At 47.0% G+C, this 126,403-nt stretch overlaps 3 protein-coding genes across 9 annotated transcripts; 2 read left to right on the top strand and 1 right to left on the bottom strand.

Annotated features, from left to right (window-relative positions):
* The first annotated feature begins 7,220 nt into the window (after nucleotides 1–7,220).
* On the top strand, nucleotides 7,221–57,337 carry TRIM67 (tripartite motif containing 67). 2 transcript variants are annotated; one of them, XM_078077701.1, is made up of 10 exons: nucleotides 7,221–9,030; nucleotides 40,150–40,245; nucleotides 41,420–41,542; nucleotides 42,515–42,625; nucleotides 43,749–43,908; nucleotides 46,147–46,292; nucleotides 48,570–48,708; nucleotides 50,085–50,388; nucleotides 52,255–52,417; nucleotides 53,543–57,337. In XM_078077701.1, exons 1-10 carry the CDS (start codon nucleotides 7,993–7,995, stop codon nucleotides 53,606–53,608), a joined length of 2,346 nt encoding a protein of 781 aa, XP_077933827.1. In that variant the 5' UTR covers nucleotides 7,221–7,992; the 3' UTR covers nucleotides 53,609–57,337. The 2 variants fall into 2 exon arrangements, with proteins under 2 accessions (XP_077933827.1, XP_077933828.1); XM_078077702.1 differs by having other exon boundaries at nucleotides 43,749–43,902.
* A 5,272-nt stretch (nucleotides 57,338–62,609) lies between these two features.
* FSAF1 (40S small subunit processome assembly factor 1) lies at nucleotides 62,610–76,990 on the bottom strand. 3 transcript variants are annotated; one of them, XM_036069085.2, is made up of 7 exons: nucleotides 76,769–76,990; nucleotides 74,107–74,453; nucleotides 65,904–65,960; nucleotides 65,088–65,183; nucleotides 64,857–64,943; nucleotides 64,019–64,068; nucleotides 62,610–62,907 (listed from the first exon to the last, which is right to left on the bottom strand). In XM_036069085.2, the coding sequence occupies exons 1-7, from the start codon at nucleotides 76,854–76,856 to the stop codon at nucleotides 62,769–62,771; spliced, it is 864 nt and encodes a 287-aa protein (XP_035924978.2). In that variant the 5' UTR covers nucleotides 76,857–76,990; the 3' UTR covers nucleotides 62,610–62,768. The 3 variants fall into 3 exon arrangements, with proteins under 3 accessions (XP_035924978.2, XP_077933829.1, XP_077933830.1); XM_078077703.1 differs by lacking the exon at nucleotides 65,088–65,183; XM_078077704.1 differs by lacking the exon at nucleotides 62,610–62,907 and having other exon boundaries at nucleotides 64,019–64,711.
* A 7-nt stretch (nucleotides 76,991–76,997) lies between these two features.
* Nucleotides 76,998–110,654, top strand: GNPAT (glyceronephosphate O-acyltransferase). 4 transcript variants are annotated; one of them, XM_036069079.2, is made up of 17 exons: nucleotides 77,092–77,225; nucleotides 78,712–79,094; nucleotides 85,508–85,690; nucleotides 92,284–92,460; nucleotides 94,621–94,750; nucleotides 97,334–97,461; nucleotides 97,783–97,858; nucleotides 98,325–98,476; nucleotides 98,588–98,718; nucleotides 100,405–100,628; nucleotides 103,969–104,211; nucleotides 105,589–105,668; nucleotides 106,526–106,666; nucleotides 107,764–107,863; nucleotides 107,946–108,039; nucleotides 108,981–109,042; nucleotides 110,345–110,654. In XM_036069079.2, the coding sequence occupies exons 2-17, from the start codon at nucleotides 79,059–79,061 to the stop codon at nucleotides 110,386–110,388; spliced, it is 2,001 nt and encodes a 666-aa protein (XP_035924972.1). In that variant the 5' UTR covers nucleotides 77,092–77,225; nucleotides 78,712–79,058; the 3' UTR covers nucleotides 110,389–110,654. The 4 variants fall into 4 exon arrangements, with proteins under 4 accessions (XP_035924976.1, XP_035924972.1, XP_035924975.1 ...); XM_036069083.2 differs by lacking the exon at nucleotides 78,712–79,094 and having other exon boundaries at nucleotides 76,998–77,225; XM_036069082.2 differs by lacking the exons at nucleotides 77,092–77,225; nucleotides 78,712–79,094 and adding an exon at nucleotides 77,238–77,352.
* Nucleotides 110,655–126,403: the final 15,749 nt, after the last annotated feature.

Here is a 126,403-nt window from a genome sequence, read left to right on the forward strand (position 1 = left end):
GCTGGGATGCCTTGCCTTGTCCGTCTGGACACAACATGTAGCTGTTTCAGCTCTCCTGCCTTTTCATCCATCTGGGCCCTCCATGAAGCTTGTGGCTTCTCAGGCTACTCCTAAAAATTAAAGCTCTGATTCTCTCTGCTTTCAGATCCTCTGATCTGCATGAAGGGTCTGTTCTCCCTATCACTTCACACGGTGCCAGTATGGGACAAGCGGTCTGCAGCATCCTCCTATTGACATGCCAACACTCAACTCTCCAGCTCTCCCTCTAATTCTGTGTTGTCTTCTCTGAAGGACACTTTTGTTTGTTTGGTTATTGTTTCTCCCTAAAGCAAGAGAAACTGATTCTAACTGATCTTATAGTCTTCTAAAAACTATTGTTTATGACAAATTATGCACAGAGTTATTTCAAGCTCAAAACTTTCTTATACTCAAAGTTTGAGAATTACTCTTTTTCTCTTAAAATACTAGCTTTGCCATGAGTTCAAAACCTTATTTGGAAGTCACAAGCCAAGACTTCAATCTCTTTTTTCTCTCTGGTCCTACCATGACCACCATCCCTTTGAGATGGGTATGGAATTTCAATGAAAGGACTTTGAGATAAAGAGAAATAATTGAAAATAAATTATTAAAAAATATTGAGACTATTTGACTAATGTATCAAAATATCATCCAGTTACACATACATAAAAGATGTGCAAGTATGAGTTGGTCACAATTTCTTTATTTAGCATTGTTTCACTAAAAGCTTTCAAATCAATGCTCTTAAACTTTAATCAATGCACAGTGTCAGCACTTAAAAGTCTCTCTTTGCTTCCTGTTTTTTAAAAAAAAAACCTTGTTCTCTATTTTTAGCAAGTCCATTACTTCTGTGTTTTCTTTGCTCTGTGATATCTGCCTTAGATATTAAGCTCCTCTAGAGCAGAGATTGTATTTTTCCTAAATGCTACATCCATTATCTGAGAGATTGGTTCTGATAGCTCTTCCATCTTCCTTTGTCACTCACACAAGACATGTGGCTCACTTTCCCAACTATCCTCAAATACAGTCCTATATTTGAGCCAAAGTAGCCTACTTTCAGTTCACTTATTACAATATCTGTTGAGAATATAACATATAACATATGTTGGGGGGACAGGAAAGTATAAGAGTAATAATACCTAACATTTGTTGAACACTACATACTGCCCACTCTTCTTAATGTTTTACATGTGTTACTTCACTAAGTTGTCCCAATTCTTTGAGGGATATACTGTTACTATCTCCACCTACAGCCAAGGAATCCAAGTCGCCAAGATTAAGCATCTTGCCAAAAATTTCCCAGCTACAACCAGGATTCCAACCCATGTAGTCCAGCTCCAAAGCCCTTACTTCCAATATCTGTACTGCCTCAAAACTCAGAAGGTTTGTCAAATTTCTCTTAAAACCTGAGGGATCCTTAGGTGGAAATAAGTCAAAATATGATTGAAATTAAGAAGCTACAGTCTGCCTAAGTGTATAGTGACTTCCCTGTCATAAAGGAATGCTTCTGGCTGCGGATTGGATGGTGACATGGTTTGAGTCATCTCTAGCACTTTGCCACACAGAAGATGCCCTGCCCGATGGCCTATATGTTGTCTTCCCTTCGTGGTATATCCTTTCTGGGGAGACGGGTGAATAAAGCTATGAGGTTGAAAGCACTTCTGCACAATGGTCCACAACTTCTTCTCTGATTTTTCTTATTCCTACCAATTGACCAACTTGTTTACAAACTTTGAGGGTTGGCTCTTTGTTTTATTATGGGAGACAGACTTATAGACACTACCAAGTACATTCTAACAGCCCACTGATTTCCTGTCTAAAAGAATATTGAGGGGAGAAAATAAGGACATCATGCAGCCATGACTTCTGCTGTGGTCAGGCAGAGGAAGCATGGAGCCCAACAAAGGGAAGTCAATGGCCCATTCGTGTTGGTGGTTAGGGTGAGAGCAAAGGGAGAGGTGAAGCTTAAGAGGTCAAGCTATGGGTAGAAAACAGCATCTAAGAATTAAAAGAGCAAAAACAAAGAGTAGTCAAGGCTATTATTCAATAAAAACAGGTTGAAAGCAGAAAAATGTCAACATCCAGATGGAGTTGATTGAAGTATCCGACTAAATAAGGGCATTACCTTAATCACTTGAATAAGCAGATGGGTCAACCCAATCTTGTCTTTTTTAACTCTTTTCTGAGTGCCTATCTTTTCTGAAAGGAAAGAAGGACATCATAATATCACGAAGGCAGAGGGTATTTCATGTAAACTAAAGGTAGGAGTGTAGCTGGGTCTCAGAAACATGCAAGGTTGTGGGACCCTCAGAAGACCCTCTTTCTTTACTGTCTCTGCATTTCAGCCTGACTCTTCACTCTCTGCTTCTTTTGCTTTTTCTAAGATCACAACAGCTCATTAACTTTGATTTTAAAGGCCCATCCCATCTGGATTCTTTCTCTGGATTCCAATTCTACATTCTAGGAAGAGAAGATTCTAACTGACCCAGCCTGGTCAGGTGACTGCCCTTGGACTAAACAATTGTGCCTAGATTTGGGATCAAGTTGAATTAGCATGACTGATGAGAATCTGCCATGTAAGCCAGAGCCCATCTTTCATTTTCATCATCTCCCAGGCCAGTCTATGTTGCTGTAAGGATCAGATTAGATACTATATATGAAAGGATGCTATGAAAATGTAAAATACTATTACAATTTTCATGACTGAAATTTGTAACCATGGGGAAATATTTGAAATTGCTTTTATGGTAATAATACTAGTTTCCATGCAGTATGAAGATACTCTGGATATATAAAGAGCCCTGTAAATTGGAGTCAATTTGTTTCATCTGATATTTTATTCCAAACCCTTTTGCTTGCAAAGGATGCAGCGAGAGAAAGATGGCCTTTCCGAGACCATCCTTATCTGTAGAGAAGAGTCTCGACATTGGAGGAGGTGTGGGGCAATCATTATTTGGTACTCAAAAGGTTAGAAGACTGTTAAGCACCAGTCTGAAAGGGAAAGTGGCTGGATTTTAAGATTCCTCTATAGGATCTGTCTTCTGGAGAAGAAGCCAGTTTTATGGCCTGGAGAGGATGCTTTGTGTTGCTAGCGGTAATTGTTCCTCATTAACTTTGCCACAAAGCAGCTTTGGTGCTCTGTGCATAGCAGTGGATGTGGCCGCTTTTTTCTAGTTAAATTCAAACTACTTTAGACCATATGGTTCCTGGGCTATAGATTTTTATTAAATTTCCTGAATCGTCCTACACTGTAAAAAAATAAACAAACAAAAACTTAAAAGAAAAATATCAGGGCGCCTGGGTGGCTCAGTTGGTTGGGCGACTGCCTTCGGCTCAGGTCATGATCCTGGAGTCCCTGGATCGAGTCCCACATCGGGCTCCCTGCTCGGCAGGGAGTCTGCTTCTCCCTCTGACCCTCCCCCCTCTCATGTGCTCTCTCTCTCATTCTCTCTCTCTCAAATAAATAAATAAAATCTTTAAAAAATAAAAAAAAGGAAAAAAATAAAAAAAGAAAAATATCATGGTTTCATCTAAAAATTTCAAGGATTCTTATGCTTAAAATACAGCATCTATTTTTAGTTGATAAAGCCTTAAATACCTTTCTATTTCATACTGGAAATTCAAAGGACAAAACAGATTGATTATGTTACTTGTAACTTGCTGTGTTAGTTTGAGTAAGTTACTCAACTTATTTGTACTTTTTTGGGAGGAGAGGCAACTTATTCTGCCTCTGGAGTGTTTCTGGGACACTTAAGCATAAAAACCATCCTGGAGGGGTGAGTCAGTTAAGCATCTGACTCTTGATTTTGGCTCAGGTCATGATCTCAGGGTCCTGAGATCGAGCCTCCCACGTCCAGCTCTGCGCTCAGTCTGCTTGTCCCTCTCCCTCTGCTCCTACCCCCACTCATGCTCTCTTTCTCTAAAATACATAAAATCTTAAAAAGAAAAAATCCTGGAGCACAAAGAAACTCATGGCAGAATGTTTTTCTCTGCCTTGATGACAGTGCATTGTAGAGTTTTAATTACTAATGTGCTGTTCCAATGTGTCCAAATGCTTCTCTTTTAGAAGAAACAGGGCTATGGGAAATGGAGTACTTAGGATGACACTAGAGAGATTTATGTTCATAACCAGGAATTAAATATGGGGCCATCTTTCTGAGATCCATAAGTAGTTTAGAATAGAGACGGAGATGACCAAAGGAAAGAGAAGCACATAGAAATAATTAAACACTAAGATGATCAGAAGTAAAGGATATTAAGAAAATTGCTGCATTGCTAAAAAACAAAATTCAACTGAGTAAATTTTAAAAATCTTATTGGTTTTATTCAGTGATTCATGAATTGGGCAGCATCCCATCTAGCAGATAGAAAGGAGCTCTTTGAAGCTATACAAAATGAAAGACTTTTATTTGCACAAGGAAGTCATACTAGATTAAAAAAAAATGGGTTGGTTATTACAAGGTGACTTTCTCTAGGGGATGACAAGGCTCTTTAGGCAGATTACCTAGTGAGTGCTAATCAGGCGATTTCTGATTGACTGGTTCCAGACTTCATTTCTAGGAGAGCCAAAATTGTAATTAAGTTAAGTCTCAGTTCGGTGAGTCACTTAGCATAAGTGACTCCATTTTGGGCCTGTTGTCTTTAACAGCACATGCACACATAGACACACACACACACACACACACACACACAAGAACAAAAAGAAAATAACCTATTTGAACCTGAGATTTAAAAGGAGAAAATTTCCATGTGGATCTGTTGATACCGTCTGCAGGAAAGAAAGGAAGATTTCCACTAGAGCTATAATTTTCTACACCTATGGCATGTGGCAAAGTTGGGATGGAAAGAGAGCTTTTTATAGGCAATGTTGACAATCGTTAGTAGTTATGGTTCTATACAGTGAAATGTTGGAACTGGCTGTGGAACCTCAGATCATACAAAGCCGCTGTAGAATACCCATCTCCCAAGTGAGCAATGCCTTAGCAACAGTGCAGTACAAGGCTAAGCTGATAGATTGTGGAATTGAGGTGGTGGGGATGGAGGGCATGAGAGAAATGCATAGGTGTACAATTCTGATGTATTAGATGAGCTTCCTCCCCAAGGAAACAAAATCATGCTCAGCCTGAGTGACAGAGTTATTGGAATTGTAGGTCCTCTGTACAGGGAAAGATTTATATACCCCTCCAGCAGCCCTCCCCATGCCCCTAAGCAGTTTACCTTAGTCTGAAAATGACAAAGAGTGGGTCTCAGGTTTATGACTACTTAGTGGGGGAGGAGGCTGTTTACAATAGAACCAGAGGTTCTTACTTTCCTTGCAGTCACCAGGAGGCTGGGCTGGGCTGGGCTGGGCTGGACTGAGAGATCACAATGTTAAAATGACAAGAAATGCATCTTCGAGTGCATTCAATCATAGACCTACCTATACTCATGCCAGGCATCCAGGACCTGATACTGTAGCAACTTTCTTGAAGGCTTATCAAAGCGTTGCAGGCAGGATCCAGCTCATTAAGACTTTATCTATAGAAGGCGGATTAGGACAGGCTTGTCACCATCTTCCACCTGGGGATACTTGATACCTGGTTAAATAATTGTTCTAAGCCCCCTATAGCTGAAGGGAAGTCACGTCAGGTCTCTTAACCTCCGCGGGGCTCTATCTGGCACGAGGTTGACCTGCCTGCTCTTCAACCTTAAGACAAACTGGAGCCAGGCTGCTCAATACAAAACCGAACTGAAGAGTCATTGGATGTTAAAGCCGGAAGTAGGCTATGCAATTTGTATTTAGGATTACTTCATTTAGTTCGCATACATAATTTGACTCATTTGACAGATGCAAGATCAGAGACTAGGAAAGCAAAAGCAAGCTGCTCAGGGTGAGGAGACTGCTCAGTAAAGGAGCTGGCAATCCCAAAGTTCGGGGCCGGGCCTTACAGACTACTGTCAGGAGAGCATCGCCACCCCTCTCCCCCAGAGGTCTACCTGCGAGGGATCCTTGTCCCTTAGACACCAAGCCGTAGTCAGGGCTGCAGCCTTTTCCTGCTGTAACCCGCCAGCCAGAGCAGCCCCCTCACCCGGTGACTAGCAAATGCTGAGACTCCACGCATTGCTCTGTGGCGCCTATCTTGTCTTTGTTTGGAGTACTGGAAAATCTGAGAACGGGGGAGGGAGGCGTGACTTCAATATTCATATCATTTCTAAACAAACGATTTCCTAATTTGTGGCTGTTTCATGCCTGGTGACACTTCTGTAGGCAGAGCCTGCCGCGCGGCGAGCCCTTCCTTCTGCCTATCCCCACCCACCGAGCCCTCGGCCTCCCCCCACCATCCTTCCTTCGGCAGCTGAGAGAGAACAGCGGAGCAGGCGAAACAGCCAGGGCCGCGGGTGGGAGGCTGTTCCCGTAGCCCGTGGCTGGCGTGGAGATTTCCCCATTCATAAAACGAACACCTCTGCTCCCTGACTTCCCGCCGGCCCCAAACCGCCCCATCCGCAGCAGGGTAGGACTGGGTCCCGGGTGCCCTGTTCCAAGGGCCAACGGGCCTAAACTGGCGCGTTTTCGCGTTTCGCCAGGGAGTCCCATTTTAGAAATCCTACCTTGTGTCCTCACTCAGACTGTATGGACGACTGGCATCGACCGCGGATGAGAACTCTTGGTTGAAACCAAGAGAGAAAATGGCTTGTGGTTCAATCCGTAAATAAAACCTCACCCTTTGGCTTCAGGTTGTCCGACATTTTGTGACTTGCATTTTTTGCTCTGTCATAGATTCGGGAAGCGACTGTCAAACCATGCTACCTATCCATTTGTAAACAACTGGCTTTTTAGGTCCCCTTCTTTTATGGTGGTGGGTGGGGGCGCGGGAGTGGGCACGGGGGAAGATGGCAGGGGCGGGGCAGGGCGTTGTACTAATTCAAGATGCAATCTCCATCCAAATAATAGATTATTATTAACCACGATCCTCTCTACGAAACCCTTAAAATTGCCCCTTGACTCCCCTAGCAGCAAAAGGCGAGCCCTTATTCGCTGAGCTGACGCCTCCTCGGCTCCCCCCGCCCCCCACTACTCTCCGCTCTGGAAATTACAACTCCTCAGCACGCCGCGCGGGGAGGCGGCGGCGGCGGCGGCGGGAGGGAGGCGGGGAGGGGATTCCCGAGCCAGCCGGGCACTCGCCCTCCGCCCGCCGGCTGCAGCGTCGCGCGACCAAGGTCAGAGGCGCCGCAGGCGCGGCAGCAGCGAACCAAGGCAGCGGGTCAGTCCTTGCCGCGGGGAAAAAGCCCCAGGGCGCATTTGGTTCGCACCAGCAGCCACCGGGGAGGGCGGCGAGCGGAGGTCTCGGAGCCAGCCGGGCCCCGCCAAGACAGTCGCTGGAGCTGCGACCCTGCACGCCAGGTGGCGGCCGCTCAGTCCGCGCGCGAGGCGCGGCGGCTCCACCTCAAGCTCTGGGCGCTGTCCGTCGCCTCGTGGTGCTGAACCCAGCCCCACGGCCAAGGGGCCTGCTCACCCGCCTTCTCACCTACTGATCGCTCTGATTGGGGCGGGGCCGGAGCAAAAGGGAGCCCCTGAGCAGCTGCCCACTGGAGACGAGGGGTTGAAACCGAACAGCCAGGGAACGGCAGCCCGGCCGCTGGTCCTGATGTGCAGAGGAGACGCGCGCTGCAGCCAGCGGCGGCGCTAGTGCTGATTCATCACCTAGAGCGCCTCACAGGCCATCGAGAGGGCAGCCGACTGGCTCCGGACCCTGGCCGCAGGTTGAAGCCGCTGGCGCAGGAGCCTCGCGGGCAGGAGGTGAGGACCCTCCCCCTTCTCTTGCCCCCAGCGGTCCTAGGGCGGTGGCCCCAGGACAGAGAGAGGGGCGTGCCCCCGGGCTGTGAAGTGGCCATGCCTGTGTAATGCCCTCGCTTGCAGCCTCTCCGGTGCTAACCACGCTTGGTCCCCTCCGCCTGTCTCCGGAGCTGTGAGCAGCTCGGCCTGCCCGCGCCGCGATGGAGGAGGAGCTGAAGTGCCCCGTGTGCGGCTCCCTGTTTCGGGAGCCCATCATCTTGCCCTGTTCCCACAACGTCTGCCTTCCTTGCGCTCGCACCATCGCCGTGCAGACACCGGACGGTGAGCAGCACCTGCCCCAGCCGCTTCTGCACTCCCGGGGCTCGGGGCTACCCGCCGGCGCCGGCGCGGCGCCCCCTCTGGACCACGACGCTGCGGCGGGGCCGGCCTGCAGCGGCGCGAGCGGGAGCGCAGCCGGCGGCCTGGGCGGCGGTGCGGGAGGTGGCGGGGACCACGCGGACAAGCTGAGCTTGTACAGTGAGACAGACAGCGGTTATGGTTCCTACACCCCCAGCCTCAAGTCCCCCAACGGGGTTCGCGTGCTGCCCATGGTGCCTGCACCGCCTGGCTCTTCGGCCGCCGCGGCCCGGGGTGCCGCCTGCTCCTCGCTGTCCTCGTCCTCCTCAAGCTCCATCACGTGCCCGCAGTGCCACCGCAGCGCGTCCCTGGACCACCGAGGCCTGCGCGGCTTCCAGCGCAACCGGCTGCTCGAGGCCATCGTGCAACGGTACCAGCAGGGCCGCGGGGCCGTGCACGGGGCGTCCGCAGCCGCTGCAGTGGCCATCTGCCAGTTGTGCGACCGCACCCCGCCGGAGCCGGCCGCCACGCTGTGCGAGCAGTGCGACGTGCTCTACTGCGCTGCCTGCCAGCTCAAATGCCATCCATCCCGAGGACCCTTCGCTAAGCATCGCTTGGTGCAGCCGCCGCCGCCGCCCGCGCCCGCCGAGGCCGCCTCAGCATCCCCAGGCGCGGCCCAGGGCGCCCCCAGCGGAGGCGGCGGCTGCAAGAGCCCGGGGGGCGCCGGAGCGGCGGGGGGCAGCTCGGCCCGCAAGTTCCCTACGTGCCCCGAACACGAAATGGAGAACTACAGCATGTACTGCGTGAGCTGCCGAACCCCGGTGTGCTACCTGTGCCTGGAGGAGGGCCGTCACGGCAAGCACGAGGTGAAGCCGCTGGGAGCCATGTGGAAGCAGCACAAGGTGAGCGCAGGCTGGGCAGGGCGCGGGGGCACAGGTGCAAAGAAGAGGGTGTGAGAAGGGTGCCTGGCCTTTTCCCTGGAGAGTTGGCAGAAGGCAGGAATTACTTCATTCATTCATTCATTCGTTCATTCCCTCCTCAGTCATTTGACAAATGCTGAAATGAATCCAGTGCTCTGAACGGGGTGTTGGGAATGGGAAGGGCATGCAAAGATGACTTACTCGGCCCTTCCCCCCTGAGATCGTATGATTCTATACAAAGGGCACCCAGAATGCAGAAGCAGGGCTTTTTCATTCCCAAAGTTGACTTACAAATTATCCTGAGGGCCCTTCCGGATTTATGGCATCGAGGGCCCCCTTCCTCCGTGGAAAAAGATTTTTTAAGTGCAAGTGTTCCCACCCACTTGTGGGAAAATGTCCGATGCCTCCTCGCGCTTGGTTCATCTTCCCTGAAGGCAGGAAGGATACTATCCCAGCCCTCAGTGAAAGGACACACTATTTCCTACAGAGCAGAATTCCCCTCAGCTTTCAGAGCAGAAATTTGCCTACTCTCTCAAAGCGTCTCCAGCCCTTTCTACCCCCAGAATGCCTCTCAGCCTAGAGGGAAGATATAATTCCTCGTGGGCCTTATTTGAGAATTTGGGTGTGTGCCCTTTTAAGAAGGGAGCATCATTTTCCCCCAGAGACTTTCTCTTGCTGGGACTCTGCCACTCATGGCAGCGGGAATGTGGGGACCCTGCCAATCAAGTCATACTTTCCTCTGCAGGCTGCTGTAAGCCTTCTTCCCCAGTGACTTGCCTGGGGCTGCCACCTCCCAAGTGAAAATGGAACAGCCTCTAAGTGCCAACTCGTGGCTATCAGTGTGTCCTCAGTACCTGACCCTGGGAGGGAGAATCCTCAAAATCAGGTCAAATCCTTGTTCAGGTCCCCAGGCGAGAGTGGGGTCAGTTCTTCTAATGAACATTCACCTTAATTTTCTATCCAAAGGCCAAGCCACACAACTGGACTATTTGGCACCTGAGGTCAGTGATTCTGGCCTGACAGAGTTAGAGTCCCTTGTTTGATGACCCCAACTACATCGGCAAATTTGGACACTTATCATTCAATAACCTCTTTCCAGTAAACTCTCACTCCCCAAAGAGGTAGAAGGTCTCCAAATGGCCCAACATGAACTATGTATTCTGCTTGAGGAGGAAAGACATAAGCAATTTGCCATGGTTACCTTGTATCATCCAACTGGAAATGGACAAAAAAGGTAACATAGATGAGAAGAGAAGGGACTAATCTTTCCTATTATAGATTTGTTGTATTCAGTTACTATATAATTTCATCTGCTACAATGTGTGTGCTATTATTGTAATTTAACATTTTCAAATCAGAAAATCAGAAAAGAAATGGGAAAAACATTAGACATCCACCTTGGAGTGGGAAATTTGCAGAAGAGACATCATTTCACAAATAAAGAAAGTGATCAGTTGCCAAGACAGGAAGTGTAGGTTCACATTCAGATTTCACAAGCTGTTACCTTTCACAGCCTAGAGGCCAGAACTAGTTCTAGGTGTTTCCACATAAATCTTTAGACTCAGTGGAGAGTGGAAACCAACATGAATTGAGATGAACATGCAATCTTAAAAGATACTAAGACTCTGGCCAGGAAAAGTGAGTTGGATAATGAGCTATGGTTTCAAGAACGAAGATTATGCAGGAAAAAAATCATTGGTCATCCTTCCCTTGGTACCCACGGCACTTTTCGAACATTTCTATCCTCAACCAACAATGCAAAGTTATGAGGAAATATTGTAAGCACGTGTGATATTTGCTCAACCAAGTGGGAAAGTTATCTGTGGGAAACAGGACTATGCAGAATCTGGTGTCTCAATTTTATACGCATTGCCACAGCTTCAGGGAACTAAGACATCCTCCCAAATCCAGAAGGAATGATGTAAGATACTTTTCAAGAATGAATAGAAGTTCTTCTGTTATCTTTTAGCAGGTGCTATTTTTCTACAGAAAGGACGATTGTTGAGTGTTTATGAGCGGCTCAAGGAGGGACTAGGGAGCACATGTGGAGTGTTTGGTCTGGTTTTGTGGGCAGGTGTCTAGAACTCCACTGTGAAGGTGGTTACTTTTGAAAGAGAAACTGGAACACTCGATTTCACACTCCCACGGGGACAGTTTAAATTCTTCAGTAAAACTTAAAGCCTCTGTTGTTATTATCCAAAACTCCCAGCAGCCTTGACAAAGCCTTGTGGTACTACCAGAACTAGATTTGGGACAGAAACATTTCCCTAACGCTCCTGTGACTGCAGGAATCTTCATTAAAGCCCTGCTCTAATTCCTCCCAAGCGTGACTGGGGCTTGCCATCTAATTAGTGATTCTTCAGCAAAGAGACTTCTAAGTGACACTGAAATCTATTTTAAAACAAGGTTGATTATCACCTTTTGGAAAATGGTGTAAAAACTTTAGGTTTGGGCTAAACACATTTTTATGTATTTAATTTCTTATTGAAGTATAATTGGCATACGATATTCTATTAGGTTTGCATGTACATCATAGGGATTCAACATTTATGTACATTGCAAACTGACCACCATGATACATCTAATTACCATCTGTCCCCATACAAAGTTAATACAATACTATTGACTGTGTTCCCCAAGTGCTATACATTATATCCCCTGACTTAGTTATTTTATAACTGACAGTTTGTATCTCTTGGTCCCCTTCACTCATTTCTCACACCCCCCAAACCCCTTCCCCTCTGGCAACCATCCCTCTGTTCTTTGCATCTATGAGTCTGGGTTGTCTTTTGTTTATTTGTTCGTTTTGTTTTTTAGATTCCACTTATAAGTGAAATCATGTGGTATTTGTCTTTCTCTGACTTATTTCACTTAGCATAATACCCTCAAGGTCCATCCATGTTGTCACAAGCGGCAAGATTTCAGTCTTTTTATGGCTGAGTAGTATTCCATTGCTGTGTGTGTGTGTGTGTGTGTGTGTGTGTCTGTGTGTGTGTGTGTCTGTGTGTGTGTGTGTACCACATCTTCTTTATCTGTTCGTCTATTGATGGGCCCTTAGGTTGTTTCCATATGTTGGTTATTGTAACACATTTTTAGATAATTCTTCTGGAAAAGGATTAATCATTTCAAAGAAACTCTGATGTGAGAAAACAATATGTTGTGAAAGATAGGACACAGAAGGGGAGCTCTCCAGGAGAGCTTTTGTCTTTTTGCCTTTTGATCATGGAATTCTAATTTTCCTGAAGCCAGGCGGAAAGGATCATTGTGAGCTGTATCTCTCCCCGAGAGTGACACATCACAGAACGTCAACCAGTTCGTCTGTAACTCCTGCTGGGTGCAAATGGTCAACCCTGAATTAAAATGGGTAGAAATTGATTCCTGAACTGAGGTATAAAATGCTGGATAAACCCTTCTTTAGAAGTCTTTGGAGAACCCTGGAAAATAAGAGAGTATTAAAACAAAATCTCCTTGATACCCCAGGATTACTGTTCCTAATGAGTCAGCACTTCGCAAGAGCAAAGGAGGTGATGAGGCCTAGAAATCTCAGGGAAAACAGGACATCAGGTTACTCTCATGTCTTGAGGGTCTGCCAAAGGGCACTTGGCTTGTCAGCACCATGTTCCTACCTTGTTTTATAAAATGGATAAAGCCTTTAAAGTGGCTCAGATGGTTAAGCGTCTGCCTTCGGCTCAGGTCATGATCCCAGGGTCCTGGGATGGAGCCCCGCATCGGGCTCCCTGCTTGGCGGGGAGCCTGCTTCTCCCTCTCCCTCTACTGTTCCCCCTGCTTGTGCTCTCTCGTTCTCTCTGTCAAATAAATAAATAAAATCTTTAAAAAGAAATAAATAAAAGAAATAATATATAAATAAGAAAGGCAGAACATGTAATCATAGGTGAACTATGATCATAAGTACACTTATTTGAATATCGGTAGTACTTTATAGACCAAGTAATAAATACTTGTTAAGAATTAGAATTACAAATGTAGAAATGTAAAAATTAAATATCTCCAAATTCTAATTTGGAGAGGAAAAAAAATTCTAATGTTTTAGGGTTTTCTTGTAGAGTTCTATCATACATTTATTTTGTGTCTTTTTTCTTTAATAATATAATATAAATATCTTTTCTGTCAGTTATTGTACATCATTTGTGATGACTGCATGCCATTCCTTCATAAGGATTTAATATTTTATTTGATCAACTTCTCGGTGCTGGACTTTAGGTTGTTTTCAGTCTCTGCTGTTATAAACATCTTTCTAGTTAAATCTATGCCTATACTCTTTTTTTTTTCTTCTTAATTATTTCCTTAGGTTAAATTTCTAAATATGGAGATACTATGTGAGAAGATATCTGGCCTTAAGATACTTGCTTAATGTTGCCAAATTGCCTTCCATAAAGTTTATACCTATTTTCTCCCAATAGAAAAATTATGTAAGTAATAAAAAAAATTCATGTAGACAGGGACCATGGGGAGTGAAAATAAGATGGATTATCTTGTTTCTAGTAATTACTGTTTCCTATTTTCATCACATTATTGTTATATCTATTTTTTAAAAGAGGATTACAAGTATCTAGATTTTTATATTTTTAACTACTAGTTGGCAATCTGCCTTCTCTCAAAAATTGGTTTGAGCTGAGCAGCTATTGCCCAAGTACCCCTTTTGATTTGAAGGCCTATGAAAAGACCAAGCCTTCAGGGCTTACCCGAGGCACTTTAGGGTGGGGTTGGATGGGGGGGGAAGAGAGTTTGGTAGAGAGAAGTGCTTGGTAAAACCCTTTGGGGAGGTCTGAGTTCTACTATTCTATGGCTGATTGCTGCACACTAGCTGACGATTCTAAGTCCAGTGCTACTGAATGTTGAAATGGATCAGGGTCCTCAGAGCACATGGCATGGAAATATGCTCAATCTGAATGAAAGCCTGGATTTTTGAGAAGTTGACTCTTTTACCAATTCTGAAGTTCTCAGAAATGAAGTATTAGACTGGCTTCTGTTCCATCTGCCCCGGGTTGTCTAAGAACCAACGGCTAATCTGCTTCAACTTCTGGAAACATGAGCTTACTCTGATAACCTACGTCTACCACAGCTTCTCAAACCACCCTCTGTGTTAACATCACCATGTTTTCAAAGCCACCTGGGCTATAGCCCTGCCCCATGCTTGGATTTAATTCCAAGCAGGTCAGTATTCTGGAACAATTATTAGAAAGAACATTTATGTTAACAACCTTTGAAAGATATGCTTTCCTCAGCACTCCACACATTTGGAAAACAGAAAGTGGGTTTCAGAACAGAAGGCAAAAATCCATAAACTTGAACTGCTTTTACCTTCTTCTTGAAGACTGTTTATAGAGATAGAAGGGTTTAGAATTTGGGAAGACCTTGAAGAATGAGAAAAACCATTACTAGCGGTACATATAGTTCATACTGTACTCGGTGGTGTCGTTCCATGGTTGAGGTATGGTATTTTTAGCCTTCAGTGGGAGGTCCTTTATGTGGATGGATATTCATGGTGATGAGACTTTAGCTGTGGATGTCAACAATGGGGAGAGTTCTACAGGGGAGCTTATCTCTTCATCTTTGAGACAGACTAGGGAAAGGGTTGACCAACTGTCGCCCACCGTCTTTTTTTGTAAATAAAGTTTTACTGGAACAGAGCCATGCTCATTTGTTTACATATTGCTTATGGCTGCATTTCGCTACAGTGGCTGTTGGAAGAGGTGAGTAGCTTCACCAGAGCTCTGTGGACTGCAAAGCCGAAAATATTTACTACCTGGTCCTCTGTAGGGAAACAGTGTGCTACCTCTAGACTAGGACCTGTGACCACAGTGTGGTCAGCTGAGCAATAGCAACTGCCGTACCCAGGAGCTTGCTGGAAATATAGACTCTTGAGACCTGCCTCGGTCGTAATTATGGACTCGGGATTTGCATGTTAGTGAGATCCCGTATTGACTTGTATGTACTTCAAAATTTGAGAAGCCCTGATAGGGATGCTTTTTGGGGTCCAGGACACTGGGCCCGTCCTTCTAACTGTACAAGTCATCTGAGAAATGTGGTGCCCCCTCAAGCCTGAAGCTGATACTCAATATGTGGACTCAGGGAGTCTGAGCAGATTGAACCAGAGAGTCTTACTTAATTACTCCGGCACTAAACAGAATATTTAGGTTCAGCAAATTCTGTGTGCTGGGAGACAATGCAGTGTTCGAGGATCATGTGGCCCAGAGGAGTGGGAATCTCTGAGGGGTGGAGGTGTGTGCAGAGCTGTCTGGGCCCTTCTGGGCTCCAGCATGGGTGTCTCAGGAGAAGGAAATCCTGGACAAATGCTCTTTGCTGCTTTCCTGGATTGAAGAGAAACAGATTTACTGTTTAAAAATCTCTGGATTTCCTTTTGGTTTGCTACTTAGTTGTTCTATAAAGAAACAAAGAGAGTGCTTTATCCACTCTTTAGCCAGTTTTGAAAGGCCTGCCTAGGGAGTGGTGGAGGTTGGAAGTATCAAAACCATGGAACCTAAAGGGGCAAGGGAGAATCCAGGTGACATTCGAGGGGAGTGGGGGGGTGTGGGGGAGGGTGTGAATTCATTCCTCCCTGCTTGGAATTTCCTCTTGCAAAGCAAAAACTGTGCAGGATTTAAAATTTTTAATTCCTGGAATAGGCTGTTTCCAGCAGACATCATAAATTCCAGCCTCCTCATTTTGCAGATGAGGAACTTGGGGTGCAGGGGCTTCCTGTAGTTGCACAGCGAGGTGTGAAATGATTCTGTAAAAAGATGATCCTTTAAATTTCTTCATTGTACGTTTTGATTAACTATAAAAATGGAATAGAATGCTGTGTATGTATCTGAACAAAAACAGATGTGTGGAGCATCATCTAAAGGGTAGTACGAATGGAAGAAATATTCTAAAAGGTAGGGACAGAGATTGGGACACAACCCCTCTTTCATTCGACTGTAATGGAGCAGCAGAAAATGGAAGTCAACGGATGAGGAAGAGACAAAACATCCTGTTTAGAATAAATAGCATAAAAGAGTTTGAGGGCTGGAAGGAATGTAACAGATCACGTAGCACCGCCTCTTCATTTTCCAGGGGGCTCTAGAGGGGATAAGTGGTTTGGAGGAGAGAGAGAGTACGGAATGGTCCAGAAGGGACAGGTGAGGTGGGGCTGGTGAACTCAGGAGTGTGGAAGAGGTCTAAATGACAGACACAGCAGACAGGAACATTGGCACCTGCCAGAAGGCTGGGCCTTGGTCACATGTCATTTGAAAAATCTGTTCAGAGAGTACGTAGTTTTTAAAAATGAGGTCAAGGTTGTGTTAGGAAATAGGCAAATATTTGTACAAATATTGTCCAATCTCTCAATCCTTGTTAATAATTTGATTCTGGGTGGCAGTAATAAAACCAGGAAACCAATAAAATATGAATAATCAAATGATAGGCCTCTTAAAGGGAAAAGGGTGGCTTATTATCACTCAATAAATTATGTGTTGTCATATGGTTGGCTTTGCCTATCAGCTGAGCGGTATACCCACATAACTAAAAGTATTCTCTAATACTTAACTATAGATAACTAAAAAGTTGATGGTGTCTTTTGAACGTTAAGTCCTTTTTCTGAGCTTATGCTCCTAATGAGTATTTATTCTTCAATTCAACTAATTACTTGTTCAATCAACAAGGAAATCTTGAATGTCTATATCATACCAGGTACCACTCTAAACACTGAGGCCATGGAAGGATGTGTTCCCTTCCCACAAAGAGCAACATAGTCCTAAGAGAAAGGAGATCAACAAGGCACAAATAAATAAATTGGATAATTTCTGATACTGGATGATTTCTTAGTGGATATTGGATAATTTCTGATATTCATTAAGATGGAAGTGAAGTAATGTGATAAAAAGGACTTGGTGGACTCTTTTGGGGGAAGGTTGAAAAAGCGAGACTTAAAAACTGGCCTGTTCAGCTCTGAAGCCCTGTTCAGCTCTGTTCAGCTCTGAAGACAGCATGTTTCATACAGAAGACAAGAACCAAGAACCAGACGTGGAAGTTGCCCAATGTATTTGTAGGACAGAAATGGGCCCCTATGTTTGGAGTGTAAAAAAAAAAAAAAAAGATGAATAAGTAGCAAGAGCAGAGAGATAGGCAGGGTGCAGAGGACTCGGAGCATGGCAGGCCACAGGGAACAGGTTGGATTTTATGGTAAATGCAGTGGGAGACAGCTGGAGGCCTTTAAGCTAGGAAGTGATGTTTATTTATTTTTTTTAAACCATTCTAACTGTCATTTACAAACCGCATAGTAAGGGGACAAGAGTGGAGGCAGGAAGACCAAGTGGAGGCTATTGGAGTAGTTTGGGCTATAAAGATGGGGACTTGAATTAGGAGAGAGACAGCAGTAATGGAAAGAAGTTTACATGTTCATATCCTGCTTGGGATTCTCTGAGCTTCTTAGATTTGTGGGTGGATATCTTTTATTATTTTTGGAAAATTCTCTTATATTATCTCTTTAGATAATTCCTGTGCTCTGTTCTCTCTCTTTCTTGTCTTTCTGGAATTCCAATTACATATATGTTAGATAGTTTGATATTGTCCTACAGTTCTTAGATGCTCTGGTTCTTTTTTCTTTAATCGTTCTTCTTGTCTCTTCATGTTACAGTTTCAATAATTTCTATTGACCACTCTTCAAGCTCACTGATTCTTTCCTAGGATGTGTCATGTCAACTGATTAGCCCCTTTCCAGATTTTTCTCTGCATTTTCTTAGTTGTCCTGCCCCTTCTCTAGCAGTAGGAAGCTTCAAATAGTTTGGACCAATGACTATTTTCTGCATCTCACCCAGAAAGATAGGGTTTTTCTCTTTTCCCTTTCTCCAGCCACATGGGGTCTTCACCTTGCTCAGAGCGATGGGTTAGAAGGATAGGAGTTGCTGCTTCTCTCTAGTGGCCTAGGATTTTGTTGTGGAAGGGAGAAGGGTCCTCACAGGGCTTCCCTGCAGTGACTGTCACGTTCCTCTTGCAAGCCAACTTCTCGGGTGCAGATGTTGCCCTTTTTTAATCTAACGGTCTCTTTAGATTGTGTAACTAATCAGGTTTCACTTTTCTCTTCAGCTGCTAAAATGTTTAGAGCCAAATATTTGGTGCATACATAATAGATTTAATTATGTTACAGATTCCAAGACTTATTTCTGGCTTCATTTTGTGTCCCCACCCTTCTCTTTCTCTCTTCCAAGGTATGTGCTATTGAATTCTACTGCCTTAAATACCTTTTGAAATAGATTAATAAAGAAGCAAACAGTGGCCTGCTTTAATAAAACCAAAGAGAACAAGAAACCTCTGGAAAATCTCATTAAGCTAGAACCCTACTTCTGAGCAGTGCTCAGTCACTGTTAAAGAAATGCTGCTTGAAAACATTCAGATCAAGGAATAGGGGCCTTCCCAGTCACTGGGACATGTGACAGCTCCCTTTCAGAGACTCCCAAATGATTGTGCCTGCTCTAGACAACAGGATCATCCACCTTATTTCACATCTTTCATGGGAACATCACCCCATACCATCAGCTTGTTCGGAGGGTGTGATTATTGCCCCTCAAATTGGTTTCCTTTACAAGTATTTGCAGCTTCTCACTGATGAATTTTGTCTTCCTCACAGGGGGCAAATCAGGGCACATTAAAGGCAAGAAAATCCTCCTGGGGATGATAGTGTCAGGAACTGTGGGAGGTTTGGAATTTTAGCCTATGTACAGCTAACAAAATTCACTTACCACAATTTCATGGATGCAGGTGGAAGACATGAGACTCCCAGGTCAGAAATGAAGAACAATTTATCACTCATAGCAATAGCAGTAGTCAGAGTATCCGCATGTTTGTGCCAGTTTCCTGAGCCCCCATTCACAGTGGGCGGTAATAAGAGGGCCAGACGCTGCTTGCACACATAGTAGGTTGTATCACAAGAGAAGAACCCTGAACTTGGGGACCCCAAATCTTTTATAAAGGGTGGTTAGTGTGGGGTACATAACTCCAGAGGGAGACAGCATCTCTAGCTTCCAAGATTGTTGTCTAGACAAACATTCTTGGAAAGAGTATCCAGAAAAAAGAGCGATCCGTCCCTCATTGGTCAGACTTACAGAAATGAGAGACCCATGGAAAAGTAGCTTCCAATAGTATTAAATCAAAATTGAAATTGTTCCTCGAGTGATTTCTACTTCATGTACATCAGAGGAAGTTACACGGGCCCCTCGGGTTCCCAAAGCTGCTTCTTTCAGTTGGGGTACACAGGCTTCAGAGCCATCTGGGTGAAACAGGCAGGATTCATGCTCTCATCTGCTGTGTTTGGGTTTTGCTGGGTGTCATGATGATGATGGTGGTGGTGGTGGTGATGGTGATAATGGTGTGATCTCTGTGTTGGGGCCCAAATAAAGTATAAGTTAAAGCTGCACTGTTAAGGTACCTTCATTCCTGAGTCTATTTGCATTTCCTCTAGCACACGAAGGACAAACATCATCTCATGGCTCTCTGTATTATCCCATCAAAACATTCCATTGGATAGGCATTCGTTGGACACCTACTGTAATTCACAGGCTGTGCTGGGGGCTGTGGATACATATAAAATAGGCCATATGAGAGCTCACAGCTGACTGGAGGAGAGGGATCATTTTATAACCAACCTAATGTACATAGAACTAATATTAAAAAGTGGAATGAGTGCCATATTTGAAATGTGAATGAACCAGTAAGGGAACAGAGAGGAGAAGGCAGTTAATTCTGCCTAGAGTTTCAGAAGGGGCAGGGGAAAAGAGTAGTGAGGGGAGATTGAAGAGAAGATGATGTTTGAGCTGAGGTCTTGAATGATGAGGAGGAGTTTTATCAGTCAAGAAAGAAAGAAGGAACTTAAATGTACAGCAATGTGTGAGGTGTTAGGAGAGATGTTTAAAATCTAGTTCCTACTTTCAAGCAGCTTATTATCCGATAGTAGAGTGCCAGGGATTAACATATATTCACTTGAAGGGGAGGGACATTGAGGAATATGAAGCCATTTCTGATTCTTGTTTTTTTAAAAAGGGATCTTCAATTACTCAGTTTTTAGCATGTGAGACTTACTGAAAACATTGTAGATCTGGAGTGATAAAAAAATGATGTGACAAATGGATTCCAGAAGCCACATTTAAGGGGACATCTAGCCTGAAAGGTTAAGAAAGATCAGATGTTAGCTTTATTTCAATTTCAATGGAGAACAGGAAGTCTGGCTATATTCCTTTGGAAGATTCTTGTAAATTTTTATCATTTACCCAGGTTGTTATATTTACCCTGTTTGCCAGTAAAACCTGGTAGCAAAAACCTCTGAACATTGCAGCCTGCTTTGCTCAGTTAAGAGGATAAGGGTGGGAAGAGAGGAGACAAAAGAAAAGTGAGAAAGCTAGATGAGAAAAGAGATTCACAGGAGGAAGGAGGCAATGAAAGGGAACAGACCAAAAGGTTGATTAAGAGGATGATTTGGGTTTGGTCCTTAGCTCCAGGCATTAGATAGATGGGAGGGTTCATCTCTCCACTAATGCACAAGAAATAAAGAACAACGCGAGAGCATAAGTAGCTGGTGCTGAAAGCGTATGGAACCAACCCTAAGTAGGGAGTCATACCAACAGAGACATGAGGGAGGATTGTGAGAAAAGAGGGGAGTTGAGGTACGTTTCAGACAACAGGAAGAATTTGGAGAGGTGAAAAGGAAGGAGGTGTCCCAACAAAAAGGCAAATGTTCTTTTCTGTAATGTGACCTTGGAAGGAAAACTCTAAGACCAATTCTCGTCAAACATGATTGTCACAAAGACAATTCTATTATGGTTACCAGTGACTGCAGTTGGCCTGATCCTAACGAAGCAGTTTGGGTTACTAAGTGATAGAGAACCTCACCTGCCTTTGGTCAGCAAATGGTTTTTATACATTGGCAAAGTCAGGATTCTTGTCCCAGGGTTTTGTGCACCTGACATCCTATGCCAGACTTGTCTGGTACCATCCACGCATGACTGGAATTACTGTCTGGTGTCTGGCTTGTCTTCATGTAAACATGGTCTTGACTGTGCCCAATTTCACTTTTCTGCCAACTGAGTCTTCCCAGTCTTTATAGACACTCATTCTAATACTCTAGACAGCTTTAAAAATAAAATCCCATCTTGATTAGACTTTTCTTATTTATACCTATCAATGGTGTCTTGCAGCTAACAGACTTACCAGGTGTCTTTCTTTATTTAACCAACTTTATACATCACATGCATAAATAACACTACACTTTGAAAGTCTTGGCAGCAAGAACTGTGTCTTATTTATCTTTGTATTCACAGTACCCAGCAGAGCAGCCGGCACCTGATAGGCTATGAGAAACATTTATTTCATAAAGGAATGGTGATAACACCAAAATGTATTCTAATGACAATGCCATAAATGACTATTCCAGTGCAGTCCCTATTAATTCATAGTGAATCATGGAACAGACTGATTCATGAAGGGGGTGGGGGGGACATTCCCGCCAATGGCATGGAAAATGAGGGGAGGAGGGATTTTGCATTTTTCTGCGCCCCTGATTGAAAAGAGCCAACCACGCTCATTAGCATGCCCCCCCCCTTATTATATGTGGAAGTGGTATCGGAAACAGTGAGCTGATCTCGTGGCACGACAGAAGCTAGCTGGAAACGTCGGTGTGACTTTCCCCAGATGTTAGCGTTGCTATGTCTTTTTTTTCACTAAGTTTTTAAATTTTAATTCCAATATAGTTAACATACAGTGTTATGTTAGTTTCAGGTGTATAGTATAGTGATTCAAGAATTCTATACATCATGTAAGCACTGCTACATCTTGTCCAGAGACTAGATTAGCAGAAGTCTGCTAAAGTGATGTTACTGAAATCTTTAGTGCTGTGGAGGCAGTAGAATGCAGGGAATAAGAAAATTCATTTTAGAGACAACAGTCCTAAAACTCTGTCTTGCCATGGAATGACCTTGTACTAAATGGGATAATGCACTTGAAGAACTTAAGGCAGTGCACACCTCATAGCAGGTGTTCAGTAGGAGAAAGCCATGGTTGCCATCATTGTCTTGGTTATTACTGTGAGGGTCAAGGCCGAGTGTGGTGTGGCAGGGCACCAGGGCAGAGGTCGTGCGCAGGAGTCCTCCTGCGGTAGGGCTGAGAAGCAGCGCCGTCCTTGGATGGGACCACTTCCCACTGTCGCATTAAATGGATGCCTAGAGAGATCCATCCCAGGACCGCCTGCACCAACCGTCTGGTCCCTCACTGGCTGAAGTAATGGGGAGGATGTGAATTGAAATCAAAAGGTCTAGGATGGGTTTGGAGCTCTGTCTGGGTCAGTTTCTGATGCTTCTGCGCCTCAGTTTCCTCCCACTGGAAAGGCTGGTGTGGGACGAAGTGAGAGGAAGTAAGTGAAGGTACCTACTGGACTTTCAAGGCACTCGTTCATTATAGTCCCCGACTTCTCTCCTGACGGTACCAGGACCTTGACCGGCTTCCTTTTAACCTGACACCCCTATTTATGGTGTGAGACCGACTGTGTGTGATATGATTGCAGGTTGTGGATAGCTCTGCAAGCGTCTGTGGCAGGATAGAAGAGTACACAGAATGTATGTGCTTGCTAGAGCTGCGGAGACAGATGACCACAAATGCGTGGCTTAAAACAGCCACAATGTACCCTTCTCACTCTTCTGGAGGTCAGAAGTCAGAGATCAAGGTGCCAGCAGGGCCACACTCCTTCTGAAGCTTCTAGAGAAGGATGGGTCCCCGGCCTCTCCCCTAGCTTGGGGTGGTTCCTCGGTTTACGGCTGAGAACTCCCATTTTCACATGGCATTCTCCCCATGTGTGTGTGTCACTGTGTCCAAACTTCCCCTTTTTATAAGGACATCAGTCACATCGGATAAGGGCCCACCCTCCTCCATGATGATTTCATTTTAACTTAACCGATTACATCTGCAGTAACCCTAACCCCAAAGAAGTCACATTCTGAGATACTGGAGAGTAGGACTTCCATGTCAGAATTTCTGTGGGACACAGTTCAACCCCCGGCACACAATAACATTCGTAGTCAATCTGGGTGGAGGAATGAAACATAAAAAGAGCTGGCAATTGAAAGGCAAAAGTCCCAAATCCAGGCAGATTAAACCAACCGTTTCCTGAAGCCCTGTGAAAATATTCAGCCACGTTGAATGGCTTTGCTCCTGACGTGGCAGAGACCAGGCTCACTAATGGGTATAGGGGTTTAGATTCCAGTTGTGGGTCAGGGGCAATGAGGTCCTGGGGCAGGGGGTAGGGGGTGCGGTGGGGGTGGCTAGGGGTATTAGGTGACAGCCCTGGACATCTGCAGGGCCCTGAAGACTCTGGGCAAAGAGTAGGAGAAGGATGCAGGAGAGGCAGGTTTCATCCTTACAATTTTTCATCCTTATAACTTTCCCATGAGTCCTCACAATAATCACCAAAAGTATCTATATTGAAAATATTAACCATCCAGCTTTACCATACGAAATGTTACTGCTTAGTTAACTATATTGGAATTAAAATAAAAGTGGCAAAAAATATATATATAGTATTGCTGCATTAGGACATTGTTCTCACATTTAAATGTCCTGAATTAGAAGGTATTTGTGGGAAAGAGCACAGAGCTGTTAGTTTTCAGTTGTAAAATTGCTTAGCAGTTCAGGGTGGAGATTTCAAATGTGATCTTAGTGACATTTTTTTTTTAACAGAAATAGCCTTATTGTTTTTTCTGATTGTAAAAGAAATAATACTTATTGTTTAACAATTTCAGACAAGGGGCGCCTGGGTGGCTCAGTCGTTAAGCGTCTGCCTTCAGCTCAGGTCATGATCCCACGGTCCTGGGATCGAGTCCCACATCGGGCTCCCTGCTCTGCAGGAAGCCTGCTTCTCCCTCCCCCACTCCCCCTGCTTGTATTCCCTCTCTTGCTGTCTCTCTCTCTGTCAAATAAATAAATAAAATCTTTAAAAAAAAAAATTTCAGACAATACAAAGATGCAAAGAAAAATGTGAAAAATCACCTGTACTCTTATAACTTACAATGTGTATGACACACACACATATATAATTACCTTAATAGTGGCTACATAGATAGATACAGGATAGATGATAGATAGATAGATGATAGATAGATAGATAGATAGATGATGATAGATTGATCGATCTCAAATACTTTCCTGCCTAAGCTGTACTGGGACTCCTGTCATATCCATCGCGTTGAAGTCAGCAGCATGGAAGGTGAAGGATGGAGGAAGAAGGCAATGGTAGAAGGAAGGGTGGGTGCCCCAGGGGAAGGAAGAAAAAAAGGCACATGTTCTGGTATGTTTTTCAATTTTAATTGTCTTAAGTAAGAAGTAGGCACTCTAATCCCCAACATATAGACTCTATAGAAGAGTAAGGACTCGCCCAAGAGCACATGGTTAGTAAAGGAAAGCCAAAGTCAGCCTGACTCCAGGCATCACTTTGCTAAATTTTATTATTTCTTCAAAGTACTTTGTACTTCTTGCCCCATCCCCACAAGGCTAGGCTGTGTAACTCACGTGGGCCAATGACATGAGAGCTGAAGTCATGTGCGCCACCTCCCAGGAGAAGCTCTAAGAGTCAGTATGTGTTTCAGCTGTGGCTGTTTTCCTAATCTCAAATGTGGGATGCTCCTTTAGGCAGATCCTGAAATGAAGAGGACATGAAATTGAGTTACAGGTGACCTCTATGTGAGCAAGAAGTAAATCTTTGCTGTTGGAAGCTTCTGAGTTGTGTGTGTGTGTTGGGGGGAGGGGAGGGTGTTTGTGACGATGGCTTAACTTGCTTACACAGTCTGATAAAACCACATTCTTTCCACTTCATATCTTGCCTCTCTCTTCTGAGCTTTGCCCTGTTTCTTGGTCAAAATAATTCTCTCTTTTCCTTTGATTGCATAACACTGAGGAAACACTTTTAAATCTAGTTGTGTCATCTGCCAGACCCATATTTAGGTTATGTAGTATTTTATTTCCAACAAATTCTTGGAAATAAAATACTTTTCAGACTTGATTCTTTTTTTTTTTAATTTGGGCTTTTCCCCCATGATCCCCTGAACTAGGGAGAGATAGATATTCCCTGTCACACATACAACTCCTGGAACAGGGCATACTGTCCAGAGGTGACTAAAAATTTTCTTTTTCTAAAAAAAAAGATTTATTTATTTATTTGAGAGAGAGAGCACAGGGTGGGAGGGGCAGAGGGAGAGGGAGGAAGAGAATCTCCAGCCGACTCCCTGCTGAGCGTGGAGCCCTACATGGGGCTCGATCCCAGGACCCTGAGATCACGACCTGAGCCAAAGCCAAGAGTCAGCTGCCCAACCAACTATGCCACCCAGGCACCCCCAAAATTGTCTTTTTTTATTACTTTGGTTTGCTTTGAACTTCTTTGCTGTGCCCTAAACCTTTTTCTGGATAGTTTCATTTTGTTTAAAATCCATGTATTCTACTATGGTAGAATTATAAATCTAGCACTTCCTGAGCAAGTTTAAAAGTGATAGTTTGAGATCATTAGTATACCTCCACAGCATATTCTCCGCATAGTATCTCTATGTGGTTAATGACAAATGAGATCCACATCATCCTTTTTTTAGAGTAAGTGACCCCAAAGAGTAAGAAAGGAAATTGCACAATCATTCTAATGTTATATTGCCTGTCAGATCCAAAGCTAAGATAGAGCTCTAGTCCTTGCCTCCAATCCTTGGTTCACTTTTAAACTTCCCTGTCGTTTATCTAACAACAACAACAAAAAATTCATCTATTCAACAAATACTTATTGCCTATACCCTGGTAGTTCATCCAGAGATGAAGCAGATAGAGTCTCCATCCTCTAAGACCACACAGGTTAGCAGAAGAAACAGTAAATGCATGATGACAGGATAATATGATAAGGTGTGGGGTGGCATGGGGGCCCAGAAAAGGTGCATCTCCATAGACTCTGGGAGGGCTGGGGCTGGGGGGCAAGACAACATGAAGGAAAGACACTTGAATGATGACTGTGTGTGCTGGCAAAGCAAAGAGGAGGGCGCAGCAGGGGCAGAGGCACAGAGATGTGACAGTTTTGCTAAGGTGGGTTGTGTCTGGAAGGTGGGACCCGCGACTGCCTTTGCCCGTTCAGTGCAACGGGAACTGACAAGCCCGAGTCCCAGCAGGGCATGAATTTTCCAATTATTCTGAGTCTGGTTCCTGCACATGTGCACTCCTGAGGGTCATTTGGCACTCACTGACCCCCTTATCAGAATAGGAAGGAACCGTGTGCCCACGGGTATATCTGATGATTGGAAGCCACTTCCCAGTGATATTCGCCACCAGGCTTGCCTCTTCTTATTTTTGACCTCAGCATTACATCCTAGCCCGGAAGTGTGGTTGGGGGCTCTGACATTATCAGTATTGGCAGCTTCCGGAGCCCAGTTGACGGGCCCGACTGCTCCCCCTGCGTGCCCGTGGGCAGGAGTTCACAGAGAACTCCTAAGCTGTCAGCATTTGGAGAGTCCGAGCCTGAAGCTGAGTCGTGGTGAGGAAGGAAAAGAGGCCTCCCACCTCACCATCTCCGTAAGGATCACCTTCATCGAAGTGCAGCAAGAATCATGAATTATAACCTGGCTATCTTTGTGGTTGGCCTCCTAACCACTAAATCAGGTAAAGTTCTTTGTTGCAAACAAAAGAAATCAAGTCCAGTTAGCTCGAAGAGAATTTGTTGGAAATAAAATACTTTTTTTTCTGAGTACTCGCAGAATCAGTGGGAGTTTTGAGCAAGTGTAACAACAGTGAGCACATAGCCCGTGTGCGGTGCCCTCTTCTGGGCTCCTCACATGGATTAACTCGCTTAATAACACTGTAAGGTAGCTACCGCCATTATCCCCCCTTTCGTGGTTGAGGAAAATGGGGAAAGGGAGAGATGAAATGATTCACCCAAGCTCACAGAGTATGTGGGTCAGGATTCTAACCCAGCATTCGGGCTCCAAAGGCTTTTCCAAATGCTAAGAAGCGGGATCTACAGGAGGTCAGAGAGCAATGGAACAAATGCTCATTCTTCTAGGTCTCTTTGTCTCTTTGCTCAGTTTTGAGTTCCAAGGAGCTGGCATACTGCTGGCCTAGATCAGGGCATGTGTTTGCCCCTCGTGGGGGTGAAAACCATGGGATCAGGGCCTATTCCATTCCCACCAGACTGTACCCCATGGGAAAGAGGCAATTTCTCAAAGCAAAATGAGCATGCTATTATGAGGAACTGGATGGCCAACAGCAGAAAAACTGGGGTCCCTGCGATTTCTGGAGAAGCCTCTCTGGGGTCTTGTTAGTAGAGTGCCAGCCCCTGAACCCAGGGCTTTCCATGAACCTGAGACAGCCCCACGGGGTGTGTATCATTACCCTATTTCCCAGGTAAGGACACAAGGGCTCAGAGAGGGTCAGAAACCCAGTCACAGAAAATTAGGGTTTGCACTCAGACCCTGACTCCCAAGTCCACTTCTAGGGGTCCACTCAGCGGGGCTTCTGAGCACATGGCCAACAGGTAGGGGAGGGTCCGCTTATTCTGCACTCAAGGCCTCCATTAGTGTGAAGCTGAACTGTGACCTGGGGAGCAGAGCACCTCAGTGACAGTCTCCCATCTACCAAAGCCTGAGTGGCTGGCTTGGTGGAAAATTTCCCTCTGTAGGAGTTCCTGAGTCCAGCCAGCTGACATGTAGCTACACTGCATCCATTCCAGGTTCACATTGCCTTTATCTGAAACCTCTCTGCAAGAAAGGAGCTTCCCCTTCCCCTGAACCTCCCTCCATCCCACCCACCTCCTTTGGAAGGGTCTAAGGGGGAAAAAAAGAAAAAAGGAAGGAAGTTGGAAGGGTGTCTGGCTCTATTTTTCTCATCTGAAGTGGGAAAGAATCTAAAATCGCCCAAAGGAGTGGGTCTCAGGTGCTCCCACCAGGGTAGGACCCCTGGGAAGAGGCCACAAAACTGGGATGAGCCAGACAGGGCAGGCCGGGAGGTGAGGCCATGTCAGGAATAAGGCATCATAGCTCTAGAAATAGAACTTCAGTCTACAGCGCTGCCCCTGAGCCCCACCCAAGGGAACAAAGACTCATCCTTGCTCTTCTGCTGCCCCGGAGCCCATGCACTAGATTTGGTCGATTCACTATTCACGAGTGAGCAATTCATAGACACTAGTGAGTGTCTGTTCTGTGCGGGACAGTACTGGAGACACAAAGAGGAATTCACTGCTCATCCTGGCAGTCCTGGGCCAGTGAGTGACTGGCAGGTAGATGAGTAACTGGATCTCAAGACAGACAGTGACAAGGACTAGCCCTGGGGGAAAGTGAGAGGCTGAGGGAGAACAGTGGAGAAGGGGCCCCACAAATGCATGGACTCTTGGAAGACTTCGTGGAAGAGGAGAACTTGGAGTGGGACTTGGGCAAGCTGAGCAGGACTGAAGATGGACATCCTCAGTGGAAGTGACAGCTGGGACAACAGCTCAGGGTCATGGATCTGCCAGAAGGTAGGTGCTTGGGTTGCAAGTTAGCCCAGGGAGGGAGAAGGTGCTGATCCTTCCGACCCATCCTCATCTGTAGGAGGCCAACAGATGGTTGTTGAGTGAAGACCAATGAATGGATGAAAGTGTTGACAGCCAGGCTGAGGAGTTCTGACTTTGTTTTGCTTGAGCCACAGGAGAGAAAACCTTGAACCTGGGGTTTGGAAGGAGAGACATTCTGGCAGAGATGGGATTTTTTAATAGAAGGAGGAATGCATTTCCAGGCAGAGCAGAACAGATGAGGATCAACTCCAGGTTTATGGCTAAAGCAGGACATCTGTGAAAGTCCTACTTAGACCCTTTTGCATTTTGCTGGGGCTGCCCTAACAGAGTCCCACAGACTACATGACTTGGGAGACTGAAAATTTATTCTCTTGCAGTTCTGGGGGTCAGAAGTTTGAAACCAAGGTGACACAAGGCCACTTCCTTCAAAGGCTCTAGGGAGGGATTGGTTCCAGGCCTCTCTCCCAGCTTCTGGTAGCTCCTTGGCCTGTGGCTGCATAAGCCCGTCTTTACGTGGTGACCTCCCTCCATGTGTGTCTATCTCTGTGTCAAACTTCCCCTGTATCTAAGGACACCAGTCTTATTGGATTAGGGCCCACCTAAGGGCCTCATTTGAACTTGAATACCTCTTTAAAGACCCCATCTCCAGATAAGGTCACATTCTGAGGTACTAGGGTTAGGACTCCAACATATCTTTTTGGGAGGACACAATTCAACCCATAAAGCCCCCTTGAGGCTGATCAAAGGTGAGGGCTTGAGCTGAGAAGTATCTTGACTGCAGGAAAATGGCAGCCTCTCCCCACTTGGCACCCCAGTGGCTGGGATGATGGATGCTCTGGCCATCTGGTGTGCTTCTATCCCCTGCCAGAGGCCTGTCTTACCAACATATTCCCGTAGCATCCTTGTCTGCCTGATCACCAAGGTCAACAGTGTGCTAATCTTACCAGGCACACAAATCTTGAACAGAAGAGAAATCTAAGAATGAGAAGCTCAGAAGCTGCCCAGGGAAATGATGAGGCTGGAAGGTCACCACTGTGTCACCCATTGGTGTCCCAGTTGCTGGGTCCTCATCCCTTACACGGCAGGAGGGAACATTTCAGAAGGTACATGGGAAAGGTCCCAGTGGGCTTGGACTCCCCAAGGGGGGAGTTGGATTTTACCCTGGGAGGGTGAGGAGGCCACCTGCTTGGGTGGGATGTGGGTACGTCTTCATGCTCACGCCTCTCCAGGCGCCAGCCTTACCCTATGATCTCTTCCATCTAACTGATCCTGAGTTTTATCCCATTTTAACAGACTAGTAATCTAGTAAGTAAAGTGTGTCTCTGAGTTCTGGATGCTGCTCTAAGAAATTAATCAAACCCGAGGAGGGGGTCATGGGAACCTCTGATCTATAGCCCATCTGCCAGAAGCACAGGTGACATGTGGGCTTGAGATTGGCATCTGAAGTGGGTGGTGGACAGTCTTGTAGGACTGAGCCCTTAACCTATGGGATCCGATGCTGTCTCCAGGTATTGAGTTGAATTGGTACACACCCAGCTGGTGTTGCTCGGTGCGGGGGAAAGAACCCACACATTGAAAATGGTGTCAGAATCATAAATAGAAACATCTTTTTGAGAACTATGTTCTATGACTGTGTCCACACAATCCCTCCCACCCCTCAACTGCATTAGGACCAAGGTTGAATGAGGTGTGGGGATGACATGCCGACCCTATCCTCTACCTACCGGGTGCACTCTCGACTCTCCTGCTTTCCCCACTAAGCCCGCCCCTGGGCAACGCTGGAGTGGGAAGTAAGTGCTGGTCAGCATCTCCTCCACCTGTGGGAGGGCCACTAGGCTGTGCAGGTGCATCGCCCAGGAATGTCACTTTGACATCTGGAAAGTTGCTATGGCCACTGCATATCTGAAATTTTCATGGAGTGGAGAATGGAGCTCAGGTCTGACAAATTCCTGAGACATTGGGAGATAGGCAGCTCCACCTGAACAGACAGAATGCCGGACACGGGGATCTGTTCAAGACTAAAGATGCAGCCAGCGATGAGGGGCTGTCCCAGCCCACCAGCCCTGCCTCCAAGGAGTATTGGTGGAAGATCAGGTTTCTCCTTCCTCCATGTTGGTTGAGTATCTGAAAGCAGCATGAGCTAAGTGCCTGGGCTTTGGGTCCAGAAAAACCTGGCTTTGAGCCCTGGCTCTGCCACTTTCCAGCTGTGTGATCTGGAGCAAACTACTTCACCTCTCTGAGCCTCAATCCTCTCTGCTATAAAACGAGGATAATAATAATAGCACCTCCTTGAGAGGTTGTGAGCAATCAGCTAAATTAGGCATGGAAAGGTTTGGCACTTAGGGAATGTCATCCTTTGTTACTGTTGCTGTTGATGGGACGTTCCCAGCATCAGGGAGCTGTGCCACTGCAAGAGAGGACAACTTGCGGCCGGGTTCAGGCAGCCAGAGTGTGCTCTGAGGCACACGAACTACAGCCCTCTCAGTAGGACCCCCGCTTCTGGCCTCAGAGGGCGGGTCTTTCGTGGATGTGTCTTGTCCTCATACCTGCCCCGTGCCTTCCATAAGGAACAGGGGATCCAAGTGGAAACAGGCCTTCAGTCAGGCACCATTTCTGGTCACTACTGTGTACAACACTGAATACACCCAACGTGACCTCACCCAAGCGCGGGCCTCTGAGGTGCCAGACACTGAACATTCCAGTGATCACACGCGAGATGAGATTGGAAAGGATAAGTTCAGTTGCCAGGTGCGGCAGGCTGAATTACGGCCCCCAAGGACGCCCCCGTCCCAATCCCCGGACCTGTGAATATGTGACCTTATATGGTAAAAAGGACTTTGCAGGTGTAAGGAGTTTGAGATAAGGAGGTGGTTCTGGATTACTCATCTGGGTCTGATGTCATCATGAGGATCCATGTAAGAGGAGGGAGGAGGCCAGAGTTAGTAGTAGGAGACCCGAGGACACAGCAGGAGGCTGGCCAATGGAGCAAGGGCCAGGAGCCCGGGGGTCTATGTGCCTCTAGACGGTGATAGAGTCAGGGAAACAGATTCTCCCTTAGATTCTCCAGAAGGAACCAGCCCTGCTGACACCTTGATTTTAGCTCTGTAAGACTCCAGAACTGTAAGCGAATACACCCGGTATTGACTCAGGCCACTAAGTTTATGGTAACTTGTCTAGCAGCAGCAAGAAACTAATACACCCTAAGAATTCACAACGAGGGCAACTGAATAAGTCTGAGAAATCAAGGAAAGGTAGATCCCCTCACAGTATTCGCTTATTTTACGTCAGCCCTGGGTGGGGGCAGTAAGGGCAGGCAGGGTCTTCATAGATACAGTTCTTCGATGTGGACAGGGTCACAGCAACAGCCTTCATCTAGCGGTTCTGGATTTGGCGGATCACAGAACAGAGCACTGGATTAGCATCTAGAGCCCCATTCAAATACCATGTCTCCTCCTTACTGGCTCAGTGGCCAGAAACATACGAGTCACTGGGGACAGAGCTGATCCTCTATGCTGTCTAGCCTCAGGGGACTCCCCCCTCAAATCTGGGCCACATCCACTGGAAAGAAGCTGCCTGGGTAACCCCTGGTTGCTTAGTTCCTCCACCAAAGATATTTTCTGCTACTTGGGGGGGTCCCCTTAGCCTGTGGCCCACAGTAGACACAGAAGAGGCTTGCCATCCAGCATTGCTCCTCTCACAGCAAAGACTGGTCTGATCTTTCCCTAAGTGGACTTCTACCTGAGAGTCCTGTCCCCTTAGCATCAGTCCTCCACACCCTCCAGACCCTGTGGAACAAAGTCTCTATAACCTGGCCCCTTGGGGGTGAGCACTGGGTCCTGGGAGCCGACTGGGAAGGAGGGATCTTACGAGGTCAAGGAATCTGGGAGGTCTGGCTGCCACTACCTCATTGGGGAGAGGGGGTGTCCCCATTCCCATCTTAGCACCCTGTGTGGGCCAATCCCCTCCCCTCTCCCAGGACCTCTTTGCACCTGCCTGTCCCTATGAGTTGTCCCCCGGGAGATGGGTGCTAGGTTTTCCAGTCTCTGGCTCTGTCACTACATCTGTTTCAATAGTAAGGCCCACCACTCGGTTTCCAAGGCTTAATTTAGGCTGACCACTAGGACAGTTTTGTTTATTTGGTTACTGAGCTCTTCAAGCCTGTGGCTAGCAGTTTGGAGAAGACTGGAAAACAGAGCTGCTCTCTGCCATCTGGAGAGGGGGTGCTGCTCTGGGACAGGGCTTCTCCAGCTGTTGGCAGGTCGCTCAGAAAAGGGAGTGAGCAGGACTAGGTGGAAGAATGCTTGGTCTTCAAGCAGAAGCCAGGCATGGAAGGACATCAGTATGTCCCACCTAGTATGGCGACATTTGGGTGGATCAGTGGTGGCAGTTAACTAGAAAGAGTTAATACCCACAAGTCATGAAAAGCATCTCGATCAGCAGGGTAGGGTCAGACTGCCAGCGCCCAGTACCATATGGGGCTCTGTGCCCTAGAAACGGTGGGTTCGGAGGGACCACATGGCCATTTTAATTATGCCCAGCATGTGGGAGAATTGAGTCTTGCATAGCTCAAGGGAGCTAGTCAGACAAAATCTAGAGCAAAATCAACTCACTGACACAGCTATTTATGCAGCACATTCTAAGTGTAAGGCACGGTGTTCTCCACACAACATGCATAGGACAAGCTTGCCAGGCATCGGGGGCCTGGGATTGGCCAACAGAGCAGGAAAGCCAATGCACTCCTGGGCCACATGTCTCAAAGACAGTGAGCTGTGTCCTAGAAGCCAGCCCGGTCTGAGATCAAAGGGCACACTTCCTTTGGGGAGGGTAGCAAAAGCTTCGGGAAGAGGTGGCATTTGGGAAGGGTCTGTACAGATGGATGGGATGTTAGCAGGCAAGAGCATGCAAAACTTGAGCAAGAGGGCTTATGAGGCGGAGGGCACTGCAGGAGCCAAGGTGGGGAGGACAGAAGCCCAGGGGTGGCCGATCCAGTCTGACTGAAGGGTAGAAACCACATGGGCAGCCCTGGGAGGTGACACTAGAGAGGGCGACAATGTCCAGAGCCTTGGACAGGACCTTGATTCAGTGGGGAGTGGAGAACGTTGGTGAGAAGGGAAATGCCATGGTCAGGGCTGCGTTTGAGAGACAATGGTCAAGAGGTTACTTGGATATGCGGGATTCAGTTTTCTGGCATGACCTTTAAGTGGTGATCTTCAGCATGTAATCGGACACTGCCCCTATCACTGCATGTGGGCAGCATTAAACTCAAAGCCCCACCTTACACCCCAGTAGACGGGCACTACTGGGGGCCTTGCCTTCTCTCATTTAGCAGTGGGGTCTATAGTGCTAAAAGGAAGGATTCCCTAGCTCGTGGGGAAAATGTTCTTCAAACTTAAGTGATGATGTTAGATGCACACAAATGGACATTGTAATAAGATGGGTCTCAGGGCACCTGGGTGGCTTAGTTAAGCATCTGACTCTTGATTTCTGCTCAGGTCATGATCTCAGCACTCAGCTCCGGAGTTAGCTTGAGATTCCCTCTCTCCCTCTCCCTCTGCCCCTTCCCCTGCTTGCACTCTCTAAATAGATGATAGATAGATGATAGATAGATAGATTAGCTAGATAGATGATAGATAGATAGATTATAGATTAGATAGATAGATGATAGATAGATGATAGATAGATAGATAGATGATAGATAGATAGATAGATAGATAGATAGATAGATAGATAGATAGATAGATAAAATCTTTAAAAAAATAATAATACATGGCTCTTATTCCTCCACCCCCTTCCAGCCTATGGACAATAGCTTCCTTGAGAGAGGCACCGAGTTTCTCGAGCTTTTACATTCAAACAAGAATGGCTTCTAGTAAGCTGTATGACCTTGGGCAACTTCACAAAAGAAACACTTAATGAGTGTCCACTGTGTGTAAGGCATGCCACCCACACAGGCTGTGCCTTCTACCATCAAAGGGAACGCACTCATCTGTGTGTGCACTCTTTACAGTCACCTTTTACTAGAAGCTCAGTTTCTGTGTGTGTGAAATGAGAGGCTGGACTGAGCCATGTCTAGATCCTTGGTTCTAACCTCCTGCCCTCCTGCCCTCCTGCCGGGTAACCAGATGTGAGAGAACAAAGACCAGGTTGGAAAGGAAGCAGCTTAGGAGCCCGTGCACAGAGACCATGACAAACATAGGAGAATTATCTCTGAGGCCATTTGAACCCAAACTGTAATAGATCCCAATTAGGCAATTTATTTTTTTCAAGATTTTATGTATTTATTCAAGAGAGAGACAGAACGAGCGGGGGTGGGGCTGGGCAAAGGGAGAGGGAGAAGCAGACTCCCCCCTGAGCAGGGAGCCCGACGAGGGGCTCGATCCCAGGACCCTGAGACCAAGACCCAAGCTGAAATCAAGAGTTGGACACCTAACCGACTGAGCCACCCAGGCGCCCCCAGTTAGGTAATTTAGATAAATGCATGCCTTAGGCTATTCAAGCTGCTGTAACAAAATACCACAGAGTAAGTGGCTTCAACAACAGATCCATTCTTACTGTTCTGGAGGCTGCAAGTCCAAGATCCAGGTGCTGGCTGAGTCAGTTCCTATTGAGCCTCTCTTCCTGCCTTATCTCTGGCTGGCTACTCCTAGACTGTGTCCTCACATGGTCTTTCCTTGGTACGTGTGCAAGAAGAGAGAGAGAGAAAGATATTTCTCCTGCCTCTTCCTCTAAGGACACGAATGCCATCATGGGAGCTCCACCCACATGACCAAATTACCTCCCAAAGGCCCCACGACCAAATACCGTCACATTGGGGGTTAGGGCCTTCACATATGGATTTTCGGGGAACACAAACATTCAGTCCGCAACAATTCATATATGGCAGACCTGGGTTTCACAATTAAAGAGGATTTCGGGAATGCTTGAGTTACATTACTAAGCATAATCATAAGACATCTTTGGAGGTAGGGGTTATTACCATCCTTCCCATCTTATAGGAGAGGACACTGTAGAACAAAGAGATGAAGATGCCCAACTAACCAGTGATGGAGCCTGGATTTGAACCATACTAGCCCAGAGTCCTCATGCCTCATGCATTATAATGCACTGCTCCACCATCCAGAATGGAAGATGAGGGCCCTGTGTACCTAGAAGTGGCTCCTTGGAGCTGCTGGTGAAGACGTAATGCTGGGCCAGGCAGACTATTGGTTTGACCCAGCTTGGAAATACTTACAGGAACGTAATTCTAACCTTCAAGGAATAGGAAGACATAAAATGCAACTTTCTGATGCAGATTAAAATCCATTCAGTCATGGGGCGCCTGGGTGGCTCTGTCAGATGGGTGTCTGACTCTTGATTGCAGCTTGGGTCTTGGTCTCATGGTTGTGAGTTTGAGCCCCATGCTGGGCTCCACACTGGGCGTGGAGCCTACTTAAAAAAAATCCGTTCAGCCATGAATCACTGTATTGTACACCTGAAACTAATATAACACTGGATGTTGACCATCCTGGAATTAAAATACTTTAAAAATCCACTCAATCATGAAAAACATTCATCTTCTGCCTGGCTATTTCCTTTCTTTTTAAGAGTTTGGTATAGTCGCCAAACAAAGAGACAACACAACCCATTCTCATTTCTCAGACCGCAGGCTCTTCTCTGAGACCAGAAAGGGACAATTTTCAGTGTCCACAGCTAGTACTCCAAACAGTCCCCAGGGAAAAGAGGAAACACATGTCTATAAATAAATATATAAGTAAACAAACAAACAAATAAATAAATAAATAAAACAGAAGCAAAATACAATATGCTGTAAACCCCTAACACAAAGCCAACAAATAAACCATTTGCCTCTTAAAAAATGATTTCCACATTCACCCCAAAAACCTTTGCTCCTTTTCCACTAGAACACCCAGGTCCAACTTCCACAATGCTATCCCCTGGGCAGGTAGAGGTGACTTGTGCCCATTTCATACATGAAACAATCAAGGTCAAGAAAAGTATAAGCGTGTGCTTGCAGGACATCCCCTAGTGCCCCCCACCCCCCACCCAGCACTCACACTGCCATCAGGGGTTCTTCCATGGAGATAACGGGAGACCAGGGTGCAGGAACCCTCAGGCAAATGAACACACTGCTGGGCCCTGGGATGGTTTGTGCTCAGGTAGCCCCTCCAGGGGGCATTGAGAAGAAGGGGCGGGAAGGGTCAGGCAGCAAGGCTGGTGGGCCTGGCAGCATTGTCTACTGAGCTGTGAGATTATTCCCCTTTGAGCTGGGTATTGGCCTAAGGTCACTGGTGTCCTTCAAAACCACTCTGTTCTTGGGCTCCCGGCCACGCTCCTTGGTCTACTTGCCAAGGAGGAAGCAGGTGGACGGACCTGGTGGTGGGCTGGGCTGCTGGGAGGCTGGCACTGGATGGCTGGAGCGGGGACAGAGCTGAGCTGGTGCCAAGTGCCAGCCAGAGGGTGGAGGACCCTCACTAAGGCGGCACTCGGGGCTCCTCTCTGGCAAAGGGCGTGAGTAGCCGTGATGGAGTTACCGGGATCTGTCCTATGTTAGCATATACCTCCAGTCAAGCAATCACCATCAGTCAGTGAGCATTTTCTGCGCCCCTCCTTTGTGGCGGCACCACTGGCTAGAAATGCAAAGACAAAAGACAAAGTCCCCAGCTTCAAAGACTATATAGGTTAACAGGAGATGGGCCCCTCCTTGGGGAAGGAATTGGTGCAGCCTCTGTGGGCCCCATGTTTTGGAGACTGGAATAGGGAAGGAAGTGCTACACTTTTCTAGACACTGATAGACTTCAATTTAAAATCCTTGTTGTTGGGGGCGCCTGGGTGGCTCAGTCGTTAAACATCTGCCTTCGGCTCAGGTCATGATCCCAGTGTCCCTGCTCGCTGGGAAGCCTGCTTCTCCCTTTCCCTCTCCCCCTGCTTGTGTTCCCTCTCTCGCTGTGTCTCTCTCTCTCTGTCAAATAAATAAATAAAATCTTTAAAAATAAATAGATAAATAAATAAAATCCTTTTTGTTGGGGCACCTGGAGGGCTCAGTCGGTTAAGAGTCCAACTCTTGATTTCAGCTCAGGTCATGATCTCAGGGTTGTGAGATTGATCCCCTCGTCTGGCCCTGCGCTCAGTGGGGAGTCTGCTAGAGATACTCTTTCTCCCTCTGCCCCTCCCCCTGCTCATGCTCACGCACTCTCTCTTTCTCTTTCTCTCTCACATAAATAAATAAATCTTTTTTAAAAAATGAAAGAGCACTGTGTGTTATACGCAAACAATGAATCATGGAAACTACATCAAAAACTAATGATGTACTGTATGGTGACTAACATAACATAATAAAAAAAGTAATAATAAAAATAAATAAAAAATAAATAAAATCCCTGTTGTTAATGATCCCCTTGGGGCCCACGAACAATGCTGACCTCTCAGTTTCCTTTGTGGGTGCAGCTATCTGGGGATGGGCCAAGTTGCCCTAGGACCTGCGCCCCTCCCAGGACGGGTACAGGGACCTGTGCTGTCCAGAACAGTAGCCAGGGGCCACCTGTGGGGGTTGAAGCTTAAACTAAATAAAATGTAAAATGGAGCTCCTCAATTACATTAGTGGCCTTTCAGTGCTGGGTACCACACGTGGCTGGTGGCTGCCGAATTGGACAGAGCGGACATAGAACTCTTGTCATCCCCGTAAGTTTGATTGGCTCATCTTTGTGCATCGATACTTGCAATAGACAGTGGCACTGGGGATGGGGATTAAGGAGGGTGCGTGTTGTGATGAGGACTGGGTGTTGTATGTAAGTGAGGAATCACTGAATTCTACTCCAGAAACCAATATCACACTGTCTGTTCACTACCTAAAATTTAAATTAAAAAAAAAGAAAGAAAGAAAGAAAGAAAGAAAGAAAGAAAGAAAGAAAGAAAAAGAAAGAAAGAAAGAAAGAAAGAAAGAAAGAAAGAAAGAAAGAAAGAAAGAAAGAAAGAAAGAAAGAAAGAAAGAAAGAAAGAAAAGAGGCACACCCTGGGTGAGCCATGGAGGGAGGAGTCTAAACCACCTGGGGCAGGGGTAGGGATGGGGAAGGCAGTGGAGAAAGGACCGAGCAGGAACGAGCCCAAACTTCACCTTGACCTCACCTTGAGTGTTGTTGGTGCTCCCTGGGTCTGAGGCCCCCTGCTTCTCTTTCCGCATGTTTCCCTGAGTCATCTCTTCTACTCCATGGCTTTAGTGACCACGGTCCGCAGAGATGCTCAGCCAGGCTGTGTTTGTACAGTTCAGTGGATCTCAAAAGACATTAGATCCCCTTCAAGGGCTTCATAAAAGACAGGCTCTGGCCCTTCCTTTCCAGTTTCTGATCAGCAGGCCCGGGGATGGGGCCAGAAAAGTTGCATTTCAAACAAAGTCCCAGGTGACAGGTGCCCCTGAGGCTGCTGGTCCAGGAACCACACTCGGAGGATCCTTGGTATGGTCTAAAGAATACCAACCACTGATTCATTCATTCCACAAATATTCATGCAATGCTACCATGTGCCAGGGGCTCCTAGATGTGAACAAACCAGGCAAGTTCCCTGTGCTAGGGGGCTTACATTCGAGCGTGGGGAGACAACCAGTAAACAAAGCTATGTCGAGGGGTGATGAGCATTATAAAGAACAAAGCGGGGTGAGGGAAGAGGGCTATTTTATGGGGTCATCAGGAAAGACCTCACTGATCGGGTGACATTTGAGCAATGACCTCAAGAAAGCAAGGGAGGGGCAAGGATATGACCCTGGCCTTTCTGGCCCCATCTTCAGCTTTTTAATTAGAAAAATGTGACTCATGGTTAACATGCTTAACAATCAAGGTCATCAGTCTCTGCGATAGCTAGGTTTGGAGACAAATTTGATTGTGTGTGTGTGCATTTTGTTAAAAAGAAGCCTAATGCTAAAGGCCATAGATTCCATCCGGGCCGGCAGCTCCACCTCTGGGCCTCCTCTGTCCACACCGCTCGCTGCAAGGAGAGGGCTCCCGAGGGTTAAGGGGACTGCCGTAGAGCCCGTATCCCACCTCTAGACAACGCCTCAGGGTTCCCAGTCCAGATGGCTCCAGCCCATTTCTAGGGCCGGCAGGCCTCTTCCCTGCCCTCCCCCACCCCAGGCCAAAAGACGAATAGGGGTGGGGTGGGGTGGCTGGGACCTGGGATGTCCATATGTAAGCATCTGAGGGTCCTACTGATGAGGGATAGAACTACCGTGGGAGGAGAGGGCTCTATTTGCCTTCTGGTCCTGGGTTCTGCAAACATCAGGAGCAGACCAGTCAGCCTCAACAAATTAGCGGAACGCTCCTTACCTCTGTCCAGCTTTGGGGTCCAGACAGAAGAGTGTAGGTCAATCAACATTTGTCAACTGTTGCTGGAGGAATAAGCAACTGTTTAGGGCCCATGAGTCAGTAGTGGTCTCTGCATACATGAGGAATGGGGGCATGGGGGAACCGGCCCAGCCCCTCACCTACATGCACCAGCCTTGCTGGTGAAGAACAAACTGTATGCTGTTCACCCCTAATTTGCCTTTTCAACACACGATATCTTTTTAGGCCCAACTGTCCCAGGCCTTAAATGGGGTTTCTGATAAGGCGAAAGAAGCAAAGGAGTTTCTGGTCCAGCTGAAGAACATCCTGCAGCAGATCCAGGTGAGGAGAGCGCCAGCCCTGGGAGGGCAGTTAGTGTAGGAAGCAGACGAGAAGTGGCAAGAGGGAAGGGACAGTCCTGTGGCGAGCATTTTGTAAAGGTTTAATTGTCCTACTGCATAGCCTCAGAGGCAGGGAATCAGTGCATCAAAATATCAATGCATCATTTACTAAATCCATGTGTGTACCGAGCACCCGTACTGTGTCCCATGCTGAGCCCAATACAGATCAAGAAGGCCCAGTCTCTGGCCTCAGGAGCTGTCTGCAGGAGAGAGTGCACACGCGTGTGCTCTACATGAATGCGCATGCGTGGAGGACTGGTTCACAGAGATGATGAACCCAGAAGGGACACACAGTCACGTTCTGGGGTGCCGGGGGTGAGAGCTTCAGCACAGGCCACAGCACGGGGTCGGAATCCTTGCTGATCTCAGAGACCTCGAAGGATTCTGTTTTAAGACCGAAACACGGGGCGCCTGGGTGGCTCAGTCATTAAGCGTCTGCCTTCGGCTCAGGTCATGATCCCAGGGTCCTGGGATCGAGCCCCGCATCGGGCTCTCTGTTCAGGGGGGAGCCTGCTTCTCCCTCTCCCACTCTGCCTGCTTGTGTTCCCTCTCTCACTGTCTCTCTCTGTCAAATAAATAAATAAAATCTTTAAAAAAAAAAAAAAAGACCGAGACAGATCCTACAGCAAGAGCACTGTATTTTGTTTTCCTGTCTTCTGATTACAAAAAGCAAAAGTATATATTGTAGAAATTTTGGAAAGTAGAGAACAATAGACAGGACTAAGAAAAAATTTGATATCTCTGCACCTTAGGTGACCGCTTCACCATTTTGACATGTTCCTCCATGATTTAGACACACGTGTACATGCACACAGTGTGGGATTGTGCTGTACACAACTTGAAACCCCCCCCCTTTTTTCCCTTTCCAAGTCTTTCATGAGCATTTTCCATGATATTAAAAACTCTTAATGAACAAGGTTTGAATGACAATGGATATTCCACCATAGAGATGTGCCAAGATTCATGGTACCCCTCCTCTGACTCATATTCACATTGTTTCCAATGTAATAATGTTACAGACGACTTGGCCAAGAGCTTCTCTGAAATACTTCTCTGTGTCTAGCACTGGCCAGATTTCAGCATGTCTTCTCCCTAAAGCTCTCTGCCTCCCCCAGGAAAACGGACTGGACTATGAAGCCTGCCTGGTTGCTCAGTGTGATGCGCTGGTCGACGCTTTAACTCGGCAGAAAGCCAAGCTGCTCACCAAGGTCACCAAAGAGAGGGAGCACAAGCTGAAGGTAGGTACCTGGGTGACGACACCCTGGTCCTCATCACAGCCTCCACACCGCACGTGGGGTGGCGCACACAGTAGGCACCGGGTCAATATGAGTTGAGTGAGAGAATGGATGAATGAATGAATGAGGCGAAGAAGGGATGAGCAAGCTGCCCCTGCACCGGCTCACACTCACGTGACTTTCCCCAAAGCCATGCTCTCCCTACAAAGCTGCAGTAAGATGCCCACACTCCTGCTCAGGTCAGAAATACTGTCTCCCATCTTCTCTGAGGTCCTGTTTTCTATCTAAGGAATTCTGCCTCTCACCTTGCAGAGCAGAAGTGACCAGGGTTGGTGGCGAGGCCACACTCTGCTCAGGTTGCCAGCTCTGTCCCCTTCTTCAGGCCCTCTCTAGTATCTCATGCCCTCAAATGAGCAATAATAATATGACCAATGTCCACCGTGGGAAGGGGAGGGTTTCCTCTCACAGGACACTGGGCTCCTGGTCCAGGCAGGTGCCACGAACACTCTGCATCGACGGAGGACTGCTTCATTGTCTTGGGGGGGGTTCAACCTATTTTATAGACATTTCCCAAATGAATTAGGAAATAATACTTTCAAGGAAAGAAGGAATGAGTGTTGGGGATGGTCCGTGGCTTTCAAGTGAAGCAGCAGAACCCATCCATGACAGGTGAGAAGTAAGATAAGAAGTTGGTCACTGGTCTCGTGGAGAGTTTCAGACTGTGCACTTTCTCTGCTATCCGGAGTTCAGGAACAGAGTTCGTTCTGTCAGGCATTGGGCCCGCTTGTTGGGAAGTGGGTCCATTTATTCCCCAGGAGAGAGGGCCCATGGAGCTCAGGAGCAGAACAGCCAGAGGAGAGGGTGCAAGGTGGTCGCCTCTCCCAGGGCTTTCTCTGCGCTAATTCTCCAACTCCCACTACAGCCCAGCTGCTCTTCCTCTGATGAGAAGGTCACTAGGGGTTCTTTTCATCACAGATGGTTTGGGACCAGATCAATCACTGCACATTGAAGCTGCGCCAGTCAACGGGGCTGATGGAGTACTGCCTGGAGGTGATCAAGGAGAACGACCCCTCCGGGTTCCTGCAGGTGAGCCTGCACTCGGGGGACAGGGACAGGCTTGGCTTCCCACTCCAAGTCCCCAAACTAGCCGAGGTTTTAGGACAGTCCCTTCCAGGGAATTGAGTAGATATTCCTTTGCTCAGAGATTCCAGAGGACCTACGCTCTCCTTTTAGCTCTGACTCTCACTAGCTGTGACCCTGGTTCTGTGTCCTTATTAAAAGAGGGAGTCAAATGTCATAATTTCTAGGGCCAAAATGTCATGTGTTTATGCTTCAACTTCCAGAGACCCCAACTCCAAATTTTCCCCACAAATGGGAGAGGACAGTCTTTGCCAGACAAGCTGGAAAGATTGTGGTGGAGGAAGTGAGTTAGCAGAATCCACACGGCCCATTACCTCCATGTGCAGAGTCCTGCAGGCGTAGACAGATGGCCACTACCCACAGAGCCCGAGCAGCCTTGCTGGGGCATCCCTCCAACAGCCGGGCTGACTCAGGGCCACGAGCCGCTCTCAAGAACACGACAATGATTCAGATGGTGGCTCAGTCCTCCGTCTGCGGGGAAAATGATGAATCCCCTTGACTAGTCCCTAAGAAGGGTACACGGGATCATGGCTCCTCGGGGACACGTGCAAGTGTCAGAATGAGCAGAGGAGAACAGAGCTGGGGGCATGATGGGGAGTTTGGAGCAGAGCAACTTGGAGGGAACACACTATGGAGAGTGAGCTTCAAAACTCTGGGGCTATAGGAAGCACTTCCTTCAGACCCTGGGACAAACCACTGGTATGTTTCACTTTGCAAAGGACTAGATCTAGCAAAAGCAGAATAATGAAGACTGCTTTTGCGTATTTAAAAAAGAATCATTTGCTTCACAAAATGGTTTGGCCTGATATCTTTAAACAGCAAGTTCTTCTTCACATTTAGATGATTGCTCTTTTAAAATATGATTCCAACGATACAGTGCATTTTTATTTGCTCAGTGTCGTGCTGGCAGGGATCATATCTTCTCTGCTGTGGCTTGAGAGCACGTGGCTAGCGCAGCCCCCCTCCTCCTCCCCAGCCACAGACACCAAGCCCCTCCTCCTTCCCCACCACTTGCTGCATGAGTTTTCCTTTGCAAATCAAAACCCTAAACTCTGTGCTCCCCTTTAAGATCTCGGACGCTCTGATCAAGCGTGTCCAGGTGTCTCAGGAGCAGTGGGTCAAAGGCGCCCTGGAGCCAAAAGTGTCTGCGGAGTTTGATCTGACCTTGGACAGCGAGCCGCTGCTGCAGGCCATCCACCAGCTGGACTTCATCCAGATGAAATGTAGGGGTGAGCCGTGGTTGGCCCAGTTCAGTCTGTGCTTCTTTCAGAAGAGGCATCCACTCTGAGGGGGCAGCTCAGGGTCATTGGAAAACAGAGCGGGAGGGGAGAGATGCCAAAGTCACAGACCCAGCTTCAAGTCCCAGCTCAGCCACCCACTAGCTGGGTGGCCTAGGGTGGGTAGCACCCCAGTCTGAGCCTGAGTTTTCCCATTTGTAAAAGAGGATTAGTTGTTTATTCAGACACTTAGTGAGTGTCTGCCGTGTGTTAGGCACTCTTCTAGGTGCAGGACACAGGTTTGAACAAGTCAACAAACTCTCTCATAAGATCGAGCTGATATTCTAGAAAAGGAAATAGACAGTACACAAATATATCATATAATGTCCAATGGAGGCTTTTTGGGAAAGGGGGGTATTTTGAGGTGAGGAGGAGGAGGAGAGAGATGCGATATAGGGGAAGAATATTCCAGATGGCAGAGGGGTGACAAATGCAAAGACCCTGAGGCAGGAATCTATTTTCTGGGTTCCAAGAAGAGCAAGAAGGTCAGAGGTGAGAGCAGAATGAACAAGATGGAGGGTGCTAGGAGGTGGGGGAGAGCCATGGGAGACACAGGCTAAGGGTCAAGTAAAGTTGCATGCCTTGCACCAGGTTACAAAATTAGCGAGTGTTGGCCAGAACCAGAGTCCTATTCGAAAGTCTCTCTCTCCAGAGGCATCAAGGGTACATTCCGGAGAGGCAATAAAGCTGTTTGGTTTTTTAAAACCAAAATATCAAAGGACAGAGTGCCACACCTACAGAATCTATGAGTGCAGGAAATCTTTACCTGCGAAACATGTGGCCAGTTTTACACTAAAGACAAAACAAGTGTCTTGCACATCTGCGTGCTCACTCCCACACTTGGTTTGCACCTCAGGCGAGGTTTGGAAATGCCACCTGCCCTAGGTGTGAATGAGACATGGTACTGAGGAGCAGGGGGAGCCCGGCAGAGGGTGAAGAGTTGTGGCAGAAGAAGGGGTGGCTCTGGGAAGGGAGGGTGTGAAAGAAGGTGGCTTGGAGCCGCTTCCAAGGCTTGGATGTTGCTTTGGGTAGGATTGGGTGGCAGATTCACAGAGGAAGTGGGAGAAGCAACAACAGAGCCTAGGACGGAGAGAGGACCCCTACATGCTTGTAAACTGAGGCCCAGGGAGTCGGCTCTGCTCAGCCAGTCCTGAGACCAAGTCTGTAAACAAGACAGGGCTGCACCCAGCTGAACCATCAGGCGTGTTTTGGAAGACAGCCCTAATGACTGGAGCCAAACTGAACTCCATAGTGTTTAAATATTTTTATTTATTTATTTGAGAGAGAGAGAGAGCATGAGGTGGGGGAGGGTCAGAGGGAGAAGCAGACTCCCTGCCGAGCAGGGAGCCCGATGTGGGACTCGATCCCGGGACTCCAGGATCATGACCTGAGCCGAAGGCAGTTGCTTAACCAACTGAGCCACCCAGGCGTCCCTCCATAGTGTTTAGAAATCTGATGTTGCGATTTTCCCTTCAACAATTGTCAGTGTGGACTGGATTTATCTCTACAATCTCTTGAGCCCGAAAAAAGCTAGAATATAAAACCTTTTTCCTGATCTTGCCATAATAGAACTTAAGATACATTTGATTCACATCCCTAATTCCGAGGGTTGGCTGTTGGATACTCTAAGATTGCGTCTCCTTCCCGGATCTGGTTCCCTGGGCCTTTAAGGTGCTTCCAGCCAAAGGTTCAAATGTGTCTTTGAATTCTGCATGCCCCCCACCCCAATAGCTCCTTCCGAAGCCTCGGTATAAGCCACAGAGAGGGTCCACACAGGCCTGTGCATGGCCAGGAGGCATGCGGGGACACGCGGACCCCGGCTCTGTGGGAATCCCTCGTGGGTCTGAGACTCAAAACTAGGGATTCTCAGTGGGCAGGTGGAGAAGAGGACAGCCCCTCCTTAGGGCTCCAGACGCAGAGGTGCAGGGGCATCTGCCATGCTTCTCCCATCCCCCAGCCCCAGATTCCAGGACACGCTGGAAGCGCACGGTCACCAGTCACCCGTGCTTGCACTCACCCCCGCCCACCTTGAGAGGGAGACTCCTGGGGCTGTGAGAGGCTGGGAGTGACCAAAGGTGGCCACCGTTCCTTCTGGGGGCCGGGGGCCACTGCCAGGGGGGAGGAGAGTCCACACAGGTGTCCGGGGCCCTTCGAGGGGTTGGGGCTCTGAACTAGCGGTTCCTGTCACAGTACCACCCGGCCCCCTGCTGCAGCTAGAGAAGTGCTGTACCCACAACAACAGTGTCACGCTGGCCTGGAGGATGCCGCCCTTCACCCACAGCCCCGTGGACGGCTACATCCTGGAGCTGGATGACGGCGACGGGGGCCAGTTCCGGGTGAGGCCCTCCTGATTGCTTTGGGGGGTAACATCGAGGCTTCTGGACTAGCCCATGGGGCTGCCCTCAGCTCCAATGCTGCCCCCAAAGGGCACTGGCCTCAAAACAGAGGGCCAGTGGGTCTGGACCCTTGGAAGATGGGGCTGCTCTACCAAGGGCTAGGTCTGGGCAGAGGTGGCAGCCACAGAGAAAATTTAGGACAGCTTTCCTCTGAAGACTGACACAGGTCTGAGGCAGAGGACGAGCTCAGAGAAGTTGTCACCTGCATGGATTGACTTCCCAATTCACCCCACCAGTGTACTCATAGCTATTCTTCCACATCCTCCCAGATATCTCTGCTCACGCAGGTCCCCACTCCCTCAACACTCTGTCGCTTCCTGCCCTGCCTGGGTCAGATTGTTCTACCCAGCAAGGTGCTCTGCCTGGGAAGACAGACACTTGGTAAATGGTGGTTGGGTTGGGATGACCTTCTACACTCATGTTGCCAGTGATGAAATATCGTGGTGACAATAAAGGCTCTTAGTGAGCCAGAAATGGTCTTCGACTCCCCCATCTGGTAGAGACCCCAACCCAGACCCCCAATAGAACTCTACCTTGAGATTTCACACAGCGAAGCTCAGGTCACTGTCAAGTTGCTTTGTGGGCAGGAACACCAAGGAGAACAAACCCTGGGTCTTCTGAGAGTTCCTCCTTTCCCTTCCTGAGGAGACTAAGACACACTGGAACAAACCACTGCCACCATTAACAATTGTGACCTTCCTTCTCCTGGGGACCTGCACCATCTATCAAATCTTGCCAAAGACCAATGTTCCTTTTGTTTCTCTCGAAGGGATTTATGCATATGTTGTTTCATTTGTTTGTTTGTTTGTTTGAAAGGTATCCTACAGGAACCTAAGACTTGGGGAAAGAACCCTTAGGAATTGTTGGGTCCTGTGTGAATGTGGGCAATTTAGGGAAGAGACGAGTTGGGGTCAGGTCAGCACGGAATGGCAGATCACTCACTGGGTTCAGAACCTCAGGTGTTCTGGCTGTGCAAAGGAGCTAAGACCAGAAAGAACTCCGGGACCGGAAACCAGGAAAAGAGCCCCTGTTTCTGAAATGGGAAGAGAAGACTGTTTTAGGATGTGCAAAGAAGCAGCCACAGAATTCAAATACAGATGCCTCTCCCCTTTGAGACATGACCACTAACAAAAGCTAGATACAGGGGTAGAATTTATGAGGAGCTGCACGTTATAGTGGGAAAAGTGTTGGCTTCAAATGCAGGCAGGCCTGGATTTGAACCCTGGCTCCCAAATTGGTTCACTCTGATCCTGGGCAGGTTTCCTACCTTCTCCAGGTCTCCTTGTATATAAAATACAAAAAAAACAAAAACAACATTCAGAGATCATGTGCGGATTAAAATGGCTTGTACGATGCCTGGAACACAGCTGCTATTATTAATAACCTGGGTAACAAATGAAGAGCCAACCCCCTAAACAACCAGATAGGAAAGATGTTTTAGCCAAAGCAGAAACAGTGGCATAGGAGGAGGGCCAGGCTCTGCATTTGGGAAAGTTAAGAGGACAAAGATAAGTTTGAAGTGAATGGAGAAGAAAATAAATCCCTACTAAAGGATTTTTGGGGTCCCATGCAGAAATGTCTCACCGTCTCAGAAGGCTGTGAGCAAAGCAGTTCTGGGGGAGGGGGGCCAAGGAGTGGAAGATGCCAACCTCAGGGGTGGCAGAAGATGGGGAGGGGGTGGAGTGCCCCTCTCAATCCAAATCAACTTGACCCCACCTGTGCTTGGTCACACTTCTTCCCATCACGTGTGCTGACCCTTCTTCTAAAAATATTGGTGATTTTGTGTAGTTAGATGCTTAGCTCACGTTTCCTAGCTTACATTCCCACTAAAACCCAGCAACCTTCTCTTGCTCCAACCAAGAAGGAAGTGGGGGTTTCTGTACCTCCAGCCCCTTGGGAAGTCCTGTCTGACCAGCTGACCTCAGCGGAGGCAGGACATTCTCAGGAGGCATGCTAGCTGGCTGCGGACCCGCCGTCCCTCGCTGCCTCCCTAGGACCCCGTCACACCTCCCATCCGCACAGGCAGATGGGCTGGCCAGCCAGTGGTCGGACTGTGTGTCCGACGTGGACATGGTCTGTGGCCCTGCAGCCACTCATCCACATTCCCCTGATTCAAGAGCTCTATTGAGGCGCTAGCTCTTTGAATGACAACATGTTGCTAAGAGAAATTTTCCAGCTAACAGAGGCGCCTCCTGAGCACTCTTGGTTGTCTTTTAGGAAGTGTATGTTGGCAAAGAGACCTTGTGCACCATCGACGGTCTGCATTTCAACAGCACCTACAATGCCAGGGTCAAGGCTTTCAACTCCTCCGGCGTCGGGCCTTACAGTAAAACCGTCGTCCTGCAGACTTCTGATGGTGAGCACTGGGGGCTCGGGGGAAGACCAGATTCAGGCACTGTGGACGAGCTTCTGAAGGAGGACGGGAGGGAACACTCAGCTGCGTAGGACAGAGGAGTGGCGGGATGGAGGGAATGCGGCAGTGGTGAAGTGTATACTTTTTCTTCTCAGCCCCTCCCCGCCCTGCTCACCGTGGCCCCTTGCCTGCACCTCCCTCCCCACAAGCCACCAAAAAAGAGCCAGTTCTTCACCCCATTTGCTGGACTGGGATGGGAAATGAGCATCTGAGAGGCTCAGGGAGACCCAGGGGCTGAGAATGGGTAGGACGGTCCTGGAGAAAAGGCCACTGGTCCTTGGGTATGACTTTCCTCGCAGCAAGAAACGATCCCTCGAATATCCAGTGCAAGAGCCCAGATCTGATGGTTTACACACCTAGCTGCAACCTTTCAGGTTTCTGGCAACAAGAGCACATCAGCGTTCGTGGGATTTTGGTCATCTGAGTCCTTAGCAGGGAGTGATGATATAAATAAAGAACATGTTCCAAAAAGCATCTGCCCTGCTAACCCAGGCATGCCCCGGCCTCGGGTGCAGCGTCCTGGGATGACGCCGATCCTGTTTATTGTCATCATGTATCCTAGCACATCCTCTGGGCGCCCTGAGGAAAATGTGACACACTTGGTTAGTCTCCCAAGGATGGAGGGGAGAAAGGGCAGGAGCAGATGCTCTTGTCAAGGGCACAACTGGGGATGCTTTCTGAAAATGGTGCAACCTGCAGGCTCATTTTAGAAAGCATGAAGAGTTCACCAGCTCTCTGCCGGCAGGGGCCCCCTGCCCTGGAGAACAGCAGTTCTTGCCCTATGCATCGTGGTCATAATTTCAGAGTAAGCACCTCACTTCCCACAACCTGAGGGATTGGAGAACAGAGGAGGCCACTCAATGGGCTGCGAAACAGGAGGATGGAGCTTGGTGACTTTGGTCACATCACTTCACCTCTCTGTGTGTCAAACCCCCCCGCCCACCAGGTGGGGCCATGGATATCTACTTCCTCTTTAACTCTCAGCAGTGTATGGAACGTAAGGGAAGGGTGTCAGAGACCAAGACTCCATAAAATGCATTTAGATTTGGGGCTCTGAGGCCCAAATGTCCGCATTCCTTGGCGAGGTTGGGCTCATGGGATTGAGAACCTGGATGAACACAGATCCGAGAGTGTGTGTGTGTGTGTGTGTGTGCACGCATGTACATGGGAACACGTGTGTGCCTGGGTGTGAATCACACAGGAAAGAACATTCGATGCTGGATGCCAACTTTCTGGAAGATGCAAATGAGTCTTTCTCCCAGCCCAGGTTAGAGACTGCTAGCCAATTCCATCCCTGACTCTGGTTCCTTCCTTTCCAGTGGCCTGGTTCACCTTTGACCCCAACTCTGGGCACCGGGACATCATTTTATCCAATGACAACCAGACGGCCACCTGCAGCAGCTATGACGACCGGGTGGTGCTGGGCACGGCGGCTTTCTCCAAGGGCGTGCACTACTGGGAGTTGCATGTGGATCGGTACGACAACCACCCGGACCCCGCCTTTGGGGTGGCCAGGGCCAGCGTGGTCAAGGACATGATGCTGGGCAAGGATGACAAGGCCTGGGCCATGTACGTGGACAACAACCGCAGCTGGTTCATGCACTGCAACTCCCACACCAACAGGTGCGCCATCGCGGGCTGTTGGGGACCGAGGACCCTGTGGGGACCGCGTCCCCGCGGCCATTCCCGAGCTCAGGCGTCAGGAGCGGGGGGAGGTGTTGCAGCTACTTGGGTGTCCAGTGTCCAGGCAGAAGTGAGCGTTTGCCTGCACAGGCTGCTGCAGAGACTAGAGCAGCCCCAGGGCATGGCTTGACAGGACACTCCACAAGCCCCACGACCAGGTTCTGCCCGGGCCGTCGGCCGTCGTTCCCTTCCCAGTTCTGCTCCCCTTTCATTTCCGCACTGGCAGCCGGGCCCGAGTCCCCGCACGGCCGGTGCCCTCACGGCCGTGACCAGGTCTCTACAGAGGGAGCAGGTGCCATTGTCCAGGCACTGGACCTACCCCGCCCCTGTGCACAAACCACAGAGGGGCCCGGTCCAGACCCACCAGCTCCGTCTCTACTCGCTTAAACCGAACGGTGCCCAGATACGCTGCCCATGGGAGGAATAACGGGGAGCATTTATTGAGCTTACTTCGCGCCGGACGCTGTCTGAAGCACCTGATTTACATGATCTCCTTCAGTCCTCACAACAGTACAAAAGTCATTTTACGGAGTATATGAAGGGCTTAGGTTAAACAAGTGTCCCAAGTCACAGGGCCACCTCGCGGCGCTGTCAGGACTTAGCTCAGGGTCCCGCCTCCGCTTCTGTGTGGGGTTAGGGGCCGGGTGGGAGCCCCGGGTGGGGGGCTGCGGAGGGGAGCCCCGCGCGGACCCTGGGCGCAGGCGCGCTTGCGTGGGAAACAGGTGTGTGCGCCTCGGCCCGGTCTCTACCGCCACCCGGCGGTCGGTGTCTGAACAGCCCCAGAGGCCGGGCTCTAGTTCCTTTTTCCCACCTGCGGGATCCGGCCCCAGGGGGTCCCAGGACACCCCCGGGAATCCTGCCCTCTTGGGAAGCGCTTTTCCGGTCAGCGCCCGAGTTTTCCTCACGCCCTTCCTCACGACCTTGCTCTCTGGCCCGCCATCAGCCTGCAGCTGATGAGCTCGTGCCCCGTCCGGAAAAGGGTAAAAATGGTTTTCTTGTCAGAGTGGAGCAGCTGGAGTGGAGGCGGAGACCTCAGCCCTCAGCTAAGGGAAGGGAGTCTGAAGGACCCCCTTCCAACACGGCGAGGAGGCAGGTCGGCCAGGGCCCCGCAGCACAGTGCCGCTCACTGATGCTTCTGGCGCGGCGGTTGTGAATTCCCACCACCGCCAAATGTGGGATCAGGGACGTTTATTGAGAGCTTCACAACTCAGCCTCAAGGCTCCACTGTTGGCGACTCAGACGGGGGACTTGATTCCAGGTTCAGCATCTGTCCCCTGCCATGCACGGCCTTTCAGGAGTCCCTGGGAGGTTTCTGAGATGAGCTGAAGGCCGGTGGACCTTTTGAAATCTCCCAAAGACCTGGCTGTCTGCCCCTTTGTGGATCTCAACATCCTCACTGGTTAAAACTGTCAAGGGCACCAAGTTAGTTCCTTTCCTTGGCAGGTAAAGGAGCCTTCCCTACCCACGCTCCCCACTCCAGGTTTTCAAGTGGGACCCACTCATCAAAACCCTAAAACTCCCTGGGGGTCCAGGTCTCAGGGACTGTGAGGATAAAAGGGACGGAATAAGCTGGTTCCCTCAGGGTAAGGAAGCATACACGAAGGGTAAGGCCTTGCTGTGTGGCCCTTAACCGGTGAGCGCACTTCAAGAAAAGTCTCATAGCCCAGAAGAATAGCTCCCTGCATGGCCGCGGGGGCTGTGTGCGGGTGACGATATTCCTAGCATCCTTTACGTGACTCTTCTGAGCCATCACCTACGTCCCGAGCTAGGTGTGGTGATGGGGCTTCCTGGGGCTTCTCTTCCCAGGACGGAAGGCGGCGTGTGCAAGGGGGCCACTGTTGGGGTGCTCCTGGACCTGAATAAGCACACTCTGACCTTTTTCATCAATGGGCAGCAGCAGGGCCCCACAGCCTTCAGCCACGTGGACGGGGTCTTCATGCCGGCCCTCAGCCTCAACCGCAACGTGCAGGTACTGCATACCCTCCTGGCAGGAGCCCCTCTGGCGGCTCCCCTCGGGGTTCGGGGGCTTCCGAAGCGCACTTGGACAATGTGGGCTATAAGGAAGCTGACTGTTGCTACCTACCACAGCCCACCCTCCCTGGAGACAGTCTCTCCGGCATGATCAAGTCTTGCATATTCACTTGAAATAAGCAGAGGCTCTACGGTGGCAGCTTGTGGAGCCACCGTGGGGGGGGAGGGGGGAGGGATTGGAGTGGGGAAGCAGGTAGGGCTTCCATTTTCTGGGAAAGGTGCAATGGAGGCACTCGGTGAGCAGTTGGGAGGAAGTCAGTGCCCCCTGCCCAGCTTGAGCCGATGGCCAGGTGTGGGCGGGGGCCTTCCAGGCGTGGCTCTCCCCTGAGAGGAGAAACACAGCGGAGGGCTGGAAGAGACCAGTCCGAGGGGCTGTGAGTCTCCTTCTGCTTCCTCTCACCCTTCTCTGCGCCCTCTGGCTCCCACATGAAGCGGGCAGGAAAGATGTCCTTTTAGATCTCAGGGCTGGGCCGTCCTGGGGGAGGGCTCAGGAGGCCCCAAAAGGACAGAGACAAAATGGGAGCCCATGAGGGTGTGCGGGGAGAGGGAGAGTAATGTGGAGACAGCACCGTTGGTTTCTAGCAGAGCCCTCCTCCCTCTGGGAGTCCTGCTTTGTGGTGCCCACTGGCCCTGCATATTGACAGGTCTGCATCAGTCACTGATGGATTGATTTGTACCTCCACCCATTCACAGAAGGGCTTTGAGGCAGCCTGGAATATGGGCTGTCCTCCCACAAGGGTACTAGAACAGGCGCCGGAAAGGAACGGGGGGCCCGGAAAGAAAGCAGAAACAAATATACAACTGCGAGAACCATATACCTGCTGCAACAGAGCATCAGCCTCGTCCGGGCTCCCGGCCGCTGGGACAAAGTGGGTGATCCGGGCACAGACCAGCTCCTCAGGGCAGACTCGCGGACACTGCATGAGTGATACTGAGCCACACAGTAAACAGCATAGCACACAACGGAGTGGGCCACTACCTGTGGCGACCCACTGTGCTATGTGAGCCCTCGGGGTTCTCGCGGTGGCCTCCCCCACCCTCACTCACCTGTCTTCTTTTCCAGGTCACCCTGCACACAGGACTGGAAGTGCCAACAAACCTGGGGCGGCCCAAGCTGTCAGGCAACTAGCCTCTCAGCTCTAGCTGCTCACCGGCATCTGGGAAAAGCCCCACCACCCCTCACTACGTTCAAAGAACCCATGAGGGTAGGACGATGATGTCATGGGTGCAGCCCCAGCAGCCACTGAGTATCTTAGAGACAAGTGTTCTTTGGGAGACGCAGAACAGGTCTGCAAGCCATGCTTGTTGAGGCAACTGGTTAGACTGGCCACTTGTGAAAGTGACCACAGGTCGGTGGTGAACGTGGGTGTGTGTGTCCCTTTCATTCCTCCTGGACATTGCAAATACTCCCAAAGAAGGACCTTTCTCAAGGGAGTGAGAAAGCACCCGGGGTTTCTGATGATGCTTCCTGCCACCTGTTTTCAAACCTTGTCTTTTGGGGGGCTGGGGGAGCACAAGGAAGGCAGATTGGCATCCTGAGAGAAGGAGGCAGGAAGACACTTTGGAACCCCATGCCCCAGGGGTTGACCCTTCGCCGGGACATCACTCAGTCCCGAGGCTGCAGGTTCCCATCTTCGCCAGGAAATGTTATCCTTTTGCTTCTTGGTCCTCGAGTCTCCACTATGTTATGCCCTTGCAAACCTAATCCAAGGTCCATAGAAAGGGGCATTAATTTGGACCTTCACCACTCCCACCGAACTGTTGAGAACCTTTTAAAATGGTTTCCTTTGGTCCTTCATTAATCAACCAGTCTCTCTGTGTCTTTCTCTCTCTCTCTCTCTGTCTCTGTCTCTGTCTCTCTCTTGCACACACACACACACACACACACACACGATAGTCTGCTAAAATTCATTCACTCAGTTCTTAGTTCTTCAACACAAAGAAAACGCTGACATTGGAATGACAGTGTGACACCTGGTGGCTCTTTCTGGAACTGCAAGCCTGTCTGAGTTGCTCTCTTCAAGGCTGGGCCCCTCCCAGACTCATAGCGCCCAAGGTGGGAGGCCCTGGGGAAGCCGCTTAGGCCCTTGCTTGGAGACCCACCCTACTGTCATCCTGAAAGCAGGAGGGGGCCCCAAGGGCAGGGGTGGTTCTGCCCTGGGGGCGGGGGGGGGCAGGTCCTCTGAAGAAGGCAGGAAACAGCAATATCAGCGTGTTCCTAGCCCCCCAGTCTCCCAGGGGGAGCTTGGGTGTGCAGAGTCCGAGAGGCCCAGAGGTGGGGCCTCCTTGCTGGGAACGCAGACCTCCTCCCCGGAGGATCTCCTCCCTGGAGATGCTCACAAGTCATTTGCGTCTCTCAGAAAGCTCACTTTCAGGGCTCTGAGCCCGGAGCCTGCCTTGCTCCTGTCCCCAGAGCACCTTGCCATCCTCTCCTTCTTTTCCTCCTTGTCACCTGCCACCTCCACTTTCCATCTGGTAGTGAACCGTTCTCTCTCCTTTTTAAAAGAATATATTTTATCAAGCATTTTATTTTGTCCACTTGCTGGATCGGAGTTTTATAAAACTTAGCCCGTAAACCGGCAGCAACTGCTTGTTCTACCTGCTTGTTCAGACGCTGCCCTTGCTTTCTGAGTCGCCCCGGCCAATGCTGTGTAGACCCTGCCCCCTAGCAGCAGATCCGACAATCCTACCTCAGAGCCCGCGCCCTTGGACCGCAAGGCTGCCTTGTCCCCGCCTTGTGGGCAGGTGTGACCGGCTAGGCGTCTTCAGGAGCTGCTTGGTGCTGTCTAAGCCTCCGTGTCCCGGTCCCGGCAGCCACCTGCCAGGGGAGCTGAGGTCTTGCCTCTTCATCCTCCGCCTGCCTCGTGGTTCCTTGGGTGCACGGAGGCGCTCCTCGTCCTGTCTCGGAGCTCCGCCAGACCCCCCCGCCGGGGACGTCCCTCCCGGACCCCAGGCTGCCACCTGTCCTCCAGGCAGCTGCCTCTCTCCTCTTTGCTTCCACTTGCCTTTGGTGTCACTCCTCAGCCAGCTCCGGGTGGACTCAGCTTGGAAGGTGGGGAGGATTCCTGAAGACTGGAGGACACAGACGAGCCACGGCCTTCCTGGGGCTGATGAAACGTGGCCGGCGGGTCCAGACATATCGGCTGTGGGAGAAGGACCAGCGCGCTGGGAGTGACACCAGGAGTGAGTGTGGCTGGGAAGGCGGTGGTGGCTTTCTGCATTGGGGTCCGGATGAGAGGCCGGGGAGCATCCAGAATCCCCGAAGCTGGCCCTGGCTCTGCCTCGTTGGAGAGGAGCTGCTATAGATGAGCCGGACTTGGTGCCACCCTCAGGACCGCCAGCACCTAGGTCAGAGGGAGATTGGAACAGGGACCAGCGAAGGTCCCACAATGGCGGGGTGGTCTCTTTAGGAAATGAAAGGTAATTTTCCAGAGGGAAGCTTCCAGAACTCCCCGCACTTCTGCAGCGGTCCGCAGCCCCAGGAGGCCCCGTGAGGGCCGGGAGCAGGCACCTTGGTACCTTTGCCAACTCCTCTAGGAGCCCAGCAGCAATACAGCTGATGCCGGGCCCCGTGGCAGGCTGTCCTGTGGCCACCTCTCCTGTCCTCAGCACAAAACGCCTTTCAGGGACAAGAACGGACCGAAGAGAGGAGGCGGGTCCGTGCCGCACACCTCTGTTTTTGAGAGATCAGCAAAACGAAGGAGGAATCATCAACAGCTCATGGCTTTATGTCACCCTCCCAGGAAGCCCCTGGGATTTGGAGTAGAGGCGACAGGGCATGGGTTTCTTATCTGCCATCGAATTCCCTGTCCCTTTACAGCGAACGTGGTGGCATATTTGTACATAAAATTATATCAAGACGATGCTTTTGTTGGGCTGGCCGAGGAATAACTGTTTGTCTATCGAGCAGTTTCAGTGAGAAAGGAATTCAAAGTAACTGAAAATGTCACGTTCCATTGCATTGTAAATAATGCCTCCTTAATGTCGTTCTGCGGTTTGTTCTTTGCTAGTGAGCAAGTTTGGTCAACGTGTATGCCTTTCCTTTTAGAATGAATCCTTTTTAAAAATGTCCAATAGCAACTCACTGCATAGCATCCTAGCTCCTAATTCAAAGCAAGGTAAGATATCGCACACAGCCCTGCTTCCCCCTCTCTGTCCTGTTTGGGAAAATAATGATTCTAATTAAAGTGGACATCAGTAATCCTGACCCACAAAGTAACTGACCTAAAAACTATAGCACTGTACATAGTTCTAGGCTGAATCTTCAGCCCTATGTGAACTCCGTAGTTGTGACAGCACCCTCAGGCGCCCCGTGGCCTGCTGAGAGGGAGGAGGATGGGGAGTGGGCCCGGGGATGGGAACAGGCCCATCCTCCTTTGCTCTTGGCGCCCGGGGAATGCCCTACCCTTCTCTGCCCACCAGAGCACTCTCAGGAAAGGATGAGAACGCAGGTTCTGTGTGTCCTCCTTCTGGGGATATTTGCATTTTAGCCTTAATTCTGATGGCAAGTGAAAGGCTTGGTCCCCCGTGAAGGCATGTTTCAGCAGAGGGGTGGGCAGCTCTTACACAAAGCTGTTGCTGGTCCGTCCCGTGGCCACCTGCTCATGGTGAGATAGTGAGGGTAGGGAAGAGACCTGGGGGGGCGGGGGGACTCGGCATGTGAATGCTGGAAAACACCATCACAAGGCCCACAGATGATGCCAGGTTCCTCAACTTCGGCTTTATTGACATTTTGGGGTGGATAACTCTCTTCCTGTTGTGGGCTGTCCTGTGCTCTGGAGGATGGTTAGCAGCATCCTCGGCCTGCACCCACAAGACGCCGGTAGCAACCCCCAAGTTAGCTGCAACGACTCAGTGTCTACAGACTTGCCAAGTGTCCCCCTGGGGGACAGCCCGGGCTGAGAACCACTGGGTTATGCTGGTGGTTTGTCATGGGTCCATACGCAGTGTGCTACGTGGGGCGTCCGTCTGAGTGTTAGATGGAAAGCCTGCATCGTAGGCTGCGGGCCTTCCTCTTCACGCCCAGTCCGGGGTTTTCCATAGGTCTGCAGCCTTCTGCCGGCTGGGGAAGGTAGGGGAAGACGGGGTGAGCCAGAAGAAGCCAAGCTGTCAGGTCTCACTTGGTGTCTCCTGCAGATGCCCCCCACACCACACCCCCATTCCTAGAAGGCAAAACTTGTTACCTTCTTTTTCCTTGGCCACTTTTGACTGGAAGCAACAGGAACTTCTTAATGGATTTGTGGCCTTTATCTGGTTTTTAAAAATGGAATCAGATCTCCTCAGAAGGTATTTAAGGTCTATGCTGATTCCGGGAAATCTCCACTTCTGTTTTGCAAGTAAGCCGGTAACTGTGTCCTCTGATCACATTCCCTGGCAGTTCCTCCTTGGCGAGAACAGGATCCTGGGGGCTTTAACTTTCAATGGACTGTAAGAATAGGTAAGACGAAGTTTGGGGTAGGATGTGTTGATCAGACCCCAAGTTCAGCCCTCAGAAACTCATCTCTTTTTAACCTGGCTTTGATATTGATTCATGGCATGGGTGTGGGCAAACGTCTTAAATCTTTCTGTGCCTCCGTATCCCCACCCAAAAATGGAACGAGTCATACTAACCTACCTCCTCTGATGTATTGTGAGGATTATAGAATAACACTTTTTAAAGGAAAAAAATATAGTCCTTCATCTATTGAATCTAGGCTAATGGTTCCCACTCAGTGAATCAAGCCGTGTGGTGACTTTCCAGGTTGTTCTCTGACCACAGACAGTGTCTTCCATGCAAGCCTCTTAGGACCAGGAGCATGTATTCATTACACTGCTGCCTGGCCTTTAGGAGGGAAAATTTTGACATTTAAAATAGGCTTCACATGACCATACAAAGCAACACAACATCCCAAATGTTCCCATTGCCAGTGAGGCCTGTTTTAATGGTACTTTCTGTACAAAGTGCTGTAAACAGGCTACGTATCAGCATTCTCATTGTTAGTCCCAAAGGCATCCAAATGCAGAAGCCCCCATAAAACCAGGAAAGAGGTTAACCTGCCTTTCTGCCTCCTTGGTCACCTTAAGTTCTAGTATCTAAGGTGTCCCCCAACCCATAGTGTAACTCCATTATCTCCCAAGATGTCAGCAGGGGAGCAGCTCTGAGAACCAATGTCCAAGCGTAAGGTGGGAGGCACCCACCGGGCAGTCATCACAGCCCAGGGACCCCACTTGCAGTACCTGCTAAGGGGGTGTTCCTGGCTTTCTCAGTGAACGACGTTGACTTCAGTCAGCGGTTGGGAGTTGAGACCTTACAGGGGAGTCTCGTCTGGAGGCGTCACTATTCTCTCAGAGTGCAGCTCATGGAGGGCGCAGGCTGCCCACCCTAGTCCTGGGGAAGACCCCGGCCAGGCCCTCAGGCAGGCTCTGAGGAGAGTCCAAAAAACAGACTTCAGGTTTGGAAAAGTGACTGCCCGTGGCTGTGGAAGCAGGAACATGGTAGGCATCTGCTGGGTGAGAGCCCAGTCCGGGCCGGGCCTTTCCGGCTCCTCCCACACCTGGTGACTGGGTGCCCCAAGCCCCCGGGCTTCCTCAGCAACAAGAGGAAGCGCCGAGTGAGCGAAGCAGAAGATGTTAAATGCATGATGTAGAATTGCTGCTTTCCCACTAAACTGTGTATTAAGCATGAGAGATTTGTTTAACGTTGGCAAAGGAATTTAAAGAGTAACAAGCTTTGTGTCCTTGTTTTGACTGTCCACAGAACTTCCATGTCCCTGGGTTTCTCCCTCTGACCCCCTCGACCCCAGCCATGGCATCCACTTCCTGTGAGAGTTGTTGGTATATGGTGACAGCTCTTGGTCCCGTTGGTGTTCATGTCCCACTGGAAACACGGGGTGGGGGGAGGCGGGGGTTGGGGGGCTGGGGAGGAAAGCAACTTTTTTCTAATTTTTGTATTGGTACCCACAAGCGTTTGTATTTTTTGAATTGCAAACACTGTGTTTTCTGGTCTTTGGGGGTTGGCTGAACTTTGTGTATTGCCTTTTGGAAAACCTGAGTTTTATCAGTCTTAAGCAGATTTGAAATAAATTCTTTTGACACTGCCAACAACTGAAAGACAAGGTACAGTCTGATTACTGCTCAGCCCCCTGCAGGCCCTGAGTGCCAGTGGGCGGGCGGCCGGGGCGGAGGCTGCAGGAGGGGAGGCCACCCTGTCTCTCACCCGGAGGGCCTGGGCCTTGGGAGGCGCCAGGGTCAATATGGCCACGCTGCGCATGCCCACGAGATCTTGAGGTGATTCCATGACTCTTGATGATAGGGTCCATCTCAAGCAAGGGGGAGTTCATGCATTCATTCTTGCAAGAGGTGACAGGGCTGGAAACTGGTAACAGGCAACATTCTGGTTAAGATACATCCATGAATAAAACACTGATCAGGGGTTACAAGAAATTGAGATTTGGAGAAGACATCCTAATAACCTATGAGCCCCAAGGACCTCGACCAGCCCCTTCAACCACACAGACTGAGCCCAGGTGTGTCTGACCTGAAAACTCTGTCCTTGTGGACTGCCTCAAACTATGATCCTCAGGAGCACCCGTCTCACATGCCTCCCAATGGACCCTTGGGCCTGGCCTCACGGTTCAGTTACCTGCTGGATCCCTGAACGGCTTACCTGGGTAGGGGCGGCTGCGGACTGAGATGAGGCAGCAGGGCATTTACTAGCGGGTGCTCTGCCGATCGCCCCCCACGGAAGCAAAGGAAGCAGGACTGGCCATGGGGGGGGGGGGGCAGGCGGGAGTCGAGCTGTGACACAGACCCAGCAAGGGCCTCAGCCAGTCTGGGCTGGGAAGGGAGCACGGGGCCACCCCAGGAGGGAGGTGACGCGATCCCCGCTCAGAACGATGAAGCGATAAGTACTGGTTCCTGAAAGGGGCCCTGAGAGAGGCATCACAGCGCCCACCACCAGCACCCCCGTGCCACAGACCCATGCTTCCCCCAAGTTTGGGGAGAAGCTCTTCCGGAATTCCAGTGGGGGAAACTTAGGTAAGGCCAGGGACTCAAACTACATTCCACGGGGCTGTAGCTGGTCTTGGAGCTGCAAGGGACGCTCATGGTCTGCCTCCTCCCCTGGTCAGTCTAGACTCCACTCGCCCTCTGCTAATCGTGATCCAGACCCTCATCCCTGGGGGTCCAAGCCTCAGGTCACCAGGCCCTTCTCCCCCAGGGTTGCTGCATTGGTCTATTTACCATCAAAATCAGGCAAAAAGAATATGAAGAGATGCCTGAGGGGAGATGGCCTGGGTGCAGCTTCCTCCCTGCCCCACTGGGTGACAGTAGCCCTAGCTCCCCTTGATGGTCAGGGTCACCCCTGCCAGGTGTGGCTCTTCTTGCCTGGACAACAACCTTGTTCAGTGGGGCATGTGCTGTGCTGTTTCTTCCTTGGGGAAGCAGGGTATCCAGGTCCATGGGGCCAAGAGTCGTGGGGACAGGAATCTCAAGGTCCCTGAGAGGGTCACTGGGAATAACTGTAGGCGGGGTGTCGTGTGGAGCAACGCTGATCCACCAGACTGTGTCCAGGACTGGAAGAAAACCCCACAAAGGGGAAACAGCAGTATGTAGACAGGAAGGGAACGTTGATCCACTGCACCGAAGCCCAGGTCCCTTTCCTTTGGGGCTGTTGTCAGAATCTCCATTATAACCATCTTCCTTTGGATGCCTGTTTTTCATGGAGGCTTCTCTCTGTTGCTAATCTTGCTGGAAGAAACTTTCTCAACGGGGAAATAAAAAGCATGGTCTTCGGCCTGATCTCCAGCCCTTAAAATACAGGTTTCTTTTAGCCTCTAAGCGTCTGAGTATTTCTAGAGCACCTGGTGGTAACAAAACCACTCTTTAAGTATTATTTCAGTAAATTAAAAAGTGAAACCCAAACAAGGTAGTTTATACTTGGAACTGTTCCAGAACTGACTGGCCTGTGGCTCCGGAGTCTGGCTAAGTGCTCACCTGTCTCCGGCACGCGGCTCGTGGAGGCGGGGCTGAGGTGCGGCTGCCTCCATCTGGCTCTCTGTAAAGAACTGGCAGGTCACTTCTAGCGCCTGACGTGTTTCCCGGTGCTTTGTCATGCTTGGGATCTTCCACACCTTTAGAAAAATCACCCTTAAAAACTGCCAAAATATATATCCAGCCGAGTACGGCCTTCCAAAATGAATTTGGAAAACAGAACACCGACTGCACTCTTGCTTCAGCTCAGAGCTTTCGTGGAGCTCCTCGTTTGGCCATGCCTTTGGGGTCAAGTTCTGAGCCACACAAGAACATCAGCCGTTTAAGCCCCTTTGTTTCAGCCAAACCCTTATTATTTACTAGGTTTGGATCAGAATTTTTTGGTCATAAAAAAAAAGTCAAAATTGATTACCACCATTGAAGACCTTTTTTATGTGTCACAAGCTTTGAGAAATTCCAGACACTTTCAGCAAGTGCAGTATCATTAAAAAATAAATGTTCAGCCACCCAAGGTGATTATTTGGAAGGAGGTAACATTAGCTTACGTGTAGGTATTAGGACATAAATTAAAATCCTCGGCTGTGTTAATAGTCACAGCTACATATACCACAAAGTTGTGTTTTATTTACATAACTTCTTATGAAGGACATCTTACATACTTAGGAGGCTAAAAATTACAACTGCTTTTCCCACAAGACAAGCTGCCAAATTATCACACTGTTGGTTCTTTCATGATATAGTAACATTACACCACTTTTAGAAAATAAAAGTCACCTGAGTGGGGGCACCTGAGTGGCTCAGTTGGTGAAACGTCCGACTCTTGATTTTGGCTCAGGTCACGATCTCAGTCTGCTTGGTATTCACTCGCTCCCTTTCCCTGCCCCTCCCCCTGCTCATGTGCTCGCTTGCTCGCTCTCTAAAATAAACAAATCTTTAAAAAAAAGGCAATTTAAAGCTAATTATTAGCATTTACAAATCAATAAATTATTAAGTTTATGAAAAACCACATCACAAGCAAATGCACAAAACACCAGGGAAAGCGATTCTAGTGTAACTCTCACTTGACAAGATTAAGCATCCTTTTCAATAGGTCTGCTTTATACTCCCAGTGCAGCTGGCCCTTCCCACCATATGCTCATCACCGTAAAACAGACGCTTCAGAAACTACAAATTTTTTTATTTCTATCTGATGTTTTTTTTCTCTAAAAATAGAAAAGCAGTCTATGAATTATAAAATAAATAATAATAATCTGGAAGTCATGTAGGGGTCCAGTTTCAATGCAGCGGCACTTTCCTGTTCCTCTATTTTACGAAGGACTTCACTTAGCCACTCGGGTGGAATTTATTTTCTTGATATCAACCTGGCTCAGAATCAGTGTCCCATTTTTGAATCTTCCAACCTGCCCGATCCGTCCACTGGACAAAATACTGGGAGCTGATTTCTTCTTTTTGGATTTCCTGCAGTGAAAGGGAAAGAAAGGTACCAGAGTTAAGCTTACGAAGAGGGACGGCAGCACCATCAACCAGGTGACCGTGGTCTGCTCCTGCAAACCCCTGGGGTCCTCTGTGCACACCATTCTCCACTGCCCTACCGCAACAACCACCCGCCTTCCTGTGGTCCCTAAAACAGGCCAGCTGCCTTCCTGTCTCAGGGCCTTTGCACTGGCTTCTTCTATGCGGAATGTTCTGCTACAGATCCTTCCAGGCTGTTCCCTCCTCTTCACTCAGTTCTCAACTCGGAGGTCACCTCCCTAGAATGACATCCCGGCCCCCCCACCCCCAGTGATTTTCTTTTTTAATGCTTTATTGCAACCTCTTCACAGAACCTGCCAGCACCTGACACCCCTTGCTTAGCTGTTTGTATGTTTCGGGGTGTTTCCCTCACTACAATGTAAGCTCCTCAAAGGCAGGTACTAACCACCCCCCACCCCACCCCCGGCGCCCCGTGCGATCATGGCTGAATCCTGGACACCTGACACCTAAGACACCTACATGCCTGGCACGCAGGGGACCCTCAGACAGACAGACATATGTGGCCAGGACAAATGACCACCCGTGCGCAAGCTCACTAGGAGTCCAAGCAAAAGCTTAAGACGAAAGAAGTCAGTTTTGAAACAGTAATTCAAGGAGCGAGAAAAGGCATTTTTGAACAAAAGCTAAGAAACTAGCACGAAGCAACAGAACCAATGCTCCGTTCCTCGGGCCATGGTGCTCTGCTTCCTGTGGTGGGTCAGTGAACAGGACTCAGCCCCAGACTGCGCTGCCACGTGGGCAGGCTCTTAGCGGGGTTGGGAATGGGAATCTCGGTTTCTCCACGAGTCACTTGAGCTGTCTGATCTTTGGAAATGGGAGCCTAGAGAAGATTCCTGATTCAGTTCTGAGGGAGCTGTTCTATCTGGGACGACGTCTTCCCCTGTCTTCCCCTCCCGGGACTTGCTCAGAATGCAGGAGGGACAGCGAAGCACTCTAACAGGCTAGAAACACCCCGTATACTCAGGATGTCATCTTCAGAACTAATCAATAGGTTTATCCAGATCACTCCACCCCAGTACCTGAGGATGTCACTCACCTGTCTTCCTGCCCTCTCTTCTTTTTCTTGAAAATATCTGTGTCCTGGGCCTGATTTCAGAATTTAAGATATTATATGAGTCAGTAATGGATAATGGAGATTCAAAAACAGACTAGAGGGGGCGCCTGGGTGGCTCAGTCATTAAGCAACTGCCTTCGGCTCAGGTCATGGTCCCAGGGTCCTGGGATCGAGTCCCACATCGGGCTCCCTGCTCCGCGGGAAGCCTGCTTCTCCCTCTCCCACTCCCCTCTGCTTGTGTTTCCTCTCTCACTGTGTCTCTCTCTGTCAAATAAATAAATAAAATCTTTTAAAAAAAAAAAAAAAAAAAAACAGACTAGAGGTTTGTGATCAAAAGCCAGTGAGATACCATTTACTTTTCAACTTTTTCTCAAGCAGGCAATATTAAACATACACTCGGTTTCATCCTGAAACTCTTTCAAGAGCATGAAAGGTCGTTCCAGAAAAGACAGACAGGAGAAACGTCCCATCTTCCATTTTAGGGGAAAGGGAGGGAGCACAGCATGTACCCCTCTGTGGTTTGTCAGAGGCCCTTGTGTTCTGTACAACATAAAACGCAACATGGGAAAAAGATCACAGTAGCTGACGTGACCTGAGCAGGAACTTGCTATTTCAAAGCAAACCTCTCACGTGAATATGCCGGCTTCCCTGGCTGGTGCTGCAAATGAAGCTGACCTGAACAGGTGGAGAGAACGATCATGTCACCCTCCATCTTACTGCAGTCTACACTGCCTCCCAAGTAGCAGGTCCAGCATTCCACTGTGGCCAATCGCAGCCACCTTCCCTTCTAGCTTAGTAACAAAAGGGCTATTACTCATACCGTTCTCTTTTCTTCTTCTTTTGCTGTCTTCTTTTCTTTGATTTGCTCCTGCAACACCTTGTAATTCACGTAACTGTTTTTGGGAGGCTGAAATGCAAGGGGAAAAAAAAAACCAAGAGATATCATTTTTTATTTTGCAAGGATCTCCGAGTGCCCCCTGCCCTGCCTTGCCCTGGGCTCTCCCCTTTCCTGTATGTATCCTGTTGATGGAAGACAGAAGCAGCCCCTCACCTTAGCACCCAGCATGATGGCACGTTCCCGTTCCAGGATTCGTTCCTTCCCTTTTCCATAACCCCTGATCCCAAACCGGTGCACTTCCAAGCGAGCCTGTAGACGCAGAGTGGAATGAGCCCAAGTGCATTCCAGAGACTCCAGAGAAGAGATCTATCCCTAGGAGTAGCCCACACCTGACATGATGGGCTGTAGTGAGAAGTCTGTCGTGCTGTGGTTTACGGAGCTTTGTGGAGGTCTTACATAATTTCTTACCATAACCTTACAACACTCATTCTCCCATGTTGAATTTTTGACAGTTGAAGCAAAGACTTACCAGCACACAAATGAGCAACAGAATTAGGATTAAATGCAGGGCTCTGCATACTTGGATTGTCTCTGAAACAAGCCCTTCCGGGCAAGAATTTCCACTTAAAAGTACCTCTCCGAACACTCTTACTCACACTGAGAAACCATTTCTCATAGTAGCTTCAAACATAAATCCGTGTGTGTTTTTTTAAAAGATGCTGCAGAGGAAGAGAAAAAGTCACCAATGCCCACCCTTAGCAGTTGAATTATCTCCTCCTGTCTTTTTTCTCATGCATTTTAAAAACCTAGTCACAACCGCAGAATACACACATCCCTCCCTGCTTTTCTACTTACCTCTGCATCGTGGGCACTGTGGCCACAAACCAGCGTGTTTTAAATGATAGCCTGATATTTATCACCTGAATGCAGTGGGATTTGCTTAACCATTATTTCAACCACTGGACATAGAAGCTTTTTTTTTTTTGGTATTAGAAAGCTGAAAAAATTGAACAGTTTCAAAACACATACCTTCTCTAGGTTAAATTCTTGTCTATCCACATCTTTCTCAGGGATATTAGTTTTGGTCTGAAAAGAAAAGAATTCTTATTAAGATCATCTGTTACTGTATCATTGCAGTATTTGTCACCAACAGAGTAATCATTTTTTTTTATACAAATGAAGACATTTTTTTATTATTATTTTTTAAGATTTTATTTATTTGACAGAGAGAGAGAGCACAAGCAGGGGGAGCATCAGGCAGAGGGGGAGGGAGAAGCAGGCTTCCCGCTGAGCAGAGAGCCTGATGCGGGGCTCGATCCCAGGACCCTGGGACCATGACCCAAGCTGAAGGCAGACTGAGTCACCCAGGCGCCCCCAGAGTAGTCCTGTTTTAAAAAGCCTTGAAACTGGCCCAGATGCCTAAATATCAAATGATAACACAAGCAAGTTGCACGAAAGTCTTAATGGAAGAAAAATGGAGAAAAAAATGTTAAGGCCTCAAAGCTTAAGGATAAGATTTTTTTTAAAAAATACAAAAACAAAAAAGATGATAAGAGAGACCAATGTCTGTCTCTCATAAACCACATGCAGAAGATTCTGTTCAGTAGGGGGTTTAGAAGAGGGTGAGGGAGCAGGGATTCTGGAGGGTAAACATTATATATTTTTTATTTTTATTTTTCGAAGAGAGAGAGTGTGTGCATGAGCAGGGGGGTGGGGCAGAGGGAGAGAGAGAGAAAGAGAGAGAGAATCTTAAGCAGGCTCCATGCCCAGCATGGAGCCCGAAGTGGGGCTCAATCTCATGACCCTGAGATCATGACCTGAGCAGATATCAAGAGTCAGACACTTAACTGACTGAGCCACCCAGGCGCCCCTAAGCATTATATTTAAATAACTCTTTCTCTCCCTTTTTCTTCCCATCCAGCCATTAAAATAATGGCTAACAAAACTCTCTTAACTAAATATTTCTTTCAGGAACATCACATTTCTAGAAATTGAGATTTGGTTTATAATTCCCAATAGAAAATAATGATGCTGCACATGCCTTCAAAGCATGAGACTCTTTACATGGATACAGCCACTAGCTATGGTTACCAGCCCACAGAGCTGACCAGAAGCTTGAGATTTTAAAGAAAGGTACTGTCACATCTGGCTAACAGCAGCGGTGACTACTCAACCCCAGCCACCAGATCTGAACCAACAGGAAGCGGGCCCTACAAGCTGTGAAACCTCTAGAGAAGGCACCCTTCTCCCCCACAGGACAACGGTGGAGAGATGGCCAGCCGGCTGCTCGCCAGGGTAGGACCTCCCGCCCATCCTGCTCAGCAGGGGGCGCTGCGTGGGGACAGCGCAGTGCCCTGCCCTACACCATGCTGAGCGGCGCCGTAATCACAGCACTCTACAGGTCTCCTGGTCTCGCCTCCCAACGGGAGCAGTATACCCATGCTACCATGGGGCGAAAGTGGCCCACAGAGGAGAGGGGCACGGCCTCTGACGTCCCTGCTTTCCCCAACGCCGGCCCCACAGAATACCCCAGTCCCTGCACGCAGGCCTCAGCTCCTCCTGGCTGTGGGGACACCTGGGCCAGGGGCTGGGCGGGCCTGGGTGGCAGGTCCGGTGGGATGTATATATCTTGCCGTTCCCAAGCCCTCCGTTAACGTTTCGCCAGAAATAGCTCAGCTTTGCAGCTCTCGATGTGTTTGAGAAAAGGTCTGGATTCTAGATCCTTGTTTACAATAAAAGCAAACATTTGGAAAATACTTCTTAGCTCACTGTTTTGTGATGCTGAGTCCATACGCATGACCCCACCAATATCTAACTTCTATTCACAGCTTTAAAGACCTTTCAGTCCGGTATCCATCACATATTGCCTGATGTAGAAACCATCAGTGGTTCTCCCTGTCTGCCCTCCCCTGGTGCTCACTGCAACAGGAGGCTTAGTACCTGCAGGCAACACTGGGTGCTCCCCTGCTTCCAGGCTTCGCTGCCCACCTGAAGTTAGATAGGGTCAAAGCAATGTGAGCAGAGGGGAAGTACGCCCCTTCCACGAGGAACCTCTAAGAGCCATTCATCGATTCCCCTCCTTCACCAAAGCAATGAAGAGCCTTCCAGATGGTGGAGCCCCTATTATCCTGGGTCCCTAGAATGAGGACGCTGTGGAGCAGCACACACTGTCCTTGCCAAGCCTGATGGATATGTAAAAATAATTAACTTTTGCCTTCAAACCACTGAAATGTAGGGACTATGTTACCAAACCACAGCCTAATCTATCCTGACCAGTAAAGCTTTACTGTCCCACACACAGGAAAGAGAAATGTTTGCGGATTTTGAGAACCTGCATGTTAGGCTCCGAAGAAAGAAGAAAGCTATAAAACGAAGGAAGGAAGAGTTTGGGGGTGCGGTTGATAAAGGCCGGCAAGAACCTGCGGCGGTAACACGGTGACAGGTCTTTCTACCTAGTGAAGACGCTGGGTCCGCGCACTTGTGTTAATCAAAGGATGACAAGCCCAACCTAATCTGCTCGCTCGCTCTCTCTCTCTCACTCTGGTGGAGCAGCTTTCAAGCCAGAAAGCCTGGGGTATGAACCTGAACTCTGGTTCTTACTTCACATCCACAATCCTTTCTGTGGAATCCTTAGAAAATTCAGAGGCTTTGACATTTTAGAAAGGTAATACTGTGAATATGCTAAATACAATATACCACTTCCAGTGGGGGCCAAGACAGTAACCCATAATTAAATACATTCATATTTCTGCCACAATATCTATGAATCTTCATGCCAAATGGAACAGACAAAAATAATTCCTAAGCCTCATATGAGTTCAGATCAGGTTTTGCTGCCAAATAAAGCTGCACCAAGCTTCAAAACAAAACAAAACAAAACTGTGATTTCCAAAGCTCTGGGGTTCTGGAACCGCAGATAGGGGGCGGCTGACTGTTTAAACACGGGCAAGTTATCTTAACCTCTCTAGGCAGCAATTTCTTCTGTCAAATGAAGACAGGGCACATGAATTGTGAGGATTCAGTGAGATAATTAATGAATTAGTGAACAGAAGTAATCGCTTGTGGTATGTAGCAAGCACCCATAAATCTTAGGTATTATAGTGATTTGCTAGTCTGCACGTACCTGTGCCCAGGCCGCAGAAGCCAAGAGCCCCTTCGGATCTAGAGTCCACTGTTCTATTATTACTATTATGTCTTTCTTATCTCTTTTCTATGGAGGCCACAAAGGAGGCTAAGGTTCAGGACACAGATGATGCTAAAGGTGGAGAAAATACTGATAAGACATACCAGCCAAGCAACACTTGGATCATGTTCAGCCACACCTGGTGCTTTCATTCTTCCTCATAGGCAGCCTTGCACTCATTAAAGAGCAGTTCACCCACTCATTCCTCCAACCCCAAGTCCAGGTCACTCCATCCTGACCCAGGACCCCTGCAATAAACTCCTAACTCAGCCCCCACAGCCCTCTTGCCATTGCTTACCTATTATCTATTTACTATGCAGGGGCCTGAGTAAGTCACATCACCTCATGCCCTTAAAACTCTCTGGGGGCTCTCCATGTACTTTAAATTTCAAAGGCCTGACCATTGCCTGCAAGACCTGCAAGGGCCGGCCTCGGCCTGGCCCTGCACCACAGCTCATCTTCTTCTCGCCTCTGTCCAATTCCACTAGGCTTCCAGCTTCCAGAGCCCCTCCAGCCTTCTCCCACCCAGGACATTACCCTTCCAGCTCCCTTCACTGGCCAGCTCTCGCAGAGCCTCATGTCACCCCCTCCTGAGACTGCCTGCCCACTCTACCAAAAGGACATTCTGCCTCTTACTCTCAAGACCCTACTTCTTTCCCTCAGAGGGTTTAAAACTTTTTTTAAAGATTTTATTTATTTGAGAGAGAGAGAGAGGAAGAGAGAGAGAGAGAGTGCCAGCATGGAGGCTCCCAGCTGAGCAGGGAGCCTGATGCGGGGCTCGATCCCAGAACCCTGAGATCATGACCTGAGCCGAAGGCAGACGCTAAACCAACTGAACCACCACCCAGGCGCCCTTTAAAACTCTTTTTAATTACATTATTAATTTACTTGGGATTTGTCTGACTCCAGCAGTAGACTGCATACTCTATGAGGGCAGAGGACTATATCTCGTTCGCTGTTGGATCTCCAGGGTCTGGCGAATAGTAGGCACCCAGTTATTTGTGGAATAAATGAGTAAGTGCATAAATGATCTGTTACCTACTATTTCCTGTCAAACTACTTCTACAGTCACTGCTTTATAAAAGGGATAGGATTAGGAAGTCCATTGGTAGGTTAGACAGTTGGAATGGGTAAAATGTTATATAAATGGTGGCCAAGTTCCCTGATTAATCCACTAAATGGGGTGATGTCAGGGGAGGGTTTTCCCACATAGCCAACAAGCAATGCTCCCACACCTGCTACAATTCAATTCAATTGTGACGCTCTCTACCTGGAGATGGCATCAGATTGCATCTGATTAAGGGCTCAGTCCTACAAGACTGCCACCCACTTCATTCACCAGCTGCAAGCCCACGTTGTCACCTGTGCGTGCTTCTAACCACCTACAGATTAGCAGTTCCCCGAACCCCCTCTTTGGCTTCGATTAGTTTGCTGGAGTGGCTCACAGAACTCAAGAAAGCCATCTCACTTACCAGATCACTGGCTGATTATCAAAGGATATAACTCAGGAAGAGGCAGATGGGGGGATGCATAGGGTAAGGTATGTGGGACAGGACGAGGCACTTTCATATCCTCTCTGAACATGTCACTCTCCAAGCACCTCCACACGGTCACCAACCCAGCTTTCCAAGCCCTCTGGAGGCTTCATTACGTAAGTATGACAGATAAAATCACTGGCCCCAGGCAGTTAATTCAACCTCTGGCCCATTACTCCTCCCCAGAGATCAGGGAGATGGGACTGAAATTTCTAAACCTCTATTCATGCGGCTGATCCTCTGGGCAACCTGCTCCCACCTTTACAGCTTCTCCAAGTCACTCGCTACAAAAGACACCTTTACATCACTTAGGGAATTACAGGGGTTATCGGAGCTCTGCGCCAGAAATGGGGGACAAAGACCAAATATTTTTGTATTTATTATAAATCACCATAGCACACCATGAACACCTCTTTCAATACACAATGCTGTTTAATCACAGTATATACGTCACAGGTCTAAGTTCTAGGGAAAGAAGGTCACTTCCTGGGTTCAGGCAGGGCCAGCTGGGTTGTCCAACTTGTCAGTACCTCTCAAGTATTCCCCAAAGACAACCAGCTGACCCCGTGCAGGCTATCAGTATCTTATTAGACATTTGGGCTGATTCCATGTCTGTCTGAACTGTCCCACGATGACCCAGAAGCTTTCAGAGAACAGGGGCCACAACTATCATTTACCACGTTACACAAATTCTTGGCATAGCATCACGTATCCTAATTACTCCCAGCTGACTGACCATTCCTTAGCTGGCATTCCCTTTACCCAGGATATGCCATTAATAACTAGCATTCTATTCATTTCTATTTGTTTACATGTTGCAATATCGACATCCTCAAGTCTTTTTACAGGCATTTGTGTTTTGATTGTGTTCATTTTCTGTCTCAGCCAGACACATTCACGTGTTCAAAGGATACATTTTAAAAAGGAGGAAAGGGCAGAACGCCAAAGACAACTGAAAAATTTCATTAAGGTCAGAAAATCCAAAATGTCGGATGAGCTGAGGTTCCCAAGAAAAGCCAACTACAATGAAAAAGGGATCAAACGGAATGGGAAGAAAAAGAATCCAACAGCCGGCAGCAGATGCTCTGTTAGTAAGAGACAGAGAAATGCACTCATTCAATGCCAACATTTTTGTCCTTTCTATTAGAAAACTTCCCATTCTAGAAAGAACCCAATGAGTGTAAGAGGAAACAGAAGACCCAGACACCTGAGGAAATGAGGGTACTCACATGCTTTGTTAGTCAGCTTCTCCAAACGCAGAATTATATATAACGCAAAGCAGTGTCCCACCCTTTTCATTGCAGGGCACACACAGAAGATACTAGTATTTGTAAGGTGCATGAGGGTTCGCTGTGGTAATACTGACCACCGTAAGCTTCCCTGGCTAGCCAGCGTGGGGACTCTGCCCGGCTGAAGGGCCAAGGAAATCCGCTTCCTGGCCTGCCTATAACAGCTCCCGGTGCCCCAATATTTGGAGTATGAGTTGGAAACTGACCTAGAATCCTAAAATAAAGGTAGATGATTACAAAAAGTGCTATTAGTCTTTGAGGAAGACACACTGGTAAGCATGACATGAAGAGCTACCTCAATGCTAGGAAAGATGACACAGCTGGTTTTTTTAAACCATAAAAAAGACGTGGTAAGTGCTGGATGCTCACACACGTTCACCAAGAACGATACAAGCCCGACTGTCTTTGAAGTGGGTTGAATTGTGGTCTCCAAAAAAAGACATGTCCATGTTCTAATACCCAGAATCAACGAATGGATCTTATTTGGAAAAAGGGGCTTTGTAGTGTAATTAAGTTAAGGACCTCATGACGAGACCCATCCTAGATTTCGGGTGGGCCCTAAACCCAATGACAACTGTCACTGGCTACGAGAAAGGCAGAGGGAGATTTGAGACTCGGACAGAGAGGGCCATGTGCAGATGGAGGCAGAGTGGAGGGTGATGCAGCCATGAGTCAAGGATTGCTTAGAGTCACCAGAAGCTGGAAGAAGAAAGGAAGGATTCCCTTTTGGAGGCGAATGTGCCCAGCTAACACCTTGATTTTTGCCTTTCTGGCCTCCAGAACTGTGAGAGAACAAATTTCTGCCCAGCAGCCCCCTAGGAAACTAATAAATCCCCCTTTCCTTTGATGATAGATTAAAGTTTACAGGACACGAGGAATGCAACAGAAATAGAGTTATCTGGATTTTTGCAATGAATTTGACAAAACCATAATATCCTTGTGGGAAGTTGGATAAGCAACTACACCTCTCTCCTCGACTGAATTTTGAGTGAGCCTTACAAATTCAGTCTGGGAGAGATTACTGCTCAGTGAAATCCAACTGCTTTCCCTCAGAACGTTAAGTTCCTTGAGAAAAAGCAGTTTTATCTCTTGTTCAATGCTGTATCCCAGTGCCTTGCAGCCAGAAATAGTTGTTGAATAACTGACTTTTCTGAGCACCATCAAGCAGAAGGCTTATCAGCATGAAAGGGTCCACTCAGAAGGCTTGCGTTTCTCAAACTCTGCACATTCCTAAGGAAGTCTTGTTTCAGAATTGGCCCTTGGCTGGTTCCTGGGAGCTGACTGATAAGAATGCTTTTGCATACCCAAGCCTTGAGCCAAGCCACACCAAGTTTGCCCAGATTATTTATACTAAAAATGTGATTTATGGTGAATACCTACTTCTTTTCTGGGGGCCTCGAGCTTCAATAACTAAGGTCAGTCTGTATGTCTACATAAGTGATCTCCAATAAAAACCCTGGACACCCAGGCTGGGGTGAAATTCCCTGGTTGGCAACATTTCCCACATGCCGTCACACGTCACTGCTGGGGAAACGCAACGCAACCCATGCAACTCCACTGGGAGGAGACATCTAGACACTTACACCTGGTTTCCTCCAGACCTCGCCCCATGCACCCTTTCCCTTCACTGGTTTTACTCTGTATCCTTTTGCTGTAGTAATTTGTAACCACGATGGTGACTACATGCTGAGTGTTGAGTCCTGTGAGTGCTCTTAGCAAATCCTCAAGCCAGAGGGTGGTCTTGGGAACCCCTGACACGGTCTATAAAGATACTCATGTAGGGGAGCCTGGCTGGCTTAGTCAGTACAGCCTGCAACTCTTGATCTTGGGGTCATGAGTTCAAGCCCCACGTTGGGTGTAAGACTACTTAAATGAATAAAAACTTTTACATATACATATATATTTTTTTATAAAGTCTTTTTTTAAACAATTTTATTTATTTATTTATTTGTTTATTTATTTATTTGAGAGAGAGAGAGAGAAAGCACAGGCAGGGGGAGGGGCAAAGGGAGAGGGAGAAGCAGACTCGCCGCTGAGCAGGAAGCCCGACACGGGGCTTAATCTCAGGACCCTGAGATCATGACTTGAGCCATGATCTGACTGAGCCACCCAGGTGCCCAAATTTAAAAAAAAAAAAAAAAAGAAAGAAAGAAAGAAAAGATACTTCTCTAAAACTGCAATATCAGGGTTTTCACCATATGCATATAAACTAACCAACTCATTACCTGTGTGTCCTCATCTTGATCCAGCTTCTCTTTTCTTTTCTTATTTCCGCTGTGAAATTCTATCACTTCTACTGGCTCCCTGCTGTTCTTCAGGGTTGAGGGAGATACTGCAGCACTAGGGACTCCTGGTCCCGAAGGGGAACCGGCGGGGGACACGGCAGGTGCACACTGCAGCTCTTCGCGGAGTTCCCTGAAGAAGCTGGAGGCACTCTTCTTTTGGCCTCTTACAAGAGAACCTGGTAGGGGAGCTGGCTCTGTGGCCACAGCCACTGGAGCCCCGGCACCTCTCTTCTTGTTTTCTCCTCTCTTTCTGATCCTTTTCTGTTCTGCTTCATCTTCTGTCTCTCCTGTTTGTTCAAACACACAGCGGAAAAATATCTTTGGTTTTATCAAATCGTCAAATCATGTGAATGCGCTTGTATGTACGCCACGGCTATCAACACCCAGAAATAACAAAGAAACAAAAGATTTCTTTTTCTTCAAATGGGGTTGTATTTGCACAATTTGGGGGGGGGGTATTTTTATTTATTTAATTTTAATTGAATTAATTAACATATAATGTATTATTGGTACAGGCCTGTGATTCACCAGTCTCATATAATACCCAGTGCTCATTCCATCACATGCCCTCCTTAATGCCCATCACCCAGTTACCCCATCCCTTCACCTCCCTCCCCTCCAGCAACCCTCAGTTTGTTTCCTATGATTGAGTCTCTTATGGTTTGTTGTATTTGCACAATTTGTAGAATCCAAGATGCAACATCTTTTGCTAGGTAACTAACTGTATTCATGTCTTTGACTCATGGCACAATTACTTCAGCCCTCACCTCAGTCCATACTAACAGCGACCTCAAGGCAATAGTCCCCTGGTAATCCCAGTTGGTTCTCACTTTGTGCTAAAAATGTCTGCCGCTGCAGCTGGTGTTTTGTTTTTTTTTTTTGTTTTAAAGATTTTACTTATTTATTTGACAGAGAGAGACAGCGAGAGCAGAAACACAAGCAGGGGGAGTGGGAGAGGGAGAAACAGGCCTCCCGCCGAGCAGGGAGCCCGATGCGGGGCTCGATCCCAGGATCCTGGGATCATGACCTGAGCCGAAGGCAGACGCTTAACGACTGAGCCAGCCAGGCGCCCCGTGTTTTGTTTTTTTTAACACTCTCTAGGGTTACAGGTGGGTATCATAGTCTGCCTATTTTTTTTCAGTTATGAATTAAGATGAATCTACGACAACTGACTCAATTTGAACACATTTATTTTCTACGAAATCCCCGTATCTCCTCTTTGTTTTACCTGTTCAATTCTGACCAGTCACCTGAAGGTTCTGACCTCATTACTCAGCTACAGTGCAAGTATCGCAGCACTCTCTAAACATCGGCTGATCATTTATGTTCACTTAATATTAAGGGTCAACTAAACTTTGGCATTGGGCACCTAAAAATGGGTAGTTACAGCCCAAGCCTTCAGAGCGCCTCGCGTAATTTCAAGCCTGTGCTAACATAAACTGTATTTAGGATTTGGCAGAATTGTCTTTTCCTCTAGTTTTTAAACTTCTCAAGGCCAGAGACTAAGTCTTCTCTGTCCTCCGATATTCCCAAGGGCACAGAGATGTTGTGTCCATAGGACAAGTCAGGAAAAGTCAATACAAGGGGAGGGACAGGGGCTAGACAGTCTGGGGATTGGAACCCAGGCTCTGCAAATTAATTGCTAGGTGAACTTCAATACCTTTTTTTAACCCCTAATACTTGTTTCTACATTTGTAATAAATGGGATTGATGACAGTATGTATTTCACCAGGAAGCGAAGATTAAATGAGTAAATACATGAAAGACATGGACTATATGGCAAATTCTCTATACTTTTTAGCTGTTATTTTTACTGTGTAAGTGAGCTTAGAATTTTGAGCAATGGCTCCAAACTACAATAGCTTTTGCAACAGCACCTTACAAATTTAAGAAATGTTTGCTCCTTAAAGACACTTATGCCTAGGCTATCTCTTGCCTGAACAAGGGATGTCACCTCACCTGGAGCAATTCTTCGGAGTGTGTGGAACTGTCTTCCTACTAAGGTGCCAGACGGTTCCCAATCTTGAATAACCGTTTTTATTTCCTTTTCCCCAAGGAAGATAGGAGAGGGTGGCCAACTTAGTGCAAGAAAAGGCTGAGAAAAGCTTCACGTGAAAACGTTCTCTGAAGTCCGCGGGGGTTGGAACACACTGAAGGTGGGGGCTCTACGGTGACAAGGTGGTACCAACGCACCAGGGTCACGCGGGGCTGGGAGGGTGGTGTGGGGGAAGCGGGCTTCCCAGAGGGCCGCGAAACGCGAAAGGGGGGGCTATTTTCGAGAGCCCAAGGTCCTGTGTGCATCACACCCTGTAAGCCTGAAAGCCTCGCTGCTTACGACAAGCCAACTAGGTTGGTGCCCGCACTCAGGGACGACTTGGGAGGCTTGATCCATGAAGAACAACAACAGAGCCCGATCGTGGGGCGAGGGGGAGGGGAACTCTGCCGGAGGTGTGTGCTGGACCCATCATGAGAACCAGGTCGGACGAGCTGAGGGGGGCTCCACGTGCAAGAACCGAGAGCCGAGGGCGGCCTAGCTCCGAAGGCACAGCTGACCTCAGCTGCCAGCCCGCTCTCCACGTGGGCTCCGAGGCCCCGCACTCACCAAAATCGTAGAGGTTCCGGAGCAGGGCGTCCAGGAGCGTCTGAGAGCCGGGAGGCGCGCGGGACCCCAACCCCTGCTCCTGGGCCATCGCGGGGGTGTGTGTGCCACCGCGGTACCGCCGAGAGCCCGCGGGGATTTCGGCCTCGCGGCCCCCACACTTCCGAGTTCCGACGCGGTGAGCGCGCGCGCGTCGCAGGTCCCGGCGCGGCTTCCGTCCTGGTTAAGATGGCGGCGCCCGGGGTCCTGTGGAGCGGCAGCAGAGGGGGCCGCCGCCCTAGGCGAGGTCGGGCCGCCCAGCGCGGAAGAACCGCCTCCAGCAGCAGCATCACCACCGCTTAGCAAAGAATTTCAGGCCCCGCCCGCCCGGGACGGCAGCCGCACCATGGATTCTTCCAGTTCATCTAACTCTTTCTCCGTCGGCTCCGCCAGTCCCGGCGCTGTCGTGCTCCTCTATTCGGTAGGCGCCCAGGGGAACGAGGCCCGGGGCGGGGCCGCGAGAGAGGACCCCACCCGCTCGGTCCCGGCCTCCCACCGGCCACGACCCCTGGCCCAAAAGAGTGGGTCCCGGGGCCGCCGAGGAGGGGGTAGGTGGTTGACTTGGTTTCCAAGGCAACGGTGTATCGCTGCGTGTGTAAATGTGTGTATGCTTTTAGAAGTTTCTGTGGGTGATGGTTCCTCTGGTTCCTTTCCACTCGTTCCTTCTCGTTCCCTCCACCAGGCACGGGGCCTTCAGAAAGCCCCTGATACAGGAATGAGGCGTGAGAATTGGATCTCCGTCTCTAGCCAGGGCTACCTGAGATTTTCATTAAACCGGAGAAACCTGCGGGTCTGACCCGGCCTGAGATACATCCCGCATGCGGCTCCCCACCCTGCCCTTTTGCTGCCGTGCTGTTCCTGGAAGAAAAGTACTTGGCTTGTATGTGGGCATAGTTTGTAAGACGTAAAGTTTTTAATCTAGGAAGATTTGGAACTTCTGGAAATTTTTATTGCGTTTTGTCTTCCATGCTTACTTTTTTTGCAGAAGTCATTTTGGAAGACAACTAATGCCACCCAGCCTCTCCCAACTTGCCTTCCAACCCCCAGGCCCCTCCTCCCTCTCCTGATTTTAACTGATCTTTTTTGCCACCACAATGTTGGTCACTCACAATTTATGTGAAGAAATTATGAGGTGAACCCTTTGTAGTTCTCAGGATTGCACAATTCTGGGGCAACGGATATATATTTTTTTAACCACTAAATTAATTTTTATCTACTTTACAAGGAAATAAAAGAATGCATTTTAAGAGCATGTTACTGTGTCCTGCAGGCTAGCGCCAGTTTCTGACTTTAATGTTAATGTGTGTCGGAAGGTCATAACAGGGAAAAGACAAAACAAGATAAACAAAAAACTCAGTTTCAAAAGAGAAGCGATATATATAGGGCTATATATCGAGGAAACAGAAGTTTCTCTATGTTCCAAAGAATACTGGTGTGTCAGCTTGTTTCCTCGATGGGGAGAGCTCTGGCCTTATAATTGCTGTCAACTGTCCACTTCTGTGAGGGTTATTACTTTAACCTCTCTCCTCATTGACCTTCTCACCCCACAACTCTGTGGTAGAACTATCGTTGACCTCATTTTCTAATTCTGCTATTCCAGAGCCGACATGTGGGGAAGCAGGTTGCTTAGTACGTCTGACTCGCCATGGGTAGCTTTTTCAGCCCTAAACCGGTTTGTGAGTTGACTACAGCTTTGCACCTGTGTATTAAAGGGAAGAGTTGGGTTTTTTACGTCCCCGTTTACCACTGGTTCTTTCATGATAACACTTTTGCCAACTTGTTCACATGAAAAATTAAAGCAGTTGTATGTGAGCTTTTCCTGCTTCTGAAGCTGGACAGAACCCTCACTACTCTTGTGTGCATAGTCTACTTTTAATGATGACCTGAACTTTTTCTTCCTATTTCAGGCTGTCCTTATTTCAGCCACACTGCACATTGTGCAATACTCCATCTAATGTAAGAGTGGTGCTCAGAGATATTTAAGATACTCTTGATTGCAGCAAACATTGCAGCACTCGTACCTACAGCATCCTACTCATTCTCAACTTCCAAGATGTGGAAGTGAAAGCTCCACCCCTTGTGTCTGTGGACTTGAAAGAAAGTCATGGCAATGAACAATTACAGTTGAGATAAGGCCAATGACTGAATCGTGCACAGTATGTTGTGGGAGGAATAAGAAGGGGCACCTGACCTTCAGAGAAGGCTTTTAAGAGAAGGTGACACCTGAGCTGAGTTTTTGAGTTGTGACTCGAAGATGAGAGAGGAGAGGAAGACTGGCCTAGGCATCCATGTAAGAAAGCCACTCCTTTGCATGTTTGGGAGAACCAAGTAGTAAGGGTGGAATAAAGGAGACGTGAGAAACAAAACTAAGGATGTAGGCAGAAGGTACTTCCTAAGGGGGTTTTATGTATCAGGTTTATACACCCTTAAGGATAAAATCTTAACTTTCTAAGGGAACATTTCAGGATGATCAGATTTGTATTTTTGAAAGTCTAAGAAGACTAGGTTTCTGGAATGGTTATTTGTGTGGATAACCTTTACTTGAGTAGAGACTGTAGAAGGAGAATCTGATTGGAGAAGGAATCTGATGCCAGAGCGTGGAGAGCAGCAGAACACCATTGTAGTAATTCAGAGAAGTGATGAAAGCCTGAGGCAATGGCAGTGAGCCTGGGGAGAGGGGAGATGGGTGAGTGTGTGTGATATTTAGGACAGTGGAAATGCCGTGGCTAAAGAAATGGAGGTGTCTGTGATTTGGCACGTGGGCGGATGTTGATGCCTTTTGCTGATAGGAAATCTGGGGAGAGGAACAGGTTTAGTCAGGGTAATATAATACTTTCAGTTTGGGATGTGTTCAGTGTGAGATGCCAGTGGTAAAATTAATGATTTTTAACTTATGGATTACTGTGTTATGGACCTGATAACATCACAAGGTGTGGGGGAGACATCCAGATAGAGTTAGAAATATGGTACCAGAGCAAAAGAGGAAGGTCTGGCCTAAATATATGGATTCGTCAGACGTCAGCAAGTAAATTGTATGTGAGGCCATAGGTCTGCCTGCAGTCTTTCAGTGAGACCACAGAATGAAAAGAAGACTGGGGTTGGAGAATTACTGGTATACCCAGAACCCAAGCTATGGCTTCCTGTTAAAGTCTGAATGAAAAATCTGGACTCCTTACAACATCTTACAAGACTACATAATTGCCTCCTCCCTGAATTTACTAATCTTGCGCTCTGGGCTTCAACCACACCGGCCTTCTGTTTCTCAGGCAGTAAGCATGGTCTCTCAGGAGTGTTCACCGTTCCCTCTGAGTGGCATGCTGTTTTCCCGGAAATTTGCATTGCTTGTCTCCCCCTCCAGCCCGCCCCCCCCCTGTTTTTTTTGAGGTCGCTGCTCAAATATCCCCTCTCAGAGAGGCCTTACCCAACCATTCAATCTAAAGTAGCTCTCCAGTCACTCCTCGTTACTCTATTTCCTTTATATTCCCTTTCCAGTGTTGTGCTTACAGTAGTCTTGTACTGACTGTCAAAGCTGATTGTTAATTTTCCGTGACGTTTGTGAGCCCATTGTTGGAACACAGACATTATTAAAAATTAAAGATTAAGTTTTATAAATTTACATTTAAATAAATTTTGTTAAAAACAAAAGTAACAAATACTCAAAACTCAGCACTTCCTAATTATTTTACTAGATTTTACTATTATCTATGCTTTTGAGGTTATTTCTGTCTATGATACTGTAAGATGGAAATCCTATGTAATCATGGCTACTACACATCTCTCCCCAGCTCTGTGTTCAGTGAGGTCATGTCGGTAGCTTGAAATCTGCCACGGTGGGAGTGTAAATGCCACAGAAGTTGGCGAATGCTATAAATTAGGGCTTTCACATAAACACTCATCAGCATGCTACTGCTAGTATGCCTAAGTAAACTTGTTGTCTGTCTTTCCTTAAGGGAGTGTAGGCTCTTTCAGTACACATTATTTGTCTGCCTTGTTCATGCTTTATTCGCAGCCTGTGGAACAGCGCCTGGTACATTGTGGGCTCTCCATAACTATCTGTTGAATGAATGAATCCTCCAGAGCAGTCAAAAGGGAGGTACAAGGAGAAGCCTATTTAGCTACAAATAAGGAGGGGCTGCTGTAAAAAGTAAGAGAGAGAAACAAAGGGGGGATATAACCTAAATCTTCTTTTTTGGGCTCCTCTTTGTATTGTGCTCCTAGATAAGTGGCCATGTAAATATATTTATTTTATGATGGTAAATACTTCTCCATCATGGTTTAGGGAAGGCCAACGAATGAGTAGTTAACACTCAACCCTAGCTGCATGTAGGAATCACTGGGAGTACTTTTAAAAATCATTCTGATGCCCAGGTACCATTCACAGACCAAATTAATCAAGAATCTCTAGGGGCATCTGGATGGCTCAGTCTGTTAAGCATTTGACTCTTTATCTCAGGTCTTGGTCTCAGGGTGTGGAGCCTACTTTTAAAAAAAAAAAAAATCTCTAGGGGGACCTGGGCATATTTTTAAAGTGCCCAGGTTATTCTCATGTGCAGCCTGGGTTAAAACTACTGGATTAGACATCAGGTTAGGACCAGATTGGGAGCAGTTTGAGCTTTAGCCTGTGAATATTGGGGAGCCATCAGCAGCAGAGTTCAGGAAGTGGCTGTAATTTATTTTTTCATTCTACAATGATTGAATTCTTACTAGGGAATACAAAAACATAAAAGACACAGACAAGAAGTTTATAATCTTGTAGGGCAGATACCAATCTCCCCAATTACCTCCACAGACAAGAAGTTTATAATCTTGTAGGGGAGATAACAATCCAGGTTAATGAAGTATTTTAGATGCTGTTGGGAAAGGCTCAGTCAGGTCTCAAAGGAGAAGATGATCAATTCAGTGTCGGTTGAGGGGAGAGTTGGGAAATGGTACACAGAGGTAAACAGGAGCTGTGGTTGATGGCTAAGTATTTCCAGGTGAACAGTGCGGAAGGGTCTCTCCCTCTTTCTCCATCTCTCTCTCTCTCTCTGTATATATGTATGTATACTTATTTGTAAGTATTTTATATATTCATATATATATGTAACCTGTTTATAAATGCCTGTATATTGGTATATATAGTATTTATCTTCCCAGCTGATTCTGATCCTTGTCTCTTTCCACCCCCAGGACCACTAAGTGGAAAGTCTCTGAGTCAACTTTTATCCCTAAAATTATATAATTTATGATAGTTTGTTGCATTGTACCAAGTCTGAGTCTATATATAAACTGTCTATTGTTTTACTAATGAGAAATGTGGAATTTGAGAAGGTTCTTGAAACTTAGAAGTAGGGGTATAGTATGTTACAAGGACTGCAGTTTTACACCAGAATTCTAGCAGTTAGATTTTTCCCACATATATTCTCTATATATGTGGGCATAAAAATGTTCATGTTTGCATACTTCACATGTTTTACATGCTGCCCTTTTTATATCGAGACTCATAAATACTCTTCTGTTTATATTCTCATTATGCCTAGTCATGTTCTCAGTTTAACATTCTGTATCTTTTTCCATTACTTCAACATTTAGTCATTCAATTATGCTATATTCCAAACGCAGCTCGATGTTGGGAAATACAAAGAGGACATGTGTTTCCCACCTTCAAGATAATTGCATCTTAGGGAGATAGACATGCGAACGATTGCAGGGTTATGGCTACATACCCTAATAGATGTAGGTAGTAGTTAAAGACATTCTAATGAGAAAGAGTAAATCCCTGTGGGTAGCTCAAGGAGGGTTTTCACAGCAGTAATGCCTGAGCAAGAATGAGAGAGGAACAAAAAGACCTTCGGGGCCCAGAGATGAGCACGTGCTAAAGCCCAGAAGCATGTCCACAGTGAATTGTATTGGGGGAAATGCAAATCACTTGCTATTGAGTAGACCTTGAGCATGGTGGCCAGTGAGTCTGGAGAGGGAAGGACAGGCCAGGTCATAGAGTTCCTTGTATGATACCACAAGTGGCTTAGGTCTTAATTCTGAAGGAGGTGGGAATCATGGAAGTATTTTAAGCAGGGAACAATTTGGTCAGAATTGTGTTTTGAAAAGAGCACATGGCAGCATGGAGGGTTGATTCAAAGGGACAAGGAGACCAGTGAGGGGGCTATAGTGATAAAGTGCACAGGCTGGACCTGTGACTGAGGAGTAGTCCTGCTACATCCTTAAAGGCCACCTGGACAGGATTAGATGGATCGTGGGTAAGGGTGAGGGAGGAGGGGTCTAGGATAAGGCAAAGGGATGTATGTGGCATGGCAGTTGTTGAGATTTCTGGGAAATAATCAGGTTGTAGGATTGTGCAGAGGAGAAATGAGTTCAGTTTGGGAAAGGCCATAGGTGAAGTGTTTGCAAATAAATGTGTCTATCAGGAGCTCACATGGGCAAAGAGAACAGAGCAGGAGATTCAACAGCGTGTATAATTAGTATCTAAAGCCAGTTGAGTAGGTATGAGGACTCAGCACAGTGTATGAAGATAAGAGGGTTGGAGATGTTAACATTAAGGGAAGTGGGAGGAAAGAAGGCATATTTTAGTTTTGGGAGGAAGTTTTCCCCTCAGGTTGAAAATCGCGGGTTTAGAGCAATGAGATGGATCTTCTGCTGTGACAGGAGTCATGAATTAAAAACCAAAGTAGGAAAATTTCAGGATGGTTGGAGGTGGGGAAAGGAGGGAGCCCTTGAGAATGGTGTCAGGCTGGAGGGAGGTCTAGGAAGATGAAGACTAGAAAGAGACCAGGGTTTAGTGATTAAGTTCGAAAGAAATAATAATGTGTGTTGCATTTTCTTATAATAGCAGTGCATGAAAAATAATTCACATGTCCATTATTAAAAATAATACAGTGGAAGAAACTTAAATGAAAGGGAAGTGTTTATAACATGAAGTGGAAAAATCAGGTGGCAAATCAAAATGTATGTGTGTCAGGGGAGGGAATGTGTCTACCTGCCCAGAAAAAAAAGCATTCACTAAAATGGACCCCCCCCACCTCCGCCCCGGATCATTGGACAGCAGATGATTTTAATTTTCTTCTGTGTGCTTTACTGTATTTTCCAGATTTTTATAATGAACATACAGCACTTTGGTAATTAGGAAAAAAAAAATTTTTTTTGGCTTTAGAACATTTTATTAGAATCCTTTTGATAAAACCCTATACCCGTTTAAGATACAGTAAAGAAGTAAAAGTACCTAATTGCTATTTAAGTGTGCCAGACTCTCTAAGCATTTTTTCCCCAGTAAGTTGACCACTGCCCACACAGGTCTATTCGAGAAAGATGGAAGTGCCCAGGGTCTGCCAACCCCGGGTAGAAGACAGCCTTGTGTTGGCAGAACCCGTGGTAGCCAGGGAGAAGGGATGTGGCTCTTGGCTTCTCATCACAGCCCGTAGATGGAAGGGCGCCATGCATTACCAGGCGCCCCTGCCATCTCAGCAGCACTTTTCCAGGAGGGTAAAGGCCAAACCTCAGCCCTTCAGTCACCAGGGAAAAAAAGTATTTGAGGAAGTTGCCTCCACTAAAATGTTTTAAAACAATATTTTAAAACAATATTTAATACAGGAAAATGCTTGTAACATATTTGAAAAGGCAAGATAAACTGTATTTGGTATGGTCCACATTTTGAATAAAAGCCATGTATTTGTGTAGCTGTGAATGAAAAAAAAAAATAAGGAAACTAGGAAGTGGTAAAGAGTAGTTATTCCTGGGGTATAAAATTGTGGGCAATTTATGTTTACTTGTATGTTTCCATGTTTCCAAACTTTCCATAGTTAACATGGTGAGTAATGTAGGATAGAGGTTAGGAGCAAGTTCTGTGAGGCCATAAGGCTCGCATTTGAATCATGCCTCTGTCCCTTGCAGAGTGGAACGCTGAGTGAGTTATTTTGGTTCTCCGTGCCTTGGTTTTCCCATTGTGGAGGATCATTCCTGTATTAAGGAAGCGTGCCTTGGAATAGTGCCTGACCTTTACAAACAACTACATGTTAGCTGTAATTATCATTTTTACTATTATTACTTTTATAATCAGAAAAACAAAATTTTAAGAATTAACAATTCAGTAGTCATTGGTAGCCTGATAAACAGCGGTTTCAGGGACTGGTTGGACGGAAGCTAAACTGCAGGGAGTCAAAAGGGGGTAAGAAAGTAGTCAGAGCAAGACAGACTGCTCACCAATAGCTTCTATGGGAGCACTTTTTTCTTAACTGAATTTTCCTTTTATTTGCACCCATGTATTTTTATTTGATTTGACATAATTTTGAATTTCTATTGTATGCTTTAATTTTTAAAGCTACGTAGAAGAGGCAGACAAAACAAATTTATCAATGTGCTTGATAAAATTGGTCAGATAAAATTAATTGTAAAGTTGATCAGATGATTCTAGAGCTTAATGTCTCAATCTTTGCTATCTTTGTTAACTTTCCCAGAGGGGTACTGGCTTTACAAAGATAGCAAGCAGAAATAATAAAATATTATACTTCAATCTCCATTTTTTGACCCCAACTATCATTACATTTCCTTTTCTTAGTATAGGAAGACCTATTATCAGTTCACTGTGCTCTTGTTCATATGTCCTAGCATAAAAATGTTGGCAAAGATGAAACCTTACCAGTGTAGTCTCTCATCTGTCCTAATTTACTTTACGGTATGTTCATTACTTTCTTTCGTTTGCCTTACCCACAGAAGGAGCTCAAAAAATGGGATGAATTTGAAGATATTTTAGAGGAGAGGAGGCATGTCAGTGACTTGAAATTTGCAATGAAATGCTACACACCTCTTGTCTATAAGGGAATTACTCCTTGCAAGCCAAGTGATATTAAATCTAGTGTTCTCAATTCTGAAGAAGTTCATTATGTCATTAAACAGGTAAGTGATTCCCTCTTCAATCAAAACCAGATTTGTTCATTGTCAACAAGAAACAACACAGGTCCACTTATACATAGATATTTTTTCAGTAAATACAGTACAGTACTGTAAATATGTTTTCCTTATAGTTTTCTTAAAAAGGCTTTCTCTAGCTTATTTTATTGTGAGAATACAGTCTATAATGCATGTAACATCAAAAATACCTGTAAATCAACTGTTTATGTTATCCGTAAGGCTATCAGTCAGCGGTAGGCCATTAGTCAAGTTTGGGGGAGCCAAAAGTTACACGTGGATTTTTAACCACCTAGGGGGTCGGCACCCAGCCCCCACGTTGTTCAAGGGTCAACTGTAGTCTGACAGGGAACAATGACAGTTGTACAGTCAATTACAATGAAATAAGATACAAGACATGCTAGTGGGAGGCCAGTGTACAGGGGCACTAATTATAGGGCAAATAATTTTGTGTAGGGAATTAGAAAGGTGATTTTTTTTTTTTTTTAATGATGCCTAAAAGATGGTTAGGGGTTTTCCAGGTGAAGTGGGTGAAGAAGTATTCCTAGCAGAGCAAATAACTTTTTCCCCATGGTTAAATCTCACTGCACATTAAAATTGCTGGAGAAACTTTCAAGAATCCCTGTGCATAGATCTCACCCCCATATGAATTAAATCAGAATGTCAGGGAAGGAGCCAGACATCCTAGGAGTAGTTTTTAAAGAAGCCCAGACGAGGGGCGGCGCCTGGGTGGCTCATTTGGTTAAGCATCCAACTCTTGGTTTTGGGTCAGGTCAGGATCTCAGGGTCATGAGATTGAGCCCCTTGTTGGGCTCCATGCTGGGTGTGGCACCTGCTTGAGATTCTTTCTCCCTCTACCCCACCCCTGCTCACATTCTCTCTCTCAAAAAGAAAAAAAAAGAAGCAGCAGCAGCCCAGTTGGTTCCAAAGTATAGCAAAGTTTGGGAACCACCAGTATATTTTAACAACTAGAGAACATGCATAGTCACAGTACTAGAAGCAGTTCGGTATGACCAGACCGAAGAGAGCAAAGAAGGGGTAAAATGGTAAGAATTTAGAGACAGGGGCCACATCACAAAGGGTGTTATAAACCATTCAGAGGGGGCACCTGGGTGGCTCAGTCAGTTAAGCATCTGACTTCAGCTTGGGTCATGATCTCAGGGTTTTGAGATCAAGCCCCAAGTTGGGCTCCCCACTCAGTGGGGAGTCTGCTGGAGATTCTCTCTTCCCCGCTGTCTCTCTCCCTCTGCCCTCCCCCTACTTGTGCTTGCTCTCTCTCTCTCTCTCTAAAAATAAATAATAAATAAATCTTATAAACCATCCAGAGGAATTAGATTTTAGCCTACATACAGTGTAAAGCCATTGAAGGGTTTTAGGTTGGAGTGTGGCCTGATCAGTTAATATTTTAGAAATACCATTCTGCCACAAATGGAGACAGGAAGTCTGGTTATGATGCTCTTCCAGTAATCCTTTTGTGGGATCACAGTTGCCTAGACTGTAGAAACAGAGATGGACAGATTTAAGAAATTTAAGAGGTAGGGGTGTCTGGGTGGCTCAGTCGGTCGTGTCCAAGTCTAGATTTTGGCTCAGGTCATGATCTCAGGATCGTGAGATTGAGCCCTGAGTCAGGCTCCGTGCTGAGCATGGAGCTCCGTGCTGAGCTTAAGATTCTCCCTCTGCCCCTCCCTCCTCCTCTCTCACTCCCTCTCAAAAAAGAAAGAAAAATTTCAGAGGTGGAGTAGACCTTATGTATGATCAGTTGGGTGAATGACAGGAAGGAAAAGAGACAGGATGACAGAAGCATTCACTGAGATGGGGAACTTAGGAGAGGGAATGGGCTTGAGAGAAAAGCTAAGGTCTGTTTTGGACATGTCATTTGAAGACATCAGGTAGAGGTATTCAGAGGGCTTCTTTATGGCCGGCCCTCCCTGTCACATTGTCCAGGTGCTCCCAGGCTTTGAGATTTATCTGTAGAGACCGTGCTCCGTTGACTTTTTTTAAAGATTTATTTATTTGAGATAGAGAGTGAGCAAGAGAGAGAGCGCACACGAGCAGGGGCAGAGGGAGAGGGAGAAGCAGGCTCCTCACTGAGCAGGGAGCCCGGGATCATGACCTGATCCGAGGGCAGACGCTTCACCGGCTGAGCCACCCGGGCGCCCCTGTCTATTTTCTTCTGATTTGAATGAACATATGACCTATGCTCATCCTTTTGGTTTAATCTGTCTGTCATGATTTGTCTTGGGGAAACTATTAGTCCTCTCTGAGTGGGCCTATTTCATAAGTGAAGTAAAGTTTCCTCATCAATTAGAAGCTAAAGACGGTGTTTCTCAATACTGGCTCTTTGTTAGAATCACCTGCAGAACTTTACAGAAAGTTAACTCTTATTTTCCGCTAGTATGTAAACTCCATGAAGGCAAAAATTTTTATCTCCCTTATGACTCTTTTTTTTTCTGTATTCTATATTTTTATCTCTTTTTTTTGCTGTATTCCTAGTGCCTAACGCATAGTACACATTCAATAAATATTTCTCGAATGAATGAATGAAAAAGAAATGCTTTTGTCCTGTCCACAGAGATTCCGATGTAATTGGTCTGGAATAGGACCCAGGCATCTCTTTCTTCTTCTTTTTCTTTTTTAAAAGCTCCCCAAGTAATTCTAATACACAGCCAGGTTAAGTATGACTGATATAAGCCAGTGTTTCTCAAACTTGGCTGTGCTGCTGAGAAAAAAAAAAATCACTTAATGTAAGTAAATTGGAATTGTTCTAAACTCAGGATTATGCAACAGAGCTGGGCCCTCTGTGTTACCCAAGAATTCCTTATTTCCCCGGGGAACTCTCTCCCGGTCTCCAAAATGGAAGTATCAGTGTCAGCCCTATTCTTTCTGAGCCTCCAACCTCCGTCCCTTACCCTCAACAGGTGACATTTCTTCCTACTTCACAAAGACAATGTAAACCATTATGTGACAACTCCCAACTTCCTATGATCCAGCTACTAATTTGCCTGCATCTGATACCCTCATTCTCTTCTTCCCTCCTGTTAAGAAGGGACAGGGAGCTCTTTCTCCTGTTGGAGTGCAATCACTCCCCTACTCCTTTGCTCTGAACTTCACCTGCTCTGTCCTCCTCAGGGACTTTGCTTTATTGTCTGTCCCCTCAAATGTCTTCAAATTCTTCCTCTTCATTAGCTCTTTACCATCATCACTGAACTCGTTCAGTCCCCTTCCAGCTGAAATCAACCTTGTTTGGGCATATTCCTTCTCTCCTTATGACTCAGCACTTCCTTTCCCAATTGTACTCTACTCCTGGAAGAAGGCAGCTGTGTTTGCCATACTTGGGGCTGTACTTTCTCACCCTCCGTGTATACACAGCTCACTGGGATCTGGTTTCTAACCTGCTGTAATTGCTCTTTCCAAGACTGTGAATGATTCCTTCCTGATGGCTAAAATCAACCTTGTTGACATCCTTCGTAGCCTTTGGCACACTCTCCCTCCTTTTTTTCTGTGATACCATATTTTCTACCCCTTACCCACCAAATGTTTTTTTTTTTTTTAAGATTTTATTTTTAAGTAATCTCTACACCCAGCGTGGGGCTCGAACCCACAGTCCCGAGATCAAGAGTCGCATGCTTCAGCTGAACCAGCCAGGTGCCCCCCTCCACCACCGCCACCAAATCTTTTTGATCATTCCTCAGTTGCCTTTATGGGCTTCTTTTCCTTTGCCTGTCTCTTTAAATGCTGCTATTCCTCAGGATTTTGTTCGAATCCCTTCTTATTCTACCTACTCACTGGGCAGTTTTATTTATCACCAGATTCCTTATGCTGATGTCTCCCTATTATATTATATTATATTATTAAATAATATGTTATAAATAACAATATGTAGTAAATAATTGGTATCTGTTGCTTCAGCCCAGATCTCTTTTGAGTTTCATACATATATTTTTGTCTACTGGAATACCTACTTGGAAAACCCAAAAGCATCTTACATTCAGGATGTCTGAATCAAGCTCTTTGGCCCCCCCACCCCCAGCACTGTACCGTGCACACCCCCCCACACCCAGTTCTGCATATCTCCAAGAACGGCCCCTCCATATGCCCGCTGCTCAGACCAGAAATCCGGATGCCGTCTTGGGCTTCTCGCTTGCCCTTCCTACGCTGCCCTCCTCAGTAGCTCCTGTCTCTTCTAGCTCTGCTGTCACCTCAGGCTGCCTTTGTCCCACCGAACATGCAGAGCAGCCAGTGAAAGGCTTCGACCCAGGAAGGATGAGATTAGTTCTGCGTTTAAGATACCGCTCAGGGGCACCTGGGGGGCGCCATCAGTGAAGCATCTGCTCGGGTCAGGATCCCGGGGTCCTGGGATCGAGCCCCACATCCAGGCTTCTCCCTCTCTCTCTGCCCCTCCCCCTGCTCATGCTCTCTCTCTCTCAGATAAATAAATAAATAAAACCTTAAAAAAAAAAAAAGAAACCACTCAGGTTTGTGATGTGGAGAACAGACTGAAAAGGGACAACACTGGAACAGGAGTTATAAAGCTGTTGTTCATCTTCTGATCTTATCTTAGGTTTCCAGGAAGAAGGATCTGGAAGGACAGACATATCTGTTGGGCAAACAAGCCCGACTGCACAAACTAAGAGATCAGGTCATTCTCTGCTTCTGTGCTTTCCTCCAGTCCTGGAGAAGGTCGTTCCTTCTGAACAGACCAGCCTGCTCACCTGTGTTCTTCATCTGCCCAATTCCTTCAGATCCCCAGGGGGCTTGTCTGTCCTCTTCAGCCTTCTGCACGGGCCCAGCTGGGCATCAGCACTTCCTGGCGGGGGCCCTCTCAGTCATGGATTCGTTCTTTTTAATGCTGCATTTCTCTTTCCCTTCTCATCCCAGCTCCTCAAAGGTGTAGTGGGTCCTTCCCCGTGCACCTCCTACTTTCAGCAGGTGGCTGCACTTGATCCAGTAAAGGTTACTGTGGATCTCCAAGTGACCCAATCCAAGGGGTCCTTTTAGTCTTCACTGTATCTTGACTGTGTCAGTTTTTGTTGGACACTCTCTCCTGCAGGACCTCTCTTACCTTGACATTTATGGCATCACACAGTAGGGTTCTCTTATCATCTTCCATGTTAATCTCTTTACGAGTTCTTCCATCCGCCGCCGGTGTTTCTTAAGGTTGAACCCTCAGCCTTCTTATCTTCATCCCTGCAGTCTCCCTGGCCCGTTTTATCCACTCCTGTCATTTCCATTTTCATCTGTAGTCTGGTGATGCCCAAACAGGACCTCTCGCCTTGGCTAGGTTATCGGGGTTCAGACTCTTATCTCCAGCTGTCCTACTCCCTGCAGGTCCTCTACTTTATGTGTCTCCAAACACCTCAAAATCAGTATACCTGCCTTCTCAACCCCTGCACCACACTGCCTTCTACCCCTGCTCTCTATCCCCAATTCCAGGATGGCCCCACCATCCATTCTGTTGCCCGAAACAACTGAGCACTCACTCCCCGTCCCCTTCCCTTCAGCACCTGTTATTGCCTTTCTGGGGGCCTTTTCTGTTCCGGCCTGAACTATTTTGATGGTTTTCCAAGTGTACTCCCTTTTCCTAGGCTTGTGTCCTGAAACCCATCCTTACCACCAATCCATTGATTCCTCTATTTCCCTGCAAAAGATAAAATATGGAGCTAGGGAGAGGAGAATTATCCATTTGTGAAGGTACCAAGTGCTACTGAATTGTTTAGTTTGAAATGGCTAATTTTATGCTATGTTAATTTCACCTCAATTATTTTAAAAAAAGAGAAGCTATTTCTCTGCTGCATGTAATTTAGGAAGTTGGGACTCCAGCATCCTACGCTCTCATCTTCTGGGCCTCATCCTAAAGCAAAACATTCTCCTCTGTGAAGGATAAATATTATTTATCACATAGACGCCATTCTTTTTCAACGTGCTTGCTTAAGGGGTCAAATTAGAATTCCCTGAGGACAGACACTGACTTATTCATCCCCATCCCCAGGCCTAGCACACAGCCGACATTTTGTTCTCTTTACAAAGAGATGTGGTACGCCTTCAGAATAAAGAGAGTTCCGGTGTGAGGTCATTGACTGCACTAGTTAAACTTTGATACTTTGGAGAGTTTTGTCCCAGTAACCTGTATCTCTGATATAGTCTGAATGGTTACTTCAACATAATCTTGTATTTTTACTTTGTATATTACCTTGTAGTAGCATGGAGGAAGCAGATGAAGTGCTGCAGCAATCTGCTGAAAGAAACTGCCAAATATCTATGCTAGCACACTAGTTCCTGGGCAACAACTTATTTTAGAGAATTTGGCTGTAAGCTTATTAACAAATCAAATGGAAAGGTGAGATGCTATCCTAGAGAGCCTATTCTCTTTCTCTTTGAATTTCCAGTCATTGAAGTTGTCTAAATAGGATCATTTATCTATTTATGTTGGAAAATAAATTATGTCAATTTAAATGAGAAAGAAAATGTAGCATTTTTGAGCTATATAATATTGGTCCATTTGGAACTAGTCATAGCAGTTTGAGTGAATAGAGTTCTGGCTTTTCTTCAGAGTCGGACCCCTGTTTCCCCTTTCTTTCTAGCTTTCCAAGGAATCCCTTCAATCTGTCGATGTCCTCCAAGAGGAAGTTTGTGAGATTTTGGATGAAATGAGCCACAAACTGCGTCTGGGAGCCATCCGGTTTTTTGCCTTTGCCCTGAGCAAAATATTTAAACAAATTTTCTCCAAAGTGTGTGTAAATGAAGAAGGTATTCAGAAAGTGAGTATTGCTTGTTTAAAAACCTCTTCTACCCCTCACAATTTAATCAACTCCAAGACCTCTCACTCTGCACTAAATGAGCAGGCCCTCGTCAGCAGGCGTCCAGGCTGCTTTGCCTCTCTGGAGGGTGATGTTTTTTACTTTCAGACCTACAGACTTCAGACTGATTCACTTAGTCAGGTAAGACTTACAGACAAACCTCATGCCAGATGTCCGCAAAGCTACAGAAGTAATACCAAGAATTTCTGTATATGATCCACCTGGGTCCCCTTACAACATTTCCTTTATCCTCTCCTCAATACTCTGCTGTGTTTTTCCCATAAACAAGGACATTCCCTTATGGTGCAATTATCAAAATAAGCAAATTGACGTTGATACAACACTAATACACAGTAATACCTCATTCATATCTCATCGATCACCCCAGTTGTATCTTGTGTAGCAAAAGAAATCCTACATCATGTGTTACATTCAGCTTCCATATCTCTTTAGACTCTTTTAATTTGGAACAATTCCTTAGTCTTTGTGTTTCATACTAGTTTTGAAAAAAAAAAAAACAGACCAGTCATTTTATAGCATTTCTTGATTTGGATTTGAGTGATGTTTTCTTAGGATTAGACTCACAGTTGTAGGGCTTGGGCAGGAGGCAACGTTGTATTCTTCTCAGTGTAACAGAGCAAGGAGCTCATGGTGGCTGTCTGTCCCCTTACTGGTGGTGTTCACTTTCATCATCTGGTATCAGCCAGCTTTCTCCCCTGTAAAGTCACCCTGTTTCCCTTGGTAAAGAATAAGTATCATGTGGAGAGATACTCTAAGGATGTTTCAGGGTCCTGGTTTCCAGCATAGTCTCCTCCACAAGTTTTCACATTGACTGATGATTTTTGCCTGAACCAGTTATTACTCAAATGATTGTCAAATGGTGATTTTTCTAATTCCATCACTCAGGAGTGATTTAACAGGCGTGTTATAGTCTGCTTTCTTCTGGAAGGAAGAGCTTTTCCTATTTTTATTCATTTTGGATTTTTAATATTGTTTTTCCTCTTACTAAAAAGCTCTTACCTCCATTGGCCTTCTACATGTTTTTTAATGTTTTATTCAGTCATTTACTTTACTTTCATGTATTTCTTCTGTTTTCCTCCAATGACAATTCTCTAGTTTGCTGAGTTACTCTCTGGCTCTCTCTCAAAGAATGTTTGGGGGGCGCCTGGGTGGCTCAGTCAGTTGAGCATCCGACTCTTGGTTTCGACTGGGGTCATGAACTCATGGGTCATGAGATTAAGCCCTGCGTCAGGCTCCGCGCTCATTAGGGAGTCTGCTTGAGATTCTCTCCCTCTGCCCGCGCCCCCATGCGTGCTCGTGTGCTCTCTCACTCTCTCAAAGAAATAAATCTTAAAAAAAAAAAAATGTTTGATACAGCCATCCAGAGAACGTTGACTGGCCATGTCTTCTTAACTGATCACACATTACCTTGCCTTGGTGAATTATATTTAGATTTTTAAAAAACAGACAACACATTGATCAGGGTGAGTGTTTTTGAGGCTGATAGCCTACGGAATATATCTGGAAGCTCAAATTCCTTCTAACTAAAGGCACCCATTCTTCCTGGTGGCAAGTCCAGTGTATAAATAGAGAAATACCATACCTCTCATTTGTCCAATTTGTTTTTATTAATCTACCTGAGAGACACTTTGTTCTCTCTTACTGCACACAGCCAGTCTAGCACATTGGATAACAGCTGACTTTTTAATTCAGACTCACTTCAGTTCCATCTGCAGCTTGGCCGTTGATCAGATGCGTGACCCATGTCGCAAATGAGGAACGTGATGCTTAGGCCTTATTTACAAATATGTCGTATTAAACAATGCATGTAAAATGCTTAGTATGTAAAATGCTTAATATGGTGCCCAACTAATATGTTGGTGATCATCCCTATTATTATTATGATCTATAAAATTTACATTTTTAATGTTCTTGCATTATGTGAGGTTATTTAACTAAAACTCTGAGATAAGTTTTCTGTGTGTAGTAGGGGAGGCAGGAAGACATTATTATCCTTAGTATTCCCTCTGTACATATACCATTCTTCCATTTTCTGATGTGACATGTGATTTTAATAATAGGAAAACAGAAAGTATTCAAACTGTAACATTTCTTTTAAAGCTACAACGAGCCATCCAGGAGCACCCAGTTGTCCTGCTGCCCAGTCATCGAAGTTACATTGACTTTCTGATGTTGTCTTTTCTTTTATACAACTATGATTTACCGGTACCAGTCATAGCTGCAGGAATGGGTACGTATTTTTCTTTTGTTTTAATTATAAAAATGAAAATAGTCACTGAAATTATTTTAACAGTGACTGAGGTACTTGAAGATGAGGATGCAGACTCCCTCTCCCTTGTGCCATCCGACCCCGGTGTTCGGCAGTCGGGATTAAGTCTCTCTGTGCTGTGCCTCACTACAGATGGAAACAAGGATGTGTGCACATAGGGGTTTTGGTTTAGGTTTGAAAAATGAGATACCACCATATGTGTGACCGGCCTTTGCTTTTTTTATCTGATAATTTATCAGTGGTTATCTCTAAGGTCAGTAAATTTTTTTTTTACATATTTTTTAATTATGGTAAAAGACACAAAACATAAAATTTACCACCGTAACCATCTTTAAGTCCATAGTTCAGTGGTATTAAGTACATTCACATTGTTGTGCATCCCTCACCACCTTCCACCCACAGAACTCCACCCACTTTTCATCTCGGCAGACCTGAAATTCTGTCCCCATTCAACACTAACTCCTCATTCTGGTCTCCCGCCGGCTGCTGGCCACCACCATTCTACTTTCTGTCTCTAGGAATTTGGCTCCTCTAGATACCTCATATGCGTGGAATCCTACAGGATTTGTCCTTTCATGACTGGTTTCTTTCACTCAGCATCATGTCCTCAGGGTCCATTCATGTTGCACCATGTTTCAGAATTTTCTTCCTAAAGCCCGAATCCTATTTGATTAGACGTATAGAGCACATGTTGTTTATCCATTGTTCTGTCCATGGACGCTTGGGTTGCTTCCACCTTTTGGCTATTATGAATAATGCTGCTATGAACATAGGTGTACAAACATCTGCTTGAGTCTCTGCAGATATTTGAGTCTTCCGGGTATATATCCAGAAGTAGAATTGCTGGATTATGTGCTAATTTTTAAAAAATTTTTTGAAGACCATATTGTCTTCCATAGTGGCCGCACCATTTTACATCCCATCAGCACAGTACACAAGGGTCCAGTTTCTCTGCATCCAACATTTATTTTCTTGTAGTTTTTGTTTTTTTTAAGATTTTATTTATTTGTCAGAGAGGGAGAGAGAGAGAGAGCACAAGCAGGGGGAGTGGCAGGCAGAGGGAGAAGCAGGCTCCCCACTGAGCAAGGAGCCCAACACAGGATTGGATCCCAGGACTCTGGGATCATAACCTGAGCCGAAGGCAGACACCTAACCAACTGAGTCACCCAGGCATCCTGGGGTTTTCTTGTTTTACTTTTTTTGTTTTTTAATAATAGCCATTCTAATGGGTAGGACGTGGTATCTCAGTATGATTTTGATTTGCATTTCCCTGGTGACTAACATTGTTGATCATCTTTTCATGGACTTGTTGGCCATTTCTGTATCTTTTTTGGAAGAGTATCTGTTCCAGTCTTTTGCCTATTTTTGAATTGGGTTGTTTTTTGTTGCTGTTCTTGAGTTGTAGGAGTTATTTATATATTCTGGATAATAACCCCTTATCAGATACATGATCTGCAAATATTTTTTCCCTTCTCCCATCAAATTTCTCCCAAAGTTGAGTTTGCACTCTATCAATGGATCCTTTGATGCACAGAAGCTTGTCATTGTGATGTAGCCCAATTTCTTTGTCAGTTTCTTTTGTTCTCTCTGCTTTCGGTGTCCTATCCAAGAAATCATTGCCACATTTAATATCATGAAGTTTTACCTCTATGTTTTCTTCTAAGAATTTTATAGTTTTAGGTCTTACATTTAGGCCTTTGATCCATTTCAAGTTAATTTGGATACAGTGTAAGATGAAGGCCCAACTTCATGTCTGACATTATAATATTCAGCAGGGTAGGTCCACCGTAATTTGGTAGTTTTGTGGTTGCAGTTTTACAATATATTCTCTTATTGGTGCTTTTATTTCTGGAGGACTGATTCCTAGAAGCAGGATCGCTAACACAAATCATTGTTCATCTTCTCCCTTTGGAGGGAGCCAGGAAAGTTGGGATTCAGGCATACACCTTGGTTAATAAATGCAGTAAAGAGTGAGGTAAAAATTGCCAGGGACTTCAGTACTTTAAAAGCATTTTCGTCTGTCCAGACATGTGAGTGTTGAAAATTAAGGAAAATGGAAAAAAGGAGGGTTTTAAAACCGATGGCAGACTAAAGCATCCCAGACTTGCTTTATTTCATCTGTGCTAGTAAAAGAAGGCTGATATTTTTACCTCATGGGTCAAAAAGAAAGGTGAGAGCTGGTCTGGCCAGGTGGCCAGCATGGAGGCCACGTGCCGGTCTGTCGTCAAGCGGCAGCGCTAGCTAAAGAACTCGGCATGATCATGTTACTGAGCTCGTCACCTTGCCGGCCGTGGTTATAAACGCGGGGGTGTGGGGGACACACGTGGTAGCCCCCTGGTGGGCCTGCCCACACTGTCCCTTCTCTCCCATAATTCTGTCTGATGTCTCTTCTTACGGATTTTCAGCTCGGAAAGTACGATTAGTGATATCATAGCGGCGGCTTCCATACGTGAACTCTTTCGTCACAGAATGTGAGTTTAGGTATTTATAGAAAGTTTCAAGATCTGCAAATAAAGATGAACCCCTTCTCTGTTTATTGTTTAGACTTCCTGGGAATGAAGATGGTCGGGGAGCTGCTGCGGATGTCGGGCGCCTTCTTCATGCGGCGTACCTTCGGTGGCAACAAACTCTACTGGGCGGTGTTCTCTGAATACGTGAAAACCATGTTGCGGGTAAAGGCAGAGAATTTCCGAGTACTTTCAGGCTGCATTCCTTTTTGCTTGGGCTTGAGCTCGCCCTAGGATCGGACTTAAATTCTTCACTCCCGAATGGCCCGCTCACCTTATTGTCCCCGAGAAGGAATGCGCATGACCTCCTCGGTCTGTTGGCCCCATGCGGCCCTCTCGCCTGGGTGCGCTGTGCGTGGCGTTTGCTCAGGAGGCCGGGGCGGGGTGCGGGGGCAGCTTGGGGAAAGGAATCAAAAGAAGCATTTCTCACTTTGAGAGTAGGCAATGGGTTTTGTGTTTTGTTTTGTTTGTGTTTTCTCTTTAAAGAATGGTTATGCTCCTGTTGAATTTTTCCTCGAAGGGACAAGAAGTCGCTCTGCCAAGACATTGACTCCGAAATTTGGTAGGTCCTTTAGAGATTGAAAGAAGAATACAAACCCAGAAGGTGTGGTGTCATCGTAGCTGCTAAATACAGCTTGACACTTTTTTTTTTTTGCAAGATATTTTTTCTTTATAAGTGTAACTGTTTCTTTAAGTTGTAACTGTTTATATTTACGGGCTTAGGATATAATGTACACTTCAGTATCTTCCTGTTTATGTATCCTTGTTAGCTCCACGTTTTGTTTTTTTTTTTAAAGATTTTATTTTATTTATTTGACAGAGAGAGAGACAGCTAGAGAGGGAACACAAGCAGGGGGAGTGGGAGAGGGAGAAGCAGGCTCCCGGCCGAGCAGAGAGCCCGATGCGGGGCTCGATCCCAGGACCCCGGGATCATGACCCGAGCCGAAGGCAGACGCCCAACGACTGAGCCACCCAGGCGCCCCTCCACGTTTCACTTCATACAGAAAACCATTTCTCTCTGTTGACAGGTCTTCTGAATATTGTGATGGAACCATTTTTTAAAAGAGAAGTTTTTGATACCTACCTTGTTCCAATTAGCATCAGTTACGATAAGATATTGGAAGAAACACTTTACGTGTATGAGCTTCTAGGGGTTCCTAAGCCGAAAGAGTCTACAACTGTACGTAAAGGATAACCAACTTGATTTTACTTGAATTTAGAGAAAATGCTGGTTTATACACCAACTCCTTTCTGAACTTACTCTTCTTTGTTTCATTTCCTCTGTTATTAGGGATTGTTGAAAGCCAGGAAGGTTCTCTCTGAAAATTTTGGAACTATCCATGTATACTTTGGAGACCCTGTGTCACTTCGATCTCTGGCGGCTGGGAGGATGAGTCGGAGCCCATATAACTTGGTTCCAAGGTGCAAGGCCTGTGTTTTCATAACTGACATAGAAATAAGGATGAAAATCTGGAGGTGTGGTTGTGATTCTTGAGTTGACCCCTTCTAGGACTGAAATTTGGTTATCTGAGACCACGTATCAGGGGAAGCAGAAAGCTTCAGTTAAGGAATTACGTTTGCAGGGCACCTGGCTGGCTCAGTCGATGTAGCGTTCGACTCTTGATCTCAGGATTATGAGTTTGAGCCCCACGCTGGGTGTGGAGATTACTTAAAAGTTAAAAAAAAAAAAAAAACTTTAAGAGAAGAATTATGTTTGCCAAAGAAAACGGTTAGCTGCAGGGTATATATGTCACATACACAAAATCAGACAGTGCTGCTCATTCTTCTCAGGGGAACCAGTACTCTACTACCTGTACTATACTCCACCGCCTAGTACCCTACCCACTCTGTGTGGGGGAGAGTTGCTGAGCACTATTGGTAGGGCAGCCAAAGTCTGTGGTAAGTATTATTTTTGATCCTAGAAGGGATTATATGATAACAATGAATGGGAGTGAGTCCCTATCCTCAGGGTTACAGTTTTGTTTTGTTTTGTTTTTTAAGATTTTATTTATTTATTTATTTATTTGAGAAAGAGAGAAAGTGGGAGGGTGGGGGAGGGAAGGAAAGGAAGAGGGACAAGCAGACTCTGTGCTGAGCACAGAGCCCGACTCGGGGCTCCATCCCACGACCCTGAGATCATGACCTGAGCCAAAACCAGGTCAGATGCTTAACCCACTGGGCCACCCAGGCGCCCCCAGAAGGTTGTAGTTTTATGGGCACAGAAATGTATTAGGTTCTTTCAGGATGCAGGTGCAGATACACACTTGGGTTTTCTTAATTTGGAGAAATACACCTGGGGAAGTACGGGAGACAAACCATCTGCTCAGCCAGGCTTCCCGAGATTACAACATCCTTCATAATTTATTGCGCCAGTGGGCCCACGGCTGCCTGTGTGCGTCACTAGCAGCTTCATTAGCTCTCAAGCAGACGTTAGCTTTTTGCTGCCACAGGCTTTCCCTCTCTAGATCTCAGATCGGGTTGGCCAGTTGTTCTCTCATCGGCCCTAGCTTTCACGTGAAGCCACCTTACCTTGTGGCTGCTTTGGGTCCTGTGCATGTCCCTGCGTCATCCTGCTCCGTGCAGCCTCCTGACACCATCTGACTCCCAGTCTGCTGATCCATGCCTGAAGAGTCTGTCAGGTGAGGATCGTGGCAGTACTTGGCAGGTGACCTTGAGCTTCTCAGAAGGGCAGTGTGGCCGCCAGGCAGACTGGATAGCCTGTCCAGCGCAGACATGAGCAGTTACCGTGTGACCTGGTACGCATGTTCTGGGAGACAGGTGTTCAAAGCACAGTGGATTCTGAGAGGACCGAGTAGTTCCGTCTACTGGGGGAGGCCTCTGTTTTCACAGAGGAAGTGATAGATCTATTTATAAAGCAGCAGAAGTTTTTTTTGCCTGGAACCAGGAAGAATAGGACTCTGTCCCCTTGGACAGGCTACGCTATAGTAAAGTAAAGGTCTATTCTTGCACTGTGACCTGAGAGAATTCGGTTGGCAGAAAGTACGAGAAGCCTTCTCAAGGGTCTGTCTTCTCCCACCCCCCACCCCTCCATTCACATTAGTGTAGGTAGCAGAGCTGTAATTTGTTCTTCTCTGTTCTTCCTTGTAGGTATATTCCTCAGAAACAGTCAGAGGACATGCATGCCTTTGTCACTGAAGTTGCCTATAAAATGCAGCTTCTGCAGATTCAAAACCTGGTTCTGAGCCCCTGGGCCCTAACAGTTGCTGTTCTGCTTCAGAACCGGCCATCCATGGACTTCGATGCTCTGGTGGAGAAGACTTTATGGCTCAAAGGCTTAACCCAGGCCTTCGGGGGCTTTCTCACTTGGCCCGGTACGTATGTGGGACGTACATGATGAGAGTGCTTGCTTTTTATTTCTTACTCTGGAAGAATTCTAGCCTAAGCATGAAAAACCCTATGCAGGACACGGAGCAAAGCTTTGCTCAGAGAGAAAGAAAACTTTGTTTCTGTCACTCTGGGACATTGTACAGCATGGTGATTACTCGAGAATAGTTGTTTACGCGTCACTTCTTCTTGTGAGACTCTGAGTATCTGGAGAATGAGAACACGGTCTCCTTGGCATCCAGCAGAGTGGAGAGTAAATGAATATTCTTGTCCTCCACGTATTCCTTCCTCCATACCACCTCTTTATTTTCATTTTTTCAAAATTTTTTTTGTCGAAATACAGTTGGCATAGCATGTTCTATTTGTTTCTGGTGTGCAGCGTTAATTCGACAGTTCTGTACACGCCTCAGTGCTCACCATGATCAGGGTAGTACACCCACCTCCTTTTATAGGGGTGTACTTTTATAAGTACACCTTATAGGGGCACCTGGGTGGCTCAGTCATTAAGCGTCTGCCTTCGGCTCAGGTCATGATCCCAGGGTCCTGGGATCAAGCCCCCCATCGGGCTCCCTGCTCAGTGGGGAGTCTCCTCCCTCTCCCACTCCCCCTGCTTGTGTTCCCTCTCGCTGTGTCTCTCTCTCTCTCTCAAATAAATAAATAAAATCTTCAAAAAAATAAATAAACGACCTTATATTCGCAATCCATTTGCCTCACTGCATCGTAAGGACTAAAGGGCTGGTCTTGTAGAATTTTATACGATTCTCTAAAAATAACAACTTTGTAAAAACCTCATTAGAGTTGTAAATACTATGCTGGGAGTTTGGGATGTTATATGACAAGTGTTAGCTTTAGTCGTTTTCAATGTCTTTGAGTTAAAATTGCAGAGACCACCGTTGGAAATGGAATCCATTTATACTCAGCTACCTGCTGTTCACTCATTAAACCTCCTGAGTCTAGTCGATGCTGGTAACTGCCAGGGATGCAGAGATGAACAGGCTGCAGCCCCTGTGCTGGAGGTTCTCCTGGCTTGTGGGAGGGGGGATGTCCAGTGAAGTAAACACAGAGAGCTATGGATAGGGGCACCTGGGTGGCTCAGTGGGTTGTCGGTTAAGTGTCTGCCTTCAGCTCAGGTCATGATCAGTGGGGAGTCTGCTTGTCCCTCTCCCTCTGCCGCTCCCCCTACTCATGCTTTCTCTCTCTCTCTTTTTAAGATTTTATTTATTTGAGAGAGAGCGAGAACAAGCAGAGGGGAGGGGTAGAGGGGGAGAGAGAGAGAATCAGACTCCCCGCTGAGCAGGGAGCCCGACATGGGGCTTAATCCCAGGACCCTGAGATCATGACCTGAGCCGAAGGCAGACGCTTAACCGACTGAGCCACCTAGGCGCCCCCCCCACCCCCACTCTCTCTCAAATAAATAAATACAATCTTTAAAAAAAAAAAAAAAGAGCTATGGACAGACTGCAGAGGGTTGCTGAGAGTTCTGTGTAGGGAAGGGCCCCTGTTCTGGGAAGGACTTTTGATGTCAGGTTCCATCTTGATGGAAAACTAAGAGCCGTTCAGGAAGATGAGTGGGCGAGGGATTGCTAATGTAGAAGCAGATTTTAAGCAGGGGAGCATGACTGAAAACAGCTGTAGAAAACAGCCCATGTCAGTCTTAAAGGTGGGCCACTGTCAGGGGGTGGAGGGGAAGACCAGAGGTAGGGAGACAGGCCGGAAGGCTGCTGGGCCTCAGTGAGAAGGGCAGGAGCCTCCACCGAGGCCGTGACAGAGCCGGGGAGGAGCTACGAGGCGTTTAGGCAGAACTGCTAGCAGAAGGGGCCATCGAATAGGACGGTGGTCATCAAGAGGGAAATGAAGATGACTCAGACACGTGTCCCAGTATTTTCACGGTCTCGTGGGAGGCGAAGGACATGTTGAGTGTGATTCAGGTGGAAAACCCTGAGAAAAGAATAGGTAAAGTGCTAACTCATGTTGGCCCCCAAGAGCATGTGAGAACACAGGCATCTCTTTCCAAGCGGTTTACTTTTTCGAGGTGGGATAAATAGGTGACCAGTCCACGGCTAAGAGTCCCTGTTCAGCAACTAAAATAACTCGTTATCATGTTGGTATCTAAGTAACAGAATCGTGGAGATGATCCAGTACATTTCCTAATTTCAGTTCCTTTTTTCTTCTTTACTTGGCTCATCCCATACTCCCAAGCGTTCTCATAGCTAGAGCTCTTTATGAGGCCTGTATCATCATGCAATAGCATGATCTATTATGTATATAGCAGTATCATAGGTTACATCATTACCTCGAGCAAGCTGACACAAGGCGTGTGAGTCCGGGAGGATGTGATGGAGTCCAGAAGGAAAACCACACCCCTCAGTCGCCCCCTCCCTGAAGCATCAGCAGACCTTGTTGCCCAGCTGGAGCGGCACGCCTGGTTACGTAGCCCGGCAGCCAGCTCTTTGGCCCAGGGTAACAGTAAAATGATCTCCCTTCCCAAGAAAGGTAACTATCACCATCTCTTCGTTATGCTTCTGTACTAGTAACTCCTTGGCTATCTCCAGGCCAGTGCAGGGTCAGTGCAGTGAGTTTCCAGGATCCTGGGCCCAATCGTTTAGTTTTCTCTGATGTGGGAGAACCAGAAAATCTCCTCAGCATCCCTCTGTGCTCAGGGAAGCCTGGTGCTAGGGGAGCGCCTCTTGAGTTGCCCTTTGGTTCACCAGCAAAGTTGCAAAGCAGTATTCTTGCAGTCTTGGAATTAATTGTGCTAAGCAAGGAGAGTGTGTGTGTGTAAGTGAATGAAGCATGTGTTAACCATGAGCCTTCTTGTCTTACATTGTTAAATTCACATGGATATGATTTTCTTGTCCTGCAACTTGCTCTGACAATTCTTCGGATACACTTGGTTCCTGAGGAAGTATTGGTTTCCAGAGCAGGAACTGATATGTATTTCAGAATGGCTGACACATTGGGGGTAGATAAAAAAGTGTATTAAATGTCTTTAGAGAGAGAGTTTATAGTACTTTATAAAAGTCTCTTTCACAGCGGCGCCTGGCAGGCTCAGTTGGAAGAGCATGTGACTCTAGATCTCAGGGTCATCAGTTTGAGCCCCACATTGGGCACGGAGATTACCTAAAAACAAACAAACAAAACCCAGAACAAGATGTATCTTTCGCATAGGGTATCATTCCTTCAGTTGGTAGAGCCCAGAGCTAGAACCTGGCACTTGAAAGTGAGTCTGCCCAGTCACTAGCATTGCTGGGCACCAGGCCTAGGACACCCAGCGGAGACCCGTACCATTTCTGTGCTGCCCGCTGAGTGAGTTGTCTCTGTGTGTAGATAATGAACCCGCTGAAGAAGTTATCCAGTCCAACATTCTCCTGCATTCCAACATCGCCAGCCTCGTCAAAGACCAGGTGGTTCTAAATATGGACTCCGGAGACTCTGAAGTGGTCAATGGACTTATTTTCCAGCATATCACCCTCCTCATGTGCTCAGCTTATAAGAACCAGTTGCTCAACATTTTCGTCCGCCCTTCCTTGGTAGCTATGGCACTACAGATGACCCCCGGGTTCCGGAAAGGTAACTTTCGGGAAGGTGGTCTTGAACTTTGGAAGAGACCCGGACATTCAGTTCCGTATAGGGAGCAACACTTGAAGCCTTATAATGCTCAGCCACATGTGTGCACCCCAGACAGCAGCAAAGAAAGGGGCCTGTACACTCTGAAGAAGTTAGGTTGGTGCCCCCGATACATGGCCTTCTGCTTCAAATTTGGGAATGGAAAGGGACCTAAGAAATTACCCTAAAGCTCTCCTTTTATAAATAAGGGAAGTAAGGCCTGGCAAGTTACGTAATTCCCTAAACAGGGGTCTGGGCCTAGAGCACAGCTCTCCATCTCCTGGCCTGAGGCCCTTTCTCCCTCGTCTGACAGCACCAGGCGGGGCGGGTAAACAGTCCAGCAGTGCAGGAGTGCCTTCTAGAGCCACAGTCAGTCGTGTTCTAGTGGCAGTGAGGAGCGGAACAATGAACAACACCGTTTTGTTCCCAGGAACCTGTCGTCAAGGTCAGGGGTGTTCTACCCGGGCTCTGCTGGAGTTACTAGAGGGTGACCCCCACCCCCAAAGGTGCTGATTCAACTGGTCCAGAGTGTGGGCCGGACACTGATGCTCTTGTTTTTGTTTTTCAAAGCTCCATAGGTAATTCTAAGGAAAAGTCAGACTTAGACCTTTAGCCTTGGAAGGAACCTTACGTCTGTGTCCATGTCCTCATTTGTGAATGAGGAAACGGGCCTGGAGAAGTCAGTTTAGTTCAAGACACCGAACACTCAAATCTTGGTCTTAGTCTGAGGTTTCTTACATCAGAGTTTATTCACAACTAAGGGGTGCGTGCGTGGTCTTCTAGAGTGTTGGGACCGCCCTGAAATTGGAGGCAACACTTCATGTCCTCACATCTGTGTATCTTCTAATGAGAAAGTTCGTAGCATGTGTCAGAAAAATGAAGAAACCTCTGTAGTTAATGGGCAAGGAAGACCTATGTGTCTGGAGAATGAGACAGTATTTTCTGTTGTGTGCTGGTGTATCCTAGTGCTAAAGATACGGTAAAGACAACAAGAAGTAGGACTAGAGAAGGGATTGAAGTAATTCATTCCTTTCCTTCTCTACTAGGGAGCCCTGGGCAGGGGAACATGAAGCACCCTAGCTTTTAAGAAATGTAGCCTCTCGCTCATCAGCACACTGACTGGGTAGAGGCCCACTTGTGATTCAGATTCAACTGTTGGCACTGCTAAACTATAAAATTTGGAATGCCAAGTAGCTTCCTTTGGGGGCCTGAATTCTCATCCCTGGCATTGAATAATATGCCTTTGGAGTTAAGTGCATTTTGGAGAGTCGTGGACTTCTTGGTACTTCCTGAAAGTTTAAAAACCAGCATTGTAATTGGATGTAATTAATTTATTTCCAGAGGATGTCTACAGTTGCTTTCACTTCCTGCTCAGTGTTTTTTCAGATGAGTTCATCTTCCTTCCGGGAAATGCACTAAAGGTAAATCTTTACAGCCAAAGAGCACAAGTGTGTTCACAGTGTGAGTTCTGGATGTGGTAGGCTTGGATTCACGCCTGTGACTTCCCTTTCTCCAAGGCTACACGCAGCAGAAATAATGAGACTCTTGGACACTCACAGTTCTATGAGCTCTATTTTGATTCTTGGTCAAGTTTAATCAATAAGGTAGGGATTATTTGGCAAGAAGAGAGTCATTCTTTAAACCTTGAGTGCAGCCATTGTAAATAAATCAACACTGTTTTGTTAAAAATTTACCAACCGGTACACATTTTCCTGTTAACAAGTTGTTGGAATGTGTCAGACCTTTTGCTTTGAGATTAGAGAGCAATGGTCTTGCCTGATGGCATAGACAGCTTGTGAGGGATAGAGCCCCCAGAGCTGGACCGCCGGTTAGCTGGGGCGGGGGGTGTACCAGGATAGACAGAAGGTGGTCAGGTTTCTGTACGCTGTGCCAAGGAGCCCAGGTTTTACTCCGTTGAGAATGAGGTCAGCAGTTTTCTGAGCATAAGCATAATTCCACATATTTTTAGGACCTGCTATACGCACTTCCTATTTAAATTTAAGGAATGTGGCTGTGCAAAGTGAGAAAATCCGCCACCCGGGTCATGATTTCTAAGGCTCATGAGTCTTTTGTGTGTTTGCTGTGTTTGGGGTTCAACATTTTGAGGATTGGAACACATGCTTCTCTGGCTGCTAACAACCAGAACCTTCTGGAAGGATTGTGGAATTAGCTGGTGTTCTCTCGTTCTGAGGGCACATGGCTGCGTTTACTGAGACCAGCAGCGTACCCATTAACCTAAATTAGCGGATGCTCCCTGTCTTCTCCCCTCCCTTCCCAGGACTTTGAAGAAGGCTGTTACCTGCTTTGTAAAAATGAGACAATACAAGTGACGACAAGGGACATCCTAGTTACAGAGAAAGGAAATACCGTGGTAGAATTTTTAATAGGTCTCTTTAAACCTTTTGTGGAATGTTATCAGGTATGTAACTCTTTTGCAAGTTCTCCTTCATCCTCCCGTATCCAGTATAACTAAGACCTCCCACCCTGTGCTTGCTTCTGGTCCGAAGGGCAAGTGTCTTCCCCAGGTGAATGGTGCAACTAGAGAGATTGCTCAATAGGATGAAAGATTCACCTCTCAGGTGGAGACCTTGCTCCCCTAGAGGGGTCCCTTACAGACCCGAGAGGGTAACAGCTTCAGGATGCCCAGAACCACACTTAGACCCGAGCGCCGTCATGCTGTACCTTACGGCTCTTCTCATAGCTCGGCGTTTGATACATTGCGGGCACTTGGTGAATGCAAGATTGGAATGATATGTCGTGTCAGTGATATGTATCACTAAAGGCTAATGGAAGGGGAAGAAAAGGTTCAAGTGCAAGTATCCGAGTTTGTCAGAGCTCTAAGAAGTGGTTAAACAGAGGGGACAGTAAAGATGCCCGGCAGGAATGGTGCCAGGATTCAAAGGGACAGGGGAGTCTGCAGTGGAACCCCTCAGAGGGGCCGTACATATTTGCCAGAAGAGGACTCTGGCTCTGGCTCTGAGCGTGGGTTAGCGGCCCCCCGGGACCGACATCCTGGCAGGGGGTGCTCTGACCGATGACAGAGTCCCTGTGCCAAGTCCAGCACTGAGTGGGTATCTGAGAAATGCTCCTTCTGCCCATAAGCACCTTTCTGTGGTACAAGTCATCAAGCATCTGGGGGCCTAACAAACTCTTAGGTGTTTTTAGGGAGAAAGCAGTTACACAAAATCTGGCCCCTCTCTTCCTAAGCAGCGTAAGATCTGTTAAGCTGATGGTAATTCACTCAACTTGCAACCCGTTCAAGTGAGAAAATGTATTTTAATAAATGTCGATACTATTTCAGACTGTTTTTTTCTGATTATAAGCAGTGATACAAGGTCCAGAGGGACCTCCTAAGAATTCTGTAGCTTTTCTGTACAAACCTTGGAGAGTCTTTATTCTGCTCTGACATCATGTAGCTTTCTGTCAAGGGGGGGCCAGGTCACATCAGTCGCTGCTGCAGTGTATTTGGCTGCCTTTTTCTCTTTCTGTTCCCCTCACCCTTTCTGTTAAAATCAGATAATTTGCAAATACCTCTTGAATGAAGAAGAAGACTACTTCACTGAGAAACAGTACTTGGCTGGAGTTCGAAAATTCACCAGTCAGCTTCTTGATCAAGGTTAGTCATACCTCTGTGTGTGGTGACTTTTTTGTAGTTGGGAACAAAAAGGAGTCTCTGACTCTTTCTCCCTGTGTCGTAGGTACCTCGCAGTGTTACGATGTCTTGTCTGGCGACATACAGAAAAATGCCTTAGCAGCTTTTGTGAGGCTAGGTGTGGTAGAGAAGAAGAAAGTGTAAGTACTGTGCACGGGGCTGGAAGGGCAGTGACCGCTAAGGGTCGCTGAGCACCGAATGCAGACAAAGTCCCCGAAACAGGATATCGTGCTTCACTCATCCATCTCCTGATGTGTTATGTCAGCAGGAGTTACTGTGCAAATTTTATGTAGTTACGAATGAAAATGGTATTGAAGCAAAGAAAGAAAGAATTTTAGGCTAGCATTTTGGCCTTGACCTAATATTGAAATGTATAGGTGAATTATAAGAAAGATTTTTGGGGAGTGTAATAGAGTGTGTGTGTGTGTGAGTGTGTGTGTACACTTATATATACACACAAACATATGCGTATGATACATAAAGACACACATAAGTGTATGTGCAGATAGCTGTTTCCTCTTCTGAATGAGTGAATGTAAGAGTGACCAGGCTTCATGGGGAGAGTCTTGTAGTATGTCTCTCATGTCATCAGAAGGATGAAGCATGAAGCCAGCAAGTAGGGCAGGAGCAACGGGCTTGTCAACTACTTAAAGACTTGGCCTTGACGAACACTATCGAGAAGTAGTCTTGGAGCACCTGGCTGGCTCAGGTGGTAGAACCTGCAACTCGAGATTGCAAATAAACAAACAAACAAACAAACAAACAAACTTGAAAAGAAAAGTAGTCTTGGGACGCCTGGGTGGCTCCGTCGGTGAAGCGTCTGCCTTCAGCTCAGGTCATGATACCAGAGTCCTGGGATCAAGTCCCGCTTCGGGCTCCCTGCTCAGTGGGGAGTCTGCTTCTCCCTCTGCCTCTGCCACTCCCCCTGCTTGTGCTCTCTCTCTTTCTGTCTCCCTCTTTCTGTCAAATAAATAAAATCTTTTAAAAAAAGAAAAGAAAAGTAGTCTTACTGTATAAATAATGAACATTGACTTCCCCTACCCAAGTTTATGTAATAAGAACTTTTTGCTTTTTTTCCTAGAAATAGTGACAGTGCATTTAATGTGAACGAACCTGCCATGACAAAATTAGAAGAAATGCTTGGTAAGTACAGTTTAGTGACATGTGATGGGTTTTTACATTGTATTTATCACCATACAGTAAAACAAGAAAGTATACTGTGGCACCAAATACTTTATCAAAATGAACAACAGAGTTTTAATATAAACAGAACTATTTATATATCTAGGTTTTTCTCAAGGAAAGTAAGGAGAAAGTGCAGAGAAAACACAACAAGCAGAACATGGTCGGTCTTCTACAAGATAATTACCAGCGTCTAGCATAACTAATTAGGGTCTGAGATCTGGACCCTTCACATCCAGTCTTGGTGGACATGGAGAAAATACCTCTTATCTGAGTCCTCGGATTTATTCTCTTCCTCTCTACTGTTGGATCCCTGGCAAAGGGTTGGGATCAGTGTTCACAGCATATACTTTCTGAACTCAGAATTGGGGGTAATAGCATTCCTTGGGAGAATAATCCAACCCTTACTCTTCTCCAGACGCCATCAGCTTATGAACAGATAGTCCAGTCCAGAAAGGCAGGTCATTTGTTTGCAGTATGAAGAGAGAGTCAAGAGTGTGGATATAGGGAAAGAGATCTAAGAGGGCAGAGGAAGTAGCAAATATTTCTCTTAGGAATGATGGGGTAGTTTTAGAAGGGGAGGGGGTCAGTGTTTGAAAAAAAAAAAAAGTTATCTGCTGATGATACTGAACAAGCACTACATTGTTGAGTGGATATTCTTGTAAGTAGTATTCTCATACCTAACCCTAATTCAGCACATTTGTCAAACCTGCATGGAAGAGCTTCAGGTAGGTATCTGGTGGGATGAGGGGAAACCATATGGTAAAGGAGAATGGTTGAGGAAAAAGGGTAGAAGGCAAAAGAATGGTTGACATCAGTAGGGAAGGTGGAATACTAGTTTCTTGTTGAAGAAAATATGAAGGTTGAAATCCCAGTCTTCTGTCTGAAATCTCAGAATATGTACCGTTGAAACTCGATTTTGAGTTTGGTAAGAGGGCATATAGCTGAAACAACCCCTAAAGCCCTCATTCTGTGAGTATGATGGGATTGATTGCTTCATCAATTTGCGGGTGGCAAATATAACATGGGTACGAACGTACTAGAACATACTGGACTGGAAGTCCCGAAAGCAGACTGGGTTCTGATCCTGGCTCTGCCCTGGGCTATAAGGGGTGCAGGGGGTGGGGGCCGCTGCTGCTTCCCCTGCAGAGGGGCAGGTGTACCCATCAGTGCTCTGCCAGCCTGTGAAACCACACAAGGCTTAAACAACTGTATGAGGAAATGACTCAAGGTCATTTCATGGGCTGTCTTTTTTTTTCTTAGGTTGTAAGACACCAGTAGGAAAGCCAGCGACTGCAAAACTTTAATATTGCCAAACAGTTACAGGAAATTTGGTCACATAATTGCTGTCATCCAAGAACTCTTACTCCAACAAACAGGGCCATGAAGGAAGAGAGCCACCTGCTCGTGCTTCGTACGACAGGAGAGCCGTGGGCTCGGCAGAGAGGAGGAGGTGACCAGTGTACGTAGTCAGTGTAACCCTCTCCACCACAACAGTTACAAAGGCTTTCGTGTCCAACTGTGTGTGTGTTAAAATAAAACGGTCTTTTGGAAACATGTTTGGAAAAACAAAGCCCAGTCCTATTTCTTTCTTCTTTTTTTTTTTTAAGATTTTATTTATTTATCTGACAGAGAGAGACAGCGAGAGAGGGAACACAAGCAGGGGGAGTGGGAGAGGGAGAAGCAGGCTTCCCGCTGAGCAGGGAGCCCGATGCGGGGCTCGATCCCAGGACCCTGGGACCATGACCTGAGCCGAAGGCAGACGCTTAACGACTGAGCCACCCAGGTGCCCCAGCCCAGTCCTACTTCACTAACACTTTTCAACTGACTATCACATGTATTAAACTTTTATGCCGATTCGTGAGTGACAGTGGGACGTGGACACTGAAGGCGTGGCTGTCACAAGCAACCCGCCGTGAGCACACACCTCCGTTTCTCGTGGCTGTCCTTTCATCCGGTGGCCTCAAACGAGTAAAAGTTTGGCAGAGTTGTGTAATAACTTAGCTAGCTTATATAAAAGTTTGCCACCCAAGGGCCTGATCACTACAAGTGCTTTAGAGAAAGTACGTGCAACAAAGAGAAGTGATAGGCTTAAGGAAAGAAAATGGGCCTAAGAATTCGGGAGAAGAGGGGGTGTCTGGCTGGCTCAGTCAGTAGAGCGTGTGACTCTTGATCCCGCTGTCTTGAGTTCAAGCCCCACGTTGGGTGTAGAGATTACTTTAGATAAACTGTCGGGGCACCTGGGTGGCTCAGTCAGTTAAGCATCTGCCTTCGGCTCAGGTCATGATCCCAGGGTCCTGGAATCGAGTCCTGCGTTGGGCTCCCCACTCAGCAAACATTCTGCTTGTCCTTCTCCTCTGCCCTTCCCCCCCCTGCTTGTGCTTGCTCACTCTCTCAAATAAATAGTCTTTTAAAAAATGCAAATAAACCTTAAAAAATTTTCAGAAGAAAAATTTGAAATGGGTGAACACCAAAAATTGTGACAGCCACCTCTGGAAGTGATACATAAGTCGGGCATTAAGATGAGTAGGTGCCAGCCCTCCAAGCGTGAGAGTAGGGGTCAGGGGCCAAGGTGTGCAGAGAGAATAGAGATCACAATGTCCTGGGGCTGGTTCTGGAGTACCTGAAAGACCAGCATGGCTGAAGCAAGAGTCATGGCAATGAAATTAAAAAGAAAGGCAGGGGTAGTAGTCTGCTTGGGCCGCCATAACGAAATACCAGACAGGGGTGGCTTACACAGCAGAAGTTTCTTTCCTCATGGTTCCGGAGGCTACAAGTCCCCAGATCAAGGTGCCAACAGGGTAGGGTTCATTCTCAGGCCTCTCTCTGGGCTTGTAGGAGGCTGCCATCTTGCTGTGAGCTCCCACAGTGGCCCTGCCTCATTACTCCACTTTCCCCAGAGGCTCCATCTCCACAGTGAGGCTGGGGGAGGGTGGTTAGGGCTACAAGATGAGAATTTGGGGGGCCACAAGTCAGTCCATAGCAACAGGGTCAACACAGATGGGGGCTTAGGGACTCTTCGGAAAACATTCGGACTGGAATATAAGTGCCGCGGAAAATGTTGGGAGGTTTCGGCGTGTGATGCCAGGACGTGCTGTGTCCAGAGTGGTGGAATGTGCGCTGGTTTTGCAGAGGCCAGGCTCTTTCTGCTGTTCACGCAGATCATGGAGAGCCACGGCGCTAGTCCGTGCACCGGGGCCAGAGGGACTCCCGTGCGGCTCCGCTTGTTTGGGAAGCCGCAGATTCACGTGTGTTGGTACGAAGAGTGGAGGAGTCCCTGGCAAAGGAGTTCGCGGCATGCCAGCCACACAGGCAGGGGCACTAAGCTGCCGCCGCCCAGGGAGAGCGTGTGAGCCCAGGGCAGCTGCGAGCCTGGGCCCCGGGCCAGGCCTTGCTGAGTAGGTGTGCCTTCGACAGAATCGCCGTACACCCAATTTCGCTTATTTGGTTTTCTCCGCGACATTCACGCTATGCATATAAAGGTTGAAGGCGGGGTAAGATGACTTGTTTACATTGAATACACTTCAAATCTGGGGGCAAAGCCTAGAGTTCTGGGTGCCCGTGCGTGTCAGCTTCTCTCCTGGCCAGCTCTGACATCAGAGCCAGCCAAGTAGAGGGGCAGGAAGGCGGGGTGCAGCCAAAACCGAATGAAGCCGTGGAACAGAGGCTGCTGTAAGAAATGGGCCCCTGTCTCTTCAAACCCTCTCAAGTAACTCGAGGAAACCTAACGTCTTAGAAGATAGCATGCTTCCCATGCTAATGCACTTTCAAAGCACGTATCCTGTGCCCTACCCCATGCCTGTTCCCCATCCTGTACCCCCGCACATGCCCCTGCACACAGCCAGTTATAAACCACACGGCTGTCCCTCCGCCCCTGCACTCCCGCCTATCTAGGAATTCTGAAGCCGCCACGGCCTTGAAGTAAGTAAAAAGGCCCATAGCAGGTGGCTTTCCAGGAAAGTCTCCTATCCAAACACAGGATAATGTAGCAGCTAAAAATGCAAGGCCTGGGGCCCAGCTGGGTTTGAAATCCAGCTCTGCCCTGTGTTCTTGTGTGATTTATTTATACTCAAAGCCTCAGGCTCCTTATCCATACAACAAGGATGATGATAATCCCTCTTGGGCTGTGAGAAATAGGAATGCCGACGGGCGCGTGCCTGGCTCAGTCCGTAGAGCAGGCGACTCTTGATCTCGGGGTCCTGAGTTCAAGCCCCATGTTGGGCATAAAGCTTACGTAGAAAAGAAAAAAAAAAAGAAATAGGAATGTCGGTAAAATATTTGAAACTGTCTTGGGCAATAAGCGTAATCCGTTACTGCTACGACTGACAGGGACAAACCCTAGTTGGCTTCTCAGAGAAGACGAGATTGGGTGCTTTCCAGTGGGTTCCTGTGGCCTTAGGTGCTTGTGTCCTTGACCTACAACCTTGAGAGCCTGACTCCGCCCAGCTGCTCCGCCCAACAGCATTATGCTGCCATGCATAACTCAGTACCTCACCCAGACACCTGCCATATCCCAAGTATGGCTAAGCCATGGTAGAAATCACAACTTTTCCCTACATCTCTATTTCCACTAACAGAATGGGAACATTCAATTTGGGGTAGAAAATAGATATTGATGCCTTGTTTGACTTTGTTCATAGCTTCACTCATTTTCCTAAATTAAAATTACCAACTCTGACAGAAAGTACAAATCTCCCATCGATAGATTCAAGTGTCATTTTTTTCTAGAACCCACTCTGGGCCTGCTACACAGCTGTCAACCGGGGATTTGCCATCACTGTCCTCTTGGCAATTCCCTTCACTTTTCTGTGTTGGATTCCCCTCCTTGGGTCCCATTTCTTCCTTTTTGATTGTTTATCAATTCTAGTGAAGTCTGGTCTTCCACTGTAAGAGGGATTAATGCTTTAGACCTCACCTGTGTAAAAATGTCTTCTTTCCACCCATAGTTGCCTGATGATTTAGCTGGGTGAATTCTAAGTTAGAAATAATTTTCCCTGAGAATTTTGAAAAGCATCTCTCCATTGTCTTCTAGTTTCTAAAGTTATTCTTCTCAAGTCAAAAGAGCGTTCTGATTCCTGAACACAACCTATTTATAGGCCTTCTCAGAAAGTCTTTAGGATCTCTTTTCTATAGTTTCTGAAATTTCGGGTGATGTGTTTGTTGTCAGTGTTTTATGTTTTGTTTTCTGTGGCTTCAACAAATGTATGATCTTAGAGTTGATGAGGTCAGAAGTCTGAAAGGAATCTCATTGGGCTAAAATCAAGGTGTCAGCTTGATCAGGAGGCTCGAGTGGGAGAATCTGTTTCTTTGCCCTTCCCAGCTCCTAGACTCTGCCCTCCTTCCTTGGCTCGGGTCTCCTTCAAATCCAGCAATGTTGGCTGGAGTCCTCATTCTGGATCTTCCTGGTTTTCTGTCTTTCTCTTCCACTTTTTTTTTTTTTAAGTAAGATATAACTGACATAACATTATATTAGTTTCAGGTGTACAACATAATGATTTGATATCGGTATATATTGCAAAATGATCACCACAATAAGTCTAGTTAATCTGTCACCATACAGTTACCAAAAATTTTTTTCTTGTGATGAGAACTTTCAAGATCTAATTTGTCTACTTTAAAATATGCAATGCAGGGGCACCTGGGTGGCTCAGTCATTAAACGTCTGCCTTCAGCTCGGGTCATGATCCCGGGGTCCTGGGATCCAGCCCCGCATCAGGCTCCCTGCTCGGTGGGAAGCCTGCTTCTCCCTCTCCCACTCCCCCTGCTTGTGTTCCCTCTCTCGCTGTGTCTCTCTCTCTGTCCAAATAAATGAGTAAAATCTTTTAAAAAAATAAATAAATAAAATAAAATAAAATAAAATAAAATATGCAATGCAGTATTAACCATAGTTACCATGCTGTGTATTACATCTTCATGACATTCATTTTGTAACTGGAAATGTACACCTTTTGGCTGCTTTCAGCCATTTCGCCCATTGCCAAGCCCTCTCCAGACAACCACCAATCTCTTCTCTAGATCCATTGAACTTGGTTTTTTGTTGGGTTTTTTTGGTTGGGGGGGGGGGTTGTTTTCTTCAATTCCACATATTAATGAGATCATGGAGTATTTATCTTTTTCTGTCTGCCTTATTTCATTTAGCGTAACACCCTCAAGTTCTATCCATGCTGTTGCAAATGGCAAGGTTTCCTTTTTTTTAATGGCTTATGTGTGTGTGTATGTACCACAACTTTTTTATCCATTCATGAATGGACACTTAGGTTGCTTCCATGTCTTGGCCATTGTAAATTATGCTGCAGTGAACATGGGGGTCCAGATGTCTTTTCAAGTTACTGTTTTCATTTCCTTCAGATAAATCCCCGTAAGTGGAATTACTGGGTCGTAGGGTAGCTCTATTTTTAATATTGTGAGGAGCCTCCATACTGTCTTCCACAGTGTCTGCACCAATTCCACTCTCACCAACAGTGCACAAGGGTCCCTTTTCCCCACATCCTCGCCAACACTTGTTATTTCTTGGATTTTGAGAGCAGCCATTTTAATAGGTGTGAGGTGATCTCTCACTGTGGTTTTTAACTTGCTTTTCCCTGATGATGAGTGATGGTGAGCATCTTTTCATGTACTTGTTGGCCATCTGGATGTCCTCTTTGGAAAAATGTCTGTTCCGATCCTTTGCTCATTTTTTAATTGGATTGTTTTTTTTGCTATTGAGTTGTGTGGGTTCTTCATATATTTTGGATAGTATCCCCTTATCAGATACATGACTTGCAAATATTTTCTCCTGTTCAGTAGGTTGCCTTTTCATTTTGTTGGTTTATTGTCTATGTTTTTAAATCCTTTATTCTGGGGGTGCCTGGGTGGCTCAATCGGTTAAGCATCTGACTCTTGATTTTGGCTCAGGTCATGATCTCAGGGCCATGAGATCGAGCCCCACATCAGGCTCTGTGCTCAGTGAAGAGTCTGCTTGAGATTCTCTCTCTCCCTCTGTCCCCATCCTCCCCCTCCCCACTTGCTCTCTCTCTCTCTCTCTAATAAATAAATAAAATCTTTAAATCCTTTATTCTGAGCCTTCAGTGGACCTTTTTAATAGATGTGTGTTCTTCAGTTCTTCAGGAATGTTCTTGTATTATTTCTTTTATAATTAGCTCCCTTCTGTTTTCTCGACTCTTTATTGCTAAAATTCATATTATTTTATTTTAGGACCTCCTGGCTTCTAATTTTCTAACCCCCTGTCTTTGTCTCATGGACACGATATCTTCTTACTCTCTCAGATAACATTTATGGTTTTGTGGACATTTGCTTTGTCTCTTGCAGTTCTATCCCTGCCAGTGTTTTGCTTTGTTTTTGCCTTTCATGTCTGAGATTTTCCCCAGATATCCAGTGACCTTTGCCTACCCATTCACACTTAGCAGTGAGACACCACGGAGCTAATGGGCAGCTCTCTCCACGGGGGCGGGCTTCCCAGAGTGGGCTGCACAGGTAGGTACTAGGACAGAAGCCTGGCGGTTTTGTTGAGAGATCCAAAACGTCAGTAGATTTTGGTCTTCTCTTCGGCCAGGCAGTTTCTCCGGAGAGGAATCATTCCATGTCCTGTAAGTCGCTGCCAGCAGGCGGGGGGTGGGGGTTGCTGAGGGTCTCATCCAGCAAATATGCTTTCACAACACCTAGACCCAACTGTGCTCAGTGAATCTAAGACTAGAGTCACTTTAGTTTAACCTCTTCAGAGAGAACATCTCTCCTCTAGAGGCAGAGGAGCAGCTCCCCGGAGGGGCGAGGTGGGCAGGCTCTCTGGGGCTCTGATGCTCTCTCACAAACTCCCAAGAGCAGACCTCGTCCTCATGTCCCTGCCTCTCCCCCACGTCCAGGTCATGAGCCTTGCTCGGGTTCTCTGGCACACGTCGGTCAGCTTCCTCTCTGGCAAGTTAAGGGTTTGGATCTCCTAAGTCAGTGAAGTCAACCACTCATTTGTCCCCTTTCAGCTCACAAGTATCCAGCCTGCACTGCTTCTGTCAGATTTCTCTCAATCGCCTACACTGAGAAAACAAATGGTTAGTAACTGAAAGCATGCACGTTACCTCTTTGTGAAAGAATGGGCCTTCTGAATGTTTTGTTTTTCACTTTTGTTGTGACTTTTAACAGGTAACCTTCTGTAAAACCAGTTTGCCTGGGGGGGGAAAGGTTTTGCCTGATTGTCCTATCAGAGACCGCACCAGCATGGTTGGAACCAGTCTAAAAGGCCACTGGGGGCCCCCAAGGCCCGGCTTATACTGATCTACAAACAGCTATTGAACAGGCATGTCCCTGAGACCAAACTGTGCTTCCGTGGCAGGTTGGTTCAGGAGGCTCGAATTAGCATCTTCTGCATTGTCTGGAACAAAACCAGATGGAGAACAGCTCCTGGGAGTCAGGAAATGAGAAACCTATTAGAAGTTATTGACCATGAAATAAGAGGAAGCGGAGAGGAAAGATCCCAATCATCTCAAGGGGAAAAATGGATTGTGGAGTCCATAAAGTGCTGCTTCTGTGTCGTCTCTGAGGGTTTGAAACATGCTTTCTTTGGAAACGGGGCCACTGACTACAGAGAACAAAAAGGAAACAACCCCACAAATCACTAACACATGAAAATGAACTTTCCTTAGAAAGTGTGAGCCTGCCTCAGCTGTGCTAGCTGGGAATGAAAAATGAGTTTTCTGACTTTCAGTTTGACAAAGATGCAAAGCGATTTGTCCAGCTTTCTGGTCCCAGAGATAGAATGACTCATCAGTTCCTTTTTTCATTTTTAAAAATTTTTATTTTAATTTAAATTCAACTAGCCAACATATAGTACCTCATTGGCTTCAGGCAATTAGTGTTCACTAATTTATCAGTTGCATATAACATCCAGTGCTCATCACATCACTCATCAGTTCCTTAAGGCAAGCTTGGAGATCACACCAGACCACACCTGGAGAGTTAGTTGTAAGTCCCCGTGTTTCACGCTCTCACTAGTGCCCAGGCGGCTCACCTGCAGAGCTGGGGGAGCTGATCTAGCGTGCAGGCTGCACGCTTGCCCCGCCAGGCTGGGTTCTGAGGTCTAGGTGTAGCGCCTAAATCTGATGGCTCTCAGGGGGCATCCATCTCAGGGACACTGGTGGGAACAAGTGGAAGTGAGCCAGGCCACTGGCTCTCGCCTTGCACTGAGCACCCCATCCCTGTGCAAGCAGGGGCGGAATCCGAGAACCAGGGGGAGCAGACTTGTGGATGCCCCAGCCGATCGAGGGAGGTAGCGCCCCGGCCCGCTTGCGCTCAGTGACAGCATCGCATATGGATATGCTGCTAATCAAAATGATAGTCTGGAACTGGAGCAGAGCCCTTGTTAATTCACTGGCCAACACAGAATCAATAGCTACATTTTTTCAATGACATGGTTTTTAAAAAATTTTTTTCTTATCTGATTTTTCCTCATGATGTTTCTTTTGGGGATGGGGACTAGATTCTTTCATAATGCATTAAAAGGGCGCCTGGGTGGCTCAGTAGGTTAAGCATCTGCCTTCGGCTCAGGTCATGATCTCAGGGTCCTGGGATCGAGCCCCGCATTGGTCTCCCTGCTCAGCGGTCGCCTGTTTCTCCCTCTCCCTCTGCCCCTCCCCGGCTCATGCTCTCTTTGTCTCAAATAAATAAATAAAATATTTTAAAAGGAAAGAAAGAAGTGCATTAAAAAGTTTAAAATTAGAAAAACTCAATCCCCTTTCGGGTTGGAAGACTCTATTTTCCAGCTGCAGATTTTTGGCGCACCGCACCAGCGTTCATAGGAAAAAACTCTGCTGGGTGCTCTCGAACAGCTGATTTGTTCTCTCTGCCTAGTTTGTGGGAACAGGACCGGTTTACATGGGGCCAAGCAATGCCCGGGCCCCTCTGAGCCTCAGGGAGGGGGGTGTTCTGGGCGCCCTGGCAGCTCGGAGACAAACAGCGATCATAGCAGCTAACATGTATCAAGCACCCACCGCGGGCTTAATTAAATAAATTAGAAGGTAACGTTATGCTCAAAAACCTGCAGTTTGGGGCGCCTGGGTGGCTCAGTCATTAAGCGTCTGCCTTCGGCTCAGGTCATGACCCCAGGGTCCTGGGATGGAGCCCCGCATCGCATGGGGCTCCCTGCTCAGCGGGAAGACGGCTTCTCCCTCTCCCACTCCCCCTGCTTGTGTTCCTTCTCTCGCTGTCTCTCTCTCTGTCAAATAAATAAATAAAATCTTAAAAAAAACAAAAACAAAACAAAAACCTGCAGCTTTAGCCCAGCACACTACCTGTCGTGGGCAACAACCTCTGAACTGAAGCGCTTAATTTGGGGGCAGTGGGGGGGGGGGGGCGGGGGCCTTGAGTCCCGCTCTCTCTTCCCCCTCCCTCCCCCCTGCTCTCTCTGTATTTAAAATCCTCATCCCGGCGAGACCCCGTGTATATACCTATTACATATGTGGATGAGTAATATTTCTTGATGTTTCTGTTCTTTTTCTCCTTATATGTTCCCTTTTCCTTTTTTTACAGTTCGAACCCACAATTAGACTTCGTTTTCCTTGTCTTGAGGGAAGTTAGCAGCCGAGGGGAAAGCAACAAGTTGCCAGCAAAATGCTTCCCCCAGAGGCTTTTGTTTTCAGTGATTTAAACCCAAAGCAGGAAATAGGATTTGCAGGAAGAAGCAGAGTGCCTTGAACAGAGGAGCGGAGAGGGAGAGATGCCCCCCCCCATTGACACCCCCCACCCAAAGAAAGAAGTTCTTCGGGGCTGGGGGGAGCTGCTGTCCTGCAACCGGTCTCCCCGGCCACATCAGAACACAGCAGGACCCTGGAGAGGAGCAATCTCCTCGAAAAGGGTCCCCCAGGCGAGCACAGGGCTGCGGCGTCTGAAGGAGCCACTGGGAGGGGCGGCCGGGGGACACCCCGCGGTAACCCTCACGGGCCTGTGACCGGTGACCACACCACACAAAGCCCCGACGGAGCTGGGTGTGCTGGGGGCGGCATCCCCAACAACACCAGAGGTTACGGTTAGAGTTGATGATGATAATGAACCAAGCGCTTCTCCTTCCTTAGGTTTGGAGCTCATTGAGAAAGAGACACAAGTGTCAGATGGATGGAGAGCCAAATAGTTCTATTCCTGGTAAAGCTGGGTTCCAGGCTGTGCGTAGGCAGAGGCAGCTTTGTTTTTCTCCCCCCCCCCCCCATGCCAGTCCTAGCCAGTCAGCAGGAGCTGAGCACAGCCCTTGAGTCCTGCGGGCAGCTAGCCTGGAATGGGATTCTTCTTTATTTTTTTAGCCTAAGTATTTGCGATGCTCATGTTTGTCCCAAGTATTGCAATATTTGAGACATACTTATGTTGAAAACTGTTTATCTGAGATTCAAATTGAACTGCACCTTGTATTTTCTCTGGTGAGCCCGTCTGTCACAGCCAAATGCCTGCACTGCTCTGGAGACCGAGGAAGGGACAGGTGGTGGAGGACTCAGGATGCTTTCTCAGTAACAAGTCAAATGGGGTTGGGCCAATCAGAATGCAGGACCGGAACAGAATGAGCTCTATGGCCAGGTAGTCAGCTGTGAGCCAGAGCCGAAGGAACTAGAGGGCACAGTCACACCAGATGGATTCTGGGGAGACGTGGCTCCTGAGCACTCTCCCCTTCTGCTCCTAGTGTGGTCCTCCCTGCCCAGCTCCCAATGCGGGTGGCAATTCCAGGCCTCCATGCTTTGCAAAGGACTAGATTCTTCCTACCTCTCTGCCCAAACAAACTCTCCCGTCACCTTTCCAGAATCTGTTTTCTTTTCCCCTGGAACCTCCGCCCCCCCACCCCATTCTTCATATATCATTGAACTTCTTCTGGGCTTCCATTATTATTTGAAATCCCTATGACAGGTCATTACAATCATGTATGTACATTCGTGAACCCTCTTCTCATTCAGTGGTGAGTTCTTTCAGGAGATTGGGATAAAAGCTATTTATGAAGCAATTAGATCCCGTCTTGTCTCCTACTCCTCAAAGCCGGGCCTGCCTGTGTCTGCCTCTGTGACCACTGGGAGGTCTTTTCCTCGGACGAAGTGGTACCTGAGAACAAGGACGAGGTGTCTCCTCAGCTCCCAGAGCGCTGTCAGCCACACCTCAAGGCAAGAGACTGGAGAAGTCTATGGGCAGTCTGACAAAGGGGTGCCAGGGGAAGCTGTGACACATCGGGGTCCCCAGATCATCTCACACTGGAAGCCCAGAGGTGGCAAGACCCCACCCGTGTGCTCAGAGCTTCTTGTCAGTTCTTTGGTTCCCAAACTGTAAACAGGAGTGGCAAGTAAGTAGTACCTCTTTCACAAGAGGGATGAAGAAAAGCAGAAAATGCACGAGGCAGAACAAAGCGTCAACATGAAGCAGCAACAAAACCAGATATTCTGAATATCCTCAGTGCAATATAAGGTGCTCTAGCAAAAGGGGACAGTCACACACAAAGGGAACTTTTGGAAATTAAAAATGTGGAAGCAGGGGCGCCTGGGTGGCTCAGTCGGTTAAGCAACTGCCTTCAGCTCATGTCCTGATCTCAGGGTCCTGGGATCGAGCCCCGCATCGGGCTCCCTGCTCAGCGGGGAGTCTGCTTCTCCCTCTGACCCTCCCCCCGTCATGTGCTCTCTCTCTCTCTCATTCTCACTCTCTCAAATAAATAAATAAAATCTTTTAAAAAATGTGGAAGCAGATATGGAATGAAAAATTCAATAGGAGTTTGGAAGACTAAGAAATTTCCCACACATTCGGGTAAAAAGAAAATATAAAAACGAAAATAGGAAAACAATGCTCTTTCCTTCTGAGGTTCTAATTGCGTGTCTTCCGTTTCTCTGTGTTTTAGTCTGGAGACTTTTCTTCCAACCTACCTTCCAGGTCATTCATGCTGCGTCTGATTTACTTGCATAAACCCCTCTATGGAGTTTTCAATTTCCGTTCTTGAGTTTTACAGCTCTGGGCATGCCATTTCATTATTTTTGTGTTAGTTGTTTTTAGCGTCCAGTTCTCTGAGAAACTCAGTGTTGTGTTTATTCCTGTGAACGTATTAGTCTGTGCCTGGCAACTCGTCTCTTGTGGGTCCTCTGTTGGTCTGTTTCTGCTATGTATGGTTTCTCTTGGGTTCTAATCAAATGGTCTCTTTTCCTCATTGAGCTCATTATTTTATTTGAGTGCTACACATTGCACACGAAGGAATATTTGAAGCCCGGGAGAATTTTATCATCTGGGTGAAAGATTGAGTCTTTGCTCCTAGCAGACTGCCAGAGGCACTAGCCACCTAAGATGCCCTTAATCCAATTAGGGTTTAAGACGGGTCCACCCATCAGGAATGATGGCTTCAATCCTCATGATGGCCACTTCATTTCATCTTTATTCATAGGGTATCGACTTTCAGGGTTCTGTTCCAAAGTTTAGATGGGATTTTGTCAGGGTCGCCCCAAAGTCTGATTTTTATCTCTCTAGCTCCGTGTGTCTGTTGACAGCCTGCTTCATTTCTCATTCTGCCACTTCACAAGAAGCGACGTGGAAAAACTAGGAAAAGCTACTTTTTTAAAAAAATATTTTATTTATTTATTTGAGAGAGGGAGAGGGCACACACAAGCGGGGGAGGGGAGAGGGAGAAGCAGACTCCCTGCGGAGCAGGCAGCCCGATGCGGGACTTGATCCCAGCACCCTGGGATCACGACCTGAGCCGAAGGCAGATGCTTAACTGACTGAGCCACCCAGGTGTCCCAGAAAAGCTACTTTCAAATGCTGGGCTCACCTCACTGGGTTTCCTTCTTCTGGACTTTTGCCCCATAATATTTCACTCCCCTGTTAGCTCTGCAATACCTTTATGTTCTTACCCCAGTAGCACCACTGAGTATCCCACAATTCAATCTAATTCTGATCCTAACTACCTGGAGTTAATGTAGATCCCGATGGTTAAGGAGCTCAGACCCACAAGACTGCCCGCATGTCAGGTGCTAGCCACAAGTCCTTGGTGTCCTCAACCCACCCTCACTTCTGTCCATCTAGCCATAAATTTGGGGTATCCCATGACCCCCCCTCCAAGTTTGAATAACTCACAGAACTCAAGAAAGTGCTATATTTACAATTACAGTTTTACTATAAAAGATACAACTCGGGGACAGCCAAATGAAAGAGACACAAAAGGCAAGGCATGGAGGGGATGGAGGGCCACAGGAGTCTCTGTCCCTGTGAGGTCTGGATGTGCTCAGCACCTCCATACGTCCGCCAACCAGGAAGCTCCAGGAGCCTTGTTCAGTTTTATCGAGGTTTCGTCCCATACACCAGCTTGATTAAATCACTGGCCATATGATTGAACTCAATCTCCAGTTTCCCCTGCCTCCTGGGGTTTGGGGTGGGAGGGCTGAGAGTTCTAGTCTTCTAGTCACATGATTAGTTTTCTGGGGACCAGTCCCCATCCTGGAGCCATCTAGGGTCCCACCAGGAGTCATGTTATTAACATAACAAAGACACTCCTATCACTCGGGAAATTCCATGGGTTGAGAAGCCTCCTGCCAGGACCAGGGAGAAACACCAGATAAGTATTTTTGTTATGCTACAGCCTTCAAATATATTCTTTGCTTATATATTTTTTATAGTTCTAATTGTCCTCAGGGAGGGACCGGTCAGAAATACCTAGTCCACTAGAACTGGGAGCAAAATTTTCTTGATTGTCAATAAATACGATTTAATGAAAAAAGAGCAAGAGAAAAGAGAGAGTAAGGACACAGAGGGCTGGACCAATAAAAAGGGAGCAGGTAAAACAGCAGGTAAAAAGAAAACGAAGCACAAAGAAAATGAAGCACAAGGAGCAAATGATGGTAGAAGGGTACATATCCCAAAGATAAAGCTTTCAACATTTTTTAAATTAAAAAAAATTTTTTTAAAGATTTTATTTATTCATCTGTCAGAGAGAGAGAGAGAACAAGCAGGGGGAGTGGCAAGCAGAGGGAGAAGGATGCTCACTGCGGAACAGGGAGCCCGATGCGGGACTCGATCCCAGGACTCTGGGGTCATGACCTGAGCTGAAGGCAGCCACTTAGCCGATTGAGCCACTCAGGCGCCCCTCAACATTTTTTTTTAGTTCTGCATCTTGCAAACTTCACTTTCCACTTCTTTGATGTCTCACCCTCCTTTCTGTCTCCTAGATGAGCCCTGTCCAGTAGAATATTCTGTAATGATGGAGATGTTCTGTATCTGCGTAGTCCAATCGGGTACCCACTTGGCCACCCGTGGCTATTTAGTGCTTGTAGTATGGCTAGTATATCCGAGGAACTGAGCTTTATTATTATTTGATAATTTATATGTAAACGGCCACAGGTGGCAAAGGGACTACATATCGGACAGTCTGACCTTGGATTGGATGTTTCATCTCTTAGAGAAAGACTAGAACCACCCATCCCACAGTCCCCTCGAACCCTTCCCAGCTTCCCAGCATAGCGAGGGCTGCGAGTCTGGGGATGCAGGAATGCGCCTGGTATCTCCATGGATAAGGCTCGCTCAGAATAACTCACTGAAACCTTCAAGCTCCCGGCAACAGCGTCTAAGTGTTACCGCTCTCAATTGTGTATGAAAACCTGATTTTCTTTTCCAGAAAAAGAACCTGAAGTAAGGGAAAGAACCAGAACAGGGACTACACAGAAGAGAGGTGGTGTCATCATCACCACACGGAAAAATGAAAATGGTTGACATCTTTTTTGGGGAGTTGTTACGTAAGTAGATCCGCTTTCCAAAATTTTAGAGCTAAGATTTATACATTACAGTGTGTGTAAAGTTTATCTCCAGCAAAACTGTAAGTAATAATAATAATTAACAACAACCCAGTGGGGATAGGCAGGGTGTGGAGTTGCTGGGTACAGTTGAAACAATGACAGAATGTTGACAATTGTTGGAGCTGGGCAATGAGGACGTGGGATTCTTTATATTCCTGTTACTCTCTATACGTTGAAAATACTCAAAAATAAAAGTCTTTAAAAATAAGTATTCTTAGGAGCACCTGAGTGGCTCAGTCGGTTAAGTATCTGACTCTTGATTTCGGCTCAGGTCATGATTTCAGGGCTGTGAGAACGAGCCCTGAGTGGGGCTCTGTGTTCCATGCAAAGTCGGCTTGAGATTCTCTTTCTCTCCTGCCTCTCCCCCTGCTCTCTCTCTCTCTTTCTTTAAAAAAAAGTATCCTTAGACCTCACACATACGTATAAAAAAAGTACTAGAAAGACATATGACGGAATGGAAAGAGTGGATCTTATTTTTAAGATCATATACTTAAAAACTTGTTTTTCTTACTTATGTTTTGGAAACATGGAATGTTCAAATATGAAAAAAAAATCTGTAGTGTGTTTCCATGCCTGCCTCCATCTAGTCCGTTCTAGCTGCTTGGACCCCTTCAGAATTTCTATGCAAATATATAACTGTACTTTCTCCTTCTTTACTCCTAAAGTAGCACAGTATATGATTATTCTGCACTTTGCCTTACACTTAACAACATATTTAATTTAATTTATTTTTTTAAAAGTTTATTTATTTATTTGACAGAGGGAGAGACACAGCGAGAGAGGGAACACAAGCAGGGGGAGAGGGAGAGGGAGAAGCAGGCTCCCCACCGAGCAGGGAGCCCGGTGTAGGACTCAATCCCAGGACCCTGGGATCATGACTTGAGCCGACGGCAGACGTTTAACTGACTGAGCCACCCAGGTGAACCTATATTTTATTTTTTTTAAGTTATCTCTACCCCCCATGTGGGGCTCGAACTCACAGCCCCAAGATCAGGAGTCGCACGCTCTGCCCACTGAGACAGCCAGACACCCCTGTTAACAACATATTTTAGACATCTTTCCACCTCAGGACCTGGACAGGACATTCACTGTCAAGCTGCATGGTATTACGTTGTATGTGCGCACTGAAGTTCCATAGGCCTCTGGGCGGTCTCCCCTCGTGCTGTTACAAAAACTGTAACCTCTTCAGTAAAACCTGTTCCAATATTTTTGTTTCTTTCTCTCCTTCTTCTCCTTCTGGTATTCTCATTACAGTATGTGACACTTTTTCTTTTCTTTTTTTTTTTTTTTGAGAGAGAGAGCATGGGGGAGTGGAGAGGGGGAGGGGCCGAGAGAGGGAGAGAGAATCCCAAGCAGACTCCCCACTGAGCGTGGAGCCCACCGCGGGGCTGATCTCACAGCCCTGAGATCATGGCCTGAGCCAAAATCAAAAGTCAGGCGCTCAACTGACTGAGCCACCCAGGCACCCCTACAGTATGTTATACTTCTCAGTCTTTGGATATTCTGGGGTTTTGTTTGTTTTGTTGTTTTGTTTTTTTTGTCTTTG

The sequence above is a fragment of the Halichoerus grypus genome, chromosome 7 (assembly GCF_964656455.1).
Source record: "Halichoerus grypus chromosome 7, mHalGry1.hap1.1, whole genome shotgun sequence".
In the NCBI taxonomy this organism is placed as follows: domain Eukaryota; kingdom Metazoa; phylum Chordata; class Mammalia; order Carnivora; family Phocidae; genus Halichoerus; species Halichoerus grypus.

Excerpts from the sequence above, each read along its gene's own strand:
- FSAF1 (XM_036069085.2), bottom strand. The coding sequence starts at position 76,856 with ATGGCCCAGGAGCAGGGGTTGGGGTCCCGCGCGCCTCCCGGCTCTCAG. Across the intron at positions 64,944-65,087 it reads CCATCATGCTGGGTGCTAAG|CCTCCCAAAAACAGTTACGT; the intron begins GTGAGGGGCTGC and ends CTTGCATTTCAG. Across the intron at positions 62,908-64,018 it reads AAGAGAGGGCAGGAAGACAG|GAAATCCAAAAAGAAGAAAT; the intron begins GTGAGTGACATC and ends CTTTCACTGCAG.
- GNPAT (XM_036069083.2), top strand. The coding sequence starts at position 77,151 with ATGGATTCTTCCAGTTCATCTAACTCTTTCTCCGTCGGCTCCGCCAGT. Across the intron at positions 100,629-103,968 it reads GGGCTTTCTCACTTGGCCCG|ATAATGAACCCGCTGAAGAA; the intron begins GTACGTATGTGG and ends CTCTGTGTGTAG. Across the intron at positions 106,667-107,763 it reads CTTTTGTGGAATGTTATCAG|ATAATTTGCAAATACCTCTT; the intron begins GTATGTAACTCT and ends TGTTAAAATCAG.
- TRIM67 (XM_078077701.1), top strand. The coding sequence starts at position 7,993 with ATGGAGGAGGAGCTGAAGTGCCCCGTGTGCGGCTCCCTGTTTCGGGAG. Across the intron at positions 42,626-43,748 it reads ACCCCTCCGGGTTCCTGCAG|ATCTCGGACGCTCTGATCAA; the intron begins GTGAGCCTGCAC and ends CTCCCCTTTAAG. Across the intron at positions 43,909-46,146 it reads CATCCAGATGAAATGTAGGG|TACCACCCGGCCCCCTGCTG; the intron begins GTGAGCCGTGGT and ends TTCCTGTCACAG.